Consider the following 144,179-nt stretch of genomic DNA (forward strand, 5'->3'; position numbering starts at 1 on the left):
TTGGAATTGGATTAGCTCTTCCCTATGTTGAAGAAATCCACTTCCATCAGCATACATCCTCGTACAGTATCATTGTTGAAGTGTATAATGATCTTCTGGTTCTGCTCATTTCACTCAGCATCAGTTGATGTAAGTCTCTCCAAGCCTCTCTGTATTTCTTCTGTTGGTCATTTCTTATAGAACAATAATATTCCATAACATTCATATACCATAGTTTACCCAACCATTTTCTAATTGATGGACATCCATTCATCTTCCAGCTTCTAGCCACTATGAAAAGGGCTGCCACAAACATTTTGGCACATACAGGTCCCTTTCCCTTCTTTAGTATTTCCTTGGGGTATAAGCCCAGTAATAGTATGGCTGGGTCAAAGGGTATGCACATTTTGATAACTTTTTGGGCATAATTCCAGATTGCTCTCCAGAATGGTTGGATTCTTTCACAACTCCACCAACAATGCATCAGTGTCCCAGTTTTCCCACAGCCCCTCCAACATTCATCGTTATTTGTTCCTGTCATCTTAGCCAATCTGACAGGTGTGTAATGATACCTCAGAGTTGTCTTAATTTGCCTTTCTCTGATCAATAGTGATTTGGAACACTCTTTCATATGAGTGGAAATAGTTTTGATTTCATCATCTGAAAATTGTCTGTTCATATCCTTTGACCATTTATCAATTGGAGAATGGCTTGATTTCTTATAAATTAAAGTCAATTCTCTGTATATTTTGGAGATGAGGCCTTTATCAGAACCTTTAACTGTAAAAATTTTTTCCCAATTTGTTACTTCCCTTCTAATCTTGTTTGCATTAGTTTTGTTTGTGCAGAAACTTTTTAATTTGGTGTAATCAAAATGTTCTATTTTGTGATCAATAATGGTCTCTAGTTCTCCCTTGGACACAAACTCCTTCCTCCTCCACAAGTCTGAGAGGTAAACCATCCATGTTCCTCCAATTTATTTATGATTTCATTCTTTATGCCTAAATCTTGGACCCATTTTGATCTAATCTTAGTATGTGGTGTTAAATGTGGGTCCATGCCTAGTTTCTGCCATACTAAATTCCAGTTTTCCCAGCAGTTTTTGTCAAATAATGAAGTCTTATCCCAAAATTTGGGATCTTTGTGTTTGTCAAAGATTAGATTGCTATTTTTATTCACTATCTTGCCCTGTGAACCTAACCTATGCCACTGATCAACTAGTCTTAGCCAATACCAAATGGTTTTGGTGACTGTTGCTTTATAATATAGCTTTAAATCAGGTACACTTAGACCACCTTCCTCTGACTTTTTTTTCATTAGTTCCCTTGCAATTCTCGACCTTTTATTCTTCCATATGAATTTTGTTGTTATTTTTTCTAGGTCATTAAAATAGTTTCTTGGGAGTCTGATTGGTATAGCACTAAATAAATAGATTAGTTTGGGGAGTATTGTCATCTTTATTATATTCGCTCGGCCTATGCAAGAACACTGAATGTCTTTCCAATTATTTAAATCTGACTTTATTTTTGTGGCAAGTGTTTTGTAATTTTGCTCATATAATTCCTGACTCTCCTTTGGTAGATATATTCCCAAATATTTTATACTATCGACTGTTATTTTGAATGGAATTTCTTTTGTATCTCTTGCTGTTGGATTGTGTTGGTAATGTATAAAAATCCTGAGGATTTATGTGGATTTATTTTGTATCCTGCGACTTTGCTAAAATTCTGAATTATTTCTAATAGCTTTTTAGCAGAGTCTTTGGGGTTCTCTAAGTATACCATCATGTCATCTGCAAAAAGTGACAATTTGATTTCTTCATTTCCTACTCTAATTCCTTGAATCTCTTTCTCGGCTCTTATTGCCAAGGCTAGAGTTTCTAGTACTATATTGAATAGTAATGGTGATAGTGGGCAACCTTGTTTCACTCCTGATCTTACAGGGAAAGGTTCTAGTTTATCACCATTACATATGATGTTTACTGAAGGTTTTAAATATATGCTCCTTATTATTTTAAGGAATAGCCCATTTATTCCTATACTCTCAAGCGTTTTTAGTAGGAATGGATGTGGGATTTTATCAAATGCCTTTTCTGCATCTATTGAGATGATCATATGGTTTTTATTAATTTGATTATTAATATGGTCAATTATACTAATAGTTTTCCTAATATTAAACCAGCCCTGCATTGCTGGTATAAATCCCACTTGGTCATAGTGTATTATCCTGGGGATGATTTTCTGAAGTCTATTTGCTAATATCTTATTTAAGATTTTAGCATCAATATTCATTAAGGAAATTGGTCTATAGTTTTCTTTCTCAGTTTTCGATCTACCTGGTTTAGGTATCAGTACCATGTCTGTGTCATAGAAGGAATTTGGTAGGACTCCTTCAATCCCTATTTTTTCAAATAGTTTACATAGCATTGGAGTTAGTTGTTCTTTAAATGTTTGGTAGAATTCACCTGTAAATCCATCTGGTCCTGGGGACTTTTTCTTAGGAAGTTGGTTAATAGCTTGGTCTATTTCTTTTTCTGAGATGGGACTATTTAGACTACTTACTTCTTCCTCTGTTAATCTGGGCAAGGTATATTTTTGAAGGTATTCTTCCATTTCATTTAAGTTATCGAATTTATCGGCATAAAGTTGAGCAAAGTAGCTCCTAACTATTGTTCTAATTTCCTCTTCATTAATGGTGAGTTCACCCTTTTCATTTTCAAGACTATCAATTTGCTTTTTCTCTTTCCTTTTTTTAATCAGGTTTACTAAGGGTTTGTCTATTTTGTTGGTTTTTTCATAAAACCAACTCTTAGTTTTATTAATTAATTCAATAGTTTTTTTTACTTTCAGTTTTATTAATCTCACCTTTTATTTTTTGAATTTCAAATTTTGTGTTTGTCTGGGGGTTTTTAATTTGTTCCTTTTCTAGCAATTTTAGTTGTAAGCCCAATTCGTTGGCCCTCTCTTTCTCTATTTTATGCAAGTAGGCCTGTAGAGATATAAAACTTCCCCTTATTACTGCCTTGGCTGTATCCCACACATTTTGGTATGATGTCTCATTATTGTCATTTTCTTGGGTGAAGTTATTAATTATGTCTATGATTTGCTGTTTTATCCAATCATTCTTTAGTATAAGATTATTTAGTTTCCAATTATTTTTTGGTCTATTATCCCCTGGCTTTTTATTAAATGTTATTTTGATTGCATTATGGTCTGAAAAGGATGCATTTACTATTTCTGCCTTACTGCATTTGATTTTGAGGTTTTTATGCCCTAGTATATGATCAATTTTTGTATAGGTTCCATGAACTGCTGAGAAGAAAGTATATTCCTTTCTGTCTCCATTTAGCTTTCGCCAAAGATCTATCATATCAAACTTTTCTAGTATTCTATTTACCTCTTTGACTTCTTTCTTATTTATTTTGTGGTTTGATTTATCTAATTCTGAGAGTGCAAGGTTGAGATCTCCCGCTATTATAGTTTTGCTATCTATTTCCTCTTGCAGCTCTCTTAATTTCTCTTTTAAGAATTTAGATGCTGCACCACTTGGTGCATATATGTTTAATATTGATACTGCTTCATTATTGATGCTGCTCTTTAGCAGGATATAATGCCCTTCCTTATCTCTTTTAATTAGATCAATTTTTGTTTTTGCTTGATCTGAGATGAGGAAGGCTACTCCTGCTTTTTTGGTTTTGCCTGAAGCATAATAGATTCTGCTCCACCCTTTTACTTTAGTTTGAATGTCTCATCCTGTTTCAGGTGTGTTTCCTGTAAACAACATATAGTAGGATTCTGACTTTTAATCCAGTCTGCTAACTGCTTCCTCTTTATGAGGCAGTTTGCCCCATTCACATTTATGGTTAGAAGGACTAATTCTATATTGCTTGCCATCCTATTAACCCCTGCTTATGCTTTTCCCCTTTCCTTCCCTTTTACCCTCCTATCCAGTATTAAACTGGTGAACACCACTTGCTTTTCACAGCCCTCCCTTTTTAGGATCCCTCCCCCACCTTAAAGATTCTCCCCTTATTTTACCCCTTTTCCTCAAAATTTCTGTATTCCCTTCCCCTTAGCTTACTCCTTCCCTTTCACTTTTCAATGAAGTGGAAGAAGTTTCACCATAAATAGAATATGTCTATTGATACACGCTATGTTCATCTCCTTCCTTTCTTTCTCTCAGATACAATAGGTTACCTTTGCCTCTTCATGAGATGTAGTACCACCACTTTACAGTTTTTTATGATATAATCTCCTTTCCACCTCTAGTTTCTAAGACAAATTGTACATATGTTCTTTACATATTTTTTGACAGAAGTATAGTTCTCAAGATTTCTTTTTACCTTTTTAGAAATCTCTCGAGTTCTGTATTTGAAGATCAAACCTTTTATGTAGGTCTGGTTTTTTCATCAAAAATAGATGGAATTCATTTATTTCGTTAAATGTCCATCTTCTTCCCTGGAAAACGATGCTCATTCTTGCTGGGTAAGTTATTCTTGGCTGCATACCAAGTTCCTTACCCTTTCGGAATATCATGTTCCAGGTCCTGCGTTCCTTTAATGTGGACGCTGCTAGATCCTGGGTTATCCTTATTGTAGATCCTCCATATCTGAATTGCTTTTTTCTAGGAGCTTCCAATATCTTTTCCTTTGTCTGATGGTTCTTGAACTTGGCCACTATATTTCTTGGCGTTTTGATTTTAGGGTCCCTTTCAGTAGGTGATCGATGAATTTTTTCAATGTCTATTTTACCCTCTGTTTCCAGAATGTCTGGGCAGTTCTCTTTGATAATTTCCTCGAAAATGGTGTCCAAGCTCTTTTTTTCCTCCCATTTTTCAGGGAGTCCAATTATTCTCAAATTGTCTCTCCTGGATCTGTTTTCCAGGGCTGTTGTCTCTCTGGTAAGGTACTTGACATTCTTTTCAATTGTTTCATTTCTCTGGTTTTGCTTGACTCCCTCTTGGTTTCTCCTTGAGTCATTCATTTCTACTTGTTCCAGTCTAATTTTCAATGATGTATTTTCTTCACTCACTTTTTTTATATCTCTTTGTAATTGTCCAATTGAGTTTTTATCTTCTATGGAATTTTTTTCCATTTTATCCACTTTATTTTTTAGAGAGCTGATTTCTTTTTCCAGCTCACTAATCCTGTTTTCCTTGGAGTTGTTTACCTTTTCCAGCTCACTAATCCTGTTTTCCTTGGAGTTGTTTACCTTTTCCAGCTCACTAATCCTATTTTCCTTGGAGTTGTTTACCTTTTCCAGCTCACTAATCTTGTTTCTCAATGATTTGATTTCTTTATCCACTCTGTCTTTGAATGCATGGGATGACTTCTCCAGGCTCTCTTGCCAAGCTTCCCTTTCCTTTTCCCATTTCTCTTGCAGCTCTCTTTTTTTCTCCTTTTTGATTTCCTCTATGAGGTTCTTTTGTATTGAGGAGCAGCTTATATCCCTCCCAGGGGATTCCTCTGGGGACAGTCTGTTTTTAGTCTCCTCAGTATTTGAAGTCTGCTCTCTCTCCATACAAAAGCTGTCAATGGTTAGAGCCCTTTTGAATTTTTTGTTCATTTTGTCAGAGTAGGAATCAAAGAAAACAAACTGACAAGAGAAACAATTGGTCTGTTTTGCGGGGGATGGGGCTGGATGGTATTAATAGGCTTCCTCTACAGACTGGGGGCAGGGCAGCAGAGAGCCACTAACAGAACAGCAATGACTGTACTGAGTCTGTGCTCTGAGGCTCTGAGAACGCACTGACGCAGTCCAGGTGGGGGTTGGGGGTGGCCGGGCTCCGAGAGATGCTGGCTTTCTGGGGTTTTAATCTTCACCTACGGTGTTTACACCCTCTCTGCTGCTCCTGGCTTGCTGCCAAGACGGAGCATCCACACTGGGGCAAAAGCCCCTTCACAGAAACTGCAGAGATCACACCCCTCCCCCTCCGGTCTGAGCTGTGTGAGCCGCCTGTCTTGCTCTGGCTGCCTGCCCTCAGTCCTGCACCCAGTCTGATTGACCCTCCCCCGAGCAAACACAGACCTTTTCTGGCGACTTTCAAGGATGTCTTCTCTTAGTGATTATTTGTGGATTTCTTTCTGGGTCAAGCATTAAGTCAGAGGCTTGTCATGAAGTAAGTTCTGAGAGAAACCGAGGAGCTCAAGCAGCTGTCTGCCTCCACGCCGCCATCTTGGCCAGAAGTCCCGCTAAAATCCATTTTCTACCATGCTACTTTGTGGACTGGTGGCCAGGAAAGCATTATGACCAAAACTGAGGACCACCTGTTGAAAGATCGATGAGTAAAATGGAACACATCTGTTCAAACCTGAACAGAGAAATGAGTTTAGTTAAAACAATGATTGAATAGAAACTAATGAGCAAGGCACTAATAAGCACTAACTTATTTAAACTTTGTCTTGCTTTCATATTAATTTTCATAAACATCATGGCTAGTTAATATTTATTTTCCTCTGTTTTAATAAAGAGTTTCATTTTAATGGAAGAGTATAAATGACTTGTATATATTTCTGGGTGTATATACATGTACATCAATGTGAATCTCCTTCTCTGTGGCCAAAATGGTAGTTGTTCAAAAGCAAACAAGGAGCAGAATCTATTTGCTAATTATTGTCTATACACTGCTATGGAAAGAGCAGTGATGAAAGGTTTAAAAAATTAGATTCTTATTTAGTGCAACTTATCTGAATTATGGCCAACTTTGCCTCCTGGCTCTTATTTCAGGAGAACACAAGGAGGGATACTGGGTAACCCAACAGACTCTTTGGATCATGAAGCCATATGTTGTCTAGGCATCTATCCAGTGGGGTTATATTTGACCCACAGGTGTAGAGCTTAAAAGGAAGGGAAAGTTCCCAAGGTTTGGCAAACACAAAATGACCACAAAATTCCAGGAGGACAGGAGAAGGAATGGTGCTGAAATCCTATGGTTTTGGGGGAGGAGAAGAGAACAGAAAAGGCCAGGAAGGAGAAGATTATGAGAAAAAAAAATGGCAAGATGATGATGAGATGGACATTAGATCCTGATTGTCCCATTCTATATCTGTACTTTAAAGTGATAGTTTTGTAGAAGAAAGTTGCATGTATATTGTAAGATGATCAATTGTGGATGACTTAGTTATTCTCAGAAAAACAGTGATCCAAGACAACTCTGAAGGACTTATGGTGGAAAATGTTATCCATCCCCAGAGAAAGAATTGATAAAAGCCTGAACATAGCTTGAAGCATACTTTTAAAAACTTTATATTTTGGGGGATTTTCTTTTTTTCTTGGTCTGTTTTCTTTTACAACATAACTAAAATGGAAATGTTTTGTGTAACTATACATGTATAACCTGTATCAAATTGCTTGCCTTCTCAATGGGGAGGGAAAGAAATTGGGGCAGTGTATGTGTGTGTGTGTGTGTGTGTGTGTGTGTGTGTGTGTGTGTGTGTGTGTGTGTGTTTCATAGTAAGAAGCAGTGGTAAGGCACTTGATTTAATATGGGAAAAAGTCCATATTAAAAACTCCAAGCCTTATTACTATCATCTCAGATGCAACGTTTATTATCTTTGAGACTTTGTCCTCATCTGAGTGCTACACTAGCATCTCTTACTCCCAGAGCTGTCCTGAGGGAAACACTTTGTTAATCTTCCTTAAAGCACATTAGAAATGTGAAGGAAAGAAAGTGAGAAGTTCAGAGTCGGCAGAAAGTCAGAATCTGAAAGCAGGTAGTAGAGACCAAGACATGGAAATTGGATGGGATTTTAGTCCCTGACAACATGACTGTGGTACAAGTCACAAAACTTCAATAAGCATAAAAGCAATTGAAGCTTTGAGGAACGCGTGGAGGGGACAGGTAGAACAGCTCCTCAGTTAAACTTTGGATATAGTATTTCAGACTTTGTTCTCTTTTTTCTGAATTTGAATTTTGATCTTCCCTGTTACCATAGTTAACTTTCTAGTCAGGTTCTTTTTTTGCAACTGTTATTTGCTCATTTCCTACCCTATTTACAGCCTTTTTAATTTATGTTAAAGTTGGACTCTGCTCTTGGGCAATGGGGTGGAGGATGCACTGATTCAAGATTTAGGCTTTTTTTGTGTAGCTGTTTTCAGAGATAGTTTTGGGGGTGGGAGGGAATAGTCTAAGTGTTCAATTCTTCCATGGTGGTATGGTTTAAAGGAGGTGTATTCATTACTCTCTCGGCCTGTTTTTTGGTCTGTGAGCAACCATGGGCAACTATTCCTGCTCTAAAAGTGTCTAGGGTCCCTACTCCTGTTGCTGCAAATTCTGTTAAGTTAGTGTGCCTTCTCACCCTGGGACATGACAAATCCCTGTATAGGCAATACAACACAGTCCTCCACGCAGGTTCAGCAAATGGATCCCTGTAATCTTTTTCTAACCAATTGTTCAAGCCCCTTACCATTTCATTTCAGAAGTTGAGGCTGCCACCATCCATTCAATTGCTTCCAAAGCCTCCTGCTGGCCTGCTGAAGCCTCATTATACATGAAAAACAATTTTAACAAATATTTTTTAAAAGTTTGAATTCCAAATTCTCTCTCTAATTCCCTTCCCCCTCATTGAGAAGGCAAGCAATTTTAATATAGATTATATATGCAGCCATGCAAAAAAAAAAAAAAAAAAGAATCTAGACGTGATCTTTCAAGAAATTATCAGGGAAAACTACCCTGTTATCCTAGAACCAGAGGATAAAACAGAAATTGAATCTATCAGTTCCTGAAATAAATCCCCAAACAAAAACTCCCAGAAATATTATAGCCAGATTCCAGCACTCCTATGTAAAGAAAAAAATATTGCAAGCAGCCAAAAAGAAACAGTTCAAATATTATGAATCACAGGATCACATAAAATTTAGTAGCTTCTACATTAAAGTATTGGAGAGCTTGGAATATGATACTCTGGAGAGCAAAGAAACTAGAATTACAACCAAGAATCACCTGCCCAGCAAAAGAGTATAATCTTTGGGAGGAGGGAAATGAATATTCTATGAAATAGACTTTCAAGCATTCCTGATGAGACCAGAATTGAATAGAATATTGACTTTTAAATACAAAATTAAAGAAGCATAAATGGGTAAACATAAGAGAGAAGTTATAAAAGATTCAGTAAGATTAATCTGTTTATATTTCTACATGGGAAGATAACATTTGTAACCACTAAAAATTTTCTAATTAGAATAGTAATAGTATACAAAGATAGAGGGCATGAGTGTGACTTGAATATGATGGGATATATATAAAAAAATTAAAGGATGAGAAAGAAAAAAGATTGGGAGAAGAGGAAAGGAAGAGGTAGAATGGGAGTAAATGATTTCATCTAATTTAGGAGGGCAGTTTTAGTCAAATCTAGTCAAAAAGTAACGAACTCTTAAGGATGAACAGAGTAAAAGGACAGAGTAGGATAAATGGATAAAATAGGTTGGAGGGGTATAACTGAAAAAATTCTCTTATTTTTTTTGGTCATGCTTTTCAGGTAGTCCAATAATTCTTAAACTCTCTCTCATGGATCTCTATTCCAGTTCACTTGTTTTTCCAGGGAGATATTTCCTATTTTCCTCTTCTTCTTAATTTTATTGTTTCTTGATCTTTTGGAGTGATTAGCTTCCACCTGCCCAATCTTAACATTTAAGCAATTATTTTCTTCAGGGAGCTTTTACCTCCTTTTTCATTTGATCAATTCTACATTTTTTTTTTTTTTTTTTTTTTTTTTGCTGAGGCAATTGGGCTCAAGTGACCCACCCAGGGTCACATAGCCAGGAAGTGTTAAAGTGTCTGAGGCCACACCCGAACCCAGGTCCTCCAGACTTCAGGGCTGGCGCTCCATACACTGCGCCACCTAGCTGCCCCCTCAATTCTACTTTTTAAGGAGTTTTCTTCAGTATTTTCTTGATACCTTCTTTATCAAGCTATTGACTCCCCTCCCCCCATGATTTTCTTGTATCAACCTCATTTCTCAATTTTTCCTCTACCTCTGATTTTTAAAGTTATTTTTGAGTTCTTTTTTTGGGGGGAGCTGGAGAACAATTCGCATAAATTGTCTTAAGTTGGAAAATTCTTTCCCCATCCTTTGGTGGATTCTGCCATCCCAGAATTGATTTTGAGATGTTAAAGTTGTTTGGAGAAGAATTTGGGAGAGTTCAGCCAAGTCCCTGACTTTTCTCCATCTTGGCTCTGCCTGGTGGCTGTCTGTAAGGTTATCCTGTTGATCAGTTTCTCTCTACAGAACACATCTTTCTCTCCAAACCCTCTCCCTTTCCCATTTTTCTTATTTTCTAAGGCACCACTAGTCTCCCAGTCACCAAAACTTTCAACCCTGATGTCCTCAACTCCTTAATGTAGTCATCCCACAAATTCAATCAATTGTTAAATCTTGTCCTTAAAAAAATTATATCTTTTGTATGCTTCTCTTCTCCTATTGCACGGATGTCACTTTTGTGCAAGTGACCTGGACAACTGATCTCCATTTCCATCCTTTCCCCACTCCAATCCAGTTTCCATTCAGCTCTATAACCTGCTGTTCCCCACCTCTCCCACCTTCTTCCATTTGACTCTTCCCATGCACTTCTATTTGACTCCCCCTATGCACTTAACACTGGCTCTCTTGCTGTTGCTACCATACACTCTACCTCCTGACACTTTGTACTTGCACTGGTTGTCCCACATGTGTCATACTTTTTCTATTCATATCTGACTCTTGAGCTCCATCTTAACCTTCTACAGGTCTTTTTAGGGTTCACCTCCTCTAGTTCTCTCTTTTTGAATTTTTCTCCCATTTATACTATATATATATATATATATTTATGTACATGTTTTTTTCCTAACCTAGCCTTAATCATTGATTGGACATTGTTCCAGTCAAACTTTGACCTTTAAAGACTTTAGCTTAACAGGCCAAGTTCTCCTATTTCATCCAGAGCCATCTCTAGTCATCTGGATCTATATCTTGCCACTGGACCCCAGATAGCTCTAAAGGAGAAAGTGAGGCAGGTGACCTTGCACATCCCTCCTTTACTCGAATCCAATTTACTTGTGTAAATATCAATAGCATTTATAAAGTGCTTACTATAGGTCAGCCACTGTGCTAAGTGCTAGGAGTACAAGTACATTGATATAATTCCCAACATCAGGTTCTCTTGAAGGACAATGGACAAACAGCAGCAGCAATAATAACATCTGTATGTTGTCTTCCCTGTTAGAATGTAATCTCCTTATAGAAAAGAACCATGTTTTTGTCTTTCTTGTACTCCAAGCACTTAGCACAGTGGCTGACCTATAGTAAGCACTTTATAAATGCTTTATAAACTCCACTTGAGCATTTTCCAAGTACTCACTTTGGGATTGGAATTTAGTTGCTTTAGATTAAGAGCTCTTAACAGGGGGCAGGGCATGGACTTATTTTTAAAAATATCTGATGTTTCCTTTCCTTTGTAATCATTTGTATTTTATTAATTTAAAACCAGGATTCTGAAAAGAGATTCATAGGCTTCACTACACTTCCTCAAAGTCCATGATACAGAAAAGGTTAAGAAATGCTCTATAAGAGGCCTGGAGAGACTTAAATCAACTGATGCTGAGTGAAATGAGCAGAACCAGAAGATCACTGTACACTTCAACAACAATGCTGTATGAGGATGTATTCTGATGGAAGTGGAAATCTTCAACATAAAGAAGATCCAACTCACTTCCAGTTGATCAATGATGGACAGGGGTAGCTGCACCCAGAGAAGAAACACTGGGAGGGGAATGTAAATTGTTAGCACTAATATCTGTCTGCCCAGGTTGCATGTACCTTCGGATTCTAATGTTTATTGTGCAACAAGAAAATGATATTCGCACACATGTATTGTACCTAGACTATATTGTAACACATATAAAATGTATGGTATTGCCTGTCGTCGGGGGGGAGGGAATAGAGGGAGGGGGGGTAAATTGGAAAAATGAATACAAGGGATAATATTATAAAATATATATATATATATATATATATATATATATATATATATATATATATATATAATAAAAAAAAATGCTCAAAAAAAAAAAATATCAGAAGCAATGGAGATGGGGGAAAAAAAAATCACCTAATCAAGACATTGATACATGTCCATGATGGATAAATAAAAAGGAAAATTGACAGTTAAAAAAATAAATAAACCATAAGACAAAATTAAAAAAAAAAAAAAAAAAAAAAGAAATGCTCTATATCATGTATCCCAGGTCTTTTTTCTTTTCCATAAGATAAGGATAATAAAGTTTTCCCAACTTATCAAGGGAAGACCAAATATGATCATGAATATGGAAGTACTTTAGAAAAAAAAAGTTCAAAAAGTTTCTACTGACTTTTTATAACCCAAGCTCCAACCATTGTTATGACATAAAAGACAAAAGACAAATAAATTCTACATAATTTACTTCTGCATTTTTTAAACACTGAGTTTTCTAACAGAGTTTTTTGGGGAAAAGTTGAGATGAAATAAGTTGAAACAGGGAGAGACATTGTGCCCTTGGTTGGGCCCAGGGCTGTGCTCCCTTGAGAAGTGCTTTGTTTAGGGTGGGGGGGCAGGATAGCCGCAGAAGGGTTAGGAATAGATCTAAACAGCAGCTCTGAAGATCTCCAAATTGGGCACTGTCATTGAGAGAGGGGGAGCCAAGACATCTGGCCAGAGCAGCATCCCTCTCATTTGTGTAACTTCTCAAAGGCATGCTGGGCACTTCCATGACGCCATTCCCACCGGGAAGCCCATTTTACACTGGCACCTACATGCATATGCAAGACATGCTCTGGGCTGTTACCAGGTAAGAATGCATGAGTCTACATAGGTAATCTTGGCAGAGAGTGTTAGAAGAGGCCCCCAAATCCTGTTCGTCTGACTGTTGGGACTCTGCTTTCAGGACTCTAAACATGGTAAAGACCAAAGAACTAAATGTTTTGGGTTGTCTTGCCTCACTTCTAAGGAAGCCCAGGTTCTACCATGTTGAGATTTTTCATAGACATCTTGTCAGAGAAGAAGGAGTCTGAGAGAAAGCAAAGTGACAGGAAGCTGGTCCCCAGCAGATCCCCCATCCCAGTGAGGTAAGGGATGCTGTAACTGTCAGGATCCTGGGATTGGCGCCATACTATCCTCACCAACATCTCTGCCAGATATAGCAGGATCAGCACCTATGGATAGAAACACAGATAGAGGAATTATTGCCTTAGCTGGGGGATAAGGTGGGGTACAGTCAGTCCAGGATCTGGGGTCACCAGAGAGCGAGATAGAGAAGAATATTGTCAGGAAGCTGAAGAGAGCAATGAATCCAAACAATTAAGTTGCTTATCAACCAGGTGTTCTTAGAGTCATAGAACCTGTTAGCAGCTGAACAGCAGCTAAAATTGGTATGTGATAGGCCAGGGGTTCCTTGCCTTTTAAGTCATGGACCCCAGTAACATCTGAGAATAACTAAGGTTGGTGTAGATCAGGGTTCCTCATATTTTTAGGTCACAGAAATCATTAGCAACCTCATGAAGTCTGTGGACCTCTTCTCAGAATAATACTCTAAAATGCATAAAACAAAACAAAGTACAGTGCCCAGAACACAGTAGGCACTTACTAAGTATTTGGTGACTTGACTAAGGAAAGAAAATATACTTAAATACAATTATAAAAACATAATCCTCCAAGCTTACAGACCATAGGTCTGGTATACAGAACTTACACTTTATAGAAACAAAATTCAAACAATTAACAAGTCTTTACTGTCCTTACAACAGAAGTACCACTTTCTACATGAAGCCTTTGCCAACTGCCAAGGCTTTGGCTACTGCTTTTCTAACTCCATTGTATTTATCCTAGATATATTTGCCCATCTCCTTGAATAGAATGCAAAGTCCTTGAGAGCAAGGTCTGTTTCATATTGGGGAGGAGTTTTGGTATCCTAAAAAACAAACACAGTGTTTGGAATTTAGGGGGGGCTTAATAAATATTTGTTGGTTGATTTGATGCTGTGAGAAGATAAAAGAAATTCTTTTCTTAACTACAGTTTGCTTGGGGGTGGGGGGGGGGGAAGAGAGGAAAAGAGAATAAAGTAAATAAGGTGCTCAGCAGAGAACAAAACAATTTACAAGGAAAGATTAAAGGAAAGATGGACACTTGTGAATAGAATTTCTTTTACATACATACATACATACATATATATATATATGCCATATTTACATGTGGTAAGTGGCAAAGGAGGGATTAACCCTGATATACTGACTCCTAATGCAGTGCTCTTCTTACTGTCTCTATCAGTTTCAGTGCCTACATAGTAGACACACAGTATCTGTTGAATGATTATGACAGGATGTAATCAGGGACTCAAGTTATTCTTCTTTTCCTGTAGCATAATCCTATCATCTTATGTGCATTTCTATAGCATGCAGCTAGGAACATACATACAAATGTTCACCATACAAATGCATTTTGATTCATTGATAGGGGCTACAAATGGTGATGTTGGGTCTAAATGCTATAGAAAGTCAGAGAAGGAAGACATCAGCACAGCTTGGAGTAATCAGGGTGGGTCTTTCGGAAAAGTGGGACTTAAACTGGATCTTCAAGGATAAAAAGAATTTAAATGAACAAAGGTTGGAGGTGGGGAGCATTCCAAGTGGAGAAAGAGTCTGAGGTAGAAAAAAAGAGGAGAGGTAGGGGTGGGACTGACCAGAGTATGGGGGAAGGGGAACAGCTTAGAAACCTGAGAGAAGCTTGGCCAGAGGGAAGGGTCCTTTGGGGGAGACACTTTTACGCTGGACATGTTGAACTACAGTCCAAGTGCATTTAAATAGACCAGCACTTTAAAGATGGAAGGATCCTTAACATCCACTTTGAAAAGAAATAAATTGAGGCTCAGGTGGTGGAAGGGGCTTCTTCAATATTGCACGGGTAGAAAATGGAAGATCTGAGCCTGACACTTGTAAGTCTAGTGGTCTTTCCGCTATACCTATTTGACTCAGAGTATTAGTATCAAAAAGTCTGAGCTGCAAGGGATCCAATCACTTGTCCTCCCAGGGTAGGAATTCCTTCTCTCAGAGAAAATCACCCAGCAAGTGTTTTGAACACTTTAAATAACAGGGAACTCTCTCCCTTCCAAGACAGGTCATTCAATTGCTGGACAGCTCCACTGGGATAGTCAGAATGTCTTCCTTATATTTTATCTCTTTAGAACTTAAGAATACAAATTTAGAGCTGGAAGGCAGAGGCTATCTATTCTAATAGTCTCATTTACAGATAGGAAAACAGGTTGAGGGAGGGGTAGGAGATGAGTCACATAGTGACGGTGAGGATTGGAACACAGGACCTTGAACTGCAAGTCCAGAAATCTCATTGAGGCTACTTTTGGACTCTGAAACCACACAGGGCAAATCCACTCCTTCCATACCCAGCCATTCTTACAGATATTTGAAGCCCACACTCAGGAATGATGGCAACAGGCCCCTGCTAGGGTAAAAGCCCTAATTACTTCAGCCATTAAATGCTCCCTTCTGCAGCAACTTTGTTGCATCATGGGATTTTTCATGTTTGGTGGGGTCAGTTCTGGAGGTAATTCTTCCCTACTTGGGAGAAGGGTTGCTGATACCCTGCTTTGGGGCAGGGACACTGGGATGTCCCTAGGATTCTCAGAGAAAGTCTGTTTGTAGCTGGGGGTGAGGGGATGGGGATGCCTCAAGTCAGGAGTGGGTTTTCTGGGTCCTGGCCAGATGGAGCAGTGGCCACAACTGATCCACATTTTCCATGATTATGAGCAGCTTTAGGGGGGAAAAAGTTTCCTGAGGGGGAAAAGGCAGCTGTTCTCCATAATTCTGGCTTAGTTTAAATCTGGTTAAGCAGCATTCAGGCTGGAGAGGGTTCACTGTGATATTTTCCTTGGTTCCATGACCTTTACATGAAAAAAGCAATCATGCATGCTAACTGGGACTCTTGCCCCAGAGGGATTGTGACCTGGAATCTCGTTTTTGGTTGGCTGGTCTCCTCACTCTCCCCGTATGAAAAGCTTCCTGGTCTTTGCTCACCCTAATTCACATTTTCTCTTGAAATGCCCTTCCCATTTATTTTCTGTCTCTCCCTATAACCATCTTACCCCCAATGAAGCCCTTAGTCTTGCACGAAGTCTTCCTGAACTGTCTTAGCTTAGTTTAGTCTTCCTTTCCTCTGAGACGCTATATCACAAAACTCAGCAATTACTATTTTAAAAAAATTAGGTATATGCTTTGTGTCTTAGATTATAAACTTCTGGAAGGCAGGGACCATGATGATTTTTCCTGGAGTATTAGATGGCTAAGTGTGTATATATATATATATATATATATATATATATATATATATATATATATATATATATATATATATATATATATATATATATATATCCAGTAAAGACTTGTTTAGTATTAATAATTATCACAATGGAACTAACTCTTTGTAGAGACAAAATTCAGTTCAATTTTCAAAGCATTTATTAAGTATCTAACATGTGCATAATCCTGCATTATGTTCTATGGGTGACAAAAAAGAATGAATCCAGTCCCCGTTTTTAAAGAACTTAAAGAACTGTCCCTTAAGACAGATAAAATAAGCATATGAATTATTAGTAAACATGAGAGATTAGAATATTATGGGAGTACAGAGTGGGCAGTGGTCATTTCTGGCTGAGGGAGGGGAGCTGGGAAAGTCTTATGGTGAAGTAGTATTTGAACTCAACCTTGAAGGATGGGTAATGATGAGGGAAAAGAAAAGAGATAGGGAGAAAGGGAAAGGAGAACAGAAGGGGGAAAAGAGGGGAAAAGAGGTATGTGTTTGGATGAGGGGAGAAGTATTGTCTGTATTTTAGGAAGGTGTATGGCATGAGGAGTTAAAGATAGATAGATGACACAACCTGGAGTAGATAGAACACCCAACCTGGAGTCAAGAAGCCCTGAGTTCAAATCTGACTTCAGACCTTCCTGGCTGTATGACCCTAGTCAAGTCACTTCTCTCATTCACAAAAAAAATCATTTTGCCTCAGTTTTCTCATTGTAAAATTAGCCATAGAAAGAAGTGGCAAATCGCTCCAATATCTTTGCCAAGAAAACTCCAAACTGGTTTGTGAAGAGTCAGACATGACTGAAAAATGACTGAATAATAATATAGCGCAAGAAATATTGTGGCTTCTGGATGGAAGGGTAGTCTTAGAGATGTGAGTTCAAATTTTACCCGGGACACATGGTAGCCATGTGATTGTAACTTCTCCTGGCAATTGTCTAAGATTGTTACATACTGTATTGATGGGGGTCATTTACATACCAGAAGTCCACCGTACTGATGAAGTCACAGGTGACCCAAGTATGGAAGGTGAAATCTTGTCTGGAGAACAATTAATAAACAGTCTATAAGCTTTAGGATGGGTCTGTTTGGTGGAATTCAAAAGCACTTGCTTGGTAAGAGAGGGCAAGGAAGATTTTAGTACCTAGCAACTAACAGCCAAAATTAAGTGTTTTCTATATGTTAATCCCTGTGCTAAGTACTGAGGATCTAGGGAAAGGCAAAATGATTCTTTCCCTCAAGGAGCATCTCACCCAATCTAATGAAACAAGACTTAGAGTATGCCAGGGGATCATCAACTCAAGAAATTATGTCTGAGGTCATAAGCTTCAAGTTGAGTTCCAGGAATACACATTATTATTATTATTGTTATAATTATTATTATTATTTTGCTGAGGCAATTGGGGTTAAGTGACTTGTCCAAGGTCACACAGCTAGGAAGTGTTGTGTCTGAGGCTAGATTTGAATTCAGGTCCTCGGACTTCAGGGCTGGTGCTCTATCTACTGAACCACCAGCTGCCTCAGGAATACATCTTCTTAGAACTTCTCAGATCAAATAATATTCTACCTTGGAAGGACAGTCCTTAAAAGGAGATTAAAAAATTTAATAGCTTTTTAGTTTTCCAAATACATACAAAGACAGTTTTCAACATTCACCCTTACAAAATCTTGTCTTCCAAATTTTTCTGTCTCCCCCCCAACCCCCTCCCCTAGAGGACAAGAAATCTAACATTGGTTAAACATGAGCAATTCTTCTTAGAAGAAGATTCTTAGACAAGTGAAGTAGCTTCTATAAATCTGAGGAACTGCCAAATGAGGCCTTACTCAGGATGTGTTCATTGTACTGGGTGGCCAAGAGGCATTTGGGCAGAAAACCAACTTAAGACTTACATGAATTGATGCCGAGTGAAATAAGCAAAACCAAGAGAACATTGTACATGTACATCTTGTACATTGTACAAGAAGATTATGTGATCAGCTGGGATGGACTTGGCTCTTCTCAACCATGCAGTGATTCAAGACAATTTCAATAGACTTGAACGGAAAATGCCATCCACATCCAGAGAGAGAGAGAGAGAAAACTATGGAGAATGAGTGTAGATCAAACATTTTCACTTTTTTGTTTGCTTGTTTTTCTTGTTTTTAGTTTTTTCCCTTTTGTTCTGATTTTTCTTGTACAACATGACAAACATAGAAACATATTTAAAAGAATAACCTGTATCAGATTGCTGCTTTCTTGGGAAGGGGAGAGATAAAGAAGGGGAGAAAACTTCAAAACACAAAGTCTTATAAAAATGGATACTGAAAAGTATATTTTACATATATTTGGAGAAATAAAATACTACTGAAATTTTAAAAAAATACTTTATCAATCAGCAAGAAAAAAAAAAAGGAATCCAATGTAAATTCTAGGGAATGGAATAGGCTAGTTTGAAGTTTTTGTTCCTGGAAGCTCGTCACTGGAAGCCCTTGTAATGGCTGTCTGAGCTAGCATGATGGTATCTGATTGGCCCATTCCAAAGAGCAAGCCAGACCCTGTCCTTCCAACATTTTTTAATCTCATCTCCCTTGAAACTCAGGTCATCCTTTTGTACTGTTCCATCAGGATGTATAACAATAAGCACAAAATCACAGAAGAGTTCAAAGGGACTCAGTGGCCACAGGTCCAGAGTCTTAGCTTTTTTGGTTTTTTGGGCACTTTTGGCAGTCTAGTGAAACCTATGGATCCTTTCTTAGAATTTTGTTTTAAATATATAAATAAAATACAAAGGAAGCCAAATAAATTGACATAGTTATTATAATATGTATATGTATATATATATATATATATTAAAAGTCCACTATATTCTTGATGTAAAAACTCTAAGAAGTCTTGATTTAGTCTAATGTATATTAGAAAAAGCCCACCCCTGTATCATCCTTGACAACTGGTCATCAGATGCTGTTTGAAGGGGGACCACCAGTGAGAAGCTTCTATGACCTCCTAAGACATCCCATTATGCTTTGGGACATCTCACATCAAGATGCCATTTGCTTCTCATCTTTACCCTCAAAAGCTGACATTCTGCCAGAGGTAAGCATAATACAACAGGGGCAAATACAGAGAAGGAACTCTACAATAATTTGAAAAGAAAGAAAACCCTTTCCCCAGTGCCAGAGATCTGGGAAGACTTCTAATATCACACACATCGGGCACAATTCTCATCTAGATCTACCAGTACTCTAGTTTCTCAAGCTCTGAAGACAGTATTCTGAATGTAGCCTAGCCAGACCAGTGGACAGTATTCCTTCTCTTTTCTGAGCAGCATTCTTCGCTGTGACCCAGACTTGGAATGAATTCATTTTTCTGGCTTCATGTCATGAATTCACATGGAGCTTGCAGATCACTCAGGTCCTCAGACCTTTTTCTGAAGTTCTGTTTGCTAGTCTCCTCTCCCCCAAAGCCTTACCTGGCTCAGTGCAGCAACCAGATAAAAGACCACAAACAGTGAATGTATTTTGATGACCTCTCCCTCTATCAGATGAATAATGTAGAGGAATATCAGATGCCCAGGGATCACCAGGAATAGCAGGACTCGGGAAGACACAGAGTTGATATCTGTAAGGAAGACAAGACAGAAAGGTTGGCCCTGAGGCTGCCTTTCTGGATGATGAGCTCTATGACAGACATATTCAAGCATGTTTAACTTTAGATGACATAAGGTGAGGAAGGAAAACATTCTTACAGGAAATACACCAAGGTATTAGAAGAAATGAATTCAGTGCAGGATTCAACGTGTAGCTACAATAAGCAAAAGTAGAAAAATGTGTTTTCTGGTAGTCAGGAGGTCTGTGCTCTTGCCAGGGCTCTGTCCATAACTACCTGTATTATGATCTTATGCAAGTTACCTTTCAGGGGGCGGAGTGGGGCTTGCCTTTGAACTCTACTTGGAAGACAGCAGCATCTTTGGGTAAGACCTGAGGCTATTCCCTCTCTTCTACTCCCATCATGATCACCAGCACCAAGCCCTGGTACACTTGGGTGAGAAGGGAATCAGAGCTTTGGTGGGGCTTGGCATTTCTATCCAAGCTGAAATGCCTACAATTTCCACAATTTTCCATTTGACCTTGGAGCAGCACCGTGTGGTGGGCAGAACATTGGGCTCAGAGGAAGACCTAGAATCCCACCTTAGGCAATGAGGAGCTGGGAGCTCTGTGATCCTGGGCAAGGCACATTGAGCCTCAGTTTTGTCAACTCTAATAGAAGAGATTGGATCCAATGTCCACTAAGGTCCCTTCCAGCTCCTTATCTATTAATTCATTTTTTATCCAATATCTTATCTTTCAGGTGAGAAGTCTGATGTAGCAGAAAGAAGGAAAGGTTGAGAATTTGTCCGCCAAAGAATTCAAGTCTTGCGCCCAGTTCTTCTCCTCTTGGCATCTCTGGACAAGATGCAATTTATTTTTATACTCAAATATGAATGATAAATCTTATACCTTTTTCCTGCAAAAAGACTTGTTGGTAGTCTAGAAGACGACAGTGTGCACTGAAAGGGGAATGGAGGAGTGTCAAATGGAGGGAACAAAGTCTTAGGCAAAATAGCATGTCATAGATGGCTGAGCTCCCAGGTCTATACCTACCCATGAAGTCATATACCAATGACTCATTACTTTAAAGCCAACAATTTGATCATATAGGGATCTACCTGTTCTCACCTGAAGAGCAGAAAGTGTAACAAGGATTGGGGAAGAAGCTCCTCATATTGTGTGGCAGGACTCCAGGAGAACCCCAGGAATGCAGGTATGTAGAGATCCGGCTGGCCTGAATGGACACTAGATTACCCCCAACACCTAGAAGACAAGAAAGTGGACTTTGACTCTCTCCCCCTCTTCTTTTCTTTCTTTCTCCCTCTCTTTGTTTCTCTCCCTCCCCCCTCTCTCCCTTTCCCCCTCTGTCTGTCTGTCTGTCTGTCTGTCTAACTATTTAAGCCTTCCCATTATTCCAGACCCAGCATAAGAAAACCTCTTTCAGGAAGCCTTCTCTTTAGCTGTTAGGAAACCCTTTTAAAAGCATTGACAATCGCAAAATTTTGTTCCAACTTTTCCCCTCTTTCCCCCCACCCCCTCCCCCAGATGGTAGGTTGACCAATACATGTTACATGTGTTAAAGTATAAGTTAAATACGATATATGTATCCATGTCCAAACAGCAATTTTGCTGTACAAAAAGAATTGATAGAATTTTGATAGACTTTGAAATAGTGTACCATTAGCCTGTGAAGGAAATCAACAATGCAGGTGGACAAAAATAGGGGTTTGGGGAATTCTATGTAGTGGTTCATAGTCATTTCCCAGAGTTCTTTCGCTGAGTGTAGCTGGTTCAATTCATTACTGCTCTATTGGAACTGATTTGGTTCATCTCATCATTGGAGAGGGCCACGCCCATCAGAATTGATCATCATATAAGTGTTGTTGTTGAAGTATACAACGCTCTCCGGTCCTGCTCAATTCACTCAGCATCAGATCATGCAAGTCTCTCCAGGCCCCTCTGAAATCATCCTGTTGGTCATTTCTTATAGAACAATAATATTCCATAATATTCATATACCACAATTTATTCAGCCATTCTCCAATTGATGGGCATCCACTGTTTCCAGTTTCTGGCCACTACAAAGAGGGCTGCCACAAACATTCTTGCACATACAGGTCCCTTTCCCTTCTTTAAAATCTCTTTGGGATATAAGCCCAGTAGTAGTACGGCTGGGTCAAAGGGTCACTGCTGGGTCACAGTTTGATAACTTTTTGGGCATAGTTCCAGATTGCTCTCCAGAATGGCTGGATGTATTCACAATTCCACCAACAATGTATCAATGCCTGGACAAGTCTCTTAACCTTGTTTGTCTTAAGTTTCCTTATCTGTAAAATGAGCTGGAGAAGGAAATGGCAAATCTCTCCAGTATTTTACCAAAAAAAAAAAAAAAAAAAAAACTGCAAAAGGGATAATAAAGAATTTGACATGAATGAAAAACAACAATATATTTTCTTTGTATCCCCCAAAGGGGTACATTTATCTATCCATCCATCTGTCTATTTATCTCTCTCTATATATCTATTATTCCTTCTATCTAAGTTTCTACATATCTTTCCATCCATCCGTACATCCATGTATATGTATTTATATCTATCTACCATCTATATCTATCTATTTTTCCATCTATCTATGTTTCTACATATCTTTCCATCCATCCGTACATCCATGTATATGTATTTATATCTGTCTATCATGTATATCTATCTATTTTTGCATCTATCTACATATCTATCATTCCATCCATCATCCATCTTCTATATCTATCTTTCTATGTATCTATTCATCTCTATTTATCTATCTATCCATCCATCACTATAATAGAGCCTAGTAAAAAGAAGTTAAAAAAAAAAAAACAACCTGTTGAATGGGTGAATTTGATTCAATTTAACAAGCATTTATTAAGTATTTACCATTATGTACATACCCTGGAGAAACAGATAAAACAAAGGAAACAATCCTTTCCCTCTGGAATCCTTCATTCTATTAGGAGGAAGCAACATGTAGGCAGCTGAGTACAAAATAATTGTGGAGAGCACTAACTTTTGGAGACTTGGGGGGGGGGAAGCTTCTTTATAGGAAGCAATATTTAAATGAAATCCTAAGGGAGGCAAGGGTTCCAAGGGATAAGGCCCTATGCAAAGGCACCATAGTGGGAGATGTTTGGAATGTGGAATTTGCTAAGTCACTTTGGATGGAATGAAAAACTTATAGGGTGGAGTATGTCAATAAAATCAGTCTGGAAAGAAGTTGGAAAGAGATGGTAATCTCCAAGTCTCTATAACCCTTATTAGTGATACTTATGGAAGATGTGGCCCAATCGGAATGGAATGTTGTTTTCCAAGGAATTCTGTCCTGGCCAATGGGAGAATTGCTGAGAGCCAATTAGCTTTAACTCATTTTATAGACATGGACTGCTAAATAGGGCAGGATTGTAAGGAATGCTCCTTTTCTCATGTGGTGGTCTCATCCTACAAGGGTTATGGCAGTTGGGAACAAGCAGGGACTATTTAAGTTAAGCTCCTGCCCAAGAACCCTATAAAACTTGGGTGCTCGGAGGTCCAAAAAGGCCCCAGGTGACCAATCCAATAGTTTTTTAAGATCCCACTAAGTATGAACAGATCTTGCTAATTCCGTAAGGAAAATTCCAAATCCCTTAAGGCAATGATGTTAAACAGATCTCTAAACTAAGGTTTACTGATGGTAGAAAATCACAGATTAACATTATCTTTATTGTATTTTTCCACATTGTGTTGAACATTTCCCAGTTATACTTTAATCTGGTCTGGCAGCAATCTCTAGCTCTGAGTCTGACACCTCTGCCATTATAATGACATTTATATCCAATGCCACACTTTGGCTAGGCCCTTAAACTCATTCTCTGGGGATTAGTTCCTACTATGGGGTATCTTAGAAAGGCACTGAGAAATGGAATCAGGAGGAAGTCTCTGACTTCAGTCACCCTATCCCTCCCCAGATCAAGAGAAATTCTGCACAAGCAGTCCCTGCAAGAGGCTGGAGATGGATTTATTTGTGCAATTAAAAAAGGTTGAGAAAGTGGTCTAGGATTTTCTGATTAGGACTGTGACGTCCAAAAACAGGACCAGAAGTTTCATAGGTGAAAGGAACAGTCAGGAAAGAAAACATGCTAGGTATGGAGTCAAAGGTTTGCATATCAAGCCCTGACTCTGCTGGGCACTAACTCCTATCTCTTTGGGGCAAGCCATTTGAGTTCTCTTGGCCTCAGTTTACTCCTCTTTAAAATAAAGTTGTACCAGACTTTAAAAAAAAATCAAGGCACATTTATTAAATGTCCACTGTGTGCCAGACACTGTGCAAAATGCTTTACAAATATTATCTCATGTGATTCTCACAAGAGGGAGGCAATATTTTTATTCCCATTTTTAGATGAAGAAGTTGAGGCAGAAGGTAAGTGCTTGGGGCCACAGTTAGCAAGTGTCTGATGTTGGATTTGAAATGGAGTTTTCCTGACTCTGGATCCAGTGCTCTGTGCACGATGTCACCCCCCCCCCCCCTAGTTATCCCCAGTAGATTAAATGATCTCTCACGTTCTTGCCTACTTCTAAATCTATGACAAAGATTTCTGCTCTCCTACATTATGCATATGTGACATTAGACCAAATGATGATTTTTTAATGTTTCAATTTTCCTTTTTGTATATTGAGGGGACTTGACTAGATGATCACCACAGTCCCTTCAGAGTTTAAATCAATTAATCAATCAACAAACATATATTGCATAATAGTTACTGCAAAGCACCAGGGATACAAAGAAAGAAGCCAACCCTTAAGAAACTTATATTCCACTGGAAGAACTAGAATCCTACAAGAGACAAACCTGAAACTGAAAGGGACCTCAGGGATCACTGAGGACAATCCCCTTTAATTCCATTGTGGAAGCTAAAGCACTGGCTCCAAGTCACTGAGCACTGGTTGAAATGTGGAGGCAGACTGAGAAGCAGGCCAACTCACATTGACACTGTTCAGTCACTCCTGGGGGGGAGAAAGGTGGTAGCTCCCCAATTCAGGGGAAACCTCACTTTCTTTAGTAAGATCAACAGAAAAGCTCACCTACCATTCACCACTGGAGTAAAGACAGCCATGCCGATCATCTTTTTCTGAGTTATGGTTTTATTGAAGATGAGCCCGCCGAGACTGGGGGAAAAAAAAACATGTATTTTACAGACTGTTTGTACACCCGAGGGATGGGATGTCTAGCATTTTAACTAAGATGTTTTTCTGGCTACTACTTTATCATATATAGTGACTTTTCAGCCTGCCTGGAAAGCCTCATCTTCCATTGGAGATAGAAATCTATCGTTCTGTTCAGGGGCTCTTCACAATGTCTCTAGAATGTGTTTTGCACTCTCTATTTACCTTAGCTCAGTTCTCATTTCTTTTAGAAATTCAATTCATAAACTTCTCCCCCCCAATACCCTGAGGCAATTGGGTTAAGTGACTTGCCCGGGGTCACACAGCTAGGAAGTGTTAAGTGTCTGAGACCAAATCTGAACTCGGGTCCTCCTAACTTCAGTGCTTGACCCACTGTGCCACCTAAAGGCCCCAATTGGCAAGCTTTTAAAAAGTGTTTAATGCTGTATATGTCAGGCTCCATGCTAAGCTCTCAGAGATACAAAGAAAAAAAAATAGTTCCTATCCTCAAGCAGCTTGCATTTTACTGAGAATAAATCACTAACAAGCAGCATGTATATAAGGTAATTTTAAGAGATTGACACTAACAGGAATTAGTTCTAGGAGTTTTGAGAGAAAAGGCACTAACAACTAGAGGGGAACCAAGATCAAGAAATGCCGTTAGTAGAGATGGCACTGGAACTAAACTTTGAATAGGGCTAGAGATTTTGAGAGAGACTTGAAGAGGAAGGGGATTCCAGGAAGACACACAATTTGAGCAGACCCATGGCAGGAAATGATATGTCTGTAGAGTATAAGAAGGAAAGTAACATGAAATCACCCTGGAAAGCAAGAATGGAACCAGATCATAATGGGTGCTGAATGCCAGGAGAACTTTTATTTTACTCGAGAGTGAGTGAGCCAGCAAAGATGGAGAAGAGATTTGGTCCAATCTGGGCTCTAGGAACATTTATTTGGCAGCTATGTGGAACAGGAGTTAGAAAAACTGCATGCAAGGAGAGCAAGCAGGAATGTGCTGTGAGAGTCCATTTAGGAGGGACTGAAAGCCTGCATTCTGCTGATGGCCACTTGAATGGAGAGAGAGACATGTGGGAGAGATGATGTAGAGGAAGAAAAGACTTGAGAACTGATTGAATATTGGGAGGAGTGAGGGAGAAAGAACTGGAATTGTTGAGAATAAGTCTTAAGAGTGGGAACCTGAGTCACTGGAATAGGGCATAGTCACTACTGGTGATCCAAGGCAATCCCAATATACTTTGGATGGAAAACACCAGCCATATCATTTCAATGTCAATGGCAACAGGTTTCCCATACCTCAATGGACTAGGCACCTTTACTAATCATGCCCTTTTGTGAGCTATCCTCTAATGGAATGGGCAAGGAGGATAAAACATATGCAAGGGGCATTCAAGTTCAATCCTTTTTATAGAGGGAGAGAAGGGAAATTATTTGCTCAAGGTCACCCAGGAATGGACTGAATTTCCAGTCCCTGTGCCCCTTCAATCTCACCATACTAACTCTGTACTATTTCTTCTGTTATTATGAAACTCAGGGAACAAGGGGCATTAGAATATAATCTGTTAGCTCTCCAATTACTCCATCCTTGACTTTGCAATCCTAAAATAGGGGGACTGGTTGTTGTGGACAATTAGAACCTTCAGGGAAGTTTCCATTACCATAGTGTCACATGCCTTTAATGTCCTAGCTCTAAGGGACAGCAGAGGTAGATGAGCTCCTTGGAGCTCACTATGCTAGAGTCTGAACATACCCCTGAGGCCATCACGTAGTCTTTGTTCAGATGTTTGCAAGGACAGGAAACTCACTAGCTTTTGGGAAGTGTGTTCTGTGATGGACAGATATCGCTAGTCAATTCTTCCCTATATTGAGCAGAAATCTTACTCATTGGAAATTTTGCCCATTGGTTTTGATTCTAACTTCCAGGTTATGTAGGACAAGTGAAATCTTTCTGCCACGTGAATAGCCTTCAAGTATGTGAAGAAAATACATGTATTCACCCATCTACCAACTGCTTACCTGCCCCATCCTGTAGGTGGTCTTTTCTCCATGGAAATATTCCCATGTCCTTACATCATTCCTCTTATGATGTTTATTACCTGTGTGACCTGGATTTAATCTCCCCTTTGCCTCAGTTTTCTTATCTATAAAATAAGCTTTAAATCTAGGCTGCTATATATATTCTTAGCTACTATTTTCTGAGCACTCTTCTGTATATGAATGTTTCTTTGAAAACATATATCCAAAGGAGAAGGGAACCCTCCAGATGGGCCTCGATCAGGGAAGAGAATAGCATTCCTTCCTTGAAATGCATATTATACAGCCTACTATTATTGTTTTTTTTTTTTTTTAATTAGCAATTAAGTCACCTTCTTGGCTCATACTGAGATTGTGATTACTTTTTTTTTTTTAAACACAAGATCCCTATTTTTTCTGGGTTTTGTTATGTTTAGCTACTTTTATAATGAACATATATTGTATACATTTAATTCATAAATAAGTAGATCTCTCTGATAATTAGAGCTATTCAATAATGAACAGACCATTTTATGAGATCATGAGTTCCTCTTCATCCAAGGTACCAATGTAGGTAACTCTTTGTGGAGAACACTGTAGGAGAGAATCATCTAAAGCCCCTCCTACCTCTGGGATTCTGTGGATTCTATGAATTCACACCACAATTGATTATGGTTTCAGTTAAAATATGTTCTTTGTAAAATCATGCACATAAAGTCACAGAATTTCAGAGTTATAACGAACTTAGCCCAGTTCATCTTTGCTTGAGAATCCCTTACACAATTATCTCCAACAGTTTGCCATCCAGCTTCTAGGGATGGGCAACTTACCACTTCCCTTAGCAGCAGACCATGCTGGCCTTGTCCCAATTGTCACACGCCACCGTTGACTCAAACTGGGATAAACTACCTTGCTGCCACTTGATCGATTGCTCTAAGTTCTCAAAGTCTGGCTGAAGAAATCTGAATGACCATTTCTCCAGGGATCTCTTCCATAATTACTTTACTTCTGGCTCATTTTACTCTTCTTCACCTCCTTTGCCCCTATGTGGTTACTTTCTACTTCACTCTCCCTGCTCCTGCTCCCAGTTTTCCATCTCCTCTTTCTATAGTGTCTTCCCTTTAGAATGTAAGCTCTTTGAGGGCAGAGATTGCCTTGTTTGTATTTGTATTCCTTATGCTTGGCACAAGGTAAGTGCTTAATAGATGATCAGTTTCTTTGTCTTATACTTCTGATAGTTTTTGATACTTGAAGTCTGCTCTTAAGTCTTCCAGATCACTTTGAGTTGTTTCTTTTCCCTGCTGAATATCCCCAAGTTCTCTCCATGAATCACTGCAAAGGCATTTTGCATCATTCAATTAAGTTTTTTATGCTAGTAAACTTTTAATTCCAATATTTTTAATTTTTAAATTTAAATTTAATTAAACTTTAAATTTTCTATTGATTTCAATTATTAGGACAAAAAAATAAGGTCAAAATGAAGTCATAAAACTATTCACATGACTGGAGGAGAAGGATGAAGAGGAGGGAAATAGAAATTCTAATCTGCAAAGAGACCCAATAAGTATGCTAAATGCAGTAATAGCTTTTATGAAAATTTATTTAATACAGTTGTTTGGCCAAAGCAGGCCATGGGGCCAATCCTTTAAATACTTTGGATCAGGGAGAGGATCCCCAGTGTTTCAATACTAGTGATGGGACTCTCATTTGGGGAGAGTTTCTTCCTAATACCAATCCCCAGATAGAGTACATGGGTTTTTTCTTGTTCTTACCTGCTAATCAACATGGCTATGATGATGGGAAACCAGCCTGTCTTCAGGATTTCAGTAATGGAGGGACTCTGCTTTGCTATGGAAATCCACATTGGGATCAGGGAGAAGAAAAAGAAGCAGATTCCTAGGAACAGATAATATTTGTCTGGCAAGAGAGAGGAGAGACATAAACCAAGTTAACATGTGATAGTTTAAGAAATGCTTGTTGGGGGCAGGGGCTCCCTTCGTTCTATCTTTGTAACCCCAGTGAGTAGAATTTAATAAATACCATCTGAAATTTAAGGCCTTTTCCTGATTACTCCTCACTTTACCTCTTGGCTCCCACAGCTTTCTCCTTGTCTTGTACACAATTGTACATAATTATTACTTTAGATGGCTCTCACATTAGATTTAAAACTTAGGGCTTTAATTTACCCTTCTTTGAATTCCCAGTGCTTAGCACAAAGTCAGAAATGCTAGTTGACTGACTGATCACGTTTAAGAAATTTTGCCTTGGAGAAGAATTGAGAAAATGAATTTCTTCTTGCAGAGATAGGAGACTATGGGTATGAAATATAGTATATGCTAGACTCAGTTGGTATATTAGTTTTGATGAATGCTTTTTTCTCTCCTTTTTTGTTCTTTATTATAATGATTAATCCTTTGGTAGTGAGTAGATCAGGGATATATATATATATACACACCCACACATACATATACATACACACATACATACAAGAGATATAAATTTTTAAAAGGAAAAATGCTTAATTATTTGATTAATCAGATTTAATCAAATGAATGTTGAAAACTATCTTTACATATATTTGGAAAAATAAAATATTAAAATAATGGGGAAAATTGTTTGAGTAAGGCTCAGGTAGGATGGTGGGATAGTACCAGTCACTTCTTACTACCTGTGTGATTTTAGGAAAGTCTAAACCTCTCTGGGTCTGTTTCTGTGACTATAAAATGCGGAGTTAGGATACTTTCTAAGGTCCCTTCCAGCCTTACATCCAGCATTTCTTGGCATGAATTCTCCTCGCAGAAAAGAAACCACAATGAAATACCAGGCTTGGAGCTACAGGCTTCATTTCTTGGCTCAGCTGCCTCCTACATCATTTTTGTATGTTTCCAAAAAGCCTCCATCCTAACCCTGAGCTGAGTATCCAAGCCTGCTTTAGTGAGATGAGTTCATTGGAGAGAAGCCGAGTCATAAGCTTGAGGTCCCAGGGGAAGGCCATCAGACAATCAGCTGGGCCTTGAGACCAAAATCCCAAGCCCTGAAACCTAGTTTCCCTAAGACTTGGCAGCCTTGAGATGAATGCAGCCTTGCTGAGAGTTAAACATTGGCCTTGGGATAGACAACGAAAAGTTCACATAATGCTTCTGCATAGTCTCTTTAAAAGCACCCTTCCCCTTTAGGAAGGGCCCCTAGATGAGGATGATGAGGCTATACTGCCTCTTATTCAGGGGAGGGAGATTTTCCTTCTTCAGGGTAAAAGAGATGGGAAATAAGGTTTTGGGACCAAAAAAAAAACAAACCAATGTTTTTTTTGTTACTGTGGGATATTGGGCAAAGTCATTTAAACTTTGGCAGGGGGCTTAGTCTTCTTATTTATAGAACTAGGGGGTTGGTAAACAGAATCCCTTACATTCCTGGATGCTTTTATATCCCATGATTCCACAATATTCCTGGAGACAAAAGCATGAATCTGTTGCTTCCTAAGTTCTTATTTCTGAATGCAGAATCTTCATCCCTGAAAGTTTTTCCTTGAGGGGCTGGATCACTCACTACCTTAGCACAGTCACTACATAATCCTGCCATCCCCATTTTGCTGCCCTTGGGAGAAATTCTCTCATTTTACAGATGTAAATATACTAGATGCCTAGAATTAAACAGGACCAGCAAGATTAAAGGATCTTCCCCTAGTCACAGAACAACCAGGTGGAAGGCAGCAGAACCAGGATTCTAAGTCACAATTTCCAGCCCCAAATCTACAGGTCTTTCCCTTAAGTAATACTGCCTTTCATGTAGTTTTGACAGTCATTTAGTGGCTTAAAATATCTTAGGACAATGTCTTATCTCCTCTTCCATCACAGGACACAACCATTCCTTATCTCTCTGGCTAGCTAGTATTTCATATCTGATATGCCCTTTTCACCTTTTCCATCTTTTCTACTGATTTTCAAGATCCAGCTTAAAAAACACTTCCTTACTTCCAAATACCTCCAAAATATTTTTCCAAATACTTGTAAAAATAGTTTTTGACATTTGTTTTTGTAAAACTTTCTAAATTTCTACTGAAGCCTTCCCTGATTTCCCCAGAGAGGGAGGATACTTCCTTCTTCTGAGAGGGTCATATACTGGCTTTAGGAGGCATAATGTATGTATTTGTATTAGGAAGCATTATTTTCTATACACAATAATATTATTACTAATATTATTATAAATAATATCCTATTTCCCCTCTCCTGGAAAGTTTAAAATGTTTTACTGATGCCTTTTGTCATTGGATATAGTGACCACATCTGGCAATATATGTCCTCATAAGCTCTTTTCTCTGGATAATGGGGAACTTGACTTTCCTAAACTTCTTAAGTGGTTTTCATGGTTTTCTTACTCACTCTCTCCAGATAGGCAAATAGCTTTCAATTGGAATTGGGGAAGAACCAAGTGCAAATCCAGCTTCAGACAGTCACTAGCTCTGTCATTTTATGTCTGCCTGCTTCAGTTTCCTCATCTATAAAATTGGAATACTTACAGGGATGTTGTGAGGATCGAATTAGATAAGTCTTTTAAAGCACTTAGCTCAGTGTCTACCATTCAGGAGGCTCGAAAGAAATATTCATTTCCTTCCCCTTCTCCTATCCACACAGGGCTGGGTACCTAATAGATTGATGTTTGCAGGATGAATGAATCATCTCTCCCTTTCCTGACCTTCTCCAGCACTTATTGTCTATATTACATGTTAGCAATTGATCATTGGCTCTCCTATATCATTGTTCTCACTTTCATATGTGTTTCTCTTTAGAAAGCTTTTCCTCATATTGCACTAAAATCTGCCTTCTCTGAAAAAATGAATAAACATTAAGCATTTACTATGTGCAAAGTAATGTTTCCTAAACTGTGCCCAGAGATGGGGTCAAGTCTGAGTCTAATTACTCTCCAGCCCCTTAAATCCTTGAATACCGTTTGCATGGCTCCAAATCTTCTCTCCTCATTGCTAATCATCCCTGATCTTTCCATGTTGTGATCTCAAGGCCATTTGCTACATTAGTTCCCTTTCTCTGGATATCCTCCAATTAATCATTATCCTTAATAAAATGAGGTACCCAGAATTAAACTCAGGACCTAGATGTGGTCAATTTGGGGCAGAGGCCTGTGGGACTATCATCTCTCTACGTCTGGGCCCTAAGCCTCTCTTAATGTACCCCAGGATCACAGGGCTCCATAGAATCCCCCTAATGCTCTGTAAAGCACAAAAGAAAGATAAATTCTCTGTCCCTGTAAGGATGAGGAAGGGGGAAGAAGGAATGGAGAGCAGGGCTGGGAGAGAAAATTGGCAACATGAATTGGGGAGGGTGGGGAAGGCAGTTCATGGAAACAATAATGAAGAAAAGCACTAACTTGTCTCGCCCCCAGAGAGTTAAGTCAAGTGAGCTTGGCACCAAGACAGGCCCCAAAGTCTCCATTTCTTAGGTGATAACAGTACGCCTCTTGGATCAGTTTTCATACTCGTTTCCAAAAAGTCCTCACTATAACCCTGGGTCTGAGGCCCCAGACTTGCTTTGGAGAAAATCAGAGGGAGGAGAGAGATCCTTCAGGTCCCAGAGGAAAAGCCACGGCCGGGCTTCAGGCCAGACATAGCACAGAAAGTAAATTTGACAACATGGAGGGTTCTTGGTGTGCCCTCTGGGAACCAATGATGGCTCAGGGGTGGTTGGGAGCCTCAGGGATTCTGGGGGCTGGTCTCTCTGGAAGGGAGTTAATATGCCACAGCTGGGCTTTGTTTCAGCTTTGAGCTAATCACCGACTTAGCTATTCTGTAAAAAGCTCACACTATCTCAGTGGAGTCTGAGGGAAAACTGGTGCAAGAGTCATTTTTCCTAGGACAAGAAAGCTAGGGTGGAGGTAAGACATAGGGGAAGTAGGGGATATAGTATTTTACAGTCTTTTGCCCTGGGAAGTACCCCCTCCAACCTCCAAAAGTCTTCAGTAGCTACACTAGTGAGTTCATAGATCACAGCCAGAGGCAGGCAAAGTTAAGTCATTCAAGAGGAGCTAGGGAAAGATTTGAGGGATTCTGAGTTGCCCAGATAAGAAGAACACTAATGAAGAACTAGAAAGAGGCAGAAACCACGCCTTTGGGGGCTCTTCTTTTATAGTAAGTGGGACTTTTCCAAGCTCTCATTATCTGAAGGTCTATGACATTGCTCTCTAATGTGATAGAAAGAACCCTCATCAAGGGGATCTGAGTTTTAGTTCTGGCTTGGCCATTAAATAATTTTGAACCCTTAAGTAGGTGACTTCATTTTTAATGGCAGGGAGTCTAGCTATGATGTTTTGTGTTCTAAGGGCCCTCTTAGCTCTGTCATTCTGTGTTCTAAGGCTCTCTCCAGCTCTGATATTCTATGTTCGAAGGTCCCTCCTAGCTGTGATATTCCCTGCCCCTCCCAGCTCTGACATAATATGTTCTAAGGTTCCTTCCAGCTTTACTGTGCCATTTTCTAAGGTCTCTTCCAGCTCTGACATTTAATTTTTTTTCCCCTAAAATCCCTTTCATCTCTAATGTATGAGACTTTTAAAATATATGGCAGGAGAAAGCCCCTGGAAGGTTTAGGTGCAGCCAAAAGATATTCTAGCTCAATCAATGGTTCCCTCTACTCCAGATGGCTATCTTTCTACAGGGTGGCTCAGATGGCAATTTCTTATAAAAGTTCAGCTAAGGATAACTCTAAAAATGGGAAGAAAATGGGGAGAAGTCGAGAACTCAACACAGACCATGGAACTGGGGAACCTCGTAAGACCTATCGGTTACCTTGTGGGCAGACATATCACATGTCATTTATTTTGGAAAAAAAGAGCACTTTGTTCTACACTATTTTGTGAAAGGTTGACTTTACGTCAAAACTTTCTCTTCCAAGCTCAGCTCAAAGATCACTTTCTCTAAAATTGTCCTCAGGGCCTTGAATGCCTCTTCTTCCTTTAACCAAGGCAAGCTAGGATAGGTTGTCCTGAAATCCCAGTGCACTATTAGGCAGCTAGGATAATGTACTGTAGAGTCAGGAATTTTCTATTATTTCAGGTGTGTTTGACTCTGTGACACTTGTTTGGGGTTTTCTTGGCAAAGGCATTACAATGGTTTGGTATTTCCTTTTTCATTTCATTTTACAGATGAAGAAACTGAGGCAGGGTTAAAAATGGCTTGCCCAGGGTCACACAACTAGTAAGTTTTAACTCACAAAAATAAGTTTTGCTAACTTCAGATCCAGAACTCTATCAACTACACCATTTAGCTGCCCCAGAGTCAGACTAGCTACAGATACTTGTTAGCTGTATGACCTTGGGCAAGTCATTTAAAGTTCTGCCTCAGTTTCTTGATACCTAAAATGAGGATAAAAATAGCACTTGCCTCCAAAGGGGGTTGTGAGATCAAATGAGATAACATATGTGAAGGGCTTAGCACAGTGCCTGGTACATAATAAGTGCTAAATGCTTTTATTATTACTATTGTTATTATTTTTTCACTACACCACACTACCTCTATGTGAAATGAGGAGGGTAAATTGATTAGATGAACCTAGGACTTAGATGGTTAGATTCAGAAAATAATTATTAACAGTTCATTGCCAACATGGAAGAAGGTTTGTGTGGAGTACCTCCTGATGTCTCTACTCAGACTAGGACTGCTTACCATTTTTATCAATGATTTGGATAAAGACACCAACAGCATGTTTAGCTTGGAGAAAAGAAGACTTGGGGGGGATGACAACTGTCTTCCATTAGTGGTAACATTTTCAGCTCCCTTTCTCAGAATCCCTTTCTGGGGGAGGCTGCCATGTGATTTACAACCCAGTGAGAAAGCTTAAGACAACAGCTCCAAAAACTCAGCCAAAGAGATAAGAGTCAATACATTTTCTATGTTTTGTCACAGAAAAATTAATCTAAGGAAAACCTGGCCTGGCTTCAAATCCCACCTGGGATCATCTCTTGTAAATTTTCCCCTTTTGAGTCCTCTCTTGTTGAAGTAATGGAGAATGTTTAGCCTAGGGGAGACATTTGAGAGAATATGGCAGATCATGGATGACCACAAAGAAGTAACATGTCCCTGTAACTGATTTTCTCATTAGCAAACTGGGAATGATGGGGAGCATTAGATGGACTAAACTGATTTCTGGGGTTCTGTCTAGTTCTAGAACTGTGCTCCTAAGATCCTACAAAACTGAGTCACAGAACCAGAGTTGGGACATGACTCAGTGGACACATATAGCCACATAGCTGAAAAAAGAACTTTCCACGTGGTCATTCAGCCATCGTTCAAACAAGTCTAATAAAAGGGAACTTCTCAGGTAGCCCATTCCACTTTTGGATAGGTCTATTTAGACATGAAGTGTACATTCCCATCTTTGTAATTTCCATCCATTGGTTCTGATGCTGTTAGAGTCAAGAATTCTAATTCCTTTTCATCTATCGACATTTCAAGTTTTTGAAAACATCTACATGTCCTCTCAAATCTTCTCTTTTTTTAGGCTAAACAATCCCCATCACTTCAACAAGAATTGGGCGTGCTCATTTTCAGACAAGAGATGATCCCAAATGTACATTATCTTGTTTCAGTTTCTGGCCATTCTCTTTTCCCTGGTGATCTGCCAGATGAATTTGAACATGTGGCTATTACAGTGCATGATGGAATGAGGTCATCTGGCTTGGCCCTGCAGACTGAGCTTACTCTGCAGTTCTATGCAGACTCTTCAGGCAGTTAACACAGTTGTATGACTTTGGGAGGAAAAGGATGCTCAAAAAATGCTTGAGCATTCTTGTCCAGGCTCTGCTGATGTGCTGATTTTTTTTATCAGTCACATTTCCTCTTCGGGCCTCCATATCACCAATTAAAAAGTGAGGGAGTTTGTGGAGTTTTAATCTTACAAGGTGCCTTTCCACATCACTTAATTCACCCTCCTCCCATTTTGCAGATGAAGACACAAGCCCAGTGTAGGGCAATGACTAGATCTATGTCATACACAGCAAAAGAGGCAGGGCAAGGATTAGAAAGGGGTTCTCAAGCTTCAGGCCAGTATTCTTGCCTCCATGACATGTAGCATCCCAGAATGGAGGGTCTCCAGTTAGGGGGCTAGCTTATATCTAGAGTATGCCAGCTCCAGTTTTTTAAAGCAGTGTGGGATGTTATTGTTGGGACATATGGTGAACCCTGAACTCCCTGTAGGCCATACCTATATATCTATACAGGACGGTGCTGGTGCCTGCCAGGATGCATAAGGACACGACATCTCCAAGCATGGCTGCGATTGGTGTGGCGATGTTATCTGGGTTGATCCTAATCTTCCGAGCACCCAGAACCACGCAAATCATCACTATTCCTGTAGGGACAGAGACAGAAAGAGTTAAGGACAAACACAGAAAGAGACAAGAGAGAGAGAGAAAGAGACATGAGAGAGACACACACACACACAGAGGGGGGGCAGAGAGATAAAGAGAGAGACAGACAGAGACACAAAGAGAGATGGGGGGATTTTGAAAATATCTTCATGTAGTAGGTTCCCAACAAAGAAAACCACCAGTAACTCGCTTTCTAAGGGGCTTTATGGCTTTTCTACCCAACAACCTCGGAAACAATAAAGCATCTATCCCAATATTTTCCAGTCATACTTTAGGTATACATCCAACCAGCTCTGTTAGCTGGCCTTCTATGAATGGACCCTCTCTTATAATGGGTACTTCTGCATATCAATACAGGGCAAGGAGTGAAGTTCTAATGCCTACTTGTCATGGTCCTATATAATGCTATAATGCTTTCTGAAGCCAGCATACTGGGTGTTTAGATAGGTAAGTAGATAGGCTGATGTTTGACTGCTATGGTAGCTAGGTGAAGCTATGGATAGAACACTAGACTGCTCCAAGTGCATATTCTGCCTCAAACATTTAGTCTAACAATATGGCCTTGGTATATTAACAGCAACTATAGTGATTTCTTTTGATTCATGTGTAAATTAGATTTAAGTGAGGCACAGTTGCATGGAATTGTCAAACATCGTGGTCTCTGCACACACAGGATGAACAATTACATTAGCATCGTCTGGGAGATTTTAAGACCTAGAAGAGCGGATAGCTAACTGGCCCAGGGGATAGAACAGCAGTCACTGAGTCAGGACCTGAGTTCAAATCTGGCCTCAGATAATTGACACTAGCTGCGACCCTAAGCATGCCACATATCTTTGACTATTTTGAAGGAAAAAAGAAACGATCAGAGAAAGCTCCAATGAGAGGGAGCTTAAAAGGATATGAGCAGCGGGAAACCAGCTATTTGACAACTTCCAGATGTTCCCTGCTGAGAAATAATGGTTAACAGGCAATCTCACTGGAATGTTAGAACTCAAGGCAGAGGTGGCAAGAGGGATGGAGTCTAGAAGGAGAGAAAGGGCAGAGAGTTGGGGGAGTGTCTGTCCCTTGGATATGACAGTTACACCACTGGGAGGGGGGACAATGTCATCTCTAAAGATGAAGGTCCCATAGATCTCTTTGTGCCTAACTTAGCAACAGCTCCCGTTCAGTGGCCACCTCTGGGATCTGCAACAACTTTGCCATTCACTGAGCTGATGCCCCTCCTGGAGGGCAGTCCACTGGCTTTTTCCTAGTGGTTTCCTCCTGCTTTTTACTACCTCCCAAGATACCCTAGAAGCTTTTAATTTGTTCTCATTTACACCACAGGCCTCAGTGATTGACAGCAGTGCTGCTGCTATGGCTACCAGGGGATTGACCTTTCAACAAAACTCATGATCTTAAAGGCATAAAGCTTTAATGTGGCAGATTCAGGCTGTAGGCAGAGCTTGGGGATGCGTTGGAGAAATCTTCACTATACATCTCGCTGTTATCAGTCATTGCACTTTCTGGCCATCTCTTCACTAAGCTGCCTATATTCCAGCTTTTATCTTCATTTATTCCTCAAAGCAACTTTGGATCTGCCCCAGGATCTCTCTGGTCTAACAACTGTATCTTGCCTGGAAGCAGCCAGCAGAGTTTTTCTTAGCTAATTTACCAATTTGATGCGTGCTTAGCCAGCTCTTCTTTTAGACATTATCTTATTAGAATGTAAGTTTCATGAGGGCAGGGTCATTCTTGAATTAATATTTCTAGTACTTGGCACAGTGACTAATCTACAGTAACTGCTTAATTTTTTCTTTTCCTTTCTTTCTTCCTCCCTCCTTCCTTCTTTTTTTATTATCTAATCATCTATCCAGTAATCCTTCTATCAATTTATTATCTATCCATCACTTCCCTTTCTATTTATCCCTCTATCCATCTATCATCTCTTTATCATCTCTCTATCTCTATCATCAATTTCTCTATCTACCTACCATTTCTATTCATCCATTCCTCCATCTATCCATCATCTTTATCCATCTCTCCCTCTATCCATTATTTCTCTATCCATCTCTCCCTCTATCTGCCATGTCTCTCCAACCATCCCTCTATCTACCATCTCTATCCATCCATCTCTCTATTATTCTATCATCTCTCTATCTGCTGTTCCTCTACTGATCTCTCTATCCATCCAACTCTTATTTATACATCTGTCTTTCAGAGAGGAATCCCCATCTCATCGCTGCTCCAAGCATCTTAATCCCTTTAGCTTGGTGGACTTTGAGGAGAATCCTAAAATTTCTTTAATATAGAAATCAAAGATTCAAAAAAAGTTCCTTGGAATTGAGTTCAATGTTCTTATTACAAATGAAGGGACTGTAGCCCAGGGAACCCAGGGACTAACCCAGAGTCATATAGCCACAACTCAGAACAACATCTCTGCCCAAACTGTCAAACTGCACTAATATGGAGTGTCCCGGAACAGGAGAGAATATCCTAACAGACATGGGCTGGGGAAGGGGGGCAAACAATGCTTCCTCTTAAAGCCAGAGGAAGAAGGCAACCGGATGGCAAAAGCGTGTTTTGGGACCAACAGAAAAACAAACAAATATCTTTTGGTTCAGCCAGTGGGAAGAAAACCATGGCATTTGCTAATGCCAAGAGAACTCAAGAAAGGACTCCAGAGTCCTCAGAGAACTGAAGGCTTGAGGGGACCTTAGAATAAAGAAGGTCAAGGCTGGAAAGGGCATCAGTGAGCATCTGGTTTATCCCCCTCATTTACAAAGAAGGGAACTAAAGCTCAGAGTCAGGAAGGAAGGAACTTGCCCAAAGGAGTAATGGCAGAGGAGCCTAGGCCTATGGCCGCCCAGCCAAGTCTTTCATTCCATAGTAGAATCAGATGAGAGGTCATTAAGGTGAGTGAGGGATGCATGGTGACATGCTCTACCTTTGGAAGGTAATGCCTTCCAATCAAGGATTCTCCCCTAAGGAGGAAGGATGGTATCCAAGAGGGACAGATGGGAAGTGGACTTAATTCATCCCAGGAGGGACCTTCTCAGAACAGCCCAATTCTTACCACTCTGGAATATCCTTGAAAGACAAAAGCTTATCTTATTGGGGTCACAGGGCTGACCCAGGCAGGTTTTCCCCCCTCTCTCCTGGGGACTATCTGGGATTTTCCCCAACCCCAGAAGAACATTAGGTGATTCCAGGTGGACATAGCAGTATCTGCCTTCCGGGCATTTCCCTAGGACTGTTTCCCCCACTTCTCCCAGAGCACAAAGCTAACTAAACTCATGGCAGGTGCTACATAAAAACGGAATTGATTTTGTTCAACACTGCCTTAGTATTTTTATGATATTCCTTCAACACAGTGCTCTGTATGCAGCTAGTACTTGACTAATATTCCTAGAACTGACTGAGCAGGGCTTCAAGTCATAGTATGAAAGTATTGTACTTAAAGGACCACTAAGGGCCTTTCTGGCTTGAACCCTAGAATTTTATAATTTTTCTCTGCCTTGCTCCAGCCCCTACACCTTATTTACCCCCAAAGAGTGTAGCCAAAGCCTAATGAGGATCTGCAATATCTAGTATATTTGTTCGATTTTTGAAGGGAAGCCCATGCTGCCCTCCAGAGGTGGACCCAGGATTCCATCCTTCCCTAATAAGCAACTGAAAAGCTTCCTGTACTTCCTAACTTACTATGCTTAGAATTTGAGTTGCTGTATTACCCTCTGGTCTCAAGTCTGGTAGAGCTAAATGATACTTTGGTCTAACTCCTCCTCCCCCCATTTTACAGAGGAGGAAACTGAGGTTCTTGGAAGGCCACTGGAAGGAATTAGTGGAAGAACTGACATTAGAACTCAGGTTTCTGAACTACCAGTTCCATATTCTTTCCATTTCCCAGAAAGATGAGGATGAAGATTTTTTTTTCCTTTTTCATCTGGTTTTTCTTTTGCAGCATGATAATTATGGAAATATGTATAAAGTAGCCCATGTTTAACATATATTGGATTACTTGCCATATAGCGGAGAGGGTGAGGGAAAAGGAGGGAGAAAAAAAATTGGAACACAAGGTTTTACAGGGGTGAATTTTGAAAATTATCTATATTATATTATATGTTTTGAAAATAAAAGGCTTTAATTAAAAAAGAAAAAGAGAGGATGAGAATGCAAACCCCAGGAAAGAAGTAGCCCAGGGGTGGAAGCAGAGAAGTCACTGATTAGCATCAAGATCTTTCTCCAAGAGCTCCCTCTCAAATTAGTGGAGAACAATGGGGCACTTGGGCTGGAGGAGTCTGAAGCATTATGGGAAGGGAGCCCCTTGCGGGGCTGACAACAAACTGCCCTATGAGCCTCAACTATCTTGTCCCTAATACATTCAAGTTCACAAATCGCTTTCCTCCCAATTTCCCTGTGAAGTAGGCAGGTCAGGCACCGAAGTTCCCCTTTTCACAGATAAGGAGAGCTAGATTGACTTTTCCTTAGTCACACAACTACGAAATTTGTTGACTCATTTCAGTCATGTTTGACTCTTCACGATTCCACTTGGGGTTTTCTTGGTGGAGATACAGGAGAGTTTTGCCATTTCCTTCTCCAGGTCATTTTACAGATGGGGAAACTGAGGCAAAGAAATGACATGCCCAGGGTCACACAGCTAGTAAGGCCACATTTGAACTTAGGTCTTCCTGATTCTAAGCCAAATACTAACCAATTCACTATCTGGTCATTCCAGGTAATAAATTGATGAATCATAAATCCAGAGCAAGAAGGAATCTTTAAATGTTATCCAGTACAAACCCCTTATTTCAGAGAAGAGGAATGAGATCAAAGGGAATGGTGACCAAAGTCACCCAAAATAGTAGTTCAAGATTGGAACTTGGGCCCTATGACTGCAAATTCAGCCCCCCAGGTCCCATTTTGTTCCAGGGCACCAAGATGCCTCCTCTACTCTTCTTACAATCCCAGTGCTGAAATATAGGCTGAAACTTCAGTTTCCAGTATCCTTTGCTTCATGTCCTAGAACTCAGACTTGTTAGAGTCTCAGCTGCATAAGAATAAACTATATGAGTAACAGAGGAAAAGATCAGGGACCCACTCCAACTCTGCTGTGTGATGTTCTTCTCTTTGGACCTCCATTTTTTCATCTATAAAATGGGTATAAAATCTGCCTTATCCTTGTCACTGAGTCACTTTGAGAAAGAAACCAAAATGCTTTCCTAGTAAGGTTAAATGCCAGAGAGCTCCTCCTGGTCCCTCCTGGTGGCTGGGGAAATATGTTACAATAAATCTTTGCCCACTTCCTGGGATGGAGCTTTAATGCAAATGATGATAGGGCCATGGCATGGCCGACCCTTGCACGAAACCAGCACTTAGGGAAAGACAGGGAGAATGATGATGTTGTAGAAAGAGCAATCAATCTGGCATTGGGGGACTTGAATTGGGGTCTCCACCACTCCACAACTTCCTCTCCATGGCACCTTAGTCGCGTAACTCAATGGGTATCTGAAAGGTAATCTCCTAGTCTCAGTTTCCTTGTCTATAGAATGAAGGGATTAGATTAGATGACCTTTAACTCCTAGAGTCCCATGAGATAGTGAAATAAATGTTGGCAGAATACAAGCACCCCAAAATATCAGCCAGGAACAATTTTCTACAAAAAACCCAAAACAAATAGAAAACAACAACAACAACAACAAATCATAATAAAAGCCCCTATTTAAACACTGTGATGAAATCTTAAAGAGTTTGTGATCTCTGATGTTCTCACTGCTTCCAGCAGAAAGATTCCATTCTTTGCCCTTCCCCAGATCAGAGAGTACTTAACAGAGAGAGCAAGTCCCATGATTTTGCTAACATAATCACAAATTTAGAGCTAGAATGGATCGTTGAAGTCTTCATGTCCAATATGCCCATTTAACAGATGAGGAAATTGGAACCCATGCAGTTTAAGTGACTTGCTAGTGTCTGAAGCAGGATTCAAACTCAAGGGTTCCAGATTTCACTATGACAAGACTGTCACAGTGCCTGATATGTCATTGTGAATACTTCATTCCTTTTTTGTCTTAACTAGTTTTTATTTTATTTTATTGAAAGCTCCATGGATAATAAAAATATCACTGGTAAGGGAGATATATTAAGAAGCATGTTATCAGTTAACATTATATTGACCAGAAGACGGAAGTCAGCTGAGAGTAAATCCTTTAAGAACAAGATGAAGACCAGGACAGGTGGTAGAATAGGGAGTATGAATGGACTAGGAAGGAGAAAACACCAAAGATCTCCCCTCACGAGGACTGGTCTTTCCCCCAATGGCTTCCTGAAATTTCCCCCAAGACAACTATTTCTTGGGCATGGAAGAGAAAAGATAGAGATTCTGATGATGCTGGAGCAAAGGGAAAAGAGCCCAGTGAAGGAGTATTTTCCTGCAGCAAGTGGAGTGGAAAGTTGGCTTGAGTGAAACTACATGATGAGGGAATCACTGGATACCATTGAGAGTCTGGTAAGAGAAGCCTCTTTTCTCTGGGCTTTGGAAAGCCAGCATTCCTAAAACCTGCAGATAAGGCATATTCTATAGGAAAGGTCTTGTCTGGAGCCAGCTAGGTAAAATCATAGGCAGAAAATGGTAAAGATGCTCACCTAAGAAAAGGGCGGCCATGAAGGCTGTCAACACACTGCTGGCACACAGGACCCCGATGTGGGACAATTCAACTTTTTGTCCAGAGATGACTTCCAGCAAAATGGCAACAACAGCAGCCAGTAGGCCCACAACTGTGGCCTGAACCTGTCAGGGCAAAAATCACAGGTCAGGGCTTGTGATGGGAAGGAGCAACGGAGAGAGGGAAGAGAGGTGAGATCAAGAAGCAAGATCAGGAGGAGGGGAGAAGGATAGAGAAAGGTAAGGGACCATAGATTCTTAGGTTTTAAAAGGACCTTAGAGCTCACCGAGTCTAACCCCATCACCTGAGAGCAGTCAGAGATGGTAAAGGGTCTCAGGTTCATGCCCTATAAGGATCCAGGAAAGGAATTAGACATGACAGCTAGTTCAGTGTTTTCCACCATACCATGGAGTCTCTCTGCATCCCTCCTCCTTTTATTGACAATCCAAAATGTAATCTGGCAAATCCCTTAGCCTGAAACATTTCCAATCCTGCTCCTGTTTTTAGTAGAAGGGTTGGACCCCAGTCATTCTGCCCTTTTTAAAAAAGAACAAACCTCTTTCTAAGATCAAGGCTGGAATTTTCTATTAAAGAAAAGTTAAAGGATTTCAGAGAGATCACATATACATATGAGTACATGCAAAATAGAGGCATTATGTGGATAATGTTGTTTTTCCTTCCTTCTGAAAGATGACCATGACATTAGAAAGATGATACCATGACTTGCAAGTGAATTGGATTTAAGAGAGGCAGAGCAGCCCAAATTAACCAGTCTCACGTTCTCCTCCAGAGCTATTTGGGTCCAATGGCAAAATATAGATCTGGACAAATGTAGACAGCCTTGGATGAAATGGGAAACCTTGGTCTTTTTCAGCTAAGGTCTTTCCTATGTCTCAGTTTGGCAGCAACACCCAATCAGAGATTAAGGTCCTAGTCTTAATTGTAAGAAAAAAAAGCAAAGAGCAGCCTTTTTTACTTAGTAAAAAAACAAAACAAAACAAAAAAAAAAACAAATAAAAAACAAACAAATAAATAAAAAAGCAATCTGGAAGGGGAAGATCCTTCAAAACAGAAACAATTGCTATTCATGCTTATTCTATGCCATCAGGTTCAAACTATAGAGTGTTGGGTTGGGTTTGGAGCCAGGAAGCTCAGAATCCAATCTTAGAACTTTCCTAGCTGAGTGACCTTGAGCAAGTCATTTAATCTCTGCCTGACACTGGAGAAGGTAATGGCAAACCACTTCCGTATCTCTGCCAAGAAAACTCCACAGACAGAGATCCACGGGCTCATAAAGAGTCAGACACAATCAAAATGACCAACAACCATATTCAAAACAGACACACAGTCCAGTGCTCCGTGTAATTTGCTGGGAACCTCAGCTAGAGACTTTTCCCACCTTTCTCTTCTGCCTGGCTTCCAGATAACCCTTTCTCACTATAGGAATGAAGTGAGCCTTTTTGCTCCAGAGCACCAGACCCTACCTAGCCCACAACAATAAGCATAATTGCATCAGTGGTAAGAGCATAACCGTGTGATAGAACAACACAACCTAGATGCAATTTTTGAAAAAATAGATCAATTTCCTGTTATAAATGGAGACAAATATGTCAAGGGGATCCAGGAGGAGAACGACCATTTGATTCTGAGGAAACTGACATCAAAGGAGCCAGGACTAAGAAACAATGGTGAGAGGTCCAAGTTTATTATCATAATTTGAAGCAAGATGACAGAGTTTTCCTTGAAACCTTTGTTATTTAGACAATGTCAGAGAGATCTGAAAACAGGAACTAAAGAGAGATTTTGCTAAAGGGATAAAAAACCTGAAAGTGAAACACTGAAGCTGAAGAAAAAAGAGAAACCAAAACACACATGTTAAAAGAAATCAATGTGTTCCTTTTTTAGCTATAAAGAAGCAGCTAAATTCAGAAAGGAATTATTAAAAGAAATGATTCCATTAACTTAAGAATGGTGAAGCCCAGTTTGCTTCACAGAAAACTGCTGTGTTGCTTTAAGTCAAGCATATACTTTTTCCTAGGACTTTTCCTTGGATTGTAGAGGACCCTCATTCTAACAAAATCAGAGGATTAAACCCAGAGGTAGGATACTTCCTATGAATAATTTCAGTCAGAAAAACCCTCAGAAGCAAAAGAAAATCTAAAAAATTTTAGAAATGTAGATAGCCTATACTATCAACAAATTCAAGTACAGATGTTGAAAGATTGAAGTCACAAAATAATTAGAACCGAGGCAGCTAGGTGGCGCAGTGGAGAGCACCAGCCCTGACTTCAGGAGGACCCGAGTTCAAATGTGGTCTCAGACACTTAACACTTCCTAGCTGTGTGACCCTGGGCAAGTCACTTAACCCCAGCCTCAGGGGAAAAAAAAAAGAAAAAAAGAAAAAAAAAATTAGAACCAGCCAACTTTTAAGCAGGTGAAATTATGATGCCACAGGAAAAGTGATTTCACATACTAGAAATAATACTGTATATGATTAGATGAATTATATTTTACTATATGTTGTGTTATGTATTTATATTATAAATTATCATATATTATATAACTCAAAAATAGTATGTATATATTGTTGTAATATTTATTGCATTCTCTACATGTTTTAGATATTTTTTCTTGTAGTGCTTTGCATTATATATTTACTTTATGTACAATAATGTATTATAATTGGGGAAGTGAAGTGACCTGGATAAGACTTGAGTGAAAATCTGACCTCAAACACTTCTTATTATGTGATACTAGGTCACTTAACCTCTCTTTACTTTAATTTCCACATCTGTAAAATGGGGTAACTCCTACCTCCAACAGTTGTTGTGATGACTAAATGAGACAATAATTGTAAAGCATTTCTACATAGTAAGTACTATATAAATGTTAACTATTATAATATTTTATTATATTTCATATTAATGTGGATTTGGTGTAATGATTATTCAGGGACTGAAAAACATTTTGGCTACAGAGAGAGAAATGTAATTCCAACTTGTGTAACCCTTCCCACAGATACTATGTATACTGTTACTCTAAAAGGGAATACAATTTCGGATGAGTGTTAGTTTAGTTGTATTTTGGAGGGGTTAATAGCTGGAGAGAAAGAAAACATGTGAGGTAATAAGAGAAAACTGTAAGAAAATGTAGCAAAGTCAAAGACTGAAGATATATTCCCTAAAAGAACTGAGTTAAAACTTTATGTTCTGATAATTGATAATTGCTATTGATAATTCTTGGGTGACTGTCACCCTCAGAGAGCTGAATGGTGGAAATATGTTCCAGGATTCAGTAGAAATCAGCAGTTACAGTTGATGGTTGGAGAATGACCTTCACTGTGATCTTTCTCACTGTAATACATTTTTTGAAATATTTAAATATGTATCTAAATGGCTTGTTAACACTTTTAATACATTGTGTAGCCAGTTCCATTAATATTTATTTAAGTCTATGAAGCTAGAGGGTTTGAGAAAGATGGAGGAGGAAAGAAATTAAGCTATTTGCGTTGTAAACTGGAAAAAGGATTCGGAGCTAATTAATTAATGATATGCATTTCTATTAATTTAGGAGGGAATATCAAATTTATTTTCTGCCTTAGAACCTGAAAAGAGATTAATAAGGAAAGGAATTCAGTAGCAGCCTGAAGAATGGAAGTCTGATGTGACTGTCAACTAGCTCCTGACACTCATATAGACTATAAAACTATATTGTATGTGCCATTTTTCTTGACAGAATATAACCTTCTTGTGGGAAGGAAAATCTTTATTAAAGAATTTTTTTTTAATTTTCAGAGTCTGGCATATAGTGGTACTTAATAAATGTTAGTTGATTGATTTGACTGAGGCCAGCTCTGCATCCACTATACCACACTACCTGTCCCCCTCACTATTCTCAGGTCTCACCAACGGTGGTCTTATGCCAGTGCCCCAGGATTTCTGTTTCTGTGATCTCTCCCCAAGTGAAAAGATTTTTTGGTTAGATAGTAGGTTAAATTTATGATCCCCAGTACAAAACACTCACATACACAAACACACACACACACACACACACACACACACACACACCAGTTATCACTCTGACAAGTGCTGCCCCAATAAAATATATACTTGACCAAAATGACAGAAGAAACAATGGAGTGGCTCACCTGAATCAGAGCAAGGTTGCTACTAATCATTTTTTGCTTCTGCTGAGGGTCATCAATGATCCCAGTGTTAGCCTGCAAGCAAAAGAGAAAAAGAATCAGTAGGCTGGAATGCTGGGGACACATACAGTGAGTGACTCCCTGCATCTACTCCCAGCCCAGTGGAGTCCTAAGGCAGGAGGGCATTGGCTTGGCCTGGCAAGTCCTGTGAAAGCTTTTCTAAGAAATCTAAAGGCCAAGGTAACAAATACTAGTTAACTGATTCTACTATTGTTGTTCTGTCATCTCAGTCTTGTCTGATTCTTTGTGATCCCATTTGAAGTTTTCCTGGCAAAGATACTACAGTGATTTACCATTTCCTTCTCTAGTTCATTTTATATAAAGATGAGGAAACTGAGATACACAGAGTTAAGTGACTTGCCCTAAGACCAGATTTGAACTTGAGAAGATGAATCTTCCTTAATCCAGGTCTCACATTCTATCCATTGTGCCATCTAGTTACCCACCTGATTCCACTCCAACTCCTTTACCTAGCATTTGAAGCCCTTCACAATTTGGTCTAACCCTTCCTCTCTCTGCCATTAATTATAGCTATCATTATCATAAAACTTTAAGAACTTTATGTTCACTACCTAATTTGATCTCCATGACAATTCTATGAAGGTAGGTACTATTATGATGCCCATTTTATAGATGAAGAAATTAAGGCTCAGAAAAGGAAATTGACTTTACTGTTCCTTTTCCAGTCCTACCCTTCTCCCTTGAGTCTACTTCCCCTCTCTCAGCATCAGATTTCCCATCTGTACCATGAAAGGATTTAACTAGGTGAGCTCCAAGCTTCCCTCTAGATTAAATGATTTATAACTCTAAGCCTTCCTGATGATTCTAAGCCACTCTAATCTCTTATGTATTAAGCACTTATCTGTCTGAACCACACAGCTTGGCACCTTATTATAATTACTCTCATCCACTAATTGCTATTTGGGGTGAGTTGCTTTTCTGAGTCAAATCAAAGTTTCCTGAAGGCAAGGAAACTTCCTTCTATTTCTGTCTCTTCTAAAATATCTGGTAATACAGTGCCCTGCTCATGATAGAAGGTAAACTGAACACTTGATTGAAAGACAAGAAGATTTTTTGAAGAAAAAGGGACCTTCTTCAATCCACTATTCTTGTTCTTTCTCCCCTCTCCCCTTTCCCACCTCAGGCAAGAAATTGTTTCCTAATAAAAGCTCACATTTTGAGAAGCCTTTTAGAATTTTGGAATTACTTTCTTCATGATTAATGTCCATGGCATGGGCAGTGCAAGGATTGTTTATTCTCATTTTATTTGTTTATTCTCATTTATTTGAGACTACTCAGGGGGCCAAAAGACTACCCCACAGTCATGTGATGTATCTAGTCTGGACACATCTTTATTAAAATATAGTAGGCAGAGCATCTGGCTATCCTGTCTCTCACTCAAGTATTGTTATCTCCTTAAATTAGATTTATAACCAGTCTCCTTAAATATGACTCAAAAGTACTTCCCTAGCTCTAATAGTTATAAATGAGAAAGAATCACTTTGATACCATCTATGATAAATGATCCTGAAGTGTCTGCTTGAAGACTGTCAATGACAGGGAGCTCCACACCTCTAAAAGGAGTCCATTCCACTCTGAAGATTTTTCCTTATGTTGACTTTAAATTTCCACCCATTTTTCTTAGTTTCCCCTTGTATTCAAGTAAAGCAAGTATTCTCTCCCCTCTGCATGCCTGCTTTTCAAAGACTGAAGACAATTAATATCCCATCTCTCATAAGCTTTTTCTCTTTTTAAAAAGTAGCATCTGTAATTCTTTAATTAATTGTAAGTAAAATCTTCTTGAGCTTGTAAAATCAAATACACATATAACCGCAGGATTCTCGTTCCAAGGAAATCAAGTACATCCAAACCAAGCACTTTTCATTAATTTAATTTACAGGTGTTTATGGGGGCAGCTAGGAGGCACAGTAGACAGAGCACCAGCTTTGAAGTCAGGAAGAGCTGAGTTCAAATCTGATCTCAAGACACTTAACACTTCCTAGTTGTGTGATCCTGGGCAAGTCACTTAACCCCAATTGCCTAAACAACAACAACAATAACAACAAAAAAGGTGTTTATGGATCTGTCATACAAAAGAAATATCTCCATTTCATTGAATATTCAAGGTTATTGAGCCACTTCTATTTGCCTTTGATCCTTCTACTGACTCAGCCCAAAAGATTTCTGTTTGTATCTCTTCTTTACTTTAGGAAGTAATGCCAAAGGATCTAAAGTTCTCTCTTTTTATTTGCTTTAGTCTTTCAGACAGATAAAGTGCTTCTGGCAAAACATCTAAGAATTAAATTCATGTCTTTCTTTTCTGGGAGATCCTCCCTGCAGCTCTCCTTCCAACTTTATTCTCAATAACTAAATACATTGCTTAGACAGAAAGGCTATTGGTTAAAAATGTTTAAGAAAATAAACATTTCAAACAAAGCTGGGTAAGCAGATTTTCCTGTGCCCAGAGTGGTAAAGGCAGGGAAAGAAAGGAGATACAGAATTACTGACTTAGGCTACGTATTACAGGAAGAATTTCATCCACACAGCTCCTCTCCCAATATACTTTTTGCCAATTGGCCCAAATAGCTTCAAGCTAGATATCACCTCTGTTTGGCTTTTGCTGCCCTAGCTTCATGCATATACAGTCTATCCCTTCAGAATCTGGGTTCCTCTTCAAAAGTCTCTTTTCTGGACTCAATGAGCTGATTTTTAAATATTACCCTGATGACAGGAAAGATAATGATAAATGTTGGAGGGGATGTGGGAAAATTGGGACATTAATACATTGATGGAGTTGTGAACTGATCCAACCATTCTGGAAAATAATTTGGAATTATTCCAAAAGGGCTATCAAACTGTGCATATCCTTTGATCCAACAGGCTCTGTACTGGGTCTGTATCCCAAACAGATCAAAAAAAGGGAAAAGGATCCACAAGTGCAAAAATGTTTGTAGCAGCCCTTTTTGTAGAGGCAAGAAACTGGAAATTTAGTGGACGCCCATCAGTTGGGCATTATATGATATATGAATACAATGGAATATTATTGTTCTATAAGAAAAGATCAACAGACTAATTTCAGAAAAACCTTGGAAGACTTACATGAACTGTTGCTAAGTAAAGTGAGTAGAACCAAAAGAACATTGTTCATAGCATCAATAAGATTATGTGATGATCAACTCGGATGGATGTGGCTCTTTTCAACAAGGAAGCAATTCAATTTGAGGTGTTTATGGCCTAAGACAGGATTTTTTTTGTATGGGTTCCATGTACTGCTAAGAAAAAAGTATATTCCTTTCTGTCTCCAATTCAACTTTCTCCACAGGTATATCTATCTAACTTTTCTATAATTCTATTTACCTCCTTAATTTCTTTCTTATTTATTCTGTGGTTTGATTTATCTACTGAGAGAGCAAGGTTCAGATCTCCCACTTGGATAGTTTTGCTGTCTAATTTTTCTTAAGGCTCTCAACTTTCTTCTTTAAGAATTTGGATGCTATACCACTTGCTCCATATATGTTTAATATTGATATTACTTCATTATCTATGATACCTTTTAGTAGGATGTAATTTCCTTATCTCTTTTAATTAAATCTATTTTTGCTTTTGCTTGATCTGAGATCAGCTTTTTAAAAAATTCAACTGAAGCATAATAGATTCTGCTCTAGCCTTTTACCTTTACTCTGAATGGATCACTCACTTTAAATGTGTTTCTTGTAAACCACAAATTGTAGGATTCTAGCTTTTAATCCAGTTTGCTATCTGCTTTTGTTTTACGGGAGAGTTCATCCCAATCATATTCTGTATTTCCTGCTAATTTTTGGTTTATTTTCCATTGGACTTTTATTGCATGTAATTTTTATTGCAGCATGATCTGAAAATGCATTTACTATTTCTTTCTTTCTGCATTCGATTTTGAGGTGTTCATGCTCTAATACATGGTCAATTTTTGTATAGGTTCCATGTACTGCCAATAAAAAAAAGAATTATTTCTTTCTTGTCCATTCAATTTTCTCCAAAGGTCTATCATAGAATTCTATTTATATCCTTAACTTCTTTCTTATTTATTTTGTAATGAGGTGATTCAAGCCAATTCCAATGGACCTGTGATAAAGAGAACCATCTGCATCCAGAGAGATGACTATAGGGACTGAATGTGGATCTCAACATAGTATTTTCACCTTTTTGATGTTTGCTTGCTTTTTGTTTTCTCTATTTTTTTCTTTTTGATTTGATTTTTCTTGTGCAACATGATAATTGTGGAAATATGTTTAGAAGAATTGCACATGTTTATATTGGATTACCTGCTATCTAGAAGAGAGAAGGAGGGAAGGTGGGAAAAAAGTTTGGAATACAGGGTTTTTGCAAGGGTAAATGTTAAAAATTATCTTTGCATGTATTTTGAAAAATAAAAGGCTATTATTATAAAAAATTAAATGTTAACCTATGGTACCTGACTGGCCACATTGTACGAATGTCAAAATGGACACTTGCTAAAAAGATTGTTTTATGGAGAATTCACACAGAGCAAGTGCTCATGTGGGGGTCAGGAAAAACAATATATAGGTGGTCTCAAGAACTTTAGAACTGATTGTACAACATGAGAGACACTAGCATAGGACTGCCCAGCATGACATGTCCTCATCTGAGTAGGTGATATTCTCTATAAGCAAAACAGAAATAAAGTAGCTCCAAAAAAAACTTTGAGATGCACACATTTAGAGAATCTCCAAATGTGTTCACATGGACTATTTGTGCCTGACCTGTGGCAGAGCATTCTGAATTCACATTGGTCTGATCAGCCAAGCTGGGATGCACAGTAACTTGGCTCTAACATAGTGATGTCATTCTGATTCTCTTCAAGAATGAAGGAAAACAATTAATCGGGCAATATTCTTCATTCTACAGAGTTGTCTTTTTTTCCCTTCTGATTTACTGAAGGGACTATTTCTCATTTCAAAGGGATCACCTGTGTCATTTATATTTAGTCTATTACTTCAGTATTAGTACTTTTTTTTTCTAATATGTTATTAGGTTCTGGACTTCCACTCCCTCCAGTAAAATATTTGCTGTTCCTAGCAAATCAATCAGGGTATGTGAGCATATTTGTCTTTTAAATTGTAGACTTTCTCCAGTGACTACAAGGTCTAAATTACATGTAGGACATATTGTGGCAGTACATTTTACATGCACAATACATACAAGTAAATATGCACAGAAAGAAATACAGCAATAATTGGTTTATACAATAATATATGTAAATAGTAATATTTTTTTGCAAAAAAGCAAACAGAAAATTATGTATAATAGATAAGTGTTTCTAAGGTATGTAAATATACCATAATTACCGTATGCATCAATGAACAAAACACACACTTTTCACAGGTAAATATTAGTACTGTCTGACTACACATGTAGGCAATTCACCAGTTTACTCAGTAATTTCTCTTCATAGCTCAAATAATTCTAGGTCTGCTGTGACCTGCTGATCTTTTTGTCTCTATTCTGCTAGTTGATGAAAATTCTTATCAGAATTATACTTGTATATCCCTAAACCTGAAATGGTGGAGAATCCAGGATAATTAGATTTACAGTTTATGTTCTAGTCAGGAAAGATGCTATCTCTAGGGTTACCCTCCCATTTTGACTTATGGATTACAGTACTCTGTCTTTTTCACTTGAAATGTTTACTTCTGAGACATTTTCTGGTTTTAGCACAGAATTTTAAAAACAAGACAATAGTTTTCTATTAATTCTGTATCACAAGAACACCACATTGTCTGAACAATGAATTTAGACATCACACTGCCATTTATTTCAATAAAGGCACTTGTGAGCTGAAGTTGGAGCTAGGTGGTAAGTTTCTTCCAGCTTCTTTCCTTTCTTTTCTTTTCTTTCTTTCTTTCTTTCTTTTTTTTTTTTTTTGGTTTGTTTTTGCTGAGGTTAAAGTTTTTTGCTGAGGGTAAGTGACTTGCCCAGAGTTACACAGCTAGGAAGTGTTGTGTCTGAGGTAGGATTTGAACTCAGAACTTCCTGACTTCAGGGATGGCGCTCTATCTACTATGCCATCTAACTGCCTTTTCCTTCAGTTTCTTTCCAGGCTGAGAATAAGACTGGTTATGAAGGTCTTCAGTCTTTCCATTTTCAAGGTCTTGATAACATACTTTCCAGGGATGTCTACATCTATGAGGTTGATGTACATATTGCAAAAACTAGCTCAGTGTTTGGGAGGCTGAATTAGCTTTTCTTTAAGTGCAATGATACCTATTGCTACTTTCAGGAGGGCTTTCAAGCTATTCTATAATCTACTCTGAAGTCTGAGCAGCTCACACGAGTGTTTGGGGTTTTGGCAGGGACAGGGTTTGATAGCATGGCAATTCTGGGCACACTGAGCAGAGTGAATATTAGTCTGCAAGCCAGATTTTCAGTTTAGACTGGGTTGTCACTCAGTGACTGGCAGCCTGGGCATTGCAGGAATGAGACTTTAAAAGATACTTAGTAAGATCCAGGGTTTGGGCATGGGAGAGCTGTCTCTAGACAGCTGGCCTAGATGTGGTCTAGGAGAGCAGTTTGAGTCCCAGCTAAAGGGAGTTGTGGGGTCCAAGGAAAGGAAGACACTCAGACCTACCTGCCCCTGCCTCTCGGGATGGTGCAAGGGGAGCTGTTAATGGGAGTGCTGACAATGGCAGCTACTAGCACTTCATTCTGAGAACTACCAGCTTTCTCTTCTATAAGTTCAACATTCCCAATTTCTTAAATCAGTTTTCTTTTTTGTTTGGTCAATTTTTCAGTTGTGTCTGACTCTTCATGGCCACATTTGAGGTTCCTTGGCAAATATACTGGAATGATTTGACATTTTTTTAGCCAGCTCATTTTACAGTTAAGGAAATTGAGACAAACAGGGTTATTTGAATTGCTGAGGGTCATACAACAAATATAAATGCCCAAGGTTACATTTGAACTCTGGGAGAAGAGTCTTCCTGATTCCAGGATAGGCAATCTATCCACTGTACTTCCACAAAATAATGTTAATTCCTTAAAGTAAAATTGTAGTCTTCTCAGCATCTTGATTATCTTTCTTTGAATGGCTCATTTTAAAAATGTGGTATCCAGAACTGAACAAAAACACTTCCTATTCTATTGGATCAGGATGGAATACAGATTATACTCTCCTTTGCTCCAGACACTATGACTTTGTTAATTCAACTCAGGATGATTATGTTAGGTTTGTTTTAACTGCCTCATTAAGCTGCTGGCTCCTAGTCTTGCATTTTAGTGACCCTTAGACCTTTACATGTAGCTACTTATTTTTATTTTTAACAAGCACTAATTGTGAGATAGGCAAAGTACTAGTCATCCCCATTTTACAGAGGGAACTGAGGCGCAGAAAGGCACTCGTATCTTGTCCTTGTATAGATGGCATTTTGAATCTAAGTGTCCCTCTTAATTCCACATTTCATGGCAACATAAAAGACCCAGGCAAGTCACTTAGGCTTTTTAGACCTCAGTTTCCTCATCTGTAAAATGAGGGGGTTGGACTAAATGGCCTCTGAAGACTTTTCCAGACCTAAACCTATGTAATGAATGTAATTATTATCTGAATTCATATGTAGTAACCTAGTTATTAATTATGATGTCAGAGTAGCCATCTATAAAGGGAAAGCAAAGTAGATCACCATGCCCGATGGCTCAAATGAGGACATACAATTGGATAGATGCTGATTTCACTCTGACCCAAATCCATCTAGCATATCACTGCCAGGGTGATTTCCCTAAGATAGTCCCTTAATCAATATAATTTGAAAGTCAGGAATAAAAGAGTCTAAATGTTTACAGATTACAAGTGAACCATCTATAAGTCACAAACACCATTGAAAAACAAGATATAAGTGTATGCTGAAGAAATCTAATGAAAGCACAAAAAAATCAAAATGATGGATCGGTGATTTCTAAAAATCACATAAAAGATGTAGGAGAGAGACAAAGGTACATTGTTTAGTCACAATTATTTTAATCCCAGCTAAGTCAGCTGATATTTGTGAAAAGTGGAAAATAAGAGAGAAATAAAGGCACTGACTATAATCACGTAGTGGGACAATGAAGGACCTTAAGTCTGTGCCACATGAGGGTTGGTTGAAAGAATGGGGGACAACTAACCCAGAGAAGAAAAGACTCAGGGAAGATATATTAATTGTATCCAGGTATTTGTAGGGTTATCATATGGAAGGGTCCTATCTGGCCACAAAACCAAGAACTGGAAGTGATGGGTAGGAGTTGCAAAGACATGAATTTAGGTTTGTAATAAGGAAAAATTTCAACGGTGAATGTTCTTCCAAAGTGGCACAGTTCCCCTTGGGAGTTGGTAGGTTCCCTTCCCTTGGAAGTCTTCAGGTTAAAATTGGGTGACAACATTCTATGTAGACTGTAGTGAGGATTCTCCTTTGCTCACAGTACAGCACTGAGGTCCTTTCTATGCTTCTGTGTTTTATTAGCAACATTTAGTGGATGCAAAAATATTTACCACATTAAGGCTGCTGAAAAGCCCAGAAACTGCCTTAGCCAGTAAACATTTTGTGATTTCCTTTCCAAGTAGAAAAGAAATAGCAGCCAAGGGCAAGACAAGTTGAGGGTCCAAACTTATTTGCAAAACAGATGATGGTGGAAGTGCATGAGCAGCATTGCCAAGTGAAATAAGGAAAAACAGCTTAATTCAGGCTTGTAGAGTTTGTAGAGTAAGACCTAGCTAAGTCAGATAGGGACATATATAGATGAAACTGGCAAAAAGATCATGGATGGACACAAAATGAACTAGATCTACAAGAAGTTTTATAATAATCTACTTAGAGGAGTGGAATCACTGTGTACCTCTTCCATGGCCAACACACTACATGAAGAAGCAGCAATGATATTTAAGAAGATGTAATAAACACGAGCAACTTTCCTTAACAAATACATATAAAGAACTCTACACTGAAGCTCTACTAATGAGTACAGAACATTATTAAAGGCATCTAGAAATTGGAAAAGAGGATAATGCTCAAAGAAGGGAAAAGTGCATGGACTATGAACAATTAACAAAGGAAAGCATAGAGATATTAGCTTGATTTCTCATCTTTAGAAAATCTTCATCAGAATACTCTATGCATACAACAGAGATGCCCTTGATCAGAAATGCCAAACAAGAGCCAGACTGGACAATGTGTTTTCTAATGCTTGTGAATGTTACCTAAACCAGAATGAAATTTAGTCAGGAATTATTTATTTTAGTAAAATAAATAAAATAGAATGAAAGATATTACATTTAAAAATTAAGCCAAGGTGTGGTCCACAGGTTTAGTGGCCCTGTTTCTATTTGATTTGAACACTAGCTGCCTTGACAAAACACAAAAGGGTAAAGGGCAGGGTTTTGCAGCTGATTTTCTAAGGCAGACGAACTCTTTTTAGCTGGCCAACAGCCTGAGGGGCAAAGCGAACAGAAGACTCTTCTAAGTGTGTTGTTTGCTGATTTTTAAAAAGCATCTGACTTAGGAAAACAAGATGTGACCTTTGATGTCTCTCCTCAGATGAGACATCTATCTCTCCCATGTGTATGTTAAAGTGATAGCTGTGATTTCACAAAAGTCATCCTCTGAGGCTTCGTGGACAGCATGGAAAAGCTGTATCACTGTCTCAAAGTGTGGTCCAGAAGATTCCAGAGAGTCTCTGAAATCCTTACAGAGAGTCTACAAATTAAAATTAGTTTCTATTTCTAATGTGGTAAATATCTATAAATATAACCTACATAAACAAAAAGTCTTTGGATAAATCAACAATTTATATATATATATATAAATTATATATATATATATATAAATTGTTGGTGATTTATCCATATATATATATAAAGGGACACTGAGGACAAACGTTTGAGAACCACTGGACACGGTCTCCATCATTTTTTCCAGCTCTAAAGCTTCACCAAAAGTCACCCATTCTTCAGTATCTCAGAACAATTAACAATATCTCCCAGGTGAAGGGTTATAGGACTAAGGGACTGGTATCCCCTTCCTTTCATTTAGAAACTGCTGCCTAATTCCTAAAGAGAAGACCTTCATTAAACCATAAAGGTTTTGCATTGGGACCCAGTGAAGGGATGAGGTCAATTGTCCAAGGACCAGCCTTGGTAAGTACAGAGAGGCTCCCCCACCTGGGTGGCTGTTTGAGAGATGAATTATTCAGTCACGGCATAGGTGGAAAATGTGGGGTCATATTGATGAAATGAAATCAAAGTATCAAGAAAATTCTATCTTCTCATTCTAGCCTATGGAGATGCTCTGACTGAAATTCTCTCTCAAGTTTCTTTCAAATCCAACACTTTCAGACAGCACTAAGAGACGCTGGGTATCTTTTTTATTTTTTATTTTACCCTGTGATCTTTTGTATCTTTACCAATTTCTCTGAGGTATTTCTTTCCCATTAGGGAGATATGTACTTTAAGGATTGTCTGATCTCTTTATCTGTTTGTGTGAAATCAGTTTATAAATTCATGTTAGTACTAGTAATTTTTTAAAAAGGGTCTTATGCCCTATGATGTAATCTCTGTGCAGTCACAGGAATCTTCCTCATCTGAATAACATGGATTGGAAAATGGCAGGGAGGGCAGGATTAACTTCTGTATCCACTGTCAAATTTTAGGCTTGGACAAAAAAAGTTTTGTTCTAGCTCGGTGACCAGCTCATGGTGTCACCTTAGATGAGTGGCCTTCATGTCACTTTGCAAGAATGTTCAGAATGAAGCTTGACTTGTCTAGATCTCCATTTGATTTACACCAATAAGGCTGGGTGGGTACTAGATCATTTCTGAGCCTGGAGACACAGGAGGGAAGAACTGACTGACATTCTTTTCTTCCTAACAGCACAGTTTTATGGGGGTCATAAAGCTAGGAGTTGGGAGGGGGGTGATGTGAAGCTTAATGGTATGAGAAAGATCACATGAAAAAGGATGTCATACAGAAAGAACCTCAGTTCCCACCTCTTTAAAATGAAAGGGTTGGATTAGGTGATCTTAAAACTCTCATTTTTTTATCTCCATATCCCCAGAACTTAGCATGGTATTTAATAAATACTCACTGATTGACTTATTCTAGCTCTAAAAATTCCAAGATTCTAGCTACTTTTTCTTTTTTTTCTAAATCAAGAATTCTTAACTTGGATTTCATGAACTTTTTAAAAAAATTGTTGATAACTGTAGTTCAGTATCATTGGTTCAATATCCTACCTATCTTAAAATCGTATTCTACAAAGGGACCCAGAGATTTCACCAGAGAGCTGAAGGAGTCTATGACAGAAATAACATTTGCTCCCTCTCCCAGCTACTCCCAAGAAATCCACTGATGATGTCTAGGTTCCCTCTCCAAAGTAAGGGCATCAATGTGACAATCAAGAACCAATCACTTGTTTCTTGAAGACCCAACAATGTGAAGGCTACTAGAGTTTCGGGGTTTTATGTGCTTTTGGAACAAGGAGTCCATATGTGAACTTACAGCTGTGGAGAGCCGGCATGCCAGAGTCATTTCCAAGTTCCCTTTCAGTCCCACAAGGGAAGGCACCAGGGTTAAGAGTTCTTTAATGTCCACAAACACATTCCAGTGCTGCCAGGGAAAGAACAAAGAACACATTAACCCACCTATGTATATGGATACATGGACCTGATACAATTATTAACCTGCTATGGCAGCAGGGCACAGCAACTAGAATGTCAGACAGTGTCAGGAAGACCTGGTTCAATCCTACCTAAGATGCTTCCCAACTATGGTTAAATCACAGAACCTCCATGTGCCTCAGTTTCTTCATCTGCAAAACAAGAGGCTGGAATTTGTCTCTAAAATCCTTTCCAAATTGACATTTATGATTCTATGATTCCAGGACCATATGTATATCCTCTTCCCTTATCTTATGCCTCAGTTTCTCCAATTATAGCATGATACAAATACAATATTGTACTATAAAATGGTATTTTCTCACTCAACCTCATTTCCTTCCTCCCTTCACTTTTCCCACTCCTTTCTTTCCCCCAATCAAAATGTTAGAGTTGAAAGATCTCAGAAGCCAGCTAGTGTAATCTGCACCTGAAAAATGATCACTCTTGCAAAATACCCTGGGGTCTAGCCTAGACTTCCAGTAAGAGGAAATGCATTAGTCCCCAAGCCAGTCCATCCATTTTTGGCCAGCTATCAGTATTGGGAAATTTCTCTTTCTATAGTCCCTTTTTTGTACTCCCTTCAGAGACAGCATTAACCCAAGTGACATTTTTAGATCAAATTTCATTCTAGATTTTCATGCAAAGTAGAGTCAAGCCCCCTCAGTGGAGGTCCAACGGAATGAGTTATATAGCTGGGACCAGAAATTCCAGTGACTAGAGTCTGAGTCCAAACTGGGCTCTGATCAACTAATATTTAACTGGCCACGCTTGCCCCAGAATTGTTGAATACCGCTTGAAACATGAGCTTCCAAGGGCCAAGGAAAAAATTTAAGCATTTTCAATCTCAGAGGTCAGCCTCTGCTCAGGAAAGCACCACAGATTCCCCAGGTGACCTCAGTGGAAAAAGTTATCAAAAACATCTGCTCAAAATAGAAACTCAATTAGAGCCAGCAGTTTCTCAGCACTTTTAATTAGCAGGTGGATTTCATCCTAAAGGCCTGGCACTGAGGGAAATAGGTATGAGAAAAGGGCTTCAGGAGATTAAGAGATGATGAAAATGGCAGAGTGGAAATGTGTTAAGGGAGAATAATCCAGAAAAACAAAAAGATCTTCAATTTAGCCTGGGAAAAGCCAAGGTTGGAGGACTTAGAAATCTAAAACCTTTTTCTGTCCCCAAGATCAAGGTTATAGATTAAAATCCTGAGGGGGCAGTTAGTTTCTCATCAAGATAATCTAGGTTCCTTTTTAACCTCTTTGTAGTTTGACTCTTTCCTGCTAGACACTTTCCTCTCTGGGTAGTTGTGATACAGCTCTCTTCATTTTCCTCCTACTTCTCTAATCTCTCCTCTTCAGTCTCCTTTGCATATCATCTATCTCATATTCTATAAGTGTGGATAATTCTGTCTTCAGCTCTCTTTCCTCTCTCTCAGTGAGCACATCATCTTATGGAGGGGAGGGGTCCAATTAGCCTAAGGAAGCCAGATGACCACACTTCCTGGAGCACTGAACTTGGAGCCAGGAAGTTTTGACTTCAAATCTTGCCTCAGATACTTATTTGCTATCTGGACCTGAAGTCAAATTTAAGCTCTATTTGCCTCATTTTCCCTATCTGTAAAATAAGAGAAAAACACCTTTCTCCCAGGACTTTTTGTGGGCAACAAATGAAGGGATATAGATTAAAAACATTCCACTAATTTTGAAGAACCATAAAATGCTACCTATTACAATCAACATCATCAGCATTACTCCTCTACATTGAGGACTGAACTCTATATGTCTGTCCTCTCTCTCTTCCTCCTCCTCTCTCTCCTTTTTCTCCATCCCTCCCTTCTAAGATCCAGCTCAGTTTCTCCAATTATAGCATGATACAAATACAATACTGTACTATAAAATGATATTTTTCCTACTCTGTCTCATTTTCTTCCTCCCTCCACTTTCCCCATTCTTTCCTCCAGCTCTGCATCTCCACCTCCCTAAACAGATGTCTTTCCCAGGGACAAATCAAACTGAACAGATCTAAAACAGAACTCATCTTTTCCCTTAAACCTTTCTTTCTTCTGAACTTTCCAAATTCTGTCAAAGGCATCCCCCTTTCTTCCTGTTTCCTAAGGTTTGTCATATCACTGTTACTGACTCCTCACTCTTCCTCGCCCCAAACGCCTAATTAGTTGCCAAATCCAGAACATCTCTGCCACATGGCCCCTTCCCTCTATTTGCACACTGGTGTTCGGGCTCATCACCTCTCATAAGATTTTCCCCATTCCAATCCAGCCTCCATCAGCTACCAAAGTGATTTTCCACAAATATTGATCCAGCATCCAACATCTCTTACTCAATTGACTCCAATAATTCCAGATGCCTGTTGGTGATTTATAAAGCCCTTCAGAACCTTGCTCCAAACTAGCCTTTCCTTTGTTCATCTCACAAGAGCGCTCTACCTCCCATCTCCCTGCCTTTGCATTGGCCATTCCTTATGTCTGGAATACACTCTCTCCTCCCCTTCATTTCTAAGAATTCTTCACTTCCTTCTAGAAAAAGCTCAAATACCATCTTCTACATGTAGTCTACATGAACCAGTAACCTCCCTCCCTCCCTAGCTTGAACACATTAGTATTTATCGTGTATGTGTGTATGTATGGTTATGCTTATTGTTGAGTCATTTCAGTCATGTCCAACTTTTCATGACCCCATTTGGATTTTCCTGGCAAAGATATTGGAGAGGTTTTCCATTTCCTTCTCCAGGTCATTTTACAAATGAGGAAACTGAGGCAAACAGAGGGAAGTGACTTGTCTGGGGTCATGCATTTAGTAAGAGTGTAAGACCAGATATGAACTCAGGGTGATTATCTACTGAACTACTTAAATGCCCATGTGTATAAATATATTTACATATATACATATACACATTTACACAAATGCATATATGTGCAAACAGAAATATAAATATATATTTGTGTGTACACATGCCTTATAAGTATGCCAGTCCAGTGCTGTCTGTATATATGCACATGTGTAAGTATGTAAATGTGTGTATATACACACAGACATGAGTTAGGTGGGTCATTGCCAATCCTGGAGTCAGGAATATCCGAGTTCAAATATGACCTCAGACACTTACTAGTTTTGTGACCCTGAGCAAGTCATTTAACTGTTTGCCTCAGTTTCCTCATCTGTAAAATAAACTGGAGAAGGAAATGGCAAACCACTTCAGTATTTTTACCCAGAAAACTCCAAATGAGATCACTGTCACATCACTGTTACTGAGAATCAAATACATGACTGAAAGGACTGAACAATAATAATATACACAAATACACAACTCTCATAGACTTTATGGTCCTTGAGAGAAGGAACTTTTTAAAAAAAATTTGTCTTTGTATCCTCAGCACCTAGCATAGTGCCTGGCATTCAATAAAAGCTTGAAAAGTGACTGATTCTGTGAATACACAGTTGGAATTCATTCTATTCAACACATTGAACCCCAGTACCGGGGAAAAAAGTCTGGCTTAGTGTCAGATTAGGAATCAATAGGAATTGAGTTCAAATCTCCCCTCAAGTTGGGTCATTCAGTCTGTCTCAGTTCCCTTATCTATAATTACACACACACACACACACACATTGTACTATGAGTGTAAAGAAAGGGAAACTTCACAAGGAGAATGCCAGGAAAGCAGTCTGAGAATGCAAAGAGGTGGCTGAAACTTTAAAAATGCTCCCTTAGCTTTCCTATTAACCTGGCCTGAAGACAAAAGAGCTTGTAGCTGGATGTGAGTGGCCATCCTCTATCCCAGATGGCATGGATTCCTGTTTCTCCCTTGGACCCTTTCATTTATATGCATGCCATGGAGTCCAACCAATCCATCTATTCCCAAAAGGGTACTAGCAGCAAATTCGGGGGGGGTTAGGACAAAGATGGTCTACCCAGAGCTCCAGGTCATTATAAAAGTTGAGAGAGCTTACTTACTAATGTTTCTGAAACCATCTGAGTCTAGGAGAAATGTAGGACACCAACTCAAGATGGTGATAATGTCTTATCTGTATGATAGGAATCACCAGGTCAGCCTTCGTGACCTGGACTGGACTAGCAGGAGGCTAATTCTCCCCAAGAGGAACTCATTAAAGCCATGTTCCAGAAATAGCCATACATACTTGGACTTCACTTGTCACCAGGCCTGCAATCACCATACCTATGCCGGAAAGCAGAAATGGACACAGGACCTGGCAGAAGATGGAGCAGAATGTCTCCGGAAAGAATCCATTAGCAGACCTGATCATCTCACAGGAGAAGGCTCTCAGCTTTGTTCCATGAAAGCGGAATTTTATATTCATCTGGGTGATGGCCATGATCGGGCTCTTCATCCCATGCCCATGGGAGGAAGCAGGAGGAGAATCAGTCCTGGAAGCAAGGCCACTTTCCTGGCAATCAGAGGAGGTGGATCTCGTCCTCCCTCTCCCAAGGTGTTTGTTCTTCTCTGTCCCCAAATGAGGACACCTGGAGGATTCCCCCAAGGAGCCAGTTCAGGGAAGGGGGTGAGTTCTCTGTCAGGTCTCTGTACACAAGCTCTGCGGGGCAGCAGAGGACTGTTGTGGTTACTCCTAAATGGAGGAATGAAATCCAAAAGCAAAGAAAGAGAGGGAGAATAGGCCAAGCTCTGATGGTGCCCACACTCACAGACTCATCACAGGTAGCTCACAGTAGTAGTGCCATGAAGGGCATTCCACATGGACAGAAACTGTTCTGTGATAGGAAACCGGAAATTCAGGAGCTTATAGAGGAGGTTACTGCCCCTTAATTCCCTCCCAAACCCTTCAGGACAACAGCCCTACAAGGCAAGTCTCCAGACTCTGACTTTTGTCTCCCTCTTTTTTCCATGGGAAAAGGAAGGTCATGAGAAGGACCCAGGAGGTGGGCGGTGATTGTCTCAGTGGCTGGTCCTACGTGGTGTGACCTCTTCCCTTGGTAGAGAAGGTTGAGGAAAAATTTCATCCAAGAACAGCCAGTTCAGGCCAGTTCTAAATCTTCCTCACTGGATTTTCATTTCAAAGAATCCAAACAGGCCACAAGATCTCAAGAAGATAAAGATGTCCCTCGTGTCCTCCTATTCATCTTCTGTCTGGTTTGGGAAGGCTTGGGATCAGATGCCAGTGATTTTCTGTTTAGGAGAATCTGGTCATCTCTCCAAGGATCAGAATCATTTATGCTGGTGAAAGATCTCACAGACTTCTCCCAAACAGGGGTAGCAGACTATTTTCCTCAGATCCTAACATCTTGTATCCTTTCAGGCTAGTATTCCCTCCATCTTGCCAATAACTGAGCTCAGATCTGGCAGGTTAGAGCTAGGAAAAGACTCCCTGATTGGTTCCATTGTTTGGTATCTCCTGCTCATTCCGAAGACTGTGTGGAATGGAATGCTCAGCTTTGGGGTGGGGGAGAGACTATCAGAGGAGGCAGGAGGGAAGGAGACTTTGGCACTTAACCAAGGAGGCTGGCCTCAGATCTGACTTCTTCAGAGAGTGGCACTCTACCCCCCTTCCTTTCACTCACACCTCGGGTCCATGGAAGTGATGAATGTGAACGACAATCCTTTGGGAAGTGGGGAATAACCTCCAAAGGAAAGGGAAGGGGACACTATCTTCTCAACCTCTCAGCCCTTCTGAAGAAAGTGCTCAGGGCTATGTAAATAGGTGACTCTAAAGCATTAGAGTGGGACCTTGAAGTTCCCAAAGTCCTTCCTATCTCCATTCCTTCTCATGTGTCCCCATCACTTTTGAATATTTATAATCAAGCAAAATAAATTGCCTCATGGACTGATATGTTTCATTCTACACTCTGAGTCCATCACATCTCAATCAGAATATGGGAGCATCCCTTGTCATTAGTCCCTGGGACTGTGTCAGCTCCCTCATTTATAGGTGAGGAATGAGAGGTGAAGAGAAGTTAAGTAATTTGAAGGAGTGGAACACACCTCCTCCTTTAAGTCCAGATCCAATGTTTCCTCCACAAAGATCATACTTCCTCTTAAACAGATCTGAGTAGAATGGAGAATTTAGAAGCCTCACCTCTCATAAACAATACCATGGGGGCTTTAAAAGCTGGGGAATTTTCCTGACTCACTCTCAGGAGAGATCCTGACCCATCCTTTTGACCTGTCATCCCTTCTTTTCTCCTTTAATTGAGAGAGGGTCTTTCAAAGCAAAATGAGGAGCAGAAGATCCAGGCCCCATCTAAGAAATCTCCTTCCCCAATAATGCTAAAAAGCCCCTCTACTAGGCAAGGATCTTAGACTAAAAGTACTTCAGGTGCTTAGTAAGTCTTGGTGACCTAGAAACACTGCTTTCTCCATATGCATTATTCCTGTTCCTGTCATGTTTCAGTTGTTTTATAGAAATAAAAAAAAAAAAAAAAGAATTGGCTATTTCTTCTTTTCATTTGCATCACAGGGAGGCTGAAGATTAGATCAGATTTAGCCAAGCAGAGACAAGGGAGACAGTATGAGGAGGGGGAGGGTACAAACAGCTGGGAGATACCAGGAAAACTACCTTGGAGGAGATAGTACTTATGGGTCACTTATCTCCTCAATCCATTGTCCAAAAAAAAAATGATTATACAAAAATGAAACAATGCCTTTCCCAACAGCCGTACTCACCAACTGTATAGTGAGTCAGTGAAGTTGCTGAATTTGCCTGTAGCACCTGTTTATTTCCCAAATTAGTGATCTTTTTCTGTCTTCCTTCTCTATCCCTCCCAAATGCCTTTCTAGTCTCCTATTTGTGTATGGCTTTGATTATAGCTAATTGTCAATTAATGAAAGCATTCAGCAATAGTTTCAGTTTAATGATGATGATGATGATATAGCAGCTGATAATTTACACAATGCTCTAAAGTCTATAAACTTCTGCTTGATATAGTCCCCTGGTACATAGTAGGCATTTAATAAGGGCCCCATTGATTATAACTTACTTTACATATATTATTTTTTCTTCATAACAGCAACAGGATATTTTAAAACCCCAAAGAAATGCAACTAGAAGGCTGAAGAACAGGTGATTTAATTGATCTTTGGGTTGGAAGGCCTTCTTCTGAATCAAGACTTAATTATGGCCTCAAAGGGACTATTTGCCTAATTTTTTCCTCTTACCTGAATATAATTCAAACACATTCCAGCCATGGTCATTCCCATGCCTGCAAGCATAAATGGAATGACCACTTGGAGGCCAATGGTCAAAGCTGTTTCTTCCTGTGGCTTTGCAGTATCTAGCGGATGTCTCTCCGGGGCGGTCCATGGCACAGCTCCAGATGCGGGCTGCCTGGGGCTCTGCTCTCTGATCAGGGGCTGTTCTCCACTTCCCAGCTGCCCTTCTCTCCGCCTCTGTCTTGCTTCCTCTCCTCTCATTTTGAGTCACTTTGATATCACGTCATTCATTCACCCTGGACCTATAGGAAACAAGACCAAAAAAAAAAGGAGTTTCTTATAATATATCACAGAAGAGAAGTTTCATTGAAAAAGTCAATGGAGTGGAGGGTCTAGAGGAGGAAAAGACCAGCGTAGAGTCCCAGAGCTACTAACCCTAACCCTAAAATAATAATAATCATAGCAAGCACTTAGTAAGGGGTCATGTTTGTCTTTGTTAACCTTGTGCTGGGTCCTCCTTGTCTATAGCTTCATCAATGACTCCCAGGAACTATTTGTGATTTAATTACCATTTCCTGCAAGTGAGACCTGTATTATTATAGTTGTAAGTGTAAAATAAATATAGCATGGTAAAAATCAATCACTAAGGAACCATTAAACACCTATTATGCACCAAGCACTGTGGTAGACTTTGAGAATATAGACAAAGAATAAAACAATTACCATCCTCAAGAAACTAATGATCTAGGAGAGAAACATGAAATAAAGTATATAAAGATAATGATTACATGAATAAATACAAAAAGATACAAAGTAGTTAATTACAAGGTAGCTGGGAAGGGAGACTGTTAGTAGAGGAATGGAGCAGGAAAGATCATAGAGGAAGTGAATGGAGGAAATGGCAAACCATTCCAATACCTTGGCCAAGAAAACACTATGAACACAGTCAGACATGACAACTGAGTAACATATAAAACTGAACTTCTGTTACACAGTTTAGGTATGATACATTTAATAAGTTAAAACATCATCCTGTCTGTGCCTTCTTTTTATTTTTTCCAAGCATTTTTGATTTATTGATGCCTTTTTTTTCTTTTATATTTTTGGGTAACTCTTCTTTTCCCTTTTTAAACTCCTTATGTTAGTTGTGTCTCACCCCACCACAAGAATGAAGATTACTTGAAAGCAGGAACTGTGGGGCCTGTTGGTCTTTGTATTTGTAGGGCCCCCTTTTTAGTGTCTTATACATTAATAACAAACAAACATTTGTTAAATTGGTTCCTCTGTTTTACTGGTCATTTGCTGGGCCTGGAATGCACTCTCTCCTCTAGGACCCCTAGTTTCCCTCAAAAACTACCTTCTATGTGAAGTCCTTCCTGACTCCCCTCCCCCACCCACCAACTGCCAATGCCCTTTCTCAACTTCACTATCCCCACAATAGATTTTTCCAAACCTGTCTATCCCTTCTCCAACCTCTTCTGGCTTCTCAGAGAAGAACTTCACCTCATATTTCACTTAAAAAAGACCTGTTGCCAAGAACTTCTTCTTTCATCACTAAGATGCCAGGCTTTTTGATCTTTCACTTGTTTCATGTGAAAAATGGCTGTTCTCCTTGCCAAGGCAAAACCTTTTTCATACATAATATATCCCTTTCCAATCCGTCTTCTCTAGCAGATTGCTCCTCTGTCCCTCCACTCTCTCACAAATCTTTCATCTTCACCTGATGACCAGCTGTTTTCTAAACTGCTACAATCAGGCCTACATCTTCCCCATTCTCAAAAAATCCTTATTTGATCTTACCATTCCTGCTGGTTTGCATCCTATAGCTCTCCTCCCTCTTGTGTCTAAACTCCTTGTTAAAGCTGCTTTATTTAAGTCCTTCCCCTTCCTCTCTTCTCTCTTTCCAGTCTGGCTTATAATTTCATCATACAATTCAAATTACTCCCCATACCTTCCTGGTCTTCTCAGGAGCTCTTGCTTCCACGCCAAATTCTAGATTCCTAGGTTAGAATCCAACCTGCACCTCACCAGAAATGCCCAAGATTTGCCCCAGGGCCACAGCACCAAAAGAGATCTTTCTCCAGAGCCCAAGGCATGGTGGGTAGCTGGGGAGAAAAGCACACCTGTTCTCACTCCTGCTTCCACCCTGGTGAGCTCTTCCTGGTGAACACCTGGCAGCTCTTCCTTCTCTCTGAGATTTCCAATATTATTGGATCTAAAAAAAAGGCTTTTTCACAATCTCTACTCTGTTTGCTTTTTTTTCATAAAATTTAAATATGGTAGTGGGGGATACAAAGTTATCAGTGATCTTTTAATTGCCAAGTCTAATTACCTTTCCAGGGGCAGTGAGATGATGCTGGAGTCAGGAAGTCCTCAGTTCAAATCTGGCCTCCAACCTTACCAGCTGTGTGACTCTGGGCAAGTGACTTAACCCATTTTGCCTCAGTTTCCTCATCTGTAAAATGAACTTGAGAAGGAAAGGCAAACTACTGCAGGATCTTTGCCAAAACAAAACAAAACAAAACCCAACAGGGTCACAAAGAGTCCAGCATGACTGAACAACAACAAAAAAGGCTTTTAAATGATCCTCATCCTTCTTGACCTCTACTACCTCTGGCACTCTTGATCTCACTAATTTTCTTGCTATCCTGTTCTCTCTAGGTTTCTGGGACATGACTTTCCCACACTCGGTCATCTCATCAGTTCCCACTGACTAAACAATCATTTCTATGCAGATGCTTCTCAGATCTATTTATCTAGTTCTTGATTCTCTCTTCACAACCTCAACTACCTGTTGGCCATCCCAAACTGGACATCCCACATGCATCTTAATTTCAACATATCAAACTACACTGATTATCTTCCTTTCCCAAAATCTTTCCTTTAAATTCCTAATTTTTAAACTTTCTAATTAATTTGAAGATACCACTATCCTCCCAGTCACCCACGCTTGAAACCTCAGTGTCATACAATAATTCTTCACTCTCTCATTACCTTATATTTAATGAGCTAAGTCCTGTTGATTCTGCCTTTGCAGCATCTCTCATATGTGCTCCCTTCTCTCCTCTATCACAGGGCAGCACCTCTCTTGTGGGAGTTCTTGCTGCCTCACATCTAGACTAAGGAAATTCCTTCAAGATGGTTCCCTCTCCTTAATACCTACTCTTACTCAGTTGTCAAATTGATCTTCCTAAAGCACAGGTCTGTGTCACCTTCCACCTTGCCCAATTCAGAAAGCTTCCATGGTTCCCTATTCTACCCAGGATCTTCTGGCTCTGAAAGCTCTTTGCCATTTGCTCCCTTCCTACTTTACCAATTTTTTCACACCTTACACCTCTCTACCTCCTCTACAAATACCTCTATAAAATGACATTGGCCTCTTTGCTATTCCTTACATAGGACATTTCATTTTCTCTTCACTCCAGGAAATTTCACAAGCTGCCCATATTTACAATTCTCTCCTTCCTCATCACCTTCAAGTCTCTGAAAAAATCCCACCTTCTACAAGAAATCTTTCCTAATACTCCTTAATCCTTAGCAGGGATTATGATTCATTTTATTTGTAGCTGCTTACCATAATGCCTGGCACATAATAGGCGCTAAATAAATACCTGCTGATTGATTGATCCCAGGTAAATAAGTATTTTTAATAGTGACAGATCAAGGCCTTAAGCTAAAGGAATGAAGATCTAGTAATAAAATTTCAAGCATTAGTGAATAAATGAATATTTTTATGCTTCCTGACCCCATTTCATAGAAGCTGTCTTTGATTTAACTCTAACATCTTGTTAGTCTAACCCTTTCTTCAGAAGTACCTCAACTATTATATCCTCCAAGAAACTCCAATCTGTCAAGATTTCTCTCCTCTCTGACCTCCTACAGCCCTGCCTGCCTTGTACACACTCAATAGATTTTCATTCTGTAAGAGCTTTGGAAGTTCAGAAGAGTGAAGACTAGAGTCCATAGGAAAGGCTTTACATAAGAGATCAGACTTCAAATTTGCCTTCATGAATCAACATATGGAAAACAGGAAAGGCATTCTGGGTGAGGAAAAAGTATAAGCAAAGGTGCAGGGGCAGGAACCTGCAACAAAATATATCTAAGAAAATGAGACGCCTGCACTTATGTGGGGTTCTCCATCTTGGAAAAAGTGAAGAAAAATTAGAAGAAAAATTGGAGAAAGACTGGGTGAAGGTGATGAAAAGAGGGAGATCAATTCAGAGAAGGATGTGTTTGACCTGAATTAAGGAACATTTATTAAGCACCTCTATATGCCAATTCCTGAATTTGGTGCTGAGAATATGACATACAAGCATTCTAACCTATTTAGAAACAAAATGAATTTGACTTTTTGTCCTTGTTTGATTCCAATGGAGGAACTTAATTAGTTTCAGACTATTAGAGCTACAAGGACCTTAGAGACTATCCAATCTAATTCTCTCATTTCATAGATGATGTGGAGGCCCATAGAGGGGAAGCTGTTGTCGTGTTCTTCATTAATTTTTATCAAGCATTTATTATTCATTATACCCCTTACTAGATTGTCATCTCTATGATGGCAGGGACCCTATCTTCCCTCATTAAGCCCTTAGTATGGCTCTGTGTACAGTAGGTCCTTGAAAAGCAGCATAGGACATGCACATCAATGAGAAACTGAGATGAAAGGACCATGTTATCTGCAGACAGAAGGACAAAAGGTGACTCTTTTACTTGCTGGATCTCATAGGGAAGTAAACTGATGATACAAGAAGATCCAACAAAGAAAATCACGATACATATAAGGCTGGGAGGCACCACAGAGTCCATCATAATCAAGCTCCTCATTGGACAGATGACAGAACTGAAACCTAGGAAGATAAGCTGATTTGCACAATGTCACCTAGGTGATAAACATAAGAAGTGGATTTTAAATCCAAGTCTTCTGACTGGTCTTCTACTGCTACCATGCCATCTCAAGAAAGCATCTCATCCTCACACAAAGCATTTTTTAACCTTTATTGTCTCATTTGATCTAAACACTGTGAAGTAGGGAGTACTGATAAGCAGAAAGTTGTCAGAGAATAGATGCTGGGACAGGAGGAAGTTCAAATTCTGTATCTGCCACTTATCACCTGAGTAAACTAAAGTTATTTCGCTCTGAGTTTCAGTTTCTTCCTCGTTAAAGGAAGAGGCTCTAGTCTAAATGCTCTCTAAGATTGCTTCTAATTCTGGCACTGCTAGATTATATGTCTATATCTCTTGTTACACAGGAACAAACTGAAGACATCCAGAATCGCTCAGGTCCCTATCAATTCTAACATTCTATGAACCTCTATTCCCATAGACTTGTGATGGAGAGAGCCATCTATATCTATAAAGAGAACTATGGGGATTACAATGTAGTATTTTCACCTTTTTTATTGCTTGCTTGTTTTTTTCTTTCTCATTTTTCTGGTTTTGATCTGATTTTTCTTGTGCAGCATGATAAATGTGGAACTATGTTTAGAAGAACTGCACATGTTTAACCTATATTGTATTACTTGCTGTCTAGGGGAGAGGAAAGGTAGAGAGGGAAGGAGAAAAATTTGGAACACAAGATTTTGCAAGGACGAATGTTGAAAGTTATCTTTACATGTATTTTGAAAAATAAAAAGATATTGTTATAAAAAATTCTATAAGCCTCTGAGCTATAGGCAGAGTCAGGGCTTGAGTGTAGTACAGTGGAAAAGGCAACCTTACAATATAACATTCCTTATTCAACCACTGAGTGTGTGCTGAGTATAGGATAGGTGTCTTGAAAGAGATTTAATTTCATTAAGACACAGTTGGACGTGGTCTCTGCTTTTAAGGAGTTTACAGTTAAATTAGGGGGATAAGATATCATAAGCATATGTAATATACAATATTTGGAAGGTTCCAAAACCAAGTGCTAGGTGAGGTATGAGGAGGAAGATAGACCAAAAGGGGGGGAGGAATCAAGGAAGGTTTCATGGAGAATATGGCATTATTTGACTTGGGAGCTTCTTTATGAGTTCCCTATATCAGTGAAATCTATTGGTTCTGTATCCCTGGAATAAAGTGTAAGCTCCTGGAGCTCTACAGCTAAAATGCCCAGTACATAATTTAATTTTAAACATAGTTTAACTTAATTTTTAAACATAGTAACTTAATTCATGTCTGTTGAACTGAATTAAAGGCATCTCTGTTATAGGGAACAGTAGCTTGGTCAAAGAAGCCAAGAGGTTCGAGAGCACAGTACATAGCTAGGAAAGAGTGACAGAAAGTTTAATTGGTATATAGAGAACATTAAAGGAATATATGAGATAAGGTTGGAAAGGTGGTAGTGAGGTATTATAGTGGATAATGGGCAGGTTCAAACACTTACTGAGTCACTCACTGAAAGCCTCAGTTTGCCTCAGCTTTCTCATCTGTAAAATGAGCTGGAGAAGGAAATGGCAAACCACCCAAATGGAGTTACTAAGAAGCAGACAGACATTACTCAACAAGATGGAAAGATCGTGTGGAGGGTCTTGAGGCAGTGAAAACTTTAAAAGACACAGAGCTAGTGAAACATCTGAACAGGAGAAACAAGACCAGATCTACAGGTTGTGATAGGAAGGGTAGAGTGGAGTTGAAGAGACCTATAAGAAGATTATTACAATAAAAATCCAGGGAAGTGTCAACGAGATTTATGATACAGCAGTATAATGGGGCAGAGGATAGAGCAATAGCAATCAATAAGATCTGAGATCAAGACTAGTTTCAGATGCTTACTAGACTTGTGACCTTGGGCAAATCATTTTACCTTGATTGCCTCAATTTCCTCATCTGTAAAATGAGAGAAGGATATGGCAAACCATTGCAGTATCTCTGTCAAGAAATGGGGTCAAGCTTGGGATAGAAAATCTAGAGAAAGAGAACTAAAGAGACTGAATGTGGCTCAGATCATAGTATTTTCACTTTTTTGTTATTTGTATGCTTCTTTTTTTCTTTCCCATGTTTTTTTCTCCTCTTTTGAGCCGATTTTTTCTAGTTGTACAACACAACAAATATGGAAATATGTTTATAAGAATTGCACATATTTAACCTATATCAGATTGCTCGCTATCTTGGGGAAGAGGAAGGTAAGGGAGGGAGGGAGAAAAATTTAGAAACAAAGTTTTACAGAAATGAATGTTGAAAACTATCTTCTCATGTATTTGGAAAAATAAAATACTATTTAAGAAAAGAAATGAGGTCAGGAAGAATTGGACATGACAACAACAACAACAAATAGGGTGTTAGTGGCTCTATCGAGGAGGTGGCTGGTGCAAGAAATGTTGTAAAACTGAAATTGTTAGGAGCTGTCTGATGACTATAGCTGATAGATGAGAGAAGGGGAATAGCCAGAAGCAGCCCCAAGGTTACAAATACAAGAAGCCAGGTAGATAGAAATGCCAGACAGGAATTGTGAAAGCAGGTTGACAATAGTTTAGGAGGGATGAAAAATGAGCTTTGATTTGAATATGCCAAGTTTGAGAAGCTGGTGGAGGCAGCCAGAGAGAGATGTCCTTGAGGCAGGTGGAAATTCAGGTCTGGGCTCTAAAAAGATATTAAGATTGGAGACAGAAGGGAAGGAATCACCTTTATGGAAGTGATAGAGCTATGAGAAGGAAAATGGAGAGATAGCATGGTCTGGGGAAATGAGTAGGCAGAGTAAAACATGGAGAGGATGGGGAGCCCATGGAAGTTAATAGAGGTTATTGTTAGTTGTCCTTTGTTCTCAAAGAAGACCATGACATCAGGGAGGTGATGCAAGTGAATTAGATTTAAGTAAAGGAGGGCTGGGCAAGGTCATCAGTTTTCCTTTCCTCTCTAATACCATCTGGGTCTAGTGGCCAAATCTAGATCAAACAACTGGAGAGGGCTCTGGATGCAATGGAAGACCTTTGCCTTTTTAATTTAAGAGTTTTAACAGGTCTCAATTTGATTGAGGCCACACGAGCCCAATCTCATCTGATCTTGGAAGCTGAGCAGGGTCAGCCCTGGTTAGTATTTGAATGGGAAAGCACCAGGAAAACCAGGTGTATACTTAGACAAAGGAGAAAAAGATGAGAAGGGTGGGGAAAAAAAACCGAACAAAATAAAAGGGTAGAGGATCTCTGAAGTTGAGTGAAAAGAATTATCAGCAGTTGGCCTGGTCAATAGAGGCAGTTTAAGAAAGATGAAACCTGGACAAAGAATTCTGAAATAGATCTAAAATCAGAAGCCCCAAATCTCAGTTTTTTCTTCTACAAAATGAGCTAGATTAGGGCTCCTAATTTTTTGTTTTTGTTTTTGTTCATGAACAACCACCACCACAACAAAGCATTGTGAACCCCAGGATAACTGAATTTAATACTCATAATATTTTCCCAGTTATTTAATGCCTCAGTTATATTAAAGAATTTTTATTGTAAACCCAACAAAACTTCTTGCTAGGCCTGAATCCCATGAAGTTTGGAATCCTGCAATTCCCAGGCCAAGGCTCTCCATTTACTCTACCATTTGCCAAGTTATTCAAGGTGCCCTGAAGGCCACTTCATTAAGGGACAAAACTCCTTTTGTTGGACTAGTGGTAAATCAGGGCAGAATCTCACAGCCCATGCTGATATTTCCATAATAAAAATGATCCTTTGACACCGGTGTGTGCAACCCTCCTGGCCCAGAGTCTCTAATATGTGGTGCTGACAGAAGCAATGGGAGGAACCAATGACACACTACCTAATTTGATTTTCCTGAGATGAAGTAAGGTTAGAAAGAGAATGCACCCATAAATCTAGCATCAGGCTGTCCACTGTCCTTCCTTCCCAATTCTCCCAACACTGACCTTCAAAGGGGGAGAACTAGGGCCAAGCAGCTTTCTTTCCTAAATTAGTGAATTAGTGATTGAAAGAAAAGAGCCAAATCAGTCACATCTTAAGAACCATAGGTTTAGTTTCAAGGGGATTCTAGAGAAGACTCTGATCCTCAAAAAGAAAAAAAAAAACCCTGGCTTTAACTTAGATACAGTTTTTTCTTCCACAGGCAGAAAGTGGAGTAAAAATACACAAAGAGGGAGGCCAAGGACCGATACAGATTATAAAGTAATCTTATATTATGTTATATATAACATTATATAGTACTTTAAGATTTACTAAGCACTTTACAAATATCTCATATCTGATCTTCACAATTGTGAGAAATCATTATTTCTCTCGTATTTAATAACTTATTCAAATAAGAAAGGTCTTTTTACTTGTCTACTTCCTTATCCAGAAATCAACCAGTGTGGTAAATCTAGACAGAGATTTGCTCATGTTAAGATTTAATCAAATACTATGGTCATTTAAAATTGCAGTGGAGAAAGATTATGTGGAAGGGATAACTGCATAATTAAGGTGACTTATTTTGTTTCTAATATTTTCATTCTATGTGCTTACTTTAAAAGTAAGCTCATTTAGCATAGCTTTAACAAATTCATTTCATTTATCTTTTTATTTAAAAAGATAGGTCAAATGGGCATGGCTCTCTTTAATAATGAGATGATTCAAACTACTTCCACTTGTTCAGTGAAGAGAGCCATCTGTACCCAGAGAGAGAAGTGTGGGGAAAAAAGTATGGAACACAACATTCTCTAGTGTTGTTCTGTTGTTATTTGCTTGCATTTTGTTTTCTTTCTCAGTTTTTCTTTTTCTTCCTTCTTGATCTGATTTTTCTTGTGCAGCAAGATACTTGCATAAATGTGTATACATACATTGGATTTAACATGTATTTTAACATATTTAAAATGTATTGGACTGACTACCTGCCAGCTAGGGGAGAGGGTGGGGGGAAGGAGGGAAATTTTGGAACAAAAGGTTATGCATGGGTCAATATTGGAAAAATTACCCATGCATAATGCTTTGTAAGTAAAAAAGCTTTAATAAAAAAGATAGATCAGAAAAAAATATTTAATCAAATAGTAAAACAAATTCTAAGTCTGGGCTAATGGGTACATTCCCGTTCTTTGTGTTTGCTCAGACAGAGTCTGGGAAAATGTGGATTTTCCCTTTTAACTGAAAAGTGATATAGAATTTCCTAAGTCTTTTTGACCAAAATTTGAGTGTTTCAAGTCACATACCCCAACACCCTTACTGTAATATATAGCCTCTCCTTTCATTACATAATATTCATTTTCTCATTGTCAACCAATCAGAGTTGATTGCCATCCTCAGGTATACTCACTCTTCCAAGGGCATATAAACTTTGAGCCCACCAGGAGGGGCCTTTTGTCTAAGAGAGATGGTCAAATGACTATCCTTTGGTTGAAAACATGTTGGCCTTATTAATAAAATTATTAAACTACCCAGAAACAAGGTATCTCAAATCTTTTAAAAAATCACACAACTTATTAATAACATGATTAAGTTACCCAGAAACTGTCTCTTGAACCTTTTTAAAAATATCACACAACAATTCAATGAGGTAGGTACTATTCTTATGTCATTCCCATTTTACATATGTTAAAATGCAGATAGAGTTTAAGTGATTTGCTTAGGGTAATACAGCTTAGTTAATAGTCCATATAAATTTATTAAGTGACTACCATGTGGCAGGCACTATGTTAAATGTTGGGGATACAACTAAGAAAAAGGAAGACATCTCCTGACCTTAAGGAGCTTACATCTAATAGAGAAAGACAATACACAAAAGTAAGCTGGGTGCCAAAGGGTACCCAAAATCTGGGGTGATGTTTAGAACAACTAGTGGAAAATAATTCTGAGTGTTCTATAAAAAGTTTGCTTCACTCTCCAATTCTTCGATCTAAAGCCACTTTGTTGCTTTTTTCCTGTTGAGGTTTTTCCTGAAAGAGTAAAATAGGGAGGGATAAAAAGGATCCGGAATCTAGACCTGGGAGGAATCCTAGAAATCATATAGTTGTCCTTCATTTTATTAAACCTGAAAAGCTGTGACTTTTCAAGTTACACAGGTAGTATTAGGCAAAATTTGAATCCAGATCCTTTGAGTCCTGTTTCAGAGCTCTTTCCTGTTACAAGAAATCTCATCACTAGTCTTGTAGGAATCATATCCACTCGTGTAGCAGAGAAATTAAATGAAAGTGTTTTAAATCTACAGACTTACTTTCATGTCCAGTATCTAGTTTGGTCCTCCCTGGAAGGGTGAGAAGGGGAGTTAGATTTGTTTTAAAGGGAAAGAGGTGGCAGTCACACCAAAATTCAGGGGGAAACCCAGCTTCCTTGACTTCCCTGTCCAATGTTCTACTCACAAATCCCAGAATCTTCTTGGGCACCTCAACCATTAATTTGGAGTGAGAAGGTGTGACTTAAATCTTGATCCTAGTCTAGTTAAGGCTCAAACTTGAAATGAGGCAAGAAGAAAAAGCCACATAGCATGTTAAGGGGAAAGCAACTGATTTGTTCATTGGTTCTGTCATTGTTTATGGGTGACTCTAAGAAAAGCTAATTTACCTCAGTGGACCTCATCTGCCTCTTCTGTAAAATGTCAAGGGTTACACTAGATGATTTCTCTGAGATGTTATGAACCTAATAATGAATTACAATTCTAAGCAGCATTTGATATCAGGGAGGTCAACCATAGGCACCTATTCTGGCCTGGGCTACAGAGAACAGATGGCTTGGGTGTAAGAATCCACATGAGCAAACACTGAAGCATCCAGGATGAAAAAGGCTCTCCTCTTCTGGGTAAAAGACAAGGATAGGAATACAAGAAAGAAAAGCACAAATAATTTACAATCTACAAACATTTACTTAGTGTCCACCATGTGTCAGCAAGCACAATGTTATGTTTTAAGTATACAAATTCAAAAAATGAAACAAGCTTACATTGTAACAGAGGAGACAGTAAGGTGGTACTTGGACTTGGACTTGGAAGGCTGAATGAAGTTCAAATCCTGCCTCAGATACTAGTTATGTGACAGTGGACAGATCCCTTAATCTTTCGCAGTCTCAGTTCTTTCATCTGTAAAACTGGGATAATAATAATACTTCCTCATATGACTATTGTGAGGATCAAATAATATAAAAGAGGCAAATGAAATGAGAGAGCAAAACCTTAGGGCACCATATAAATGATTGCTACTGTGTCCAAAAAGAGACAGAAAAAGAACCCAAATAGAAAGGTGATTAATACAGTGTAATGAAGATGGTACTATGACAGCAGACAAATAATGTAGAAGGTAGACTAGCAAGAACAAAGGAAGAGATCTGGAAAAAATACTGTAAAAAAAACGAAAAGGGAAATAGTGCTTTCAACTGGGGAAAGGAAAGGAGAACAAGAGTAAGGTATAAGTTAGGTATATGGCTTTGGAGTGAGAAGGTGTGATATCTTGATCCCAGTCTTCTTATTACCAGTGTAACAAGTTTTATAGTCTCTGGAAGCCTCAGTTCCTCTCCTGTACAAATAAAAATGAAGTCAATAGACTTAATCTCTTACAAATTGAGGTGCTTTCATCTCATACCTGAGTTGGGCCTGGAAGAAAAAAGATTTCAACAAGCAAACCATGGGGGGAAGCTCCAATTTTAGCCAATTAGAGGCAGATAAGAGAAGGCCAATGAGCAGCTAAAAGCCCATTTTGTGTAGTAAAGAGAAGGAAGTAGCATAAAATAAGTGTCTTAAAGTTGGTTCCATGTCTTCCAGATAGCCTTATAAAGCTAGAATCCTTACCAAAGTGGCTTTCTTAGGGAGATTCACTGCTCTAGATGCAGCATCTCACTTTCCCCACTTTCTAGGTCCCTTTAAAATGCAACCCCTCAGGAAATGGATTCTGCCAACAGGCAACATTTATATGATAAAGACTACTATTGAAATAGTTAATACAAGTACTTACTAGAAACACTGTGAAACAGGAAGGGACTTTAGAAATCTTAAATCCTGGAGATGATTAATGACCCAGTTGGAGCCTAAGAAGAAGTGACTGGATGGACCCTAGGGAATGAGTAATATGTCTCCTGTTTTTTCATCCAGTGCCTCATTAATATCCCAATAGTACTGATGGGTTCCCTGCGGTTCAGAGAAGCTAAGTGCCCACTCTGGGGCTGGCGGAGCCAAGACTCCAAACCAGGCCTCCTGCTGACAAGGCTCCGCCACATCACATTACCGCTCCATGTTAAGTCACAGCACCTAAGTGTGAAGCATTTCATCGGATCCCTTTACCCCGACTTTGGCAGGGGCAGCCGGGGAAAGGCAGTCTGTAAGGCGAAGGGCAGGAACCCCACCACGGCCAGAGTCAGTGGATAATAGATGTGTGACCGGACTGAACTCGCGGGTTCATTTTGTCTACAAGTCTCCCTTTACAGGAAAGGAAACTGAGGTTCAAAGAGGGAAAGAGGATCTACCACATGTGATGGGCAGAGTTCCAAGGGAGCCCAGGATCATTTAGTTCAAACTCTTCGTTTGGCGGTTGAGAACATTGGCAAAGGCAGTCAGGGGAGAGGGAGGATTTGAACTCAACCTCTGGCTCCAAGTGCAGCTCTCCATCTCCGCTCCCTCCGCTTCCCTGGCGCCTCCTTCCCTCACGCTGGCCAGCTCTGCCCCTTCCCTAATGGAGGGAGCTCCAGTTCACCAGAGCTACCCTAGTCCCTCCCGACGGCACTCACCAAAACTTCCTCCCTCCACTCCGGTCCGGTCGGGGAGGCCGCCGGGCACCCCTGTGGTTCCCGGCTCCAGCCTCCCGCAGCTCCTCAGCCAGCGGGTGGGTGCGGGGACCTCTTAACGCTTGCTTGCAGGAGGGAGAGCTGGCGCCCTAAATTCGCGCCCGCGCCGGGTGGGCCATCCCTGTCCCCGCCCCGCTCTACTTCCAAGCTGCAAGCTGGGCCCGGGGTAGCGGGAGGTCCGGAGGGCTGGATGCCCAGGGCCACACGGGCCGGCCGAGCCGAAGAGGGAAACGCTGGCAAAGAGGGGAAGAGTTGCCCCGTGTTTCCCCCAACTGAGGGGGGGGAATTGGGGGGGGTGAATAGAGCAACCCAAACAGTACAGCTCAAACCCCGCCCCGAGCCTGGAGAGCTTCGGGGGAGAGTGGAGGGCCCAGGAATGACCGCGCCCGCCTCCAAGCCACGCCCAGCGGCCTGCCCCCCTTCTCCCTCCGCCGGCTCCTAGGCTGGGGCTCCGCGGGCTTTTTCATTCCGAGCTCTTTCGGTCCCGGAGACATTGCCCCGCCCTCCTACCCCACAGAAAGCAGAGCTGGAAGCCGCCCCGCACAGCCCCTGCCTTAACCTAGAGCGAACTCTGCCTTCACCTTCTTTGTGCCCCGTGGGCAGCCCTTCTCGGGCCCCTTTTCGGAGTCCTGGGCAACACGCAGAAAATACAGTGCAGAGGATTGTAAAGTAAACCACCTCTGAGTGCTTTCCTTTGTAATTATCTGTATTAAACATATACATATATATATACAATTATAATAAATATACATATATATATATAATTTATATATAAACACACACACACACACACACACATATATATTGGTTTTTTTCAATTTCACCTTCTCCAACTAAGAACCTCGGTAGGGGAACTGTGTTCCCTGTGCTAACTTTCTTCCTGGGAACGACAGTGGTCAGTCACAGCCTCCTTTCTCTTTGCAGAACGCCTCCACCCAAGTATGCATCCTTATAAGCACGAATTCATTCAACAATATTTAATAAGCATACCTTATTGCTGAGGAAGATATTCATTAATAAACACCTATCAAAGGTCTACTTGTGTGCCCTTGCTTTGTGCTAAATGATGAGACAGAGTATGACAGAGACAGAGACATAATGACAGAGGCAGAGAAAGAGAGACAGAGACACAGAGACAGAGAGACAGAGACACACAGAGAGAGACAGAGAGACACAGAGACAGAGAGACAGAGACACAGAGAGAGACAGAGACATCGAGAGATAGAGAGACATAGAGAGACACAGAGAGACAGAGACAGAAAGTCAGAGACAGAGAGAGACAGAAAGAGACAGAGACAGAGACAGAGACACAGAGAGACAGAAAGAGACAGAGACAGACAGAGACACAGAGAGACAGAGACAGAAAGAAAAGACAGAGAGAGAGACAGACACAAAGACAGAGACAGACAAAGGGAGAGAGAGGGGAAAAGAGAGAGAGAGAGAGAGAGAGAGAGAGAGAGAGAGAGAGGAGAGAGAGAGAGAGAGAGAGAGAGAGAGAGAGAGAGAGAAAGAGAGAGAGAGAGAGAGAGAGAGAGAGAGAAAGAGAGAGAGAGAGAGAGAGAGAGAGAGAGAGAGAGAGAGAGAGAGAGAGGAGAGAGAGAGAGAGAGAGAGAGAGAGAGAGAGTGTTAGAGAGAATCCCTCCCCTCCAGGAGCTTACTATGTAAAGATTAAACACAGATTTTCATTTGCAGAAGTGAAAACTAGCAGGGTAATGTTAAAGATTGTTCATAGAGTAGTGGAAAATGTGAGAGGGCCAAAATAACATCACCTTATGAGGTCAAGGTACAGTGTGTTCATCGGTGACTGATCAGCTGCTGTAATTCTGCTTTGCCCATAGATCCATAGTGCCTTCTTTGATTTGGGTACACCATGTTTGTTGGATAGTTCTGTGCCACTGTCTCCCATGTCCCGCAATCGATTCCAAAGTTCTTCAGAGAGACTTTGAAACTGTCCTTGTGTTGCTTCTTCTGATTCCATGTGAACATTTGCCTTATGTAAGTTTTCTGTAAAATAATCTTTTAGGCAAATGTTAAGTTTGAGCTTGGAATAATGTGGCCAGCTCATGGGAGCTGCACCTTTATAGTAAAGTTTGAATGAATGGCAGTTTACCTTAGTGTCCCATATCTTAACTTATCAGATGATCTTCAGAATCTTCCTAGACAATTCAAACTGAATCACTTTAGTTTCCTGTCATGGCCCTGATAAATTGTCCAGGTTTCATAGACAGACAATCTTATGTACGATCCCCTCAAACAGTCATTTTATTTTATATTTTATATCTCTTCCATTTTCAGTCAAACCCTAGGGAAAACCAAACCAGATCAAACCAAAACTGGCCACATTTGCTGCCTCTGCTTTTCCTCTAACTTGTCAGTACTTTGCAAATTGGTGGCTCCTCATTGCCTACAAATTGGTGGCCTCCTCATTGGACTCAAGTCCATCCCACATAGGTATTCAAGATTGTTTATGTTCAAATGAACATTTGTTTAGTCCTCTTTTCTAAATTTCCAGTTGCATATAGGATCGCTGTCTGTCTGTCTCTGTCTGTGTCTCTGTCTGTCTGTCTGTCTGTCTGTCTCTGTATCTCTTTCTCTGTCCCTGTCTGTCTCCCTTTCTCTCCCCCCTCTTTTTCTCCCACTGATTACTTACCTTCATCATGTCTAAAGCCAAGATGACTATATTTACCACCAAATCTGTGTCTTTTTTGGTGGCATCCCCATTTATTTAGCCACCTACACTCCAAACTTCAACATTAGTTTTGACTCTTTCCCTTTCCTTTACCTCAGAAGACTAATGAACTACCAGGCTTTATTAATTCTATTTCTGTCACACCAGTCATTTCCTTTCTCTTCCTATTGCCATTGCCAAATACTTGGCTTCATTACCAACTATAGCATTCTAGGAATGTTTATTTCTTCTTCTTCTACTTCCTTCTCCTCTTCCTCTTCCTCCTCCTTCCTCCTTCTCCTTTTCCTCCTCCTCTTCCCCTTCCATTTTCTTCTTCTAGTGTTAACTAACATTAACATATTGGGATTAAATAACATAATTATTGAGAGAACACAAACTCTATGTAACTAGAGGCAGCATTGTTCAATAGAAAGATCAATCAATAGGGAGTCAGAGGGCAGAGGTTCAAATCCCATCCCTACTAATTGTGACTTGTGTAACCTTGGACAAGTTACTTAAATTGTCTGGGTCTCAGCTTCCTCACCTGTAAGATGAAAAGATTGGACTAGGTCATTTCTATGGTCCCCTCCAGTTCTAAATCTATGTTCCTATGGATAGTTTTATCTACCAATGATTACTATGATTTCACTGGTATAGGGAATTTCTTGAGTGAAAAAACTCTCAACTAAACAGGTCAGGGCCTTCTCTCTAAATTGAGAGCAGCCCCAAATATTGAGAAGTAGAAAGAGTTGTTCAAGGTCACATAGTCAGTGTAGCCCAGAAGTGGGGACTTGAACCAAGGTCATCTCTGATCTGAGGCTGCTATTCTTTTTACTATGTCTTCTAAAATATAGTCATTTATCTCTTCTGCATTTTATTTGACTAAGCATTTAAACTGATCTTCCTATTTTCTTTATTGTTGTTTTGTTAATCCTCCCATAAGTATTTGCATTTTCCTCACAAGTATTTTTTTAATTAACCTGTCTCTTCCAATATCACCTCCTATTTTCACTAATTGAGGGATTATCAATAACTTGGATTTTTTTCTTTTGATAATTAATTACAAGACACCGCTGTCTGTATAAAAGAATGCTCTTCTAAAATATATCCATTGACACTAACACATTGTTGTAGAGTTGTAAACTTATTCTGGAGAGCAATTTGGAACTATGACCAAAGAGCTTTCAAATTATGCATACTCTTTGATCCAGCAGTGTCTCTAGTGGGCCCGTATACCAAAGAGATCTTAAAGGAGTGAAAGGGACCCACATGTGCAGAAATGTTTGTGGCAGCCCTTTTTGTAGTGGCAAGAAACTGGAAACTGAGTGGATGCCCATCAGCTGGGTAATGGCTGGATAAGTTATGGTGTATGAATGTTATGGAATATTATTGTTCTGTAAGAAACAATCAACAAGATGATTTCAGAGAGGTCTGGAGAGACTTACATGAACTGATGCTGGGTGAAATGAGCAGAACCAGGAGAACCATTATACACAGCAACAATAAGATTATGATCAACTCTGATGGATGTAACTCTTTTCAACAATGAGATAATTCAAGACAATTCCTTTTGTTTTAAAGCTTTTTTATTTTTAAAACATATTCTTGGATAATTTTTCAAAATTGACCTTTACATAGCTTTGTGTTTCAGATTTTCCCCTCCTTCCCCCCACCCCCTTCCCTAGATGGCAAGCAATCCAATATATGTTATACATGTTAAAATATATGTTAAATTCAATATGTGTAAACATATTTATATAATTTTCTTGCTGCACAAGAAAAATCAGATCAAAAAGGAAAGAAAATAAGTAAGATAAAGTGCAAATGAACAACAACAAAAAGAGTGAGAATTCTATGTTGTGATCTACACTCAGTTCCCACAGTCCTCTCTCTGAGTGTAGATGGCTCTCTTCATCACAAGACCATTGGAACTGGCATCAGTCATCTCATTGTTGGAAAGAGTCATGTTCATCAGAATTGATTGTCATATAATGTTGATGTTGTTGTGTACAATGATCTCCTAGTTCTGCTCATTTCATGTAAGCCTCTTCAGGCCTTTCTGAAATCATCCTGATGGTCGTTTCTTAATAGAACAATAATATTCCATAACATTCATATACCATAACTTATTCAGCCATTCCCCAACTGATGGGCATCCACTCAGTTTCTAGTTTCCTGCCACTACGGAAAGGGTTCAGCCCAGTTCCAATAGACTTGTGGTGATGAGAGGCATCTGCACGGAAAGAGAGGATTATGGGGACCAAGTGTGCATCCGAAGACAGTATTTTCACCTTTTTTGTTGTTTGCTTGCTTTTTGTTTTGTTTCTCTTTTTTTTTCCTTTTTTATCTGATTTTTCTTGTGCAGTATGATAAATGTGGAAATATATATAGAAAACTTGCACATGTTTAATATCTATTGGATTACTTATTGTCTAGGGGAGATAGGGGAAGGAAGGGAGAAAAAAAACTGAATCATAAGGTTTTGCAAGGGTGAATGTTGAAAATTATCTTTGCAAATGTTTTGAAAATAAAAAGTTATTATTTTTTAAAAAGTATCCATTGAGCATGTCTATATTTGATTTATTAAGTATAAAGCTTGATTTTCCCATTTTTAAAAATGCACATTAAAGATTTGGGCAAAAGTCTTATAAATAAGATTGAATTATGGGTGTTGGAGCTAGAGGGGACTTGGATGATAATTTCATCAGACCCTCTAATTTTACAAATTAGGAAACTGAGACTGCTTGAGCCACAGTAACTTGTCCAGATGTAAATGCTAGAACCACGGATGCATTGATGATTTTTGTGTGTTTACAACAAATTTATCTTATGCATAGAAATGAACTTTCAAAGCCTACTACATAGAAGCTGCTGTTTAGTTATGGCCGGACTCTTTATAGCACCACTGAGGATTTTCTTAGTAGATACTAAAGTGGTTTACCATTTCCTTCTCCAGATCTTTTACAGATGAGGAAAGTGAGGCAAATAATGACTTGTTCAGGATCACACAACTAATAAGTGCCTGAAACTGGATTTGAACTCACAGAGATGAGTCTTCCTGACTTCAGATCCAGCAGTCTATTCATTGTGCTACCTAACTACCTCATGGAAGAATCAAACACTGATTTCAGTAAAATGTTCCAGGTTTTAATACAACAGTCAATACTTTTTACCACTGGAGCTTGAGGATCATAGATCCCTTGGAGCACTGAAGTTTTTAAAGCACCTACTGTGTGCTAGACACTACTAGGAATATAAAGACAAAAATCATGCTGCAATTGGCTAAAAGAACCTTACATTCTTCTGGGAAAAAAACAATGTATATTCAGCTAGCTAGCTACAAAATAATTGCAGAGTAAATACAATATCATTTGGGGGACAGAGTGTTGCCAATCTGGGAGATCAGTGAAGGCCTCCAATAGGAGATGGCATCTGCGTTGCATTTTGTAGAGGTTGGAGAGGGACATATCATATTTTACTCATGAAAATAGCTCTCATAGAGAAGGGAGATGGAATATTGTGTATGGGAGATAGATTGTAAATGTATTTTCTTGGTAAGATATGTGAAGGAGAGTTGGTTTGGAGCTGGATAATAAAAGGGCTTAAAAAAGCTCAACAGTAGTTTATACATTAAGCCCTAAAAAAGCTAAACAGTAGTTTATACAGTAAGCCCCAGAAGACTTAGTGCTGGTTTAATTGCTTAAAACAGAACTAACATTCTTGTCTTTTACCATAGAAACAATAATCAGACCAACCCTTTAGGAATATAAGTTATTAGTTTTCTCATTCTTTTCCTTTGACCACTCCCATATTCCTCCCCTACCCTTCTACAGGTGAGGGGAATTCTGAGGACATATTAGAAAAGGAAAGTCAATCAGGAATGCAGTTGTATAAATGCAGCTGTATATGAATTTCCCCAACTGCCCCTATGACTTCAATAATACCATTGGCTGACTATGGGAACTAAAATCATTTGTTAAGCACAACAGATTATTTCTCATTTCCTTAGATTTAAAAGAGAAAAACTTTAGATGTTATTATTTTAGTTATTTATAGTCTAATGTCTAGTTATTCCTGAAATTGTAAAAGAAAAAAAGTCCAACAGATCTGACAAATCAGGGCCATGAAATGGTATGGGAAGACACACATTTACCTCACATTTAGTGGAAAGATTATCTGGAGTCAGAATTTTGAAATGTTTCTGATTAGATATATGACTTTAGGCTAGTCAGTTTCCTCCTTTGAGAAATAAAGTATTTGCATGAGATAATCTCCAAGGTTCCTTCCAGTCTGAAATTCTATTGTCCTATGGAGCACATAATGTGGAATTATTTTCTGAACCCTGACTTGTGCTGGCAGATGGGGTCTCAAGTGCTCAGCTGCTAATTATCCCTTCAGTCTAGAAGCAGCTCTGAGTTGATATTTTCTTATTCTCTAGTTCATAAATATGCCCTCCTCTTTGATTATGAGTGATATCTATTAGCCTGATTTAAATCATTTTTGGAAATGGATATTTACTATAGTACTTAGTTAATTATCTCTCCCATCCCCACCCCCCAAGCCTGTAAGATATGGAATCCAGGGGAAAGTGGGTCCAAGGTTGGAGGGATGATTCAAAGCTTTCTCCTTGCTGGATGCCCTTTCTCTCCTTTGTGGGCATTTTGTGAAATTCCCTTTACATATGGCATGGCTTCTGTTGGACCTCTTACTGAGTCGTGAAGATGCCCTTTTTCAGTGTCTCATTTTGTCCCTGATCCTATTCTGATACAGTCACTGATGCAAGCCACTGCTGTTCCAAGGTGCTGATGCTGATGCTAAAAAGTCCAATTCTCTTGCCTTCTGAAGTTTATGAAATATATGAGGGATGCAGAGGGAGTCAAGGATGAAACTTTCTGCTACTTTTCCATGCATCCTTCCCCCCCCAATGATGCATCCTTAGGGGATAGGCTAGGAGGTTTCTCACCCACATACACAAGATAGAATCCTGACTTTCACATACTTTCCTACTATGTAACAGAATGTAACCGTTCTCCTCAGAGGATCCAAATAATCTTCTTATTTAGTGTCATTTCATAAAATCTAATAATCATTCAGCACAGTTCCTGTTGCATAGTAGGTGCTTCATAAATGTTTATTGACTGACTGATTCACTGATTCCTTCCAAATTGAGCAAGAAAATTGTCCTCTAAATTGTGTAAATCCTTAAATTAATTCATTAATGAGGTTTAGGCCATATTCGTACCTAGTTCATACCTCTGATTAGAGCCATGCAATTGATATATATTCTTACTTATTAAAAAAAAAAGAAGAAGAAGGCTTAAATGGGGTGCAATGATTAATTCAATCAACACCCCTCTACAAGACTTATAGTCTCAAATCATCACATTATCTTTGGCTTTTTTATTTTAAATAAAAGAGAATAGGAGTTCTTTTAAGAGTTTGGGGTGTTTTTTTTTTTTTTGGTGATGGTGATGGGGAAGAGGCATTTTACTCTGTGGATGATTTACTTTCATTAGTTTAAGACTTATAGGAACTTGGTTACTTATTAACTCCTGGAGTTCAGTTTAATCTTCTGTAAAATGGAGTTAAGGCTTTTCCTATAAACTCACCTAGTTATTGTGAGATAAAATCAGTGACTCCCTAATGCCTATTGATTGAATTAATTATGTAAATCCTTATTCCTTGCCTTTGTTAAATCTTTTATCACCTCCTAAATCATCATTATTTTAAAAAATTCCTAAATGATTCAAAACCCTTTTTCTTTTCACCAAATAAATTAAACTTTTACTAAGCAATCACTGTATGTAAGCCACTGTGTTAGATTAAATTGTTAGAGAAGTATAACATTTAGATGCCACATTCAAGGCCCTCCCAGAATTTATATTCTAGTAGGAGGAGATGGAACATAAAAAATAATTATTAAAAATAGGTCATGAATTGCAAGCTAGTTAAGTGCTATTGCCCTAGATTGGGGCAGGAGGTACTTAACATTAACAAGGACCCATGTTAGATGACAGCGATAGAATCATTAATAGCTAGTATTGATATAGCATTATAAGGATTTTAATGCATTTAGATATTACTTCAGTTGATCTTTATAGCAATTATGTGAAGTAAGTGTTATTATTACTCCAATTTTACAAATGAGGAAACTAAGGCTGAGAGAAATTAAGTGACCCACACAATTCACAAATATCTGAACCAGGATTTGAATTCATGTCTTCCTGACTCCAAATCTAGGACTTTAGACTTGATGCTCATTGGAATCATAGATATATGGCTATCAGGAATATCAGAAACCATGTAATCCAATCTCTCTCATATTATGAAAATATTGAACCTCAGATAGATAAAGGGATCTGTCCAAAGTCATATAGGTAGCAAATGGCATTGTCAGGATTTGAATTCAGGTCCTCAAATTTAGAAGCAATGTTCTTTCTCTTTTATCACTCTACTTTCTTCATCTTTGAGTACTCTTCAGGAAGAATGCTTCTAGTCCTTCCTGCATTATTTCAGTAGGCTTTTAGTCATTAATGTTGCTCTTATAGACCAGCTCTTCAAACGGAAAATGCCATTGTATTCCTTGAAATTTCTGATAGTAAAACTTTAGAAACTATATGTAATTGGGGTGCCTCAAGGGACACCTACAAAACTTCAGCTGCACAAATGATGCCAGAAAGCACCAAAAGGTCATTGTGGGAGGGGTTGAAATGAGCTTAGAAGGAAGTTATATGTGACTGGGCAAAGAGAAACACAATAGCCGTTAGTACAGAAGGTAGGTATTTTACTGTGAGAAGATTAAAACAGTGAGAAGGTATTTAGCAGTCAGAATCATTCACAGACACCGAGCAGTTAAGTATCTACCATGTGCTTAGTAAATTTGACTCTGAGAGTATAAAGACAAAAATTGATATAGTCCCTACCTTTGAAGAACTACATTCTTTTGGAAGTAGAAGGTAACCTAGGATCTGGACTAATCAATCAACATTTATTAAGTACCTGTAGTGTTCCAGGCACTGGACAATCCATCCAAGCTAGGACCAGAGTTGAAGAGCAATGTGGAAAGCAAACTGTTCTTTGTGCCAATGACTATTTTTTTCTTTCTGTTCTTTTTTTTTTTTTTTTTTTTTTTTGGCCTTTCCTATGAACAAGCTCCAAGTGTGAATGGAATTCTTCCTTACTCCTCAACTCCGGAGGTCAGGTTTGGCTAGATTTCATATTTCTGTAAAAGGGATTTGTCAAGTGGACTAACCTGAAAGATTCACCTAGTTTTCCACTCTCATTCCTCATACTATCTGGTGTCTCCTGAGTTTCCATGGCAACACAGGACCAATTTGCTGCTTTGCAGGTAGGCTCCAGAGAGGAGAATGAAACTCAGGAGATTTTAGATTGTATGCAGAAATGGGAACAGGGATATTGTTTCATAGATTGAAAAGGTTATCTTTGGCTAAGAGGATGGCTCAGGGAATCAGGAATAAATATTCTTGTTCTGCATCAGATAAGTCCCATCCCTCACCTTCTGTGGGAAGAAAATATAAGGGGAAACAGCAGAGCAATGGAATCCAAGGAAGCTTATGAAGACTTTGAAAATGATTGCACCTGTCATTTCAATATGTAGAGACAGCATTTAGTTAAGGTTTTTAAGTAGCAGGAAGAGTAATTATTATTCCTGGTGAATATAAGACTATCAATAAACCTGTAATCTTTGGACAGAATTGATTTAGTAGAAGAGAGGGGACTTACCCAAGTAATGGCACATGGAAAAGGGCACAGCTGCAGCTATCTTAAATTATAGACTCACAGTTCTTACAGCTAAAAGAGGCTTCTTAATCTGAAGTCCATGAATTAAAAAAAAAAAACATTTCAATATGATTGTTTCTCTTGTAACTTTGTGTGATTTATTATTTATTATGCAAATAAAAGTTTTATTCTGAGAAAGGATCCATAAGCTTTATTAGATTGCTAAAAAGATCCAGAACATATAAAAAGGTTAAGAACCTCCAATCTAGTCCACTTTTTTGTTATATATGAAGACAGCGAGGTACAAAACAGGGGAGACTTGCATAAGATCCTAGAGCCTTTGCCAGTGACCAGGGAAAGCAGCTCCCAGGGGCTATCCTGTCTCTATATTTCTTCCTCTTCCAGATATCCTTTGGATTGTGACTAGTCCAGGGCTATCAAAGTAGTTTTCCACCTGAGTTTTTTTTTAAAATGCACATTTGTGCACAATAACCTTTGCTTTTGGTTTTTTCCTTGTTTATTTTCAGGGACTGGAAATGACTCAATAGTTTTTAAAGTTTCATTTGCATCACTCTGTCTGTGGTGAACAGAATTGCTCAATGTGTAAATAATGGGGAATTAGACCACAGTTGATTCATGTGTGTATTCATTGTCCCACTGTCCATGTCAAATATGATGAGAATCAATAAGAATAGTCTAATATTTAAATGGATGAAGCAGGGCAACTTACCAGTTCCTTCCCATGAATTCAATTCAACAAACAAGCTGTCTAGCTTTCTATTTATTTATAACATTCATTTTTTTTTTTACATTTTGAATTCCAAATTCTCTCTTTAGTCCCTTTCTCACCCACTGAGAAGGCAAGAATATGATATCAATTATACATATAAAGTCATGCAAAATATTTCCATATTATTCAACAAACATCTTCTAAAAGTTTTTTAAAAACAGAGTTGCTGAGCATGTATAACCTACATCAAATTACTGATTATCTAAGGGTGAGGGAAGGTGAAGGAGGTGATAGAATTTTGAATTCAAAATGCTAAAAAATAATAAACAAATGTTAAAAAAATATTTCAACATATAATTGGGGAAAAATTAAAAAACAAAACAAAGCAAAGTTGTTATTGTTCATTTGTGCCTGACTGTTTGTGACCCCATTTGGTGTTTTCTTGGCAAAGATAGCAGAGTTGTTTGGTATTACCTTCTCCAGCTCATTAAAAAGTTTTAAAAAATATTTTTATTTAAAGTTTTCCATTCCAAATTCTAGTCCTCCCTCTCCTCCTCTTCCCTGAGACAGTAAGCAATAGATATAAATTATACATGTGCAGTTATATAAGACATTTCCATAGAGTCATTTTATATAAGAAAAATGAAAGAAAATGAAAAATAGTATGCTTCAGCCTATATTCAATCAGTATCAGTTCTTTGGAGGTAGATGTTGTTTGTCTTTTATTCTTGAAGAAGATCAAGGAGGTGATATCATGACATGCAAATGAGATGGATTTAAATGAAGGCGTGCTGTGTAAGATCATTTGCTTCACTTTCCCCTTCAAAGCCATCTGGGTTCAATGGCCTAATATAGATCAAGACTACTAGAGATAACCATGGATGCAATGGGAGACAGTCTCAGTTTGACTAGGTATTGAGGCAAAGAATCTCTTCTTTCACCTGATTTTCCCCTGTCCCCCAAAAAAACCCTCTAAAAATAAATAAATGTGGAAGGGTTTCTGGTCAAAGCAGAAGTGGGTGCTATTTACATTCAATCTAAGTTAATCAGGACCCAAAAAATGACCAAATGGGGCTTGGTCTTAGGATCTATTGATAGCTAATAAGAATCAGATTGGTTTTGGTTTAAGGCCTGGTTTAGATATCTAGCTAAACTTCCCATGTATGATGCCATATCTCTAAATATATCCTACTAGTCTCCCAGTTTTGCAATTACCTCAGAATCAACCTTAGCTCTTCATTTTCACTACACCCTCTCTCCCCATTTCTGATCAATCAATAAACATTTACTAAGTGTCTACCATTTACCACTGTGCTAAGTGCTAGAGATGTAAAACAAGGCAACAGGAAGTCTCTGCCAAGGAGCTTAAAGTCTAGTGGGGAAGACAACACGCAAGCAAATATATACAAAGCAAGGTATAAATAGGATAAATAAGACAATGAACAGAGAGAAAGCACTAGAATTAAGAGGTAGATAATATGCTTCATCATATTAGGAATTTCTTGGATCATTATATTGCTCAGAAGAGTCAATAATTCATAGGGTTTTATCCAACAACATATGTACATAGACTCAGCTGTATACTCTATCCCCCTGGTTTTGTTCACTTCCTTATTCACCAGTTCATGTAAATCTTTCTAGGTTTTTCTGAAATCATTTTGTTTGTCATTTCATTTAGCACAATAATATTCCATCTCAATCATATATAGTCATGCCCCAATTTATGTACATCTTTTTGATTTCCAATTCTTAGTCACCACAAAAAAGAGCTGCTATAAATATTTTTGTATAAATAGATTATTTTCCCTTTTTTGGATATCTTTTTGGGATATAGACCAAGTATTGTTGAATCAAAGAGTATGCATAGTCTTATAACTCTTTGGGCATAGTTTCAAATTACTCTCCAAAATGACTGAGTCAGTACACAATTCTGCCAAGAGTATATTAGTGTTCCATTTTTCCTATGTTCCCTCCAACATCCAACATTTTCTTTTTCGGTCATATTATCCTCTGGTAGATGTAAGGTGATACCTCAGAATAGTTTTAATTTATATTTTTTCTTATCAATAATGATTTAGAGCATTTTCATGTGACTATAGCTTTGACTTCTTCATTTGAAAAATGCCTGTTCATAACCTTCAATCATTTATCAATTTATCAAATTATAAATTTGATTAAGTTCTCTATATATTTGAGAAATGAGGCCTTTTTACTTGTTGCAAATTCCACCCTGACCCCGTTTTCAGGTTTCCTTATAATTTTAGTTGCATTAGTTTTGTTTGTGCAAGAACTTTTTAGTTTTATATAATCAGAATTATCTATTTTACATTTTGTAATGCTTTCTATATCTTCCTTGATCCCAGATTCTTACCTTATCCTTAAATCTGACAGATAAACTATTCCATGCTTTCTTAATTTGCTTATGGTATAAGTTTTTATGTGTAAATCATGCACCCATTTTAATTTTTTTCTAGGTATATGGTATGAGATATTGGTCTATACCTAGTTTCTGCCATCCTATTTTCCCAGAAGTTTTTGTCAAATAATGAGTTTTTGTTCAAGGCTTGTATCTTTGGATTTATCATATATTATTGTAGATATTAAACTATATCCATAATATATGTTATATATTATATAATACATATTATCTATGCTATATGATATGTCATATCATATAGTATACCATTTATATTAGAGTACATATATTATATATAATATAAACTATATCATATACAAGTATTATATTATTATAATGTAATTTGTAGCTAATCTAGTCCACTGATCTACCCAATCCATTTCTTAGCCAGTACCAAATTGATTCCTTTGATATCCTTGAGCTTTGTTCTTCTAGATGTATTTTGTTATTATTTCTTTAGCTCTATAAAATGATGTTATGACAGTTTGTTTGGTATGGCACTGAATAAATAGATTCATTTAGGTAGAATTGTCATTTTTGTTATATTGGTTCAGTTTACCTATGAGCAATTAATATTTTTTCAATTGTTTAATCTGACTTTATTTGTGCAAAAAGTGATTTTTGGTTGTGTTCATATAGTTCTTGGGTTTGTCTCAGCAGATGGACTTCCAAATAGTTTTATTGTCTATAGTTATTTTAAAAGGAATTTCCTTTTCTGTCTCTTGCTGCTGGATTTTGCTGATGACGTGTAGGTTTATTCTATACCTTGCAACTTTGCCAAAGTTGCTTATAATTTCAATTAGTTTTTAGTTGATTCTCTAGGATTTTCTAAGCATGCCATCATATTATCTGCCTATTCTAACTTCAATTTCTTTTTCTTCTCTTATTCCTATAGCTAACATTTCTAGTTTAATATTAAATTGTAATGTTCTTTTTCTCTAATTTGTAATGGTTCTCTGGGAGCAGATCTCTTGGGGAGCTTCTGGGAGAAGCCTTAGTTTCAGTTTCAGTTCAATAATCCCAAAATGCAGCCAGGAGTTAAAATCCAGATCCTTTATTGTGTCCTTCAAAATCCTGAATCTTTTCCTGGGCCCGGTTAGCTTTCTTAGAGGCCTAGCTCTCTCTTTGGTTCCCAAGAGCTCTTGTCTGAATGTCTCCAGCCAGCACGAAGGTTGAATTGGGCATGAATCTTCACTCTGAATCTCCTGAGAAGTTTTCCCAAAATCCTCCTTGGCCCTGAGAGCTTCCTGCTTATATGGAGCACACTGAGTATACACCAATCATTTCATCGCCAGGAAACCATTATTTATTGTAGGATTAAATCAATACTAAATTAGATTTAATCATTGTCTCCTTATTTACACTCTGTATTTTGTTTCAAATTCTGGCCCATAACATCTTCTTGTAGGATCAGATCAATCATACTGAACCATTAGATAATTATATCCATTCCAGTGACTTAACACCTTGTAAAAATCCTAACATTAAATAATAGAGGTGATGATGGGGATTCTTGCTTTATCTCAGATTATTACAAATAATGTTTGCTGGTGATTTTAGATAAATATTTTTATTATTTTTATGGTAAGCTCCATTTATCCCAATCCTTCTGGTATTTTTTAAAAAGTAGAAATGGATGCTGTATTTTTCTGCATCTGTTTAGATTATCATATGATTTCTATTGGTATTGTGATTGATATGGGCAATGATGCTTATAGTTTTCCTAAAATTGAACCAATCCTGGTATACATCTTATCTGATCATAGTTTATTACTATGGTGATATATTGCTGCAATCTCTTTGCTAGTTTTTCTATTTAAACTTTTTGCAGTATTCATTAGGGAAATTGATCTAGAATTTTCTTCCTCTGTTTTAGCTCTTCCTGGTTTGGGTATCAACATCATATTTGTGTTGTGGAAGGATTTTGCAGGACTCCATTTATTTTTCTGAATAGTTTATATTGTATTGTGATTAATTGTTCTTTAAATATGTGGTAGAATTTGCTTGTGAATCCATCTGGTCCTGGGGATTTTTTCCTTAGGAAGTTCATTGATGGCTTGTTTAATTTATTTTTTCTAATATTGAGTTATTTAACATTTTGTTTCTTTTTAATGTTTATCTGGATAATTTATATTTTTGTAGATATTCATCCACTTAATTTAGATTGTCAAGTTTTTTGGTATATAATTGGACAAAGTAACTCCTAAAAATTGCCTTAATTTCCTCTTCATTGGTGGTAAGTTTCCCCCTTTCATTTTTTGTACTGAATATTCAGTTTTCTTCTTTCCTTTTAAAAATCAAATTAACCAATGGTTTATCTATTTTATTGGTATTTTCATAAAACCAGCTTCTAGTTTTATTTATTAGTTCAATGGTTTTCTTACTTTCTATTTTATTAATTTCTCCTTAATTTTGTAGGATTTCCAATTTGATTTTTAATTGGGGATTTTTAATTTGGTCTTTTTCTAGGCTATTTTTTTAAAGTTATCTATGCAATTCACTGATCTGTTTTTTCTCTATTTTCTTGAAGTAAGCAATGAGATATAAAAATTTTCCCTAAGTACCACTTTGACTGCATACCATAGATTTTGATATCTTGTTTCATTGTTATCATTTTCTTTAATGAAATTATTATTTATTTCTTTGATTTTTTTTTCCTTTGGCCCACTTTTTTTTAGGATTAGATATTTATTTTCTAATTAATTTTAACCTCTCTTTTACATCGCCCATTACTAAGTATAGTTTTCATTGCATTATGATGTGAAAAGGATGCATTTGCTATTTCTGTTTTTCTGCATTTGATTGTAAGGTTTTTAATTTATGGTCCTAATGTATGGTCAATTTTTTTGTATAGGTGCCATGTACTACTGATTTCAAGGCTATCACGATGCATTGTGCCAGCCTTTCCTGCTAATATTAATTCTTATTGTTCTTATATTTGAAACATTAAGTCTTGAATAAGAGAACCTAACTTGGAATCTTGGATCTGCCATTTGCTAATCACTTGATCTTAGCAAACTGCTTGATTTTTCTGGATGCTTGTTTTATAATCTGTTAAAGAGGGGCTATAAGTACTTGCCTTATTTACCTCCAAAGGCTTTGGTAAGGCACTACTAAAACAATGCACACGAAAATTTTTGTAGACTTCATTCTTCTTTTTTATTTTAAAAATATTCAATTTTGTTAATCTCCTTTTGATTTTCAGGATTTCCAATTTGGTTTTTAATTGGGGAGTTTTAATTTTTTGCCAGTTTTTTAAGTTACATGACCAATTCATTGATCTGCTTTTCATTTTGTATTAATGTAAGAAATTAGAGATATAAATTTTCCCTTAAGTACCACTTTGCCTGCATTCCATAAATTTTGGTATCATGTCTCATTCAAAGAGCTATCTACATGTGAGTGATTATACTGACCTTCTTTTAAATGTTGAATAATCCTTTGCCCATGTACAGTACAGGTAGACTTCTTCAATTTGAACACATTTGTATGACATAAATATGATGTAGTAGATAGGGAAGTGGCTTCAAAATCAAGAAGAACTGGGTTCAAGTCTTACTTCTGAAACAGCCATGTAATCCTAGGTAAGGCACTTCACCATCTCATCCAGTGGTATCTAACTCAAATAAAAATAATAGTTCACATCAGGAATCCTGACTGCCTTACTTAGAAAGACACATATTAACATTATTTAATTTCTATTATATTTTTATTATTTCATTAAATAATTATTATAATTAAATAATATATATGAGTCTAAATTAATTATTGTTGCATTTTTATTATTTCGTCAGGGTTTTTTTTTTTTTTTTCTTTTTTTTGGAGGCTGGGGTTAAGTAACTTGCCCAGGGTCACACAGCGAGGAAGTGTTAAGTGTTTGAGACCAGATTTAAACTAGGCTCCTCCTGAATTCAAGGCTGGTGCTCTATCCACTGCGCCACCTAGCTGCCCCGTATTTCTCAATTTTATTTTAATCTGGTCTAGGCCTTACTCAGGAGCAGGTAGTTGCAGGTCATGGCCTCTACTCTATACAGAAGGGAACTGGCAGAGGGAATTAGTTTATCCAAGGAATTTCCCTATAGTAATGATATCACAGACCTAGCCACTATCCCTTTAAGTGTAATAACTTTGTACAGTACTTTAATGACTATATTTTGTAAGTATCACTAATCTAGTGAACATCATTTTCTTTTTGACTTTTTCCTGATATCAAGATTAGAGTTTGAAGTGCTTCATAAACTATATTAGGGAATACTTCTCATAATAGGTGGGAATACCTTGTAAAATATGGACAGGATCAGGCCCTATTGGAATTGATCTCATTTTCTCCTATGGTTCTCTGGTCCTGAGGTTTTCTTTGGGGGAGGGGTATTTTAACTTCTTCATATCCTAGAGAAGCATTTAGCTACTTCATGGGTCACTGGTCAGCTCTGGACCAGTTGCATGGATCCAGAAAAGTGTATTAGCAGTGGATAGTCCTTTCATCTCTGTGATTCTGACATTCAAAAACAAAACAAAACAAAACAAATCCCCTGTTATTTCACATTCATTGAATATATGTCTATATATGTACACATTTTATATACATATATGTGTATGCACATGTCCATGGAGATTTTAAAAATTAAAAAATTTTATTTATTGTTGTGGTATTGCCTTTATTGATAATTTTATTTTTATGAATGGGAAATTTTTATGTATTGGAAATGTCCTGATTCTGCTATTAATTCATTGTGTAACATTGGGTAAATTCCTTCTTCTCTTTTGGCCTCCGTTTCTCTATTTGTACAATGAGGGTAGTCTACTTGGTGCAATGCTAGATTTGAATCAGAGAACTAGGGTTCAAAGGATGCTTGTAATGCTTACTATCTGTGTGACTTAGGAAAGTGACAACATCCTAGGCTTTTATTTCTCTTTCTTGCAAAATGAGATTTAACTTGATGACTTCTAAGGTCTTCTTTAGCTTTCAGTCTAGACCCTATGATCCTAAAAATAATAATCATTTATTAAGGGTCAGTAACGGTCTTCTGTGCAGCTATAGGGCATCATAGTGCATAGAGCTCTGGACTTGGAGTCAAGAGAACTCCTCTTCTTCAGTTCAAATCTAGCCTCAGACACTTTCTAGTCTATGTGACCCTGGACAAGTCACTTCACTCTGCCTAAGTTTTCTCATCTATAAAATGAGCTGGAAAGGAAATTGATAGCCACTTCAGTATCTTTGCCAAGAAAACCCCAAAAGTTTTGGGTCACAAAGAGTCAGAAAGGAGTGAAAAGTAATTGCAAACAACAAGAAGCATCCTTCTAGCTTTGCCATTTCTGAGATTGTGTACTTTCAAAGTTGGTTTGGCTAAAGAATGATTTTCTTCATTTTTCCTAAGACCCAGTTTTTGTTTTTGATAATGTTGATTAGGTAGTTCCCTTTCCTGTTCTAGTTACATTATTTCCCCCCCTGATTTGAGGACTGTTTTAATTTTTGATGATTTTATTTCTAAATCTACAAGTTGGAAGAAATGTTAACATTTTTGCTTAATAGTCTTTGTTTTTCCCTGTGTTTCTACCTGTTAAATGTATAACCATAAGTTACTTGTGTGGCTTATTTGTGTGGACATGAACACATAAGTTTGTGTCTTACACATGACTTTGGATTGTATACAAGCACATAATTGGTAGTTTGCTATTGTTGTTAACTTAGAGACCATTCCTTACCAGAAATTCTTTCAGTGTCTTATTTAATTTATGTCACTCAGTTGTTGTTTCCTGAGTTCTTATGTAGTAACATTCTGCATTGTCGTGTAGATATAGCTGCTTTCAATGCCTAGTTAGGCCCAAAGATGCACATTCTGGTTCTGCTGCTTACTCTATAACTCTGGGCAAGTTATCTCTAGTTTCTCCAAGTTTCAGCTTCCTCTTCTGTAAAATCAGGGATTAGACCAAATGTTTCCTAAGGTGTTGCTCAGCTCTAAAAACTAACATTTATTGTATTGTAGTGTCAAATATGACTTTGTTGTCCATGAAAATGACATCCTTCATCTTTATTCTTATGTTTTTGTCTTTCTATCTTAATTGGCAAGAAATATTTTGGGAAACACTCAAGTAGAATCAGCAGGCCTAGGTTAGTTCTGTGTTCCTCATTAAAGATGCATGAAGTTGGGCAAATAACCTTGGGGGGTAATACATGTCACTGAAAGAACAGTGCCTGAGGATACAAAGAAAATGGGTTTAAATCCCTGCTTCATCTGATAAGTATCAGCTGAGTGATCTTGGGCTTTTCTAGCCTAAGTGTAGTGAGATACCTTTCTTCCTGAAAAATGAGAGATAAGATAGTCCATTAATGTCTTTTTTCAGTTCTCCCATTCCATGAATATTTTTGGGTCTTGGGATAATAGATTTAGAATAGGAAGAGGTCCAAGAAAGCATCCAAACCAACTTCCTCATTTTAAAGATGATAAAATTGAGGGGGCAGTTAGGTGGCACAGTGGGTAGAGCAATAGCTTTGAAGTCAGGAGGACCTGAGTTCAAATCTGCTCTCAGACACTTAGTTCTTCCTAGCTGTGAGATCCTGGGCAAGTCACTTAACCCAATTGCCTCAGCAAAAATAAACCAATAAACAAACAAACAAATAAATAAATAAAAGACAATAAAACTGAGACCATAGAATTTGGTTGATTTGCTCAACACAGCACAAGAAATAAATAGAAAAATTAAGACCTAGGTACTCTTTCTGATTCCCAATCCTGTCCTCTTTCAACTCTTCTGTAAAATTAAAAGGGGTTAAATTAGATGCTAGATAGATTAGATGGATTAGAACTGTAAACATTTATGGTTTCAAAGGAAAGATCAAGTAGGATATTCCCAATCATACCTGTTTTTTTCTTCCTATGAGTTCATCTAGATCATGAATCACCAATCATTGGCTTAATTCTAGCCTGTCTTGATTTATTTCATTTGATTATGCAAGTGCCCAATGATGTTGGACATAAAAAATGATTTATCTATTTCATTGGATATTTATTTTTTATTAATTTTTATAATTATAATTTTTGACAGTATATATGCATGAGTAATTTTTTTTATAACATTATCCCTTGTATTCATTTTTCCAAATTTTCCTCTTCCTCCCTCTACTCCCTCCTCTAGATGGCAGGCAATCCCATACATTTTACATGTGTTACAGTATAACGTAGATATAATATATGTGTGTAAATCCAATTTTCTTGTTGCACGCTAAGTATTAGATTCTGAATGTATAAGTAACCTGGGTAGATAAGACAGTAGTACTAACAGTTTACATTCAATTCCCAGTGTTCCTTCTCTGGGTGTAGTTGTTTCTGTCCATCATTGATCAACTGGAAGTGAGTTGGATCTTCTCTATGTTGAAGATATCCACTTCCATCAGAATACATCTTCATACAGCATTGTTGTTGAAGTGTACAGTGATCTCCTGGTTCTGCTCATTTCACTCAGCATCAGTTGATGTAAGTCTCTCCAAACTTTCTGAATTCATCCTGCTGATCATTTCTTACAGAGCAATAATATTCCATAACCTTCATATACCATAATTTACCCAACCATTCTCCAATTGATGGACATCCGTTCATTTTCCAGTTTCTAGCCACTACGAAAAGGGCTGCCACAAACATTTTGGCAGATACAGGTCCCTTTCCCCTCTTTAGTATTTCTTTGGGATATAAGCCCAGTAGTAGCACTGCTGGATGAAAGGGTATGCACAGTTTGATAACTTTTTGGGCATAGTTCCAAATTGCTCTCCAGAATGGCCGGATTCTTTCACAACTCCACCAACAATGTATTAGTGTCCCAGTTTTCCCACATCCCCTCCAACATTCATCATTATTTGTTTCTGTCATCTTAGCCAATCTGACAAGTGTGTAGTGGTATCTCAGAGTTGTCTTAATTTGCATTTCTCTGATCAGTAGTGATTTGGAACACTCTTTCATATGAGTGGATATAGTTTCAATTTCATCATCTGAAAATTGTCTGTTCATATCCTTTGACCATTTATCAATTGGAGAATGGTTTGATTTCTTATAAATTAGGGTCAGTTCTCTATATATTTTGGAAATGAGACCTTTATCAGAACCTTTAACTGTAAAAAAACTTTCCCAATTTGTTACTTCCTGTAACGTGCTGTTGTCTCCAGAGACTGCTGATCACTCTCTGGGAGGAGATCTGCTGTGTCAACTCAAATTTCTCAGACAGATTCTTCTTCCTGTAGAGAGTTGCAGTTAACTCTGGTCCAGAGTAGTGACTTCCCTCTTTTATCCTCCCAGAGAATGGGTGTGGGATAATGCAAGGGCTTCTGGGATAAATTACTTTAACCAATGAACTTGCTCCTCCTAAGCATGCAAGCTCTTCCCCAGAAATTCACAAGTAAAACTGCCAGTCATGGCTAGAACTAGAGAATTGTCAAGTACTGACTTAGCACTTAGTAAGAACCTAATATCTCATTATCTCATTAGCACTTAGTAAGAACCTAACAACTTCCCTTCTAATCTTGTTTGCATTAGTATTATTTGTACAGAAACTTTTTAGTTTGATGTAATCAAAATTTTCTATTTTGTGATCAATAATGACCTCTAGTTCTCCTCTGGTCATAAATTCCTTCCTCCTCCACAGGTCTGAGAGATAGAATATCCTCTGTTCTTCTAATCTATTTATGATCTCATTCTTGATGCCTAAATCATGGACCCATTTTGATTTTATTTTGGTATATGGTGTTAAGTGTGGATCCATATCTAATTTCTGCCATACTAACAAACATTCCAGTTTTCCCAACAGTTTTTTTCAAATAATGAATTTTTATCCCAAATGTTGGTATCTTTGGGTTTGTCAAACACTAAATTGCTATAGTTGTACCCTTTTTTGTCTTTTGTACCTAATCTGTTCCACTGATCGATTGGTCTATTTCTTAGCCAATACCAAATGGTTTTGGTGACTGCTGCAATATAACATAGCTTTAGATCAGGTACACCTAGACCACCTTCATCTGACTTTTTTTCATTAATTCCCTTGAAATTCTTGACCTTTTATTCTTCCATATCAATTTTGTTGTTATTTTTTCTAGGTCACTAAAATAATTTCTTGGGAGTCTGATTGGTATGGCACTAAATAAATAAATTAGTTTGGGGAGTATTGTCATCTTTATTATATTTGCTTGGCCAATCCACGAACACTGGATGTCTTTTCAATTATTTAAATCTGACTTTATTTTTGTGGCAAGTGTTTTGTAATTTTCCACATATAATTCCTGAATTTTCTTTGGTAGATTGATTCCCAAATATTTTATGCTCTCGACATTTGTTTGGAATGGAATTTCTCTTTGTATTTCTTGCTGTTGCATTTTGTTGGTGATGTATAAAAATGCTGAGGATTTATGTGGATTTATTTTGTACCCAGCAACTTTGCTAAAGTTGTGAATTATTTCTAATAACTTTTTATTAGAATCTCTGGGGTTTTCTAAGTATACCATCAAATCATCTGCAAAGAGTGACAGTTTGATTTCCTCATTACCTACTCTTATTCCTTTAATCTCTTTCACGACTCTTATTGCCGAGGCTAGCATTTCTAATACAATATTGAATAGTAATGGTGATAGTGGACAACCTTGTTTCACTCCTGATTTTACTGGGAAAGGTTTCAGTTTATCTCCATTACATATTATGCTTACTGATGGTCTTAAATATATGCTCCTGACTATTCTAAGGAATAGTCCATTTATTCCTATACTCTCAAGCATTTTTAGTAGGAATGGATGTTGGATTTTATCAAGTGCTTTTTCTGCATCTATTGAGATGATCATATGGTTTTTATTAATAATCAAATTAATCCTAATATTAGGAAAACTATTAGTATAATTTATCATATTAATATGATAAATTATACTAATAGTTTTCCTAATATTAAACCAGCCCTGCATTCCTGGTATAAATCCTACTTGATCAGAGTGTATTATCTTGGGGATTATTTTCTGAAGTCTTTTTGCTAATATCTTATTTAAGATTTTAGCATCAATATTCATTAAGGAAAATGGTCTATAATTTTCTTTCTCTGTTTTTGATCTACCTGGTTTAGGTATCAGTACCATGTCTGTGTCATAAAAGGAGTTTGGTAGGATTCCTTCATCCCCTATTTTTTCAAATATTTTATATAACATTGGGGCTAATTGTTCTTTAAATGTTTGGTAGAATTCACATGTAAATCCATTTGGTCCTGGGGATTTTTTCCTGGGGAGTTGATTAATAGCTTGTTCTATTTCTTTTTCTGAAATGGGGCTATTTAAGCAATCTATCTCCTCCTCTGTTAATCTGGGAAGCCTATATTTTTTGAGGTAGTCATCCATTTTACTTAAGTTATCGAATTTATTGGCATAAAGTTGGGCAAAGTAACTCATTATTTCTCTAATTTCCTCTTCATTGGTGGAACAATCCCCCTTTTCATTTGTAAGACTAACAATTTGATTTTCCTCTTTCCTTTTTCTGATCAGATTTACCAAAGGTTTATCTATTTTATTGGCTTTTTCATAAAACCAACTCTTGGTTTTATTTATTAATTCAATAGATTTTTTACTTTCAATATTATTGATTTCTCCTCTTAATTTTAGTATTTCAAGTTTGGTTTTTGTTTGGGGGTTTTAATTTAGTCTTTTTCTAGCTATTTAAGTTGCAGGCCCAATTCATTAATCTTCTCTTTCTCTATTTTGTTCAAATAAACCTCTAAAGATATAAAATTTCCCCTTATTACCACTTTAGCTGTATCCCACAAATTTTGGTATGATGTCTCATCGTTATCATTATCTTGGGTGAAATTATTAATTGTTTCTATAATTTGCTGTTTCACCCAGTCATTCTTTAAGATGATATTATTCAGTTTCCAATTACTTTTTGGTCTATTTACCCCTAACTTCTTATTGAATGTAGTTTTTATTGCATTGTGATCTGAGAAGAAGGCATTTATTATTTCTGCCTTCCTGCATTTAATTTTGAGATCTTTATGTCCTAATATATGGTCAATTTTTGTATAGGTTCCATGAACTGCTGAGAAGAAAGTGTATTCCTTTCTATCACCATTCAGTTTTATCCAAAGGTCTATCATACCTAGTTTTTCTAATGTTCTATTTACCTTTTTAATTTCTTTCTTATTTGTTTTGTGGTTTGATTTATCTAATTCTGAGAGTGCAAGGTTGAGATCTCCCACTATTATAGTTTTGCTGTCTATTTCTTCTTGCAACTCTCTTAACTTTTCCTTTAGAAAGTTAGATGCTATACCACTTGGTGCATATATGTTTAGTATTGATATGGCTTCATTGTCTATGCTACCTTTTAGCAGGATATAGTCTCCTTCCTTATCTCTTTTAATTAGTTCAATTTTTGCTTTTGCTTTATCTGAGATAAGGATGGCAACCCCTGCTTTTTTGGCTTTACCTGAAGCATAATAGATTCTGCTCCAACTTTTTACCTTTACTCTGTATGTATCTCCCTGCTTTAAGTGTGTTTCCTGTAAATAACATATTGTAGGGTTCTGACTTTTGATCCAGTCTGCTATCCATAATGGGAGAGTTCATCCCATTCACATTTACAGTTAAAATTACTAATTCTGTATTTCCTGCCATCATATTATCCCCGGATTATGCTTTTTTTTATCCCTTGACCCCTCTGAACCTCTTCCCCAATATTTAATTTATAGACCTCACTTGTGACACGCAGCCCTCCATTTTTAGTATCCCTTCCCTCTCCTTTTAAGTCCCTTCCCCTTTCTTGTATCCTTCCCTTATTCTCCTTTTCCTCTCCCCCCTCTTAATGAGGAGAGAGAGGATTCTCTGAAAAACAAATATGTCAATTATTTACTCTTTGAGCCTAAGATTCACACAATGTTTCTCCCCCTCTCTAAATTCCCTCAGATGTGGTAGATTTTCTTTCTATGCCTCTTCCTGGGATGTAGTTTCCCTCTTTTTATCTCTCCTTCCCCTTTTTCTGATACTATCCCCTTCTCTTCACTACTTCCCTTTTTTAAAAAATATTATATCAGTAAAATCAAATTATCCATGTGGACTTTCTATATATCTACAACAGAGATACAGTTCTCAAGAGTTCTTTTTACTTTTTTTCTGCTTCTCTTCAATCTTGTGCATGTAGATCAAATTTTTTGTTTAAATCTGTTTTTTTTCTTAGAAACAAATGAAATTCCTCTGCTTCATTAAATGACCATCTTCTTCCATGGAAGAAAATGCTAAACTTAGCTGGGTAGTTTATTCTTGGTTGCAATCCTTGTTCTTTTGCCTTTTGGAATATCAGGTTCCAGGCCCTTCGATCCTTTAATGTGGAGGCAGCCAGATTTTTCATGATCCTTATTGTGACACCTTGATATTTGAATTGTTTTTTCCTTGCTGCTTGCAATATTTTTTCCTTAGTTTAGTAGTTCTGCAGCTTAGCCACAATGTTCCAAAGAGTTCTTTTTTTAGGTTCTTTTTCAGAAGGTGTTCAATGAATTCTTTCAATGCCTATTTTCCCTTCTGTTTCTATTATCTCTGGACAGTTCCCTTTGATGATTTCCTGTAAAATAGAATCTAGGCTCTTTTTTTGATCTTAGTTTTTGGGAAGTCCAATGATCCTCAGATTATCTCTCCTAGATCTATTTTCCAGGTCTATAGATTTTCCCAGTAAGTATTTGACGTTATTCTCCAGCTTTTCATTTATTTATTTTTGTTTTGTTTTGTTTGACTGATTCTTGGTTTCTCAATGAATCATTCATTTCTATTTGTTCTGTACTGATTTTTAATGAGTTATTTTCTTCATTCACATTTTTAGTTCTTTTTGTATATGCCTAATTGAGTTTTTAAATGAATTATTTTGCTCTGTTGAATTTTTTTTCCATTTCACTAATTTTTTTTAGTGAGTTATTTTCTTTTTCCAATTCAGAAATCCTACTTTCTTGAGAATTTTTTATCTTTTCCAATTCAGAAATCCTACTTTCCTGTGATTTTTTTAACCTTTTCTAATTCACAAATTTCTTTCCCTGCACTTCCTGTGAATTCTTTATTTTTTTCCAACTCAAATTTCAGGACGTTGTTATTCTCTATCATAGCTTCTCTTTCCTTTCCCCATTTTTCTTTAAACTCTTTTAACTTTTTAATAATCTCTTCTAGGAGAGAGTTATGTGATGGGGGGCAGGTATCATTCCCCTTTAGGGTGTTATCTGGAGACTGTCTGGTGTTAGCTTCTTTGGGGTTGGATACCTGTTCTTTCTCTGTGTAGAATGTGTCAATCTTTCTCTTCAGCTTCTTACTCATTGTTAAAAATCTGTTGGGATTTGCCCTTGGGGTAAGAAGTTTATTTATTTATTTATTTACCAGCTTCCTCCCAGACCAGATGGATGCAGAGTCCTGTGCCTGAGGTAAGAGAGATCTCTGGGAGAGAGTTCCCCTCCGTCCTCCCTGGAAATGCCTCAGAGGTATTGAGCACGGCTGCACTGCAAGGAGTGTCCAATGAGGAACCCCAATGTGTGGCCTAGCGACTGCCCTGAGGTTTAAGGCTGAACAGTGAAAGCGGCACAAACCCCAGTCAATGGATATCAGCAGCTGACATGAAAAGACCCTGTGCTCAAACCAGAAGTGTCTGCCCAGAAACTGTGGTCCCTACTACAAAGATTTTGCTTCTCTGGGAATTCCTCGGCTGCTAGTATTCCACTGCCTTAGGCTGAGCCCTGCACTATGTGGATTAGAGGCTGCCTAGTGCAGTGGCCCTGCTGTTCAGGCTCTCAAGGAGTAGCCCCGGGCAGCAGAAGGAGTCTGCACAGCCTTGCAGAGATCTATTAGATAACTTCCAAATTGGAGTGGATTAAGGATCTGGCTTTATATTTTAAAGTGGCTTGATTTCAATTCTGAACTGCTGTTTTATAAGCAGAGAAGAGCTAACAGCCTGTGTCAGATTCCTCTATCTCAGTGGCTTCTCTGATCCCAGAGTTCTTCCCAGCCCGATTGGCAGTGTGCTAGCACCCAGTCCAACCCTCTCTGTGCTGGCCTTTTTTTCCCCTCCCCTCGGAACCGACCTTTTCTGTTGAAATTCCAGATTCTCTTCTTCTAATCCTTGTGGTTTTTTATCAGTCCAGCGCTATTTTTGAGGCTGATTTAACTAATTGATAATGAGGGAAGAAGGGAGCTTACAAATTTGTGTGTATCTTCTCCGCCATCTTGGCTCCGCCCCCCTTTCATTGGATATTTAGAATATAAATTTACTCAATAATTTCTTGGGTTGAACTTTGGGATGGGAAAAAAAAAAGCTTCATATCAACCTTGAAAGGCTTCAAGTTTGGATCCAATGATGAATTACACATTTCTTATGTAGGACCAGTCCAGCTTATTTTAGAAACATTCATAAGAAGGTTGATTGCTGTGTGACAATTTTTAAAATGTATTTATTTACTTAAAACTTAAACAAATTAGAAAAAAAGAGAGCACCTCATCCAAAAAACAAACAAACAAACAAACACATTATCATGTGCTCAGAAGAACATCAGGGAGGATTCAAAATATGTAACAATAAATTTCCATTTCAAGAAAAAAATAGAAGATATATTCATGACTGTCTTTCCTTTTCTTCCTTGTATGTTTTCTTTTGTTCTCTGCTATGCACTTTTTACCTTATTCTTTTTTATTCTTTCCTTTCCACCATTTCCCCCAAGCAAGCTACAGTTAAGCACAGATATATTTATGTATACCTATATATGTACATACTCTATGTGTGTACACACATAATCTATATACACATATACGTATATCTACACACATGCATAGACCCACACACACATATTTTCATAGGCATACACACATACATTCATCTAAAATAATTTTAATTTTAGAGTTCTCTCTTGATTGAATCTTTAAGTCTGACTTTGTCTGAGATCCATGATTATTGCTCCTATTTTTCCCTAATAAATTCTATTTCTGATCATTGCTACTGTGTTTGTGTATATTTCTTATTTCCTATCCTAACTCTTCTACTCTGGTTCTACTCCTTAATCTGCATTATTACTTAACTTTTCCCCTTCCCTCCCTCTACTATGGATTCTTCCCTTATCTCCCTCCCCCCCTTTTCTTTCCCTCTATCTCATTCCCATTAATCCATACACTTTATCCCACTCCTGTTGATTTATACACCATCCTATACTTCATCTCCTATTCCTCTCCCCTATATAGTTTTTGGACTCTTCTTGGTATGTAGATATGTATTTTTCCCTCTTTAACACATTCCTGATGTGAGTAGGTTTTCAAAACTACCAGCACCTTTCTTCCATCTAATTCCTCTGTGCTAGTTCTTGCTTTCACACCTTGCTTGTATAGCACAGTTACTATTTTTGCTTTTTTCTAGATGGTTTGGTTTCTACAGTTATATCCTACTCAATCTACCAGAGCTTCAGCTTGGCCAGAAATATGGTTCTTGTATATAGAAGAGGATTAGTTTAAGATATGATGAGAGGGGCTGAGATCAATGGACATTATTATAAAAAAGAATTTTTTAAAAAAAGATATAAGAACCATGAAGGTTTGCATCCAAAAAAAGCAGAAGCAGATGTCTTGAATGTTTTATATGTATATATATATATATATATATATATATATATATATATAATATTTATATATATGCATATATATTATATATATATAACATATATAAAACCAATGTTCAAGATATAAACAGTCTTCTTTTATGGATTCTTTTTTTAAAAAATTACTTATTTAGTATTTTATATTCCTCAAATTACACGTCAAAACAATTTTAACATTTGTTTTAAAAACTTTGTGTTCTAAATTTTCTCCCTTCCTTTCCCTCCCCCTTCCCACATTGAGAAGGCAAATAATTCGTTATAGGTTACACATATCTAGTCATGCATCCATATTAGACATTTTGGGAAAGAAAAGATAGACCACCGTCAACAACAGCAACAACAAACCACCCAACCTCAAAAAAGTAAACAAAAGGTTGTGTCAATCTGTATTTAGCTGTATTTAGATACCATTAGTTCTTTCTGTGGGGATAGAAAACATTTTTGTGAATAGGCTTCTTAGAGAAGGTTGTGAGGATGAGTAAATGAGATAGTACCTAAAGAATCTGAGAGAAAGTGTGAGAGAGAGAGAAACACAGAGAGACACAGAGAGACACACTGAGAGAGACAGACTCAGAGACAGAGACAGAGAGATTCTCCAATCTGAAAAGATGGAGTCCCTAGCCTTCTAAGCCCAGAAGTCACATAGATATGGATGATGACATCAAAATACTGCAAAGTACTACATTTTCATTTCAGGTGGTTACTTTCCTGTGTCGAACAATGGATTTGCAAGATGTGCCTTTCCAGAAAGTTTTCACTGACTCCTTCAGTCTACCCTCCTCTTTTCTTCTCTCAATTACATGGAACACTTGAGTTTTGATACACACAACTTACTATTTTGATTATATACTGTTATATCCTCTAGTTGTTTCTCAAGTATAAATCTTGTCTTTCCACATTTATTATAAATTCCCTGAGGGCAGAGGTCATATCTTCTCCTTCTTCTGTATTTCCTTCAGTGCTTCAAATGATGTTGGGCACATAGTAGATATTAAAAAAATGACTTCTTGGTTAATTTTTGTAAGGATTTCTAGGAAGGTCAAATGGCATAGTAGAAAAAGAGGTAGTATATGAGCAGAAGATGTGGTTTTGAGTTTCAATTAGAATAACCTACCATTGTGTGACCCTTCCTTTTTTTTAAGCCTCAATCACCTCATCTACTGATTGAGAAGGTTAGAATAGGTAGTCTTTAAGGTCTTTAAAAACAGAGGTCATCTAATGTTCTATGTTCTAAGGCCCTCCAGTTCTGGCATAGTATACACTGCAAATAGTTTTATTAGATCATTGCTCAGTATATGGTTGGAGAAAACCTAGAAGATCAGGAGGAATGGGGTTGCTAAATATGGAAACTATGCCATATGGACTTCAGCTCTGGCATTCCATACTTCAGAGTTTCTTCCAGCTCCCATTTTCTGTTTTAAAGATTCTTCTATTTCCCATATTTTATATTTATAGGGTTCTTCCAGCCCTAATCCTTTCAATTTCAGCACTACAATTCTATGATTGCTTCTGTGGTACCATTAGCCTCCATGTGAATACCATTGGAAAGCATACACCCAATATGTTTTTGACCTTCACATCCAAATGTTTATTAGTGATGAGTATTTTTAGCTGGCTGATTCCTTTGAAAGTAGGATGCTGTTTTATCCTGGGGTAGGAAGAGGCTAGTTTCTTGTTAACCCTTCATCAAATCAAGAGAAAGGGCCAGGAAGTCCTTCAATTTCCAAGAAGTTTCTAGTTTATCCCTTGAACTTGAGCAGGATTCTGTGTGGAAGACAGGTTGTGTTTCTCCAGTGGAAAGGGAAGACTTAGGATAAGGAGGACTGAGGTAAGGAGGACTTCACATCATGTAGGTGACTAAAAGCCATTCTTCTTTGTCTTCCCCTCCAAGGGAACTCTGACTCAAGTCTCACATTAAGAAGAATGGACGAGAAGGGGAAAGCAGGGGGGTTCACTCACTGCTGGATCTGCCTTACTTTGAGTTTCTTTTTCAGTATTCAAAAGTGACTGTCTTGATCTTCAGGTATTCATTGAGAGCTGCCTCGCCTGTAAAAAAACACACACAAGTCAGAGAGAACCGCAGAGGACATCTGGTTTAACTCTGTTATTTTATGGAGCAAGAAAATGAGGCCCAGAAAGAAAATACTTACTCAAGGTCCCCTGAGTAGTAGTATGTCCCTTTGAGTGCACCTGCAGACCTCTTCCCAATTTACCTTTCTCTCTATTTTTCTCCCTCCATCCCTGCCTCTCTGTCTCAGTCTCTTTCTCTCTGTCTACTTTCCTATCTGTCTTTGTCTCTCTATCTCTGTGTCTCCTTCCTTCTCCCTCCTTTCCTCCATCTTTCTCTACCTCTTTCTCTATCTGTCTCTTCTGCCTTCCTGCCCTCTCATCTCTTACTCAGGTGATACTGAACTCCGGGTCAGGAAGAGAGCTCTTCTTTAACATCCATCTTAGGCAATACCTTTCCTGATTCCTCCCACTTATACTTTCAACTGTTTATGATCCCTCCTCCAAACTACTTTGTATTTAATTATATAAGACATGTGCATTTACTAATTTTGTATTTATACTATATATATGTGTGTGTTTGTGTGTGTTTGTGTATACACATTTGGGAGTAAACATGGCTTCATTCTTTGTGCATGTATACCAAGTGCCTAGGACAATATAGGTGCTTAATAAATGCTTATTAGTTGGTTACATGGTACTAGGGCTGAATAACAGTAGTTACATAACTTAGCAAATACAAAGGGTGAGTGTGTGTATATTTGTGTGTGGGTGTATGAGTATGTGTGTGTCTATGTATAAAAAGGGGTAGAAAAAGAGAAAGAAAGACAGACAGAGGAAGGGAAGAAGAGAGGAAGGAAGACAAAGGGAGAGAAAGGGGGGGGAGAGAGAGAGACAGAGAGAGAGAGAGAGACAGAGACACAGACAAAGAGAAAGAAGAAAGGAGAGGAGAGAAGAGAGAGAGGAAGAGAGAGAAGGAAGGAAAGGGAAAAGAGAGAGAGATCAGGGAAAATGACCCTTGGAGGGAGGCCACGCCAGTCCCTTCCCAGCTCTGGGCTTTTTTTTTCCTGTCCAGGACAATCAGAGATTAGGTCCAAATGGCCTCCAGAGTCCTAGTTCTGCTGTTCTCTCCTCACCTCTAACAACCACCAGAAGTGGTGATTTTCCTGGGAACTTATCTCTGCTTCATTGAATAATCATTGAGAACTAGTGTCTATGGGCCTGGCTCTCAGAAAAATTATGAAAATGGGCAGTTTGGGTTTTCTTCAGAGATAATTGATATTTCCAAATGGTTTACAGTTTATAGAGCCCTTGCCTAACAATAACCTGGGGAAATATGAATCCCACTTTATGGATGAGCAAAATAAGACCCAAGTGAAATGGAACTCTCACTGTAGGTCACACAGCCAGTAAATATTCAAGCTGGTTATTGGTCCAGGGCCTCCCCAGCCAGACCAGTGCTGTCTCACCACACATCATGCAGCCTGTAATATGTTTGCACTGCGCTCCTATCTGATTGTGTCTTCTCTTGGAGCAGCAAGAGAGTAGAATTAGGAGATCTGGATTCAAATGCTGTGTCTAACATTTACTGGCTTTAAGACCTTGGATTAGTCATTTGACTTCTTGGAGCCCCAGTTTATTCATCTCCAAAATGGTCACTATAATACCTCCTCATGCTCTATCTTGTTGTGAAGAATGGATTTATAAGAGCTAAAAGTGATGTATGGGAATTATTAATATGATCGTAGGACATCTAGATGGTATGGTGATAAAGCTTTGGGCCTAAAGTCAAGAAGACTCATCTTTGTGATTTCAAATACTGTTTTATACACTTCTTAGCTGTGTGACCCTGGACAAGTCACTTAACCCCATTTGCCCCAGTTTCCTCATCTATAAAATGGGTTGGAACAGGAAATGGCAAAACATTCTAGTATCTCTGCCAAGAAAACCCTAAAAGGGGTCACAGAGAGTCAACAGTTATTATCATATAGATAACTCAAACAATGCACCAGAGGCCTTGAGATAAAGGACATAATAGCCTGAATGATCCAGCTATTATTATCCAGCTAGGGTGTATCCTATAGGAACATTCATTCAACAAGATTTGGATAACACTTTGCTTTCTTTTGCCCATCAAGACATAAGGTACATAAGACCAGAGCACCTTTTTCTAGCTAGGGGGATTGGTGACCTCTGCAACAACTTAGTGGGATATGGAACAGAGAAAGAAGCATGTATGTGTGTGTGTGTGTGTGTGTGTGTGTGTGTGTGTGTGTGTGTGTATTGTTTTAGCTCTCTGAGCTTACAGTTTCTCTTTCTATAAAATAGCTATAATTTCACATGCTTTGTCTACCTGAGGAAAGGAACAGAGACTGACCTGAAATTTCATTATGAGAGATAACTTTCAGGTGAGGAAGTCTCTTCTACAAATGTAAGTGGACACTTTCTCACTAGCACTTCTCATGTCCCAGCTTCCAGTCTGAGAAAGTTGTCCAGAATACTTAGAGATTAGGTGACTTTCCCAGGGTCACAAAGCCAGAATTAATCATAATTACAACTTAACTCTTTAAGATTTACCAAGTACCTAACAAACATTATCTCCTCTTATCCTCATAAAGGCCCTGAGGTAGCACTACTACCTGCATGTTACAGATGAGGAAACTGAACAGAGGTTAAGTGACTTGTCCAGAGCCACAAAAGCTGGTAACTGTCCAGAGACTCCAGACTCAGTGTTGCTTCCACTAAAACAGAAGTGCAGCATCTCATTATTACCTAAATCCTTTCCGAATCCAGACTGCTTGAACCCACCAAATGGGGCTGCCACATCTGTCTTGTTGTAGGTGTTGATGAACACAGTCCCCGCCTGAAGTTTATCACTGACATATAAGGCTTTGTTAATATCCTGGGTGAAGACCCCGGAGGCCAGTCCAAATTCTGTAGCATTAGCCCGCTGCAGTACTCCATCGATATCCCTGGGAAGACGTAAAAAAAGAAAATCTTATATTGCTGTAGCACTTTATGGTTGAAGAGCACTTTCATATTCATTATCTCATCTGATTTTCTCAATAGTAGGCAAATTGCTATTGCTTCCAGATTAACTAAATAATCAAATTAATTAATGAAGGAAGGAAGGAAATAAAGGAGGGAAGAAAAAAGGAAAAAAAGGAAGAAAAGAGAAAAAGAAAAAAAGGAGAAAGGAAAAAAAGAAGAAAGAAAGGACAAAGGGAGCAAGGAAGAAAAGAAGGCAGAAGGAAGGAAAGAATAAAGAAGGAAGGCAGGGGAAGACAGAAAGGAGGAAGGAAGAAAGAAGGAAAGAAGGAAGAAAAAGGAAAGGAGGGAGGGAGGAACAAAGGAACAGAGGGAAAGAGGAAGGAAAGCAGGAAGAATGGAAGGAAGGAAAAAGGATAGAAGGGTGGGAGAAGACAGGAAGAAGGAAGGAAGAGAGGGACAGAGGGAGGAAGGAAGGAAGGAGGATAAGAAGAATATAGTGAGAATGATTTGTAGGGAGAAAATAATACTGGAAAAACTTCTGGAGGCTGCACAGAGAATTTCCCTCCTATTCAAAAAAAAAAAAAAAAAAAAAGGGAGGGGTATATGGAAAGAAATGTGGATTTGGAGTCTGAATTCAGTTCAGATCCTGATTCTATCTTCGTGACCTTGAACACGATCCTTGTTACCTCCAGTTCTCTCCTCGGTAAAATGAGGGCATTGGGCAAATTCATTGTTAAGACTCTTTCATCCTACAGAAAATTATATCAAGGCCTCCATTAAGTCTTCCTTGGCTCCAATCCCATGTTGGTCCTATCTAGCCCTAAGATGGTGAGTTTCATGAAACTTTAGGACCTAGAATGTCAGTGAAGATTTGGGTGGAAGAAAGATGCTCTGGGTGAGAGCCAGGGAGGAAGCTTCTATCACTCATCCCATGGCAGTTTTCTCAAAGATACACCATGTATTAGGAGACACTCTCTTGCTCCAAATAAAAATGGAAAGTCAGAGAAAACCGCACAGTGATTCATACCCATCAGGGAACCTGGAGATGATCATGATGGGTCCAAAAGACTCTTCCTGGGCCACAAACATGTGATCTTGCACATTGGTAAATATGGTCGGTTCAAAGAAAAACCCTATATAGAGAAAAGAAAAGTAATAGAATCATTTATTAATTTAGAAAACAATCATTGAACACCAACTTGAGTAAGTCACTAAAAATAGGAGAGAACTATTCTCCTGATTCAGGACCATGTTGTAAAAAGGGTCCATGTCCAGAGGATTTCATGGCTGTATTTATATTAGGAATGGTACTGTGGAACAAATATATATTGGATTCGGAGGATAAAGGTTCAACCAATCTGAACCCGCCATTTAGTAGCTGTTGCTCTTGAGAAAATCATTTTTTCTACTTCATTTCCTTCATCTATAAAATGAAGGGGAAGGAGAACATTTTAAAAGCACCTATTATGCCCTAGGCACTGTACTAAGCACATTACAAATATTCTCTTATTGGGTTCTCATGAAAGCCCTGGGCAGTAGGTGCTGTTATTATTATTAACTCCATGGTATAATTGAGGAAATTGAGGCAGAAATTAAGTGACTTGCCCATGGCCATATATCTAGCAAGGTGTTTTTTTTTTTTTTTTTTTTTTCTATTCTAGGCCAGCATTCTATCTGTTGTGCTACCTAGCTATCCTAAATATAGCAGGTGGGGTAGTATAATGAATAGAATGTTCAATCTGGATTCAGGAAACAGGGGCTCCAATCCCAACCCTGTTAGGTTCTTACTAAGTGCTAATGAGATAATGAGATATTAGGTTCTTACCAAATGCTAAGTCGGTACTTAACAATTCTCTTGTTCCGGCCTTTACTGGGAGTTTTACTTCTATGAACTCCTGGGGAGGAGCTTGCATGCTTAGGAGGAGCAAGTTCATTGGTTGAAGTAATTTTTCCCAGAAGCCCTTGCGTTATCCCATGCCCATTCTCTGGGAGGAAAAAAGAGGGCGGCACTCAAGAAATAGAGAGTCTTTTGTCTGTTCCAGACTTGAGGCAGCTCTCTGAAGGAAGGAAAAATTTCTGTTCTAGGTCAGAGTTGGAGCATCTCTCTGGAGGAAGAAGTCTCTACTCTAGACCAGAGAGCGATCGGCAGTTTCTAGAGACAACAGCACATTACAAATTGGCACCCAATGTGGGGCAAGGACTTTTGTTTATCCTGACAAGGACTTATTCTGAGCCCTTCAGAGGAGCTAGCCCAGACCTTCGCATTTAAGGACTTATTCTGAGCCCTTCAGAGGAGCTAGACTGTACCATCGCAATTTGGCGCCTGAACAGGGACAGACACGATCCTGATTCCAGTGGAAAAACCTCCAATTCAGATTACAGTGGAAAAGACTTTCTGACACAGAAATAACCGTGAGTAACAAAGAAACTTTGTTAAAGATTAAGTGAGTGTTCTAATAGACAAATAAGGAACTTAACTTGTTAAGGGCTAAACCAGCAATCTCTTATAGCTGAAATGGGGCAGATGTTAGCTAAAGACAATCCCTCAACCTCAGCCGACTTAGCCCCAGCCCCAGAGGCAGCCTCAGCTCCAGCCCCATTCAGGAGTTGTACTATAGAGAGTATAATTAAGATAATTGAGGAGCAGAGTTTACTTGTAACCTGGGTACACAACCCTCCCTGTAACTAGCTGTATGACTCCTGGCAAGTTGAACTCCTTCTCAGGGATGGGTCAGACTTGGACTTTCAGCTCTAACACGCATGTTCCAAAAATCCTTCCAGCTCCAATCTTCCTTTGCTCTGTGAAATGGGCAGTTCTACATGAATCCAAGAATCTGTTTCTTACTGAACGCAGTACAACAGTACAAAGTTACCTTGTTATTTTGCTTACCTGGTCTTGGAACTTGTTTCCCTCCATAGACTAGAGTAGCTCCTTCTTTCACTCCTTTCTGGCAGTATTCAATCAGCTTTTGTAAATGGGCATGATGATTCTGAGGTCCGTGATTGGTAGCCCGGTCCAGAGGATCACCGATTTTTAGCTTTTTTACTTCTCCTACCTGTTCAAGATCAGGAACAGTTCAAATCCAGCCTTTTCTTCCTGTGGATTTCCCTATCTTCATCAATAGTTCCCCTGTTCCTCCCAGTCACACAAGTCTGGGTCATTTTTGAGATTTTGTTATTTTCCACCCCACTTTCTTTCCTGTCCAATCATTTGCCAAGTTAATGAGGCAACTGATAGATAGATACTGAATCTGGAGTCAGGAAGATGAGTTCATATCCAATCTCAGACACAGACACTTATTAGCTGTGTGACTCTGGGCATCCAATCTCAGCCTGCCTCAGTTTCTTCTAATGGAAAATGGGAATAATAATAATATTACCAACTATTCAGAATTGTTGTGATGAGAAAATCGAGATAGTTCTTTGAAACTAAAATGCTGTACAAATGTTGATTGTTATGATTAAATCTTATTTTCTATATCTGTAGGATCACCACTATCTCCCCTTCTTCATTTTAATTTCCACCAGTCCTATGAACTTTAATCCTTCATAATTTCTCATCTAGCAATTAAGATAGTATCAGAATTGGTCTCTCTGTTTCCAATCTCTCCCCTCTCCAATCCACTCTATATCCTAAAGACAGATTAATATCTCTAAAACAACACTTTTGTCATGCTATACTCCATTGCTCTAGAATATTCTCTGTTGCCTGCAATGCAAATTCCAAATTTCTATTCCAGTCCTGAACAATGTGAACCTCACTTAGTTTTTTGTTTTGTTTTTGCTGAAGCAATTAGGGTTAAGTGACTTGCCCATGGTCACACAGCTGGAAAGTGCTAAGTGTCTGAGGCCAGATTTGAACTCAGGTATTCCTGACTTCAGGGCTAATACTCTATCCACTGTACCATCTAGCTGCTCCCCCCCCCCAGCTTTCTATGTTTACTTCTCCATATGTGCCATCTCCTTTTTATAGAATGTTAACTTCTTGAAGGCAGGAACTGAATTTTATTATAAGTACCTATCACAGTGCCTGGGACATAGTAGGTTTTTAATAAATATTTCATTCATTCATTCTTCTCTATGATCTACCCTGGCCAGTTTAGACAACTCACCAAATATACATATCACAATGAAACCTGGTTTTGAAGTCTGACTCTGAGGCTTATTAGCTTTATAACCATAATAAAGTCTTGTAATTGTAACTTCTATCAAGGTTTCTTCTGAAATAGCACTTGCACTGTTTATCTAATAGAGTTGTTATGGGAAAAGCACTTTGTTAGATGTCTTAAAGGATTTTTTTATTACCTGTTAGTGTAGAGATATGGTTTGTGTGTGTCTGTGTGAAGATAGTAATCACCAGGGAAAGTGAAAACATTTATAGTGCTCTTTTCTCTCTAACTTTATCTTTTGCTTCCAGAGAATTAGGCCTTCTTCTTTCTTGGTTGCTCTTTCTTTGTTTGGCTGGCCCCTGCCCCTTCTAAAGTTGGTCCTCAGTCTGAAGCTTATTGCTGGCTGGATGGAGATTCACCTCTTATTCTTTAGCCAATGGATTTGGTTTAACAGAGCTGTGAGCTTCTTGACCTTTTAAGAACTCATCTTTAGCTCTTTTTGCAAAGCAGCCCTAGGGCTCAACAGTCACTTTGGGAGCAGTTTGTTAACCATAAAGTGTTACATAAATGTGAGTTGTTATTTTCTATAACCACAGCCCTAAGCTTGTTGGAGCTGTTATTCTCATATGGGAGTTTCCTTCTTTCTCCCCATCTATTTACCTAATTCTGATCTTTTCTTAAAGGTGGAATAAATTAGCTTTCATTCAATTAATCAAATATTAAACACCTAATATGTACCATCCACTGTTATAGGTTCTGGGGATAAAAAGCCAAAAATTAATCTGTTCTCAAGGAGTTTACTGGGTAAGGGATGGGGATTGAGAAGAAAGAATATAATTCATGCACAGACAAAATCAATGCAAGGTATATACGAGGTGATTTTGTAGAGCTAGAGCACTCTTAATAGTTGGAAGGTGTAAGGAAGACTTCTTGCAGGAGGTGTCACCTTGAAGGAAGTTTGGAGATTTGAAGGGATGGAGGAGGTGAGGAGCAAGTGCGTTCCAGGCTTAGGAGAACAAATAAATTAGTAGCAGATTTAGAGGCCAGCGTAATTCAGTAGCAAGTAAGAAGGAGCACAGAAGGCATATGGGAGAAGCAATGAAGATTGGGCTTCATCCAGACATAAGTGGTGTTAGGCTAAAGAGGCAGGGGATCTAAGAATAGAGAACATGTTAAATGTGAGAAGGGAGAGGAGTAAAATCAGTGCAGGGATGATGGTGTGGGAGAACAGGAAGGGATGGAGAGTTTGGAGAGCATGTTAAACAAGGGATAGGGAGGAGGCTGTGTGTACTCCAAGAGAAGAACTGCTGGCTATTTAACAATGCAAGTGGAACCTTTATGAGTAATGATGAGAACAAGGGTGTGTGTGTGTGTGTGTGTGTGTGTGTGTGTGTGTGTGTGTGTGTGTGTGTGTTTGTATCTGAATCTACAGGTCATGAGAATTAAGGACTTTGAATTAGGAGGCCATCTCCTAACCTGATTTTTCCACTCTGTGAGTTCTTCTGTACTCTCATTTGGGACTTGACTATACTTTCTGATATAACAGTTATTTATACTACACACACACATATATAAATATACATATGTACATATAAATATATGTATACAAAATTTTGTATATGCACGTGTGCATAGATGCACTATGTGTATAAACATATATGTGTACATGTAGGTGTGTATATACACACATAATAGGTAAATTTTTTCCCACCAGACTGTAATAATCTCAAGGGCAGGCTCAATGCCTAGCATAGGGCCTTGTACATAATAAATGTTCAAAATTATTGGACAATATTGATTAACAGTAATAAATGCTATTTGTTAAGCCTCTACTATCAATAGACCACTGTTCTAAATGTTGGGGAACATAGGTTAGATCGAACACTGTCTTTGTCCTGCAAAGATATATCATCCAGTAGGTGGGTAATAAGATACTCCAAAAAGGTGATTATAATAGACAGTGTTATATTAAGTGCATTGTAGAAGCACCTAAGCATTATGTGAAAGGGAGAGATTATCACAAATGTGTGGTGTTAGTGGAGACAGGGCTGGAAATCAGGATGGGCTTCTTGGAGGATGTTACCAAGACACAGGCAGGATCCCAAATGAGATGTGTCCACCTTCAAAGGTGGAGTCAGAACTCACCACTTTCTGGACAAACTGGTCATGAATTGAATCTTCCAGAAATAGGCGTCCTGCTGCGATGCAATTTTCACCTTTATTGAAGAAAACAGAACTCATCCCCTATGGATAGAAGAACAAGTATTAAATTGCTGGGCAGATGAGAAGGCATTTCCCCATGATCTTTACCTGCCTTCCTCCCTCTATCAAAGCAAGGGGTCCATTTTTCAGGGCCCCCAAACCACTTCATTATTGGGAAATATGCATAATTGCTATTTTTTAAATTGACATCTTGTTTTTAGATCACCTTAAATAGCTGGCAGTACAACAGATAGAGCACCAGGCCAGGAGTTAGGAAAACTCCTCTTCCTGAGTTCAAATCTGACTTCAGACAATCCTAGTTGAATGACCCTGGGCATGTCACTTAACCCAGTTTGCCTCAATTTCCTCATGTGAGAAATGAACTGAGAAAGAAATGATACTCTACTCCAGCATTTCTGTCAAGAAAACCCCAACTGGAGTAACAAAGAGTCAGGCATGGCTGAAAATGACTGAGCAATAACAATACCCTTGCCCTAACTTTTTCTTAAAACCTCCATTCACTATGCTCACACTGTGTTTCAGCTGGGTCTCCGACATTAGCGAATATCTAGAGGCAATCCGTCTATACCACAACAGACAAGAAACCAACCACAAGTGCCTAACCAAGAATCCACCCCAATCTCTGTACTATCCAGAACCTTGAACTACTTTAATGAAACATCATGGTATAGAGGCAGCTGCAACCCAGGTATCCTGCAGAGAAGAGGAGTGGTGGAAAATATGTATATATATTCACATTACATATATACCTACATATATATATATATATGTATATATATATATATATATGTATATATATATATATACATATATATATATATATATATATATATATATATGTATGTATGTATACACACACACACACACATATTCCTAGGTCTGTTTGTTTAATAGCTGTGTGGCTACAGACAAGTAATTTAATTTCCCTGAGCTTCAATTTCCTCATTTGTAAAATGGGAATAATAACACTTATATTACCTCCTCCTACAGGGTTGTTAGGGACAAGTACATAAAGTGTTATAGTTACCCAAAGCAATCCCAATAGACTTTGGACAGAAAATGCCATCTGCATTAAAAAAAAATCTAAGGAAACTGAAGGTAAATCAACATATGCTACATTCACTTCTTTTTTCTGTTTTTAATCTCTCATTATTTTTCCTTTTTGCTCTGTTTTTTCTCTCCCAGCATGATTCATAAAGTAATATGTATTAAAATAAATAAACTTACAAAAATAAAATATTATAGACTGCTCCAAAAGATGCACTTTTAGGATTTAATATTTAAAAGCACTGCACTGAGACTTTTGGGATACCCTATATTAATGTCCATTATTATTATTGTTCTTGGCTTGGTCTCTCAATGTCTCCTTTGATACTGCTATGTCTCTCATATTGGCTGTGTGACTCTGGGAAAAAAAATACTTCATCTCTCAGTGCCTTAAGCAACTTTATAAGGCCATAAGTCTCAGGGAAAGTGCCAATCTGCTTTGGTTGGGACTTTTCTCACTTGGGATTCCTTATATCGATGAAATCACAGATCCACTCTGTAGCCTTATCCTTATCCGAATTTTTATTGTTATCAGTGGAAAGAACACTGGATTCTGCATCAGGAGGACTGAGATTAAGTCTGTCTTCACCACTTACTAGATGTGTGATTTTGGCAAAGTATTAATTTCTTTGAACCTTAGTTTTCTCATAAGGAAAATGGGGATCAACACTGTATGTCCCTCCCAGAGAGCTGTAGTAAACATCAAATTAAAAAATGGATATTCAAGTACTTTGTAACTATAGAGTTACAAAGTTGTAATTGTAGCTAGGGAAATATAGCCTGTTACTTTTAATACAGCCAAACTAATGCTTTCTCAGCTCCCTCCTCCTCTTCCCTCAAGTACGCAGAGAATAGGATCTTGGGAACTCTGGAAACTGCCCCTTCTCTTGTCCCTCCTCTGCTCTACTGACTGAGGTAGAGAAAAGAGGGCTGGGAAATTTCCCATGGAGGAAAATAGGGCATGCAAAGTAACTGTTCCCAAATGCAAGGGATCTCTATCCTTCTCTTTGCAGGTGAAGGTTAGGTCTAGACCTCTGGGGGCTCTTCCAATCCTGAGTTTCTAGAATTCTATTACTTTCATTTCCCAGCAAGACTCAGGACTGGAGTTCTCATTTCCTTTCTGCATTTTGGGAAGGAAGCATTTCTCCACGAAGGAATTGCTAGGCCGCCTGATTAACATTATTGGAGACAGATGTTGGACCGAGTTTGGACAATAATGAGCGTAGATCAGAAGGGAATGGTCTTTGTGAGGGAGGCACTAAACACATTTCCTCCCACCAGCTTAAACTACCCCCCCATTCTCCTTTTATGCAGCCAACATGGATGAAAAGCAATATTAGAAGACAAGATTGTCCAATTAGGCCACGGATTCACAGATTCGACAGTTGGAAACCAACTTAGGAGTCAAAATGCAAACTCCTGTGTAGTATAGTGGAAAGAACTGTCTCTAGGGTCTGAGGATTTGGGCTAAAAATTTGCTTCTAATGCCAACTAGTTGTGGGATCTGAAATAAATCGCTCAGACCTTTCTGGGCCTTAGTTTCCCCATCTGTAAAATGAGTTTCCTCTGACATCCCTTCCAGCTTGGTCTAGGACCTCATGGTTTGGATCTAAGATCCTTTGACTTAAAATCCAGTGTTCTTCTCACCATGCCATACTGACCCTTGATTCCAAGATCCATGCTTCTGTGACCTGGACTGTAACCCTGGTTTGGCCACTACATGGCTGAATGATCTTAGGCAACTTACTTTTCCTTTCTGGGCTCGTTTCTCTATACATAAAATGAAGGCATTAAACTGAATAATTTATCTTCTGATTTCCTCATCTTAAAATGGGCATAATAGTTGCATCTACCCATCTACACCCCCCCATGTTGTGTGGATAAAGTGAGATAATATTTGTAAAACTTAAAGTACTATATAAATACTATTTATTTATTTATTATTATTTATGATGAGTTCCTGGATACGGTTGGCAGAGAAAGAATGAAGGATTGATGGAATTGCTCCTTGGGGAAGGGCACTGATAGGAATCAGTTTAGCCTCATAGTCTCACCATCTATGGAGATCTCCCCTCCCCCCCCCAATGGATGGCCCCATCTTGTTGTGTTCAGTCAAGAAATTCAAGTTATAGCAAACCCCTGAGGTTAAATTTCCCCTAGAAATATGGCTATGACACATTATCTTTGCTGAACTTTTGGGTCAGTCCACCATGGTACTCTGCCTTGTGTATCTTTCCCTTCATCCTTCCCCCATGCCTTATAGTATCTCTTCTCTCATCCCTGACAAAGCCTAAAATTTCTTTCTTTACTAACTATATACTCTCCCAAGTCTATTTCATATTTACCATTCCTGGTGTCTACTGTACCTCTTCATTTTGTCTGTAACCTTTTCTCTTAAATAAACTTACCTTTTACTAAAGAGGATGGTCATTGTGAATTCTTCACATGATTGAACTCCAACATTTGGTGCTCTCCTAACTTATATCATCTGGTGTCTACAAACCACATCAGTTGGTACCTCAATCACAATAATTAATAATAATAATATTATTATTATTCTAGCTTAACATTCTGTAAACCTAATGCCAACTCTATAGGGATTTGCTGTTTTTCAATTATTTTCTAGTTGTGTCTGACTCTTTGTGACTCTGGGGTTTTCTTGGCAAAGACACTGAAGTGATTTGCCACTTTCTTCTCTAACTCATTTTACAAAGAAAGAAACTGAGGCAAACAGGATTAATTGACTTGTCCTGGGTCACACAGCTAGTAAGTATCTGAGGTCATATTTGAACTCATGAAGATGAACTGTCCTGACTCCAGGTCCTGTGCTCTATGCACTATGGCACCACCAGTAGCTTATTTGGGATTTGCATACTCATTTGTTTTCCATGCAGCCTCACTTGGGCTCTTCCTTTCCCACTTTGGGCTCCATCTAGGTCACCCACATCTACCCCTATTAGTCAAAGATCAGTGAAATTACCATTTGGACAGCCTTGTTCAGATCACAGTCTGCAAAGATGATGAGGGGAGATTTTCCTCCCAGTTCCAGAGAAACCTTTTTGACATTACTTAGTGCACAGCTGCAAGAAAAAAATAGAAAAGAATAAGTAGGGCTGGGCTGGATTCAAGAGCCCTGGGAAATCTGGAAATCTTGCAAAAGTCAAACTGAGCCAAAGGTAAAGAACGCTGAGTCGGGATCACCCTAGATGGTGGATCCTGGCCCAGAGACACAGGACCCTTAGACACAGCTGTCTGTGTTGGATCAAAGTGTTGTTGCTTTTGGCCACTGCTTATAAAAGCAAGGAATGGATAAGAAATTCAAATTGGTATAAACACTGAAGGGCCACAAAGCTGGAATGTTGGAAATCTCAGACAACCTTAGATTGAGCTAATTTGTATTTGTATTTATTCACTTCATATTTGTGCTGCATATATTTTTATATGTACTCGTTGTCTGCTTCTTGAGAGTAGGAATGGTTTCATTCTGTATATTTTGGTTTCTAGTGTCTGGCACAGCATTTAATGAAAATTGGTTGCTTAAAAACATAGACATAAATGCTTTAGAGGAGCCCTAAAATGAATCAGCAGATGGAGATATCAGCTGGATTGAAGTGTCTAAAAAGAAGCTTTATTGCTGTTTTTTAAAATCAAATAATAGTTTCTATTGGGATGCTGTGGTATTTAATGCTTTTAACAGTGCCTTGGATGAAGGAATTACTTATGCCTGTCACATTGCAGATGACAAGCTTGGTGGAATAGCTAACACATTGAGGGACGACCAGAATCCAAGATCTCAACCTTATTGGAAAGATGAGGATGGAGAAGGAGAAAAGGGATTATAAAAACAAACAAAACATCTGGTGGCATAGGGGATAGAATGCTGGATGTCAAGAAGATCTGAGTTCAAATCCAGCCTCATATTCTTACCAGCTCTGTGATCCTGAGAAAATCACTTTACCTCTATTTGTCTCAATTTCCTCAACTGTATATTGGGAATAATAACAATACCTACCTTACATGTTTGTTAAAGGTTCAATTGAGATATTTGTAAAAGCCGCTTAGCAAAGTGCCTGGCACACAGTAGATGCTATATAAATCTTTATTCCTCCTTCCCCTCAGTCAATTAGAACAATGAGGCAAATTTTAAAAGATGAAATATAATGGAGATAAAGGGAAACCTTATATTTGGGTTCAAAAAATCAAATGTATGAGTGTAAGATGAAGGAAACTTGGCAAGAACTGTCTCACATGCTGAAGTGACCTTTTAAATAAAATACTCAAACCATAACATATAGTTTATCTACATCTAGTCCAAATAGCAACATTTATAATGTATCATAATATAACAAGAATTTTTATCAGATTTTTCATTAGAGTACCTTTTTAGTAGTATAAAAACTGTCATTAGTAAATAAAACCAGTAACCCTATAAATCTCTCTCTCTCTCTTTCTCTCTCTCTCTTTCTCTCTCTCTTTCTCTCTCTCTTTCTCTCTCTCTTTCTCTCTCTCTCTCTCTCTCTCTCTCTCTCTCTCTCTCTCTCTCTCCTATCTCTCTCTCTCTCTCTCTCTCTCTCTCTCTCTCTCTCTCTCTCTCTCTCTCTCCATATATATCACTATATATAGTAGCTGAATAATTTGGTATTCCATTAATGCCAAACCAGTGAGCCAATCTTCATTAACACTTTGTTGAGTGACCTTTTTTCTTACCAAGGCTAACTCTTCCACTTGACCAATCAATCTCCTTCCTTCCCATTTCCCCCAGTAGATTGTGCCATAGTTCACTTATTTTTAATCTCTACCTATCTACAGACTCATTTTCTGTTGCCCACAAACATATCCATACCTCCCCTATCTTAAAAAAGATGCTACTTGATCTTCCACCTCTAATAAATATTATCCTCTATCTTTTCTGCCCTTTGCAGCTCAAAAAGACCATCTACTATAGGAATCTCCTTATTATCTCAACTCCTTATAATATGATTTCTGACCTTATTCTACTGAAATTTCTCTCTCCAGTTACTAAGGATCTCTTAGTTGCCAGATCCATTATTCTCAATCCTCATTCTCCTTGACACTGTTGGTCATTTCAATTCTTTGAATGAAACTCTCTTCTTTCTAAGTTTTCTGGATACGACACTCTCTTTCCCCTCCTGCCTCTCTGACTATTCTTCCTCTGAATCCTTTGCTGGATCTTCCTCCAGATCATACTCTCTAACCATAGTTGTTCATCAGAGTTCTGTTCTGGGCGTTCTTTTCCTCTTCTTCTATACTATTTCTCTTGATTATCTCATTAGCTCCCATGAATTTAATTATCATCTCTATGCTAAAGATTCTCAAATTTACCTGTCCTGGTCCTGTCTCCAATCTTGTACCTTCAAATGCCTTTCATATAGCTTATACTAGATGCCCATTAGACATCTTAAACTCAGTATGTTCAAAATGGAACTCATTATTTTCTCTCTAAATTCTATCCACCTCCTGTCTTTCCTATTATTATAGAAAGTAACACCATATTCCCAGTCCCAATCTAGCTTTAGAAGGTGTGAAGAAAAGTGTTATATAGAAGTTAGCTCTTGAACTGGGTCTTGAAGGAGGTCAGGGATTCCAAGAGACAGAAGAATGAAGAAGGAGCCTATTTCAAGGATGGGGGACAGCCTGTCAAAGGCATAGAGAAGAGAGCAAGTAGGTCTCCTTCCTCTTCTCTCTCTCTCCCCTCTTTCTCCTTCCCCTTTTAGCTCTTTCTCTTTCCCTTCTTATTCTCCCTCCCTTTTTCTTTCCCCCCTTTTCTTTGTCTCTGTCTCGGTCTCTCCTATCTGTCTCTGTCTCTATCTCTGTCTGTCTCATTGTCTCTCTGTCTCTGTCTTTCTGTCTTTCTCTCTCTCTCACACACACACAAACACACACGACAGAATGCTGAACTCAAAGTATGCAGATGTTGGTTTGAATACTGGCTTAACAAAGCACTTGATCTTATAAGGCTTAATTTCCTTTTTCAAATGAGGGTAGTAATATTTATATTCCCTGGCTGAGAGGCAGTGCAGTATAGTGAATAGAGTAAACAGTCTTGGGGTGGGGAAGACTAGAGCTAGCTTATGGTCTCTGGAAGATCCTGGCTGTGGGACACTGGGAAATTTTCTACTATTCTTCCTATAGTTTCAGCTGCTGATCTGTATTGCTGGAGGGACCTGACATAATAGAAGTTCTCCAACTCTATTGGACTCATAGTTCTGAAGGGGAAAAAATGACTAAGTGTGAGTTGTTGCCATGATCACTATTAACATGCCATGCATGTTAAGATGTTAAGGTGTCTCTTTCAGTCCAGAAGATTTTTAGTTCAGCCCCTGGACTCTGGCCGTTGGCTAAGTCTGTAGAGTCCAGGAAAGGATTTCAGTAAAAATAGTTGTGGTATTAAATGTCCAACTGATTATTTATAACCTATGACCAATTGCTGTTTTTTTGTACATGTTTATATTCTTTCTAAAACTATCACTTTGGTTTTAAAATAATTAACATAGAGATTTCTCTTTATGGAGGCAAGGCAAGCAGTGGGGTGGATAGAGCCCTCACCCCAGAACTGGGAAATCTTTATTTTGAATCCTCCCTGGTCATTTCACAGCTGTGTAACAAATTCCTTAACCTCTCTAAGTGTTGGTAACCTCATCTATAAAATGGTCAGGATCACATCACCTCTGCTGCAGTAGGTAGCATGAAATAATGTTTGAAAAGTGCTTAGTAAACTTTAAAGTGCTCTGTGTAAACATAAGCCATTATATGACTGTAGTAGACAATGACCACAATGTGGAGATTTTCCCTGAGTAAAAGCTGGAGGAATATGAGATACTTTGGAGTTGCTTGAGGATGGCCATATGTGTTGGTTAAATAGGTGGCTGCCTAAACAGATTTCAGTAACCAGGAAAGGGAAATCTCACTCCCAAATGCCTCCCTGATGGCTTACTGATGCTTGATATATCCTTCCCAAAGGGGGAAAAATGTTTACTGAGAGATGCAAATAAGAAGGGAAATCTTTTTGAAAGAGGGAGTGAACAAGTCAAAAGATCTAGGATTGAATTCTTCCCTAGATGATCTAATACTGATCTTCTTTCCTTCCCTAGGACTTAGTTTCCCAAAGCTATGAAATGAGAGGATTATATTAAGTAATATCTAAGATTACTTCCAGCTATATCATTCCATGTAAGTGCAGCCCAGAACCTCAGGGAAGCTATTCAACCCTCTTGGCTATGTGGTCCTCAGTTAGGGGTTTCTCTGGGAATCTCTGAATTGCCCTTCTATTGCACTTTCCTTCCCAGATTTCTCCTGGGAACATTAGGATTTGGCTCATGTTTGGGTAGCCATGATGAAGAAGGGCCCTCAGCTCTCACTTAAGCATTCAGGGTACCAAGATACTGAATAGCTGCCCCAAAAGGAAATAAATAGACAAAAAGTCAGAGGATTCTTCCCTCTCCAGGGATACACCTTCCAGGGTCTTATACAAATAGTTCTCAAAACTTCTGGTACTATATTGGGGGGGCTCTCTTACACAAGGGGATAGAATTTAGGAGCCCCTAGAGCAAATGTTCTTAATCTGGGCTGAATTAAAAATTTTTTTTAAATTGCATTTGAATATAATTGGTTTCCTTTGCAATCTTATGTTTAGTTAAATTTAATTTTATTATTTTCATTCTAATGTTTTATTTACTTTTATGCATTTAAATACATTATTCTCAAAATGGGCCCATAGACTTCCCCAGACTTCCCCAGAGGACCAGGACACAGCCAAAAGGTGAAGAATTCCTGACCATTCAAACAACCATTTCCCTCAGGTGGACACCATTGCCCAATTCTATATAGTCTTTTAGACTTAGGTACCTGTGATGATCTTGCTGGACCCTCAGTTTCCCCATCTGCCTAATGGAGAATGTTAGTACCTGTCCTTCTGATCTGACAGGAGTGCTGTATGAGTTAAATAATAACAATCTCTCACATCCAGATGAGATTTGACAGATGGAAAATGCTTACGACAGCTCTGGAAACTGGATAGGGGTTGTTATCCCCATTTCATAGATTAAAAAAAAGGTAAGGGGAATTGACCAAAATCATAAAGCTAGAAAGAGGCAGAGTCAGGACAAGTGCTCAGGAATTTTTTAAATGGATCTTTTCGCTATAGTTCTTGAAAAATTAATTAAACCATATCTCCAAAATTCCTACACAAATATAAGGTTTTGTTATTAGGAAGAACTGAGTCTAGAAGCCAAAAAGTAACCCAACAATCTTGGTATGGCTTTTCTGTATTAGAGTCAGCTCCTAGGGCTATCTGGAGCTGATTATTAAATTTCAGCATGAGCATTTATACCTCATAAATGGCTAAATGCCATAAAACAGGACTTGGTTGTTGTTGATCTTATTACTAGATTATTATTAGATTGGAGAGGGTCAGAGAAAATGTTAACAGTGCAGATGAAGCTTAAAAATGTATTATGCCCTCAGAAAACTGGTTGTTAAATATATACGAGCATATCTGCACCCTGATCCCCCAAGTTGCTTACCTCTTCATGATGTGTTTTCCAATCTCTGTGGAGCCTGTGAACCCAATTTTCCTTACATCTGGATGATCTGATAACCTCTGCCCAACTAAGGAACCTGTCCAAAAGAGGGACAACAGTGTGAGAGAAAAGCTTCTGGAGGTCCCTAAGACCTCTAAATGATATAACCCATGGATTGACGAAGATGGGCTTGCTTTACTGGCAATTTTACTGCCCACATTTGCTTTCTTTTTGATCCCTACTTGACATCTCTCTTTGAGTGAAGTGCCAATGGAACCTTGATATACAAGGTGAGTTTCTTTGGCCTACAATGTAAAGGGAGGCTGTCATTTCCCATTTTTAGGCAGCTTTCAACAAGAGAAATAGAAATGAGTTTACTCAGCAAGCCAAACCATTGTTCCTATTGCTCTCTGAGTCTGTAAAGAATTCCCTGCAGACAGAGGAGAATTACTCTCATAATGAAAGGGTAGCTTAATATAGGATTTAGAGCTACAAAGGACAACAAAAGTCATTTCCTCATTTTTAGAGAGGAGGAAACAAAACCTCAGACATGTTAAATAACTTTCTTAATATTGTTCATGTAAGAAGTAGAGGAGATCACTGGTCTCCCAGTCCCAAATCCTGAACCCCTCTCTTCGTTACCTTACACATTAACAGCCCCGTCCCCATCATTAACTAGATGGTTTCTCCCTAGTAAGGAGAGGGAAAGAGTTTGTGATCTCCTCCACTCCTCCATAATCCCCATAAGTTGGAATATTTTCTCTGAGTCCTAACTCTGAAAGGTTTTGGAGAAGAGGTGTCATCCACATAGGACCCACCACCTTCCCGAATATAGCCTGAATCAGATTAAAATGCAATCGGAAAAAATTGAACAAAATAAATAAAAATATAGTAAAGCATAAGTAACATTTTAGAGGACTAGCAGGGATCCTTATGAACCAATTAGTGGCCTCTTTTTCCATTTGATGCTATTGGTCTGGAGTACAATGACTTTACCAAAGATTTGATTCTCTCAGAGCCCTAAAATCTTAGATCTGTCTCAGGAGGATGGGAAGGCTTGGGAGCCTTGGCTGAGCCAGGAGCAGTCATCACAAGGAGAGTCAGCAGGCTATCTAAAAGCTTAGGATAGATTCTTCACACACTGAAAGTTCCCATGGTTGTGGTTTAGGATTTGTTCCAATATTACAATGAAGCATAGATTCTAAGATTTAGAGAAAATTAGAAGGGCCTGAGCAAGAATACCCCTCCCCCAATAATGCATACAAATGTTTTCTAGGATTAGCCACAGTTGAAGACTTTAAGAGAAAGAGAAGCCATTACTTTCTGAGTCAGCCCATTGTCAATTAGACAGTGTGGCTGATGGGGATCATAGGTCTTAGATTTAGAGCTGAAAGGGGACATTGGAGATTAGCTCTTCCATTCTAGAAGATGGAACTTGGAATTTTTAATTTATAGTGGTTTGAAAATAGGCCACTGAATCAAGCACTGGGCTTTGAGCCAGGAAGAGCTGGCTTCCATTGGAATCTGTGACACTTACTAAGACGTGTGACTATGGGCAAGTAATCTGGCCTTCACTTCTACATCTGTAAAATGGGGATATGGGAATTGCCATAATTATAGGATTGCTGTTCGGATCAAAGGAGATAGTGGCAGCAATATTTATATAAAGTATTTATTAATAAATCATATTCATTATTACTGTATCATAATAATATTATCAAAGCAATTATTTTGTTAATTATTAATTTTACATATTCATAACTTAAATATTTGATTAAAATAATTAAATTAATAATATTAAATCATATTATATTAATAATAAAATATAAAATAAAATAAATTTAAATATAAATAAAGCAAAGTTTAACGAGATTATGGTAGTTATTGGCTCAAAAATCAGTTGTTCCTCATGTCCAGTCTAGCCTTTTCACTCTGTTTCTTCCATACATGGCTACTAGCTCTGCCCTCTGGCTGTTGCTTCCCCCCATGACAGCACTTTGAATCCTCGAGGTCAACTCTCATGTTTCTCCTAAGCCTTCTCTTCTTCAGGCTAAACATTTTTCTGCTGTTTCTCACATGATCTCATGGACCTTTATCATGATGCTCACACTCCCCAGATTCTCCTACTTATCAATGCTCTTCTTAAATGTAGTACTTAAAAAGAAGGAAATACATTTTGTGTCTATTACATGCCAAACCCTTTCCAAATATCTCATTTGAGTCTCACAGCAATCCTGGGAGGTAGGTGCCATTATTACCCCTATTTTATAGATGAGGAAACTGAGGCAGACAGTGTTACTGACTGACCCAGGATCATACCCATAAGTATCCATATAAGCCAGATTGAATTTGGGAAGTACTCTGTGCACTAGGGTGCTACTTAGTGATCCATCTTCTACACGACAATCTCTCAAATACTTATAAGGACAGGTATGATGTACCCTTATATGTTCTCTTCCTCAGGATGGACATTCCCAGGTCTTGTAACTGATTCTCATAGGGTTGCCCTTCTTGGGTTTTAATACCTCCCAGCTGGCCAATGTCCTCTCTCTCCATCTCTGTCTGTCTGCTTCTATCCCTCTTTCTTTCTCTCCATCTGTCTCTCTATCTCTTTGATCATCTCTTTCTCTCTCTCTGTCTACACACACATACACACATATTTGTGTATTTGTATCTCCAGTTTCTAATAGGGCAGCAAAATTAGGGATAAGGAGCAAGAAAGGCAAAATTTTTTCCTACACTGTTCCTTGAGAGTTGAATTCTACATTGACTTCAGAGTCAAAAGTCCTGGGTTCAAATCCTTATTCTGACACCTCTGTGACTTTAGACAAGTCACATCCTGGATCCTCAGTTTCTTCATCTGTAAATGAGTGTATTGCAATAAACAGTCACCAAGATCCTCTTGGTCTAAATCTGTGATTTTCCATTAACATCATTTGTTATTAGGGCATGCTGCCACTGCCGCCTTGGCCATGTGATTTTAGGCGAGTCAACTTCTCTGAATTCTCTTTCCCAGCCTGTAGGATGGGATAATTCGTCTTCCAGGATTGTCTCATGAACCACAAATTAAGTCATGGGTGTGAATGAACAGTACAAATAAAGTAGAGGTATCATCCCCATCACTGTTATTATTCTTATTCTTATTCGGGAAGCCAATGGCAGAACTGGGCACCGATCCCAGGACTCTTGGAGGCTTTTCCCTGAGCAGATGACATTTACCTCCCTGCCTTCGATCCAGCAAATTCCCAGCCAGTGACAGAGTCAGGGCAGGTTGAAAAGAAGTACAGGCCAATTCTGCCGCCCCAACCCAAACTCTTTTCAGTAAAAGTCAGGAGATAGAGAAGGGTGCTTGTGTGATGTCCTAGTTGCAATTTCAATTACCCCTTTGCTTTCAGATGTATTTGCAACTGTACCAGGTGAGTGGTAAAGAGGCATTGGGGAGAATCACCAGGCCAGATCAGCAGGGATGTCCACCCCCCCCATCCTTCCACTGGCTCCTGGAGGGCTGCTAAGTTAATTAAGGAAGAAAGTGAGCAGCTAGGCTGTGGCTATGTGCAATTCATCATCTGTGTGTGGAGAGACAGCTATCATTTGGTCCAAGAAACTTTCAGTTTCAGGGAGAATGGAATAAACATAGGGATGGATTTTAGAAACTTCAGAGCTGAATAGAATCTTGGAGATCATTAGTTCCAGATTTATAGAGAGTAAACTGAGTTTCAGAGAAGGGAACTTACTGAATTAAGGCCACATTGTAAGTTGGTAGCAAAGTCAGAACTAGGACCAGGCTACTGTTTTCCTATTTCGTTATCACTTTGCCAACTCTTGCTTTTTCTCTCGAACTTAGAACTGTGGTATATGATCGATAGATGGGACCTTAGGAATCCAGCCCAATGTCCTCTTCTTACAAATGGGGAAACTGAAGTCCAGAGAGGATAAGTGCCTTGCTCATGATCACAAGGAAGACACAAGTCAGAATGTGGACTCAAACCTATATCTTCTGACTACTTATTTCCATTACAGTCTCCTTTGTACACAGCACCTAACACACTGCAGTACTTCATAAATGATCATAGGATCACAGATTTTGAGTCAGAAGAAACCCCAGAAATCATTGAGTCAATCCCCTCATTTTGCAGGGGAGGGCCAAAGGGGTTAAGGTGACTTGCCCATCATCACACAGCTATTAGGCTGATCCCAGTTCTTTCTGACTCCAAGGTCAGCCCTCTCTATCCCCTGTCATACTGTCCCTGAGTATACATGGAAGGATAGGTATAATTGTACAAAAGATGGCCAATGAGAGTAGATGCAGATAAATTTACCTTGAGCTCCCAAAGATTTAGCATGACTTTGGATTTCTCTTTACATTTTTTTTGTTGGTGGCTAACTTTCAGCTGTCTCTTCTTTATCCCTTTATTATTATTATTAGTAGTAATATTAATAATAGTAGTAATAATAGAAGGAGGAGGAGGTAATAGTGGTGGTGGTAGGAGTAGGAGTAGTAGAAAGAGGAAGAGGAGGAGGAGAGGAGGAAGATAAAGAATAGATAGTAGTTGTGGTAGTATCATTGCCATTGTCATCATCATCATCATCACCACCACCATCTTCCTCCTCTTCTTCCTCCTCCTTCTCTTCTTCCTCATCTCCCTCCTCCTCCTCTTCCTCCTCCTCATCACTACCACCACCACCACTATCATTATCATTATCATCTTCCTCATCTTCTCCATCTCCATCATCATCATCATCATCATCATCATCATCATCATCATCATCATCATCATCACCACTCCCAGAACCTCCTTTTCTTAGTCAGCCCTTTCCCAAGGTCAGATTCTTGATCTTTGGAGATATCAGACTCTCTCTAGGACTTTCAGATGGGGAAGCTGGCCGGGTGAGATACCCTGCTTTTCCTTCCTGAGAAGGGAGACAAAGAACGACCGCCTTTCCCTGCACCCCCTTACCTGATCCGGGTAGCACGTTCACCACACCTTTGGGAATGCCAGCTTTCACCGTCAGCTCAGCAAATTTCAAGGCAGTCAGAGGTGTCACCTGGTGGTACAGCAAGAGAATTGCAGTCTCAGACCCACTGGCCATTCCCTTCCATCCTCCTCTATTTTGTTGTTGTTATTGTTGTTGTTGCTGTCTATTTTATGCACCGGATGACTTTCCAGATGTCACCCACAGAAAAATAGGGCTCTTGTTATTGATGTGATGAATGGTTGCAGATGATTAACCAAGCTCATCCCCTTCTCCTCAGCAGGATGCCCTTCTCTGGCTTCTCCATGGCTCCAGAGCCTTCCCATTTTCAAGGCTCCAGAAATCACAGAACATTAGAACTTGGGTACAGAACAGTAGCAGGAAGGCTGAATTTGGAGTCAAGAACCAAGGTTCAAATCCAACCTCTGCCATTTGCTACTTTTGTCAGAGGCTCATCTGATCAACCTCATGAAGTTATTACTATCCACATAACCTGGGGTATGCTGGCAAATGTTTAACAAGTGGCTGCCTTATATATTTTAAGTTTAATCTGTATTCTTAACATTTTATCCAGGAATCTTTCAAGAAGAGAAAAGATAGAATGGAGTCATAGAAAGAACACTGGGCTTGGAATCAAAAGGTTTAGGCTGGAATTCTGGCTTTATTACTTGTTATGTGACCATGAGCAAGTCTCCTCCTTCTTCTACTTCCTCTCCTACTAAAAGAAGAATTAGTTGGTTTTTTAAGTCAGTGCCAGAGATGACTTTAATAGTTAGGTGGGCCAATCCCTTCATGCAAAGCTGAGAATTGAGGGCTGGAGAAATTAAATGACTTGGAGAAAAGATCACGTATACTGTCTTGGAGCCCAATGAAATCACTGGAAAAGCTGATTGCTAATTTTCCAGGGTAAACATTTATCATTTAAATTTAAATCACCAAATACTACAAATCAGAGCTTGATTTATTATTGTTTTGGAGATTGTCTAAAATTAAGAAAGTGATGATAAAATGTTAACAATACAGATAGAGATATTAGTGGTGCCTTTGTCTGAAAGAGGGGAGGGTTTTTAGGTTTTTAGGTAATGAATTCTGTTTTGGAAATGATGAGTTTGAGGTGTCTCTGGGATATCCAGCTTGAAATGTCCAATAAGCAATTGGTGATTTGGGACTAAAACCCAGTATATAGATCTGAGAGTTACATAGATGAGTCTTAGAGATATAATTATTTTCTTGCAACAGCTCTAACATATACTGATTTCTCTCTGTCTTGATCTATAATATTCCATCAGCAATATTCCATTGATTTCTGTATCTTCTTACCTCTCTATTAGCACCCCCTTCCCTTCTCCTTACTCCCACATTAATCTTGTGTTCCATAGTCTTGCTCAGAGCTGATGACAAATTAATCTTTTATTAAAGAGACAATACTGTGAAGAAAGAATGAAAAAGAATTTGTATTCTATATTTAACCATATTGCATTGCTTTCTTTCTTGGGGAGGTAGAAAGGGAAAAAGAGGAAGAAAAATTTGAAACATGATTTTACATAGGTGAGTGTTGAAAACTCTCTGCATGAATGTGGAAAAATAAGACACTATTTAAAAAAAGAATTTAAGTTCACTTTATGTTCTTGTCATACCAACTCAAGTAGGTGGTATATGTATTACTGTTCCCATTTTACAGATGAGAAAAAGTAGTTGTATTTTAGTTTCATCATTTCATAGTATTAGCTAGTTTCTGGGCCAGAACTTCAACTCAAATCTTGACTCCCAGTTTAGTGCTTTTTCATGACACTCTGCCATTTCTATAAATAATAAAGTTATAATACTACCTAAGTACTGGATCTTTTCCTTTGGAGATAAGCTGAAAAATTTGGTACAAATAGATATGGCTGGATAGCTGTCCAGGAAAGAAACAGGATCCCTGGAGTTAGCCTGGTGGGAGAGATGGTTGGAGAGGAGAGATCCTCCCCTATCCACTTAGCAAACCCTGGGCTTAATAGTGGAAATTCAAGTATAATGTCATTGTCCTAATGGGCCAGATGTGCAGCTTGCTCTGAAGAGTTCTAAGAGAGAAGGATTTCAATTAACACACAGATTTGAGAAACAGACATCATTATGATTATGTCCACCTTTCCCCTCCTCTCCACCTTATGGTCCTTCCAGCCCTTGCACCCTGAGATGACTCACCTGGGCTGGCTTGATGACCAATGTGTTCCCAGCCGCCAGGCAAGCGGCGGTCTTCCAGGAGAGCATCATTAGGGGATAATTCCAGGGAATGACAATGCCACAGACCCTAAAGACCAAGACAGTCAGGCATGAGTCCTGACCAAGCAAGGATCCCTCCCCTATCCATACTGCCTCTTTCCATCTTCCTGTCTCCTCTCTGATCCTGATATACCTGACAAGAAGCTTGGCTTTGAATTCAGAAGACCTGACTCTGCTACTAAGTCAGCATGACTTGAGTTGAGTAATTTTGTCTTTTCAGTGGGTCATTTTCCTCATTTATAAATGAAATTCAACTGGATGAAACTGAAGGTTCCTTTCAATCTCTGCCAAGTTATCCTGCTTGTTGTCCCTCAGCTTTCTCATCTGTCAAATGGACTGGTTGGTCTGACCTAATCCCCTTTCCATCTGACATGTACTATGATTCTGTTCTACAGGATAACCGGTTTTCAAAATTTTAATTTTTTTTTCTACAGGATAACCTTACAAATATTTGAAGCTGTCTTTCATGTCCACATCAGTCTCTAAGCAACTCTTCTGAAATATTTGCTTTGCAAGGTTTCTGCTACTTGTTAATTTATTTATGCAATACTTGTTAATTTATTTAAGGAAGCCGTTCCTTAACCCAAGGAAATGACTGTCTAGAGATGAATGTGGTATGAGATAGGAAGCCCACAAAGACAAGGTATTGTGCCCTGGTTTCCAGGCAGCTATTTCCAAGGTTGTTTGGTGCCAGTGGAGACTTTTTCTGGCACACTGATTGCATTTGAGCCCTAGGTCTTTTTTTAGAAGTATGAGGGGAATGGGATATATGTGTGTGGATCAGCCTCTCCAAATGAATGCTCCAGTCAGATGGCCCCAGAGGAAGCTACAAGCATCCCTCCCAGGGGTGGGCTAAGCTTGATTATTTTGATTAGCTGCATCTTTGGAGAGCTAGGAGAGGCTCCTAGACACAGAGTTGAAAGGGACCTCACTGTTTGATCACCCTTCATTTAACAGATAAGGAAAGTGAGACCAGAATGGTTAAATGAATTGCTTAAGATCATAAAGCTATAAAGCAGCAGAGCCAGCATTTAAAACCAAATGCCATGACCCACCAGTATTTAAAACTAAGTCCCATGACCCCAAATCCAATATTCTATCATAATGATATGAAGTATTTTAAGTCTGTTCTTTTCCTCCATACTCCATCTTCCCCACCTCCACCTGTAAGTTCCCAGTACCTCTACCACTAAAATTATCTTTTGTTTTCTCTTATGTAGATTTTTCATATACTTATATGTGCATGAATATATATACATATACTTATATGTGCATGAATGTAAGCTCCTTGAGGGCAGGAACCATCTCACTTTTGTCTTTTTATCCCTAGTATTTAGCACAGGGTCTAGCACACAGTAGGTGCTTAATAAATGCTTGTTGATCCATTAATTGCACATTGCCTCTTACAAAAGTGGGGTCCACTAATTATGATTACTGTTGAGTAAGTCCTCAAAATTTCTGACAATCTTGCCACCAAACCCTCCTGTGAAAGCATCCCAAAGTGATGGAACTCACCCAACTGGTTCTTTCTTGGTGAAGGTCAGGTTGCGATTAGGCCTTGCTTGGTTAATGGGGATAGTGGTACCCTGGAAATAAAATATAAGGATGTGTCAAGGTCTTAACCCTCCTCCTCCTACTCTCTGACCTATCTAGGTACATACTATGCATTAGATATCTCAGCCATTTGTCCTTGACTTGGGAATAAGAAGTCAAGCATCCCTTAAACTAGAATGTATCATGAACTAGTACATGAGAGATTGTAATTGTAACCCCATCATTCTTTCCTCAGACTCTTAAGGAAGCCTAAGCCAACTAGGTAGGCCTTCTTGCCTCCATCATATCCTCTGTAAAATAGGTATTATAATCAGAGGTTCTTGTCTGCGATGCAGACTTTGTGGATGTGCTTCCTTATTGGTCCAGCAGAAAGATAATCCTAGAGAAAGACTGTGGCCTCTGAGATTTGTAGGGGAATATGTAGTCATGCCAGGCGTAGGTCTGTTGGAGAAGAAAAGTAGGATTCCTCTCTTCCTCCAGAATGACTTCTTAGGTTTTTCTCCCAAAGCTTCCTCCATTGGTGAAAGAAGAGAATAGAATGTATACTAAGGGAAGACTGACTCATTTATACAGAGAAAATATGGGATTCTATTTTATTCTTTTCTAACCAGGTGCTTTTTCTTCTCAAATAACCTTCAAGAGCCCCTCCTGACTGACATTCAATGCTTTCTGCAACCCTGCCCTCATTTACCTACTCCAAATCAGATTTCTCTAAACTACCCTAGCCCTCAACTTCTAGCTGCAAGCAATTCTTCCTCCTCAAATTTCTCTCCATACTTTCAGCCAAATGTAGTTTAGAGCTGACATAGCTTCAGACCACACTCATTATTTAAGAGAAGAGGGAATCAAGGTTCAGAAAGTTGAATGACCTGCAGAAGGTAACACAATGACCCCAGGGTTCTGTCCACACTGCTGTCCATGCCCTCTCCTTTACGATTACCTTACTTTTTCTTGTATCGTAGCTATTTTCATAAGTGTCCTTCTCCCTAAGAGCAGGTCTTATATTGTGGTCATCTTTCTATTCCTACTACTGAACTTTGTACTTAAGAATGAAGATTTAAAACATGGTTTAAATTCCATAAGAATGTCTTTCTCTCCTGGGATTCTCCATCCTGAATGATTACTGAACTTCCATCACAGGCAAAGGGTAATTTGTGAGTCAATAGTGTCATCTCCCATATCCTCGGAGAATCCTTTTTTTGGGAGGATATTGACCTGACCCATGGGGAATGAGACTTTCAGAGAGGAGGTCAAGCTAATGCTGCATGGTGGATCTCACCTGAATTTTGTCACACCAGCCTGCAAAGTAGCGGAAGGTTTGGATGGACATGCCCACATGTGTCTTCAAGGCCAGCGTGTATACTGCGCCTGAGTCGATGGACTCAATAGTGGCCAGCTCTTCCTGATGTTCCTCCATGAGATCAGCTAATCTGGACAAAGCAGAGAAAAAGAAAAGGAATGGTCACCTTCTTTCTGCTCTCCATCGTCCCTCCACCATCTTGTTTTTCTCCATCTTTCACTATTCAGTTCTTGTCCCATCTTTATCATGATCTCTCCTTCCTCTGAAACCCTACCACATATAGTCTATGCCATACATTTTAAGGCTTAGAACTAAGTACAGAGGATCATAAATCTGGGAAGAACTTAGCAGTTCTTTGACATCTAATAGAATTTAAGCGTCTAGCCAAACTCTTCATTGCCCAGGGTCACTCAACTGGCTAGTGACAGAAACAGAAATATGACTAAAATCCAGATCTCCTAACTTAATCTGGTGTTCTTTCCATTTAAATACATCATTCAATTATTTTTATGTTTTTATTAAAGCTTTTTATTTACAAAACATATGCATGGGTAATTTTTTTAACATTGACTCTTGCAAAGCCTTATGTTCCAACGTTTCCCCTTCTTCCCCCTTCCCCTTCCCCTAGATGGCAGGTAATTCAATACATGTTAAATATATTAAAATATATGTTAAATCTAATATATGTATACATATTTATACAATTATCTTGATGCACAAGAAAAATCGCATCAAGAAGGAAAAAAAATGAGAAAGAAAACAAAATGCATGCAAACAATAACAGAAAGAGTGAAAATGCTATGTTGTGATCCACACTCAGTTCCTACAGTCCTCTCTCCGGCTGCAGATGGCTCCCTTCATCATAAGATCATTGGAAGTGATCTGAATCATCCCATTGTCGGAAAAAGCCACATCCATCAGAATTAATCATCATATAATCTTGTTGTTGTCAACATCATTCAATTTTATGCTGTTTTGAGATGTTTACTAATTTTGATGTGTGTGAAGTTTCTTTATGTAGTGGTAAGAATTCTAGTCTAGTAGCTCGAAGACCTGAATTCAAGTCCTGACTCCACTCTAGCGAGGAGACTTTAGGCATTCCCTCTTTCTCTTCATCTCTGATTTTGTGGAATGAGGAGGGATGATCTCTAAAGATGCCTCCAGTTCTGCCAGATGATAACTCTTCCCATCTTGATCAGTAGCATTTTGAGGAGAGAGAGTGGGTAAAAAAACCAAAAATCTTTCCTTTTCACAGTCTTATTTTTTTAACAGAAGAAAGTCAGATACATGAGGTTTGGAAGAGGCTGAATCTGAGATTAATTCTTGAGGGGATCCTGACATCTTGTGTCACAGTGAAAAGAACACTGGATTTGGAGGACTTGGAAGGTTACTTTCTCTCTCTAGATCTCATTTATCTTATCTGTAAAATGAGAGTTAGAATTCAGGGATATCTAAGGTTCTTTCCAGCTTTGAAGCCTAAGAGCCATTTTTTCCCCTCATTTCAGAATCAACCTGCTGGTTGCTGAAGCCTTGGAAAGGAGGTTAAGCTGAAAGCTATCAAGAAATGGCATGAGACTGAGAACTCTTTTAAAAAACATTTCTTAATTCCTTTTAAAATAGACTTCATTTGTAAGACATTTGGTACAAGGGAAAATGACTCCAGGAGTGATGTGGGGCACTGATGGAGATGGGCAGCAGGAAGGCATATTTAGAAATGAAGGTGATGTTAAAACCAAAGGGCATCGATATGAATTCAAACAATGACAAGAAAAAGCATCAAGCTAATGCTGTAGCGAAGGACTGAAGTAGGTTTTTCCAATTCATAGTTTAGTTTTCAAATATTGTGTATTGTTTAATTTATATTATATACATACACACATATATGCAGATATTTATCATTTTATATTTTTCTATGAAAAAATCTATTTTCTCTTCCTATCAACTTTCCCCTTCTTTACTGAGACCCCCCCCAAAAAAAATCCTTATTATAAACATGTATAGTCAAGTAAATTAAGTGATCATATTGACTGTCCTTCTCACCCCTGACCCTCCACCTCTCTCTCTCCCTTTTGTGTTTATATACACATGTGTACGTGTACACACACATTCTGCATTTTGGGTCCCTTTATCAGGAGGTGGATGGAATTAATGATTTGGAGGCTGCCTTCACTAACTACTGGGAGAGCACTGCCCCCTGCTGGACCTGTTATCCAGTGAGATGACACCTTTTGCAACTGTAAGAAATGAATTCTGTTTTAACTAAATTCACTGGAAATTTATTTACACTCACTAAGAAACAGATATAAATTTGTTGAGATAATGCCTCGCAGGCTGCTTGGGAACAGGGCTCATGCTATATACCTGCTTGTTTGTCCCCCAATGCCTAACAAGGTCTCTCTCCTATCAAGAGTTTTGATAAAAAAACTAATAGATTTCATTGATTGGGTCATCACATCAGGTGGGACACCAGGTAGGACAGGGCCTAAGTCACGCCAACAGGCAGTCTCTTTTCTCCTTAAAACTTTCCAGGAAAGATGCCATTCTCCCTTATTAATGTATGCCCATTGTCGTTTTTTCTTAAATTTAATTTTCATTAATCACATCCCTACTTTTCCCCTCTCTTAAGTGGAAAATGGTATTCATGTGCTTATTAGCACAGTATCTGGTATATTTGAGGTTATGGGTGCTTTCATTCACCAAGAGGGCCAAAATGACATCACTAGGTCAGAATCAATGTACAGTGTGTCTGACCATGGCTGATCAAACCAAGACAAGCTTGGAAGGCTCTACCACAGATCAGGCACAGAGAGTCCATGTGAACATTTGGGTTGGAGATGACTTTAATATTTGGGCTGGAGATGACTTTAATTAGCCCATAAAAGTCAGTTGAGAGAGGGTATGTCTCTGGAATACTGGAAAGTTCCCCCTCCAAATCCCCACCTGAAGAGGTTGTCACTTGGGTGGACATGAGAGAAGGACCACTTTAAGCCCTTATCTTATTTATTTATTTAGACTTTTTTTAAACCTTAGGAAATTAATTGACAGCAAGATCCTCACAGGAATGAAGCACAGGAGGAGGGAAGAGGAAGAGGGAATAGAAAGAAACAGAAAAGGAAAATGGGAAAAATGCCAAAGTCTAATGGTGTGTCATTTCCTAGGTCTGGTTCTGCTTCTAAGTGTATACCTGCCTTTCATTTGATGCTAATGTAAGCCTGAGATATTTTACTCAGGTCTGAGAAGGTAAGGGGGATGGAAGGCCTTGTGTATTATGGTACAGATGAGAGCTGGAAGGTTTCCCTGAGCTCACAAGGATCAGGAGATTTGGAGCTGAGATTCTAGACTTCGTCTCATTTAAATTTCACTTTTTACAGCTTGGGGAAACCAAGATCTAGAAGGGGAAGTGATTGGCTCACAGGCAGTATCAGGACTAGAACCCAGTTTGACTCCCAGTCCAGTGCCTTTTTCAGGGACATTAAGACTATTAAGACACTCCTTTCTCTATTCCTCCTTCATTCACTGGCTGGTGTTTGAAATTCTATTCTTAGAGCTCCATGCCATTAGCTTGATCCTTGTGAAAAGATCGCCTAAATGCAGTCACCATTGCAGGGGTCCCATTCTGGGCTGTTCTATACACATCATTGTGCATTAGGACCTGAGACAAGATTTGTCAGGGAGTCTGGAAAGGATGGTTTGGGGCACTTGGAGGGGGAGGAGCTACATCAAGAAGAATCTCAAAGTCAATCTCATTCACCCCCAAATCTGCTCCTCCTGACTTTACCAGCTTTGTCTCCCCTGTTTGAAACCCTAAGTGTTATCTTTGGCTATCAAAGGAGATGGAGGGGTCACCACATCCTGTGGACTGCATTTTTTCAAATCCATACCCATCTCCTCTCTATTCCCACTGTCACAGCTCAGTACCAGCCTTCAGTAGCACCTACCTGGATCATTGTAACAGTTGCCTGACAGATTTTTCCACGTTTATTTTTTCCCTTCTCCAATACTATCTTTTTAATCTCATCAACGTTATATAAGTCTGGACATGGTATCCTTCTACTAAAAAACCTTCAATGTCTCCTTATACCTTTGCAGTAAATTTTAAACTGCTTTACTAGGCGTACAGGCCTTCCTGAACCACCCTGTCCTGCAAACCTTTATCCCATTATTACTGTCCTTTACATATTTTTAGACTCCAGAAAACTCAGACACTCTTCTCAAACATCCACAGAGTTTTCCAGTCTTCATGTCTCTG

General features: G+C 38.6%; 2 protein-coding genes across 11 annotated transcripts in view; both read right to left on the reverse strand.

The window, feature by feature from the left end:
- Window positions 1-12,374: 12,374 nt before the first annotated feature.
- SLC41A3 (solute carrier family 41 member 3) lies at window positions 12,375-80,141 on the reverse strand. 10 transcript variants are annotated; one of them, XM_074283796.1, is made up of 13 exons: window positions 79,692-80,130; window positions 77,919-78,062; window positions 68,429-68,563; window positions 66,103-66,398; window positions 58,806-58,913; window positions 47,231-47,302; window positions 43,064-43,208; window positions 36,277-36,423; window positions 28,843-28,987; window positions 24,963-25,042; window positions 20,997-21,131; window positions 19,751-19,899; window positions 12,375-13,141 (listed from the first exon to the last, which is right to left on the reverse strand). In XM_074283796.1, the coding sequence occupies exons 4-13, from the start codon at window positions 66,355-66,357 to the stop codon at window positions 12,932-12,934; spliced, it is 1,446 nt and encodes a 481-aa protein (XP_074139897.1). In that variant the 5' UTR covers window positions 66,358-66,398; window positions 68,429-68,563; window positions 77,919-78,062; window positions 79,692-80,130; the 3' UTR covers window positions 12,375-12,931. The 10 variants fall into 10 exon arrangements, with proteins under 10 accessions (XP_074139897.1, XP_074139898.1, XP_074139899.1 ...); XM_074283797.1 differs by lacking the exon at window positions 77,919-78,062; XM_074283798.1 differs by lacking the exon at window positions 68,429-68,563.
- A 29,717-nt stretch (window positions 80,142-109,858) lies between these two features.
- Window positions 109,859-144,179, reverse strand: part of ALDH1L1 (aldehyde dehydrogenase 1 family member L1) — a 70,864-nt gene continuing 36,543 nt past the window's right edge. The window contains exons 13-23 of the mRNA XM_074283805.1: window positions 139,910-140,060; window positions 138,592-138,662; window positions 136,999-137,104; window positions 134,796-134,883; window positions 129,841-129,934; window positions 124,278-124,377; window positions 120,173-120,271; window positions 116,809-116,974; window positions 114,946-115,051; window positions 113,700-113,899; window positions 109,859-110,966 (exon numbers count right to left, since the gene is read on the reverse strand). Coding sequence (XP_074139906.1) covers window positions 110,911-110,966; window positions 113,700-113,899; window positions 114,946-115,051; window positions 116,809-116,974; window positions 120,173-120,271; window positions 124,278-124,377; window positions 129,841-129,934; window positions 134,796-134,883; window positions 136,999-137,104; window positions 138,592-138,662; window positions 139,910-140,060 — 1,237 coding nt within the window. The 3' untranslated portion in view covers window positions 109,859-110,910. The remainder of the gene's footprint in view (window positions 110,967-113,699; window positions 113,900-114,945; window positions 115,052-116,808; window positions 116,975-120,172; window positions 120,272-124,277; window positions 124,378-129,840; window positions 129,935-134,795; window positions 134,884-136,998; window positions 137,105-138,591; window positions 138,663-139,909; window positions 140,061-144,179) is intronic.

The sequence above is a fragment of the Sminthopsis crassicaudata genome, chromosome 1, assembly GCF_048593235.1.
Source record: "Sminthopsis crassicaudata isolate SCR6 chromosome 1, ASM4859323v1, whole genome shotgun sequence".
Lineage (NCBI taxonomy): Eukaryota > Metazoa > Chordata > Mammalia > Dasyuromorphia > Dasyuridae > Sminthopsis > Sminthopsis crassicaudata.

What these genes read in the sequence shown, in the direction of transcription:
- SLC41A3 (XM_074283794.1), bottom strand. Translation starts at nt 66,357, where the DNA reads ATGAGAGGAGAGGAAGCAAGACAGAGGCGGAGAGAAGGGCAGCTGGGA. An exon ending in TTACACTTTCTGCTCTTCAG is followed by an intron (nt 19,900 to 20,996) that starts GTGAGAACAGGT and finishes TCTTCCTTACAG; the next exon opens with ATATCAACTCTGTGTCTTCC. An exon ending in TGGTTGCTGCACTGAGCCAG is followed by an intron (nt 13,142 to 19,750) that starts GTAAGGCTTTGG and finishes TTCTATCCATAG; the next exon opens with GTGCTGATCCTGCTATATCT.